The sequence below is a fragment of the Budorcas taxicolor genome, chromosome 10 (genome assembly GCF_023091745.1).
Source record: "Budorcas taxicolor isolate Tak-1 chromosome 10, Takin1.1, whole genome shotgun sequence".
In the NCBI taxonomy this organism is placed as follows: Eukaryota; Metazoa; Chordata; class Mammalia; order Artiodactyla; family Bovidae; genus Budorcas; species Budorcas taxicolor.
Window position 1 is genome coordinate 42,026,587 of NC_068919.1, and position 144,179 is coordinate 42,170,765.

At 40.8% G+C, this 144,179-nt stretch overlaps 1 protein-coding gene across 1 annotated transcript; it reads right to left on the minus strand.

Annotated features, from left to right (window-relative positions):
* Positions 1 to 11,185: 11,185 nt before the first annotated feature.
* Positions 11,186 to 101,081, minus strand: NIN (ninein). Its single transcript, XM_052646842.1, has 31 exons — positions 100,899 to 101,081; positions 89,737 to 89,818; positions 76,892 to 76,981; positions 75,199 to 75,368; positions 60,707 to 60,746; positions 59,035 to 59,225; positions 54,673 to 54,819; positions 54,028 to 54,195; positions 53,437 to 53,573; positions 52,985 to 53,125; positions 52,558 to 52,732; positions 49,032 to 49,142; positions 48,579 to 48,668; positions 46,414 to 46,552; positions 44,475 to 44,596; positions 42,882 to 43,387; positions 39,641 to 41,785; positions 38,217 to 38,342; positions 38,039 to 38,108; positions 34,677 to 34,892; positions 32,037 to 32,150; positions 29,286 to 29,408; positions 27,877 to 27,990; positions 26,944 to 27,090; positions 25,079 to 25,258; positions 23,628 to 23,777; positions 22,650 to 22,697; positions 21,602 to 21,703; positions 17,098 to 17,298; positions 13,486 to 13,599; positions 11,186 to 11,395 (listed from the first exon to the last, which is right to left on the minus strand). The coding sequence occupies exons 1-31, from the start codon at positions 101,079 to 101,081 to the stop codon at positions 11,186 to 11,188; spliced, it is 6,552 nt and encodes a 2,183-aa protein (XP_052502802.1).
* Positions 101,082 to 144,179: the final 43,098 nt, after the last annotated feature.

Consider the following 144,179-nt stretch of genomic DNA (forward strand, 5'->3'; position numbering starts at 1 on the left):
TCGGCACTCAGCCTTCTTCACAGTCCAACTTTCACATCCATACATGACCACAGGAAAAACCATAGCCTTGACTAGACGGACCTTAGTCGACAAAGTAATGTCTCTGCTTTTGAATATGCTATCTAGGTTGGCCATAACTTTTCTTCCAAGGAGTCATACCCATTACCTATTTTCAAAAAACATTTTGCTTCCTTTTATTTGTTTCTATGTAATTTTGTTAGGAATGATTTGAGAATAATTTGTATACATTATGGTTATATATTCCTAAATACTTCAGTGTGTATTTCCTTAGAATATACTGTTACATAAACACAGTAGTTATAAACTTCAGTAAATCAACAATGATACAATACTATTTTCTAATCTTCTATCTATATTCTTTTTTTAAATATAAATTTATTTAATTGCAGGTTAATTACTTTACAATATTGTATTGGTTTTGCCATACATCAACATGAATCCACCACAGCTATACATGTGTTCCCCATTCTGAACTCCCCACCCTCCTCCCTCCCCATACCATCCCTCTGGGTCGTCTAAATGCACCAGCCCCAAGCATCCAGTATCGTGCATTGAACCTGGACTGGCGATTCATTTCATATATGATATTATACATGTTTCAATGCCATTCTCCCAAATCATCCCACCCTCTCCCTGTCCCACAGAGTCCAAAAGACTGTTCTATACATCTGTGTATATTTTGCTGTCTCGCATACAGGGTTATTGTTACCATCTTTCTAAATTCCATATATATGCATTAGTATACTGTATGGGTGTTTTTCTTTCTGGCTTACTTCACTCTGTATATAATAGGCTCCAGTTTCATCCACCTCATTAGAACTGATTCAAATGTATTCTTTTTAACAGCTGAGTAATACTCCATTGTGTATATGTACCACAGCTTTCTTATCCATTTGTCTGCTGATGGACATCTAGGTTGCTTCCATGTCCTGGCTATTATAAACAGTGCTGCGATGAACACTGGGGTACACGTGTCTCTTTCAATTCTGGTTTCCTCGGTGTGTATGCCCAGCAGTGGGATTGCTGGGTCATAAGGCAGTTCTAGTTGCAGTTTTTCAAGGAATCTCCACACTGTTCTCCATAGTGGCTGTACTAGTTTGCATTTCCACCAACAGCGTAAGAGGGTTCCCTTTTCTCCACACCCTGTCCAGCATTTATTGCTTGTAGACTTTTGGATCGTAGCCATTCTGACTGGCGTGAAATGGTACCTCGTTGTGCTCTTGATTTGCATTTCTCTGATAATGAGTGATGTTGAGCATCTTTTCATGTGTTTGTTAGCTGTCTGTATGTCTTCTTTGAAGAAATGTCTATTTAGTTCTTTGACCCATTTTTTGATTGGGTCGTTCATTTTCTGGAATTGAGCTGCAGGAGTTGCTTGTATATTTTTGAGATTAGTTGTTTGTCAGTTGCTTCATTTGCTATTATTTTCTCCCAATCTGAACACTGTCTTTTCACCTTGCTTATAGTTTCCTTTGTTGTGCAGAAGCTTTTAAGTTTAATTAGGTCCCATTTGTTTATTTTTGCTTTTATTTCCAATATTCTGGGAGGTGGGTCATAGAGGATCCTGCTGTGATGTATGTCAGAGAGTGTTTTGTCTATGTTCTCCGCTAGGAGTTTTATAGTTTCTGGTCTTACATATAGATGTTTAATCCATTTTGAGTTTATTTTTGTGTATGGTGTTAGAAAGTGTTCTAGTTTCATTCTTTTACAAGTGGTTGACCAGTTTTCCCAGTACCACTTGTTAAAGAGATTGTCTTTTCTCCATTGTATATTCTTGCCTCCTTTGGCAAAGATAAGGTGTCCATAGGTGCATGGATTTATCTCTGGGCTTTCTATTTTGTTCCATTGATCTATATTTCTGTCTTTGTGCCAGGACCATACTGTCTTGATGACTATGGCTTTGTAATAGAGCCTGAAGTCAGGCAGGTTGATTCCTCCAGTTCCATTATCCTTTCTCAAGATTGGCTATTTGAGTTTTTTTGTATTTCCATACAAACTGTGAAATTATTTGTTCTAGCTCTGAAAAATACCGCTGGTAGCTTGATAGGGATTGCATTGAATCTATAGATTGCTTTGGGTAATATACTCATTTTCACTATATTGATTCTTCCAATCCATGAACATGGTATATTTCTCCATCAATTAGTGTCCTCTTTGATTTCTTTCACCAGTGTTTTATAATTTTCTATATATAGGTCTTAAGTTTCTTTAGGTAGATATATTCCTAAGTATTTTATTCTTTTCGTTGCAATGGTGAATGGAATTGTTTCCTTAATTTCTCTTTCTATTTTCTCATTATTAGTGTGCAGGAATGCAAGGGATTTCTGTGTGTTGACTTTATATCCTGCAACTTTACTATATTCATTGTTTAGCTCTAGTAATTTTCTGGTGGAGTCTTTAGGGTTTTCTATATAGAGGATCATGTCATCTGCAAACAGTGAGAGTTTTACTTCTTTTCCAATTTGGATTCCTTGTATTACTTTTTCTGCTCTGATTGCTGTGGCCAAAACTTCCAGAACTATGTTGAATAGTAGTGGTGAAAGTGGGCACCTTTGTCTTGTTCCTGACTTTAGGGGAAATGCTTTCAATTTTTCACCATTGAGGATAATGTTTGCTGTGGGTCTGTCATATATAGCTTTTATTATGTTGAGGTATGTTCCTTCTATTCCTGCTTTCTGCAGAGTTTTTATCATAAATGGATGTTGAATTTTGTCAAAGGCTTTCTCTGCGTCTATTGAGATAATCATATGGCTTTTATTTTTCAATTTGTTAATGTGGTGTATTACATTGATTTTGCAGATATTGAAGAATCCTTGCATCCCTGGGATAAAACCCACTTTGTCATGGTGTACGATCTTTTTAATGTGTTATTGGATTCTGATTGCTAGAATTTTGTTAAGGATTTTTGCATCTATATTCATCAGTGATATTGGCCTGTAGTTTTCTTTTTTTGTGGCTTCTTTGTCAGGGTTTGGTATTAGGGTGATGGTGGCCTCAGAGAATGAGTTTGGAAGTTTACCTTCCTCTGCAATTTTCTGGAAGAGTTTGAGTAGGATAGGTGTTAGCTCTTCTCTAAATTTTTGGTAGAATTCAGCTGTGAAGCCGTCTGGACCTGGGGTTTTGTTTGCTAGAAGATTTCTGGTTACAGTTTCAATTTCCATGCTTGTGATGGGTCTGTTAAGATTTTCTATTTCTTCCTGGTTTAGTTTTGGAAAGTTGTACTTTTCTAAGAATTTGTCCATTTCTTCCATGTTGTCCATTTTATTGGCATATAACTGCTGTTAGTAGTCTTTTATGATCCTTTGTATTTCTGTGTTGTCTGTTGTGATCTCTCCATTTTCATTTCTAATTTTATTGATTTGATTTTTCTCCCTTTGTTTCTTGATGAGGCTGGCTAATGGTTTGTCACTTTTATTTATCCTTTCAAAGAACCAGCTTTTGGCTTTGTTGATTTTTGCTATGGTCTCTTTTGTTTCTTTTGCATTTATTTCTGCCCTTATTTTAAAAGATTTCTTTCCTTCTACTAACCCTGGGGTTCTCCATTTCTTCCTTTTCTAGTTGCTTGAGGTGTAGAGTTAGATTATTTGTTTGACTTTGTTCTTGTTTCTTGAGGTATGCCTGTTTTGCTATGAACTTTCCCCTTAGCACTGATTTTACAGTGTTCCACAGGTTTTGAGTTGTTGTGTTTTCATTTTCACTCGTTTCTATGCATATTTTGATTTCTTTTTGATTTCTTCTGTGATTTGTTGGTTATTCAGCAGTGTGTGTTCAGACTCCATATGTTGGAATTTTCAATAGTTTTTCTCCTGTAATTGAAAAACTAATCTTACTGCACTGTGGTCAGAAAAGATGTTTAGAATGATTTCATTTTTTTTTAATTTACCAAGGCTAGATTTATGGCCCATGATGTGATCTATCCTGGTGAAGGTTCTGTGTGCGCTTGAGAAAAAGGTGAAGTTCATTGTTTTAGGGTGAAATGTCCTATAGATATCAATTAGGTCTAACTGGTCTATTGCATCATTTAAAGTTTGTGTTTCCTTGTTAATTTTCTGTTTAGTTGATCTATCCATAGGTGTGAGTGGGGTATTAAAGTCTCCCACTATTATTGTGTTATTGTTAATTTCCCCTTTCATACTTGTTAGCATTTGTCTTACATATTGTGGTGCTCCTATGTTGGGTGCATATATATTTATAATTGTTATATCTTCTTCTTGGATTGATCCTTTGGACATTATGTAGTGTCCTTCTTTGTCTCTTTCACAGCCTTTGTTTTAAAGTCTATTTTATCTGATATGAGTATTGCTACTCCTGCTTTCTTTTGGTCTCTATTTGCATGGAATGTCTTTTTCCAGCCCTTCACTTTCAGTCTGTATGTGTCCCCTGTTTTGAGGTGGGTCTCTTGTAGACAACATATATAGGGGTCTTGTTTTTGTATCCATTCAGCCAGTCTTTGTCTTTTGGTTAGGGCATTCAACCCATTTACGTTTAAGGTAATTATTGATAAGTATGATCCCTTTGCCATTTACTTTATTGTTTTGGGTTCGAGTTTATACACCCTTTTTGTGTTTCCTGTCTAGAGAATATCTTTTAGCATTTGTTGGAGAGCTGGTTTGGTGGCGCTGAATTCTCTCAGCTTTTGCTTGTCTGTAAAGCTTTTGATTTCTCCTTCGTATTTGAATGAGATCCTTGCTGGGTACAGTAATCTGGGCTGTAGGTCATTTTCTTTCATCACTTTTAAGTATGTCTTGCTATTCCCTCCTGGCCTGAAGAGTTTCTATTGAAAGATCAGCTGTTATCCTTATGGGAATCCCTGTGTGTGTTATTTGTTATTTTCCCCTTGCTGCTTTTAATATTTGTTCTTTGTGTTTGATCTTTGTTAATTTGATTAGAATGTGTCTTGGGGTGTTTCACCTTGCACTTACCCTGTTTGGGACTCTCTGGGTTTCTTGGACTTGGTTGATTATTTCCTTCCCCATTTTAGGGAAGTTTTCAACTATTATCTCCTCAAGTGTTTTCTCATGGTCTTTCTGTCTTCTTCTTCTGGGACTCCTATGATTTGAATGTTGGGGCGTTTAACACTGTCCTGGAGGTCTCTGAGATTGTCCTCATTTCTTTTAATTCGTTTTCCTTTTTCCTCTCTGATTCATTTATTTCTATCATTCTATCTTTTACTTCACTAATCCTATTTTCTGCCTCTGTTATTCTATTTGTTGCCTCCAGAGTGTTTTTTATCTCATTTATTGCATTATTCATTATATACTGACTTTATTTCTTCTAGGTCCTTGTTAAACCTTTCTTGCATCTTCTCAATCCTTGTTTCCAGGCTATTTATCTGTGATTCCATTTTTATTTCAAGATTTTGGATCATTTTCACCATCATTATTTGGAATTCTTTATCAGGTAGATTCCCTCTCTCTTCCTCTTTTGTTTGGTTTGGTGGGCATTTATCCTGTTCCTTTATCTGCAGGGTATTCCTCTGTCTCATCTTGTTTATATTGCTGCTTGGGGTGGCCTTTCTGTATTCTGGCAGTTTGTGGAGTTCTCTTTATTGTGGAGTTTCCTTGCTATGGGTGGGGTTGTACAGGCGGTTTGTCAAGGTTTTTTGGTTAGGGAAGCTTGTGTCGGTGTTCTGGTGGGTGGAGCTGGATTTCTTCTCTCTGGAGTGCAATGATGTGTCCAGTAATGAGTGATGAGATGTCAATGGTTTTGGAATAATTTTGGGCGGCCTGTATATTGGAGCTCAGGGCTGTGTTCCTGTGTTGCTGGAGAATTTGCATGGTATGTCTTGCTCTGGAACTTGTTGGCAACTTGGGTGGTGCTTGGTTTCAGTGTAGGTATGGAGGCGTTGATGAGCTCCTGTCAATTAATGTTCCCTGGAGTCAAGAGTTCTCTGGTGTTCTCAGGGTTTGGACGTGAGCCTCCTGCTTCTGGTTTTCAGTCTCATTTTTACAGTAGTCTCAAGACTTCTCCTTCTATACAGCAGCATTGATAAAACATCTCCTTTTGAAGACAATGGGCTGCTTTTCTGGGTGCCTGATGTCCTCTGCCGGCGTTCAGAAGTTGTTTTGTGGAATTTACTCAGCGTTTAAATGTTCTTTTGATGAATTTGTAGGGGAGAAAGTAGTCTCCCCGTCCTATTCCTCTGCCATCTTAGGACTGCCCCCCATCTATATTCTAATATATTTATTTATTGCTTGAGATCTTAAAGACAGATACTCAAACAGGAAAGAAAAATGATTGGTAAATGTTCATCTGGGCTGTAAGGACATTTCAGAGTGTTTACTTTTCCTTAGCTAGTAAAGTACATCTCATGTCATCATTTCTCAGAATTAAATATTATTTTAACATAAGGGTATCCTGTTCTATTTTTACACTGTTAGCTACTCTTTATTTCACTGATTCAGTTTATAGTTCCTTGAAGTTTTAATTTTTTAAATATGTCCATTTTTCAAAATTAGTCATTTTTCCTGATTGCAAATGAGGCAAAACGAAACAAAGAATAAACACTTTTTTGACTTGTAGTAACTATACTAAATTTAACTTCACAGGTTACAGACATTTTGCATTAGGTCAAAATTTTGGTCTTTGGGACAAAATTCAATCATTATTATGGGAATATGTATATCAGGTATATATTAGAAAAGTTAAGACTTTTTTCAATGCAACATGAATAAAAGAGACTACAAAACAATGAAGGACAGAGTTATATTTAATGCTAGGTTAAGAACTTTCCCCATTTTCTTTGTTAAAATACCTGAGGACACTAATCTTGCTTATCTTAGTACCTGTAGCACTGAGTCCATCAAGAAAACTGGATTGTTTTCTCATACTGATCTAATTTTTTCTATTTATTTTGTGTGTGTATAAATTTCACTACTCTACCCCAGTTTATAAACAGAAAATCAATAATTTTTATATTTTTCTTTAGAGAGCAGTGCACATGGTAGGTAGTTAATTGTACCAATTAAATGTTGTTTGCTAGAAGGAGAAATGGATACCTGTTACACTGCAAAATACTAGAACAGACAAACCTGCCTAGTGAGTCCTGAGTCCCTTATTGAGCTGGCTGTGTGGCCTTGAGTAAGTCATAACTTTGCTAATTTTCAGTTCTTTCACCTGTACAATGGGGTTAATAATAGTTCCTGTCACATAAAGGCAGTGTGAGATTGGTATAAAAGCTTCATAAATAAAACATGGCTTGTAAGGTCTCATTTGGCCAATATTTCCATTCTATATTTCAGTACTCAGCATTACTAACTTAATGTGCTTTTAGGTCAATTTTTTTTTCCAGTAGTGGCAAATAACTGAAAATTATGAATCACCCATAAATACAGCCAAGTGAAATAAAGCCATGCCTGAAGCAACCAAAATCTCAAGTAGGGCCTCACCCGAGGTTGTCAGGATTTTAGAAGTAAATTATGAACCGCCATAGGGTTCTCAAATTGGCTGGTGTGATGGTCGTTGATTCTGTGACAGAAATGGAGAAGCAGTGCTCTAGATCACATACAAATCATTTTGGGACTTCGGGCGGGTGGGGTTTAAATGCAGGCTCTGAGTCAGTAGGTCTGGAGTGAGAGCTCCAGAGATTCTGTATTTGTAAAACGTGTTTAGTGCAATGTTTCAATGCTTTCACTCTAAAAACCAATGATAAACATACTGAAACTGTTTACAAAAGTTCAAGGTGTATAGAAAACAAGGGCCATATTTGCAAAATTATTTATTTACATTTTAAGCTCATGGTAAAATAATTCTAGGATAGAATTGCTAAGATGAAATACACCAAGTCAATATCAACACACACACATTTATCTTTACATGCAAAGAATTCTAGCGATGGCTATAGATGAATTCAGGTTTTCCTTTACAAAACCAATGTTCCTTTCAATCATGCTGTGATAACGTCTTCCAATAAGAACAGATTTAATGTATATCATTCAAAAAAAATCTGAGAAACAAAAAGCTGACTTGGATAGATTTATTATTAAACTGCTATCCATATGTCATAAAACCAAAAATGTTTTACAGGGCTGAGATGTTCAAATAGGTCCAAACATGATATAATTAATAACTTTTAAGTAAGGAATGCTTTGGCTATTAAGTTTTGACTTAGTTTTGGCATTACTTGCATAATTTATATCATTTCAGTTAGTCAGTAATCCGTTCAAACAAGACTTGCTTAATACTATCACAAAGCACTTAGCCTTACCTTGAGTAGGAATATCTTTAAGATTCTGACAATAGCAACACATTTCTCTTTTCCTTCACTCAGAGAAAAAGAAATCACAAAAATAAATTCATTTTCACATGTTGAAGTTTTACTCATTCTTAAAAAACCAAAAGTTCCTCATCAAAATACCTACTCTGGGTATTGGTACATTATCAAAATGCTAGACCTGTAAGAACTCCTCCTATGCCTCGAAAGCCTATGACTTTGTGATCTACATATGTTTAAGGTTAAATATATAAACAATGCATTTGAAGCTTCTGGGAAGAATTCACATTTACAATAGTTTTTAAAAATCTGGGTTTATTACATTTTAGAAAAATAAATACTGTGGTTGGTTCTACCCTCCCCATCCACTTTTCTCCCCTTACAAATTTGAGCTTAAGAGTTCAGGCTTCGAAAAAGCAGACGAAAGCAAAATAGAACAACGTAGATTTTATTATTCACAGTTTCCCTTTCTAAGGGTAACATATTATCATAATGGCAAACTTGATTCTCTTTCCTTGAAATGAAGATCCTATCTCCTAAAACTAATTTAAATAACTGTTCTTAAGAAATCAAATGAATTTAACAACCAGTACTTTTAATAAACTAGGAATTATATGACTATAAAACATATAACATGATTTTAAGGAGTTCTATTATAAAGTCTGAAAGCAAAATCTAAATATTTAATAGTTTAAATTTAATCTCTTTAAATTCTTTTAAAAGCTGTAAGCTATATTATAAATTGCCAGTTAAATTCCCACTCTAGTCTACAAAAATAATCTGCTGCACAAATATATAAATTTAAGGTAACTATTTCTTGTATTGATCTTTTTTCCAGTCTCATAAGTTCAGTAAAACAAAAAGTAAGCACCTAGATATTAAATTAACTTTCATTTGAGCAGCATTTTGATTTTAGATAAAGGGATTCCAGAAGTAGTCTAAAACTTTCCAGAAGTCATATTTACACTCATTGTACAGCACTTTATATACATATAAATACAGATTTATAAGAAATAAACAAATTAACCTACACTTTTCATAATGTAAAAAATAAAGATAAAAATACAACATATGTGATCATATGGTAAGCGATCTATTTGAGAAATATGTTTGGTGTTCAGTTCTGATGGCAAAAGCCTTGAATAACTTAAAGCATATCATATAAAAACACCACAGGCGCTTAGTTTATTTATGATCTTAACCTAGGCCTATCCACAGTTTTAAGTGTTAGTCAATGCCATACAAGTAGTTGAGTTTACTAGTAATGTCTGCACTGGACAAAAATGATTATGGAAGGTATGACAGCAGATATCAAATGTTTTTAAATATAACTGTAGGGAGGGATTAAAATTAATTCTTTTCCGGGGAAATCAGTAATTTCTGATAATAGAACTTTCTTTAGCAGTTTGTTTCACGTTTTGTTCCTGCCCATAAGGTAGTGTTTGATTTTGCTGTGATACCTCTTATAAAAGATTGATGGACTTGACTTTCCTCTAATACAGCAGAGTGAATTTCTGTGATCTAATTACTCTTCCACAAAAACAAATAGGTGGCTGTGATAAGCAGCTCTGTTTGCGTCCCACACACAGTAAGTTCTTTACCAACCAATTCCTGGCTAGAAGCAGGGATTTTACCTGGGGAAAAAAAGTTACTCAAAACGTTTACTGTTTTATAATGTTCTAGTCTTGAGACTGATTGGAAAATTCTATTTGGCACTCCTTTACCTCAGATGGCATGCCAGTTCTTATCACAGTAAGAAATTCTTATGATCAGATTCAAGGTACAGAGGAATAGGAAGCATGGAAATTTTGACCCACATTAAACAAGCAAATAATAACTCTTCCATAAGTTAAAAGAGGCTTTTAACTCTAAAAGCAAGGCCCTTTCCCCAGAAAATTAAATTCATTAAAAATGTAGAAATAAAAATCCCATTATGGCTCTAAATATACAATAAATAAATAGTCATGTATTTTATACATTTCAAATTTTTTAAGAGCCCTACAGTATTTCAGGAAGATGACTTAAAGTGTTGTTCCCTGAGTTTTTGATGCAACCCCAAATATAAGTTCATGAACTCCAAAACCTTAAAGAGAGAAAAATCCACATGGTTTGCTTCCTCTCTCTTTTAGGATTAGCTGTTTACTCCAAAGCAGTTTGTTCAGTGCTTACCCTATAGTTCAAATGCTTTAAGAATGTGGCTTTATCCATTTCTTAGAAGACAAACTCCCAAAGAAACTTCTAAGAAAGAAAAAAAAAAGGCTGTTTAAAGAAAGTAAAGTTTTAACATTAGTTTATAGTGCAGTTGAGTAAATGAGTTTTATATCTGCAATACATCAAGAGTGGTAATACTGTCATAGGTATTAGAAGGTAGAGTTCTATGAATTCTGCCTTTTCTGACCTCAGTGGTTATTGACTCTAGTTTCTGTTACCAAACAGAAAGTCTAACAATTAAAAAAACCCAAACTACTAGAAACAGAATGACTCTTCCATATTTAAGTGTATGAGAAGACATAGATTTGGTTTTAAAGATCAAAACAACCAATTAATAATATCTCAATTTTTAAAAATCTGCAATCTACATAATAACTTGTACATAATAGTTATAACTTGTCTATAATAGTAATTTTCAAAAACTCATTCAAAACTGGGGGTTTAAAATTCTTGAATTGTTTTCATATCACCTTCTTGATGGTTATTAGAATATTTTTTAAAAATTCAAAGCTTGGGAATAGTTCAGTGAAATATATATTTGTTTGCAACTTCCATTACAGTCTATTTAGAAAAACTAACTACAGTGAATAGAGACTTTAATTCTGTTCCTGGAAGTTTTAGTTAGGCTTAACTTTAAGCCACTAAAGGTTTCTAAGAAAACAACAACAGTTGAGAGAACATCTGAAATGTCCCATCCATTTCAGTAAAGTGCACAATCATGAGTGTTATCCTTTGGCTTGGCTATGACCTCAAGGGAGGTGTAGAAGTCAGTGGTGCTGGTGTCAGATTCCTGACTATATTACTGAGGCTGGCAATCTTCTCCTCTAGGAGGTAATTTTTCTTCTCTGCTGTTTTTTGTCGCTGTTCAGTCATTTCCAGAGCTTTCAACAACTGGGCATTTTCCACATACAGATCTTTCACTATTGCATCTGCTTTAGTATTCTTGCAGAGCTGGAAACAGAACCAGAAACATCTTGACGCCATTTCTGTTATTCTTTTAAAAGATCTGACATAAGGACAGTTGTTTATAAAGGCAAATGGCTTCTATCAGTTACATTCTTTTATTTTACAATACAGCTTTAATATCAGACCTGGTACCAGGTATACAAGTAAAACAAATCTACTTATTCCAGGCTGTTTCTTTGCATAATTTGTTTGTAGAAGTCACTAATAAAAGAACAAATTGATATTTGAGGATTCAAAAGTGAAGGTATTTTTCAGCCTAGGTATTATTTCTTTATTCATTCTCTAAAAATATCACAATACTTTTATAATTTAAATTTCTGAGGTTGTGAACTGTTTACCTGTTATGAATGGGAGATAAGCCTCTATTGTTAATAACTACATACAACCTACTGATTATTTTAAAATGTAGCTCATGTATTATAACACAAAGATTCAGCAGTTACTTCCTTTTAAAATAAAACCTTGTCTAGAAGAGATATTCTAATCTTTACGGTTAAAATATATAGTCTTGGTTAGGGTGGGAACACTCTTCAGCAGAATAGGATAATTTGATTTTCGATCTCCTTAGTTAATATTTTCCAATCCCCTTTCCCTTATTATACCTTTAACTCCTCATTTTACACCCAGTTTCAGGTGATGCATCTACAAGTATGAAGGTTTAAGGTAATAAAACTTAGAAAGCGAAGTCGCTCAGTTGTGTCCGACTCTGCGACACCACGGACTGTAGCCTACCAGGCTTCTGTGTCCATGGGGTTTTCCAGGCAAGCATACTGGAGTGGGTTGTCGTTTCCTTCTCCAGGGGATTGTCCCAACTCAGGCATCAAACCTGGGTCTCCCACATGGCAGGCAGAGGCTTTACCATCTGAGCCACCAGGGAAGCTTAAGAAAACTTAAGGTGTGGCTAATTAATTTACATAGCATCATTTCAAACAGCAATGCTAAAGACTATCACACAGAAGCCCAGAACCTAGGTGACTGGCAAGTTTAATATAAAACTCACATTATTTTCTATTAAACTGTTTTAGTGTATAATCTTTCCTCTTTCCCCTCCATTAAAAAACACTTCAGTGACTCTTCTCCACTACACAACAAAATCCAAACTCTTGTGGTTTAGCACTAAGACCCTCTACTATCTACTCTTCCCTCTCTAGTTTCTTTTGCTTCTCCCAGAATAGGATGAACTGTTAATGCCAAAGTGTTTGTAGATGTCCACACCCCATGTTACCCATTTTCTTTGTTTTCGAACTGCTGCTGGAAGTACTGCCAAATGGCAGTAGTACCATGTAGGTGAACTACACTCCAAATGGGCAGGGATTTTGCTAGTATTTCTAGTACTTGGAACAGAACCTGGCATGTAGTGACTATGTGTTGAATAAATGATTAAGGGACTGGATCAATAAATATAAGAACAAGACTTTCTCTTTCTCTCCATTCTGTGTACTAAGATTTAGGACACAGGAAAGTTCCTGTCCACCATTCCCTTGGGATTATTCTCCTCAGATTCTACTTATCTAAAAACCCAGGTTGGGCAATTTCTACCCTCCTACCCTCTGCCACAGTTTGTCTCAATCTCAGATTCCAGAGAGGTTATAAAATTCCCTAGAAAGTAGTCTTTTCTGTTATGTCTCTTCAGTGGATGCACAAATAATTTATAAGCACTCAGGCCACACCTGCTGCCAGCAGGAAAAAAGGATCAGCCTACTTGGTGGTCCTGAATTTGAGAGTCCAGATTTTGATTCAAAACAGAGCCTTTTGGGGTCTGGCTATAGCCACAAGTTAGATTTTGAGGTTGTCATAGTTGTTACAAACAAGAAAGCTAAAGTTACATATTATCCCCCCATTTTTTTTACAAATATAAAATTTCTGTTTATTTGGGGAAAAAAAATCTATAAAAATTCAATTTGGATTGAACCTCATTAGAAATGCTTTAGAAATTCTTCTAATTTAGGAGTTTATAATAGAGTTTGCCTTTATTAGACAACAAAAGTTAGCAAGTTAGTAGCAATAAAGGGATGTAAAACTGGAGTTAAAGCAGAAGGTGAGATGGGTGGGTAGATATGACCTGGGAAGCTCACTTGTTCTTTGAGCTGATTCACTTTCTCCTGAAGAAGCCTTTTCACCAGTTTCAATTTCTGTTCAACTTCCAACATTCGTTCCTCCATGACAGTTACCAGGTATTCCTGGTTTCCCTGAAGGAAAAGAAAAAAAATTATATTGTTATTTGAAAATCATGCCATGAAAAAGCACTAGTAGTTAATTTTCCCCATAAGATACCTAGAGAAAGGACAGCAAATGTTTGCTTTTGAAAGCAAGGGTGTATTTCTGATGAAATGGGAGTTCTGAACACTGCATGGGTTGCACAGGTTAGAAAGGTAACCCTATCAAAGAAAGAAATCAAAGATAAAAAAAAGACTCTTACCTGTGCTACCATCTTCCCCTGAGATAAAGCAAAATTCTTAAAACCAATACTTTAAGATCTATGTGTACTTATTATAGTAAAATAGGTATCCAAAGTAAATTAAAACATGGTTATCAACCTTTCATCTGTGATTTGGGTCTTTGCAATACTGTGGGACTTTCAACAACAAAATGAATAAAAACTGAGTTTATTCAGGATCACCTAACATTTCCAATCAGCTAGCAGTGTGTGTGTCTGTTTTTATCTTCAAAATGGCTAGTTACTGTGAGGGTGTTAGTGTTTCTAGTAGCCTCTTCCCACTAGTTCTTCTAATTATTGGTTTTCTAATTTGATTTGTCAATGTGGAGCAAATACCTGAATTGGAGGATGGACATATCATTAGAACATATTTAATTTTCTCCCCATAAAGAGCTCCTAGATGAAACAACAGGGCAGAAAAAGGACGCTGGCTTCTCCTCTCCTTATACAACAGTGATGGATTAAGGTGTGTGTGGGTTTTGAAGTGCAGAGGGACCTAGAACAAGATTTAGAGTGCAACTGACTACCCCTTCTCTCGGTCTACCAAAATGTTCACATAAAGAATTTCAGATTTTAAAAGGTTCTTCAAACGTTTAAGCAAGACTCAGGTGTTAGTAGCTGATGGCATAACCTGTCCTTAAAAATATACCCCAAAGTGTCCTTTAAAAAGCACAAAGAATGACCAAATGTGAGGTGAAAGCCAACAGTTTGTGTATTAAATAATAGAATTTATTCAAACATAAAAGAAACAGCTAAGCCATGCAACTAATTTAAAGATAAAACCTGTAGTAGGCAAAAGACTAACACAGAATTTTAAGAAACCAGGTCCTAAGAGCATCTAAAAATCCTATATTTTAAAAGGTATAATGGCTTTTTAAAATTCAAACATAAATGGAAAAGGCCAGATTTCCACTTGCCTTAAAAAAAGAAGAAAAAGCATAACAACGCAAAAAACCTGGATAATTAATTCAAAGAACATGGGGCATGGCAAAAAGAGTGGGGAAAGAGGAAAAACAAAAGCAGTCATATATTTAAAACTTATTTTATTTCATCAAAAATTTCGTTTTTCCTGTCAAAAAAGTTTATACATCTTATATAAAACAGTATAAATAATCCTGATTTTCTTCAAATTCCATATATAAAAGCAGTACCTTTTGTTAAAAATATTTACAATGTATGGAATGAGAAAATATATAGAATACATCAAGAACCTCAAATCTACACTCTTTAGACGGTATAAATAATTAAGTGTAACAAGCTGAGATTTGTGAATTTGATTCACAAAATTCACATCCTTTCAAGAATCTCAAATTCATACTCTTTAAATGGTATAATTAAGTGTAACAAGCTGAAATTTGTGAATTTGATTCACATAAATGAGAAACATAATACTGCAAAGGCTTAATAATAAAACTTAAAAGAGCACTTGATTCCAAAACATTTCTCAGCTTATATCTATATTTGTGTGGTGTGTGTGGGTGTGTGCATTTGAGTATCTGCCATGGTAAGAAATGCCATCAAAAACAGCCCAGTTTTCACAGGTGCCCAATCCTTCTGTAGGAATCTGCATGCACTGCTCGCTGCTCCGGTAGCAAGGCCTAGAGAAAGAAGGCAAGTGGTACACTTCACCCTGATGTCAAGATTATGTTTTTGGGGGAATCTAAATTCACACATTTACAATGCAAACAATTTTTGAAAGCACACATCAATACTACATATGCAAGCGAAGCAACACAAGGCAGAAGAAATCATATCACTCCACACACAGAGACAACATGCAGATTCTAACAACACTCTGTATTCTTAAAATCGGTGTCAGCTCACTCAGTTACCAGAAACAAAGATAGCCTGCTGTCAGAGCCTGCCGTCACCCTCTAGTGAGAGCAATAAGCAGTCCACTCTGCTATCTGGCTGGAGAAATTCTCTTTCTTTTTAAGTGCAAAAGTCTTAACAGTTTTTGTCTATCTAATCCTCAAGTAATTGAAGTAAAGGGATACTTTTTACTTTTAAACACTGGTAGGTGGGTTGGGAGGAGCATGTTTTAAAAGTAGTATATATGAGACAGTAATGAGTAGGATCTTAGTTTGATCATTTGATTTAAAATGTCTATTAAAAACTGAGGCCAAGTTTTATGATTCACTTCTATAATGAAGAGTTGAAGCATCTGTCCAATACCTACCATCACAATTTTACTTCTGGAATTAACTTTTAGTATTTGGAAATTGAATGTAGTTGACATAGTTGAATTGAATGTCAAAACATGGATTTTAAGCCTTTGTTGGAAAGAAAAGATGATGATTACATCATGCAAAAGCATAGATATATACTAGTAGGCAAAGAAAACAAAATTGCTCCAATGTACAATTATGGTGCTAATGTGACTTTGCAAAGCCACTGTGACCAGATTACAGAAAAAGAATTGGGAAATTCCTTGTCAAATGTCACCTGAGAGGCAAGGTACATTTTGAAAACAGAAGAGTTATTCAAACTAGAATGAACTAATCTAGAATTCTGCAAATTAAGGAATGTTTTCAATTTTATTCGTAATTCTGAGGAAGAATTAAGAGACTTTTGAAAGAAGAGAATCATGAATGAAGCACTAAAAGGAAAATTTAACTATTTGAAAACTTAGGTAATATAAGATCGTGTCTGGTAGTGAGCTGGGATAATGCTAATTCAAAGGGAAGAGGAAGAAGATCTTTATTTTCTTAAAAATAGTTTTTCAAACTAGATCATTTAAAAAATAAGTTAAATGAACTATGTCAACTTAAAAAAGTCGCTGATGACACATTCTACTTTAATAGTTGTGAAAAGTCCCCATTTGTGAATTCCAAGGAACTCAGGCAGGCCACACCCTCTAGTACAAGAAAACCTAGGGTGCTTTGTTAGTAGTAATACATATCCTAGAGTTGCACTTGAATTCTGTAATATTTTTGGCATCAGACAAGAATGTTAGGTCAATTGCACAGTATGCTCAAGTGAGCCTGACACTTCATCATCACTTAGCAACTTGCATGAGACCCAGAACTCTTAATTACCCAGCTTAGAAGCTGAGAGCTCAAAAGTAGCACTACAAAAACCAAGACCAAAGCCAAAACAGCACTGCAGTTCTGTGGATTTGTAATACAGGTAAGGTGTAACTGACAAAAGATTGAGGTTCTTCATCCCCACCTTTGAACTGGTGTAACTTCCAAATAGGTAAAATTAAATTAGGTGATCTGCATTTACTATTAGAAAAAGATCATCATACCTGTGGTGTGTTGGTTTCAGAAGTCCTATTTTCAAGTTCCTCCTGCAGGCACTGGTTTATCCTTTCTGCCTGCAGCAGCTGATGCTGAAGCTGCAGAAACTGCTCCCTGGGAACCACTGGACAGGCTTGCTGCTGGAGCAGTTGCAGTTCCCAAGCATGAGGGGATGGGCTAAGCATCACAGTGGACCTCAGGTGCTGCATCTGGAGAATAAGAGCAAAGCCCTAGTCAGCTACCATGCCTTCAGTCACAGGCAGAGAGAAAGGAAGTCTACAGATTCATTAATGGCCTCTCAGACTTACTGATAACTTTAAAACAGGCAGCACATGATCCCAAGTAAGAATAAAAAATCATTTTGCTCAGGAGGTAATATATTTAATGAAGAAGCAGGCCTTAAAAGTTTTAGACTTAAACTATACTTCCTCAATCTTAAGCAACAATAAAACATGAGGTACATGGTGCACATATGTCTGGATTTTCCTTTTTTCTTTCCACACTAGAACATTTAATTATCCATCTTTAAAAAAAAAATGGTGGAATAGGCAAAGGGCAGAAAGAGGTTATGCTCTAGAGTTTTGCTACTTACCAGTCATAAAGATTCTTAAAAGCAGTTCAATGACTACTTTTTTTCTAAGTTAGCAATTTGTTTTGAAAATCTCATCTTGCATCTCAAATTATTTTAATCTCTCTTAGTTTATCAGACAGGCAATTCTGGGACGTAAGGTGATATTCCAGAATATTTGGGAACTGAAGTACATGGAATGAAAGGATTTATTCAAGACAATGAAGAAATAGTATGTGTATCACATGCCAATCAAATGTGGGGCAAGGGAAAGAAGGCACTGCATTTGGTCAGTGAGGCATGCCACTTCACATTTGTGGACACATTCAGCAGACACAGAGCTCAATGGAAGACATGCAACAAATATGACCAAGTACTAAACTCATGAGGAAGCACCCCCAGGCATGTGAGAAGGGAAAAAGGCCCTCTAAGACAAAACTAGAATTAAATGTTATCATGAAACTTCAGAGCCACTATCCATTTCCTTAAATTTAAATTTCTGAGGTGGGTTATTACCCATTTTGAAATATTTCTAGTTCTAGATTTAGAAAACCCACCACTTTATGATCCCCTGATTTTGTATCAGTGGGATGATTTTCTTCACTATGTCTTTAAATATTGAGGGAAATCCTGATGGAAATGTAAACAGATGTATTCCAGAGTTAAATGAAATTGAATACTGGCTCTTAAGTATTTATTAACTGTCACAGTAGTAGAAATGATTACATGAAAAAGGGGTTTAATGAGATGTCTCCATGCTATGAAATTCATTGAAAGAGAATGTTCTACCTTCACACACTATCTCAGGCAGAGAACTGCACCCTTCTCTGCTAGTTCCAACCACAGAGTTCTAGGTACAGGTTAGCCACAGATAAAACAAAAACAAAAGAGAATTACAGGAGTTAGAGAAAGGAAATATGAGTTATAAAGAGAAAGAACAGCATAAAACAGGGTATATTATATACTTTAACATATATGCTCCAGTCAGTAGGAACTTAAAAAGACCAACATTTACATTTCTCTGTATATAAATTTTACAGATATTAAAATGTCAAACAGCTCTTAATTTTGCAGCCACTTCCTCATCTATTGTAATTTGGTTGGTTTATGAGCTTGCTTCTTTACCTCAATTCATTCCAATATAATAATTCAGAAGATTTCAAGTGTAGTATGGAATAGACCTGATGTTAAATGCCTTGTGGAGATGCAGGATATAAACCACAAAACTATTGGCTATCAGAGGTACACATCAGACTATAAGAACTGCTAACAATCTTTAACTTTTTTTTTAAGTATTCAAAACAAATTGTTTATGGAACATTGCCTCATATAGTTAAAAAAACCATGGAGTGGGAGGCAAATTCTTCCATTTCCTTGTCTAATAATTTGGGATCTTTAATTGCCTTGGGGTAAGGGTATGTGTTATATTAATAATGAGTTTAAACTATCATATAGGGATGAGAAGAAATTCCTTCCCCCAAGGGAGTACATACATCAGATAGAATCACCTAGAAAGCTTTCCCTAAATTCCTTGATACCAAAGATTCTGATGTAGGACTATCTCCCTGCCTGCCTACTGTCCCTCCCCTAAACCTGATAAGAATCCATGCTGGAGTGAGAGGAATGTACCTATCCCCAGGTGAGCTGGGCAAAAAAAAATGGTATGAAAAACCACTGTACATCCTGAAATTTGGCCTAATCTTTAGATATCACAGCATAAACAAAAATCCAATTTATAGGCCCAGTGGGAAGGGGAAATGAAGAGTTATTGCTTAATGGTTAGAGTTTCTGTTTGAGGTGATGAAAAGGTTTTAGAAGTAGTGGTGACATTGTGAATGTAATTAATGCCAGTAAATGCCACTTAACAAAATTTGCCATTTTAATAATTCATGTATATATATATTTCTATATATATAACCGCTGAATTAGACACTTTAAATGAATGAATTGTGTAGTGTGTGAATTACATTTAATAAAGCTGCTAAAGAATTATATGTCTGCACAGAGTCCACAGCTCAGTCTTATTTCAATGGAAGTTTCATTAGAATAGTGTATGAGGTATTCTTTACAGTGTTCCAATTAAAATTTCATGCTTTTTCTTTTTTCAGCTCCAGTGACAAGAACACTCAATCTTCCTCATCCATTACCAAATATTTACTACTAGATCAGGGAGAAAAGTAATGAGGGGAAATTGCTTATGATGATTAATCATGTAAAGTATGATTGGGAGAGAAGGGGCCAAAGAGAGCAGGTGGAAGAAGACTCAGCCTGTTGGAAGAGCATTTGGAAGAGCATATACTTAATCAAACAGTGATTAAGTATACCCTGTTACTTTTCAGTTTGGTACTAAACATGTCATATGTGGCTTCAGATATCTCATTCATTAGAGTATATAATTATTTCATCAGAAAAGCATATCTACATCTAAACACAGCCTGGAGCTCAAAGTTTTAATAAATACATTTATTATATGCAGAAGGAAACACAAATATGGTTTGGATTTCATTCTTTATAGTTTCACTAATCTCCCTATTAGTAGATAAATCAGAGAACATAAAATTGACAGAAACCTTAGTGGTCATTTAAATATAAATGCGATATGTTTGCCCATATTTCATATTTAAAAACCAAGCATCTACTGAAACGTAATTACCTTTGCATGTGTCCAGCTTCATGAAAGAAAATATTTATACATCTCTCTTCCTATAATTCTGGCTTTAAAATATTTGTATACACAGAACTTTTTTTTTCATTCATTCATTTATTAGGTGTCTTCATGAGCCAGACACTATTCAGATGCCTTATTTGACATATCAACATTTACAATCTATTTGGATAATAATTACACCCTTGCTGATTTAAATTTCTTTTCTTCTTTTCTTTCTCACTTGTTTCCAAAAATACAGCTGAGTTGGGCTTTAAAAAATGAAAGTTCAATTCAGTTGTTCAGTCGTGTCCGACTCTGTGATCCCAAGGACTGCAGCACGCCAGGCTTCCCTGCCCATCACCAACTCCTGGAGTTTACTCAAACTCCTATTCATTGAGTCAGTGATGCCATCCAACCATCTCATCCTCTGTCGTCCCCTCCTCCACCCGCCTTCCATCTTTCCCAGCATCAGGGTCTTTTCAAATGTACACAGAACTTTTTAAGAGCACAGAAAGATTTTCTACCCGTACCTCTCTACCTTATATAAATGTTCAGTTCAGTACACAGGTCATCTAATGCTGGAGTAACTAATATTTTTATTACCCAAAGTAAAGTACCTCAATGAAATTTTTACTTATTAAGGAAGATTTTACATAAATTGTTTTATATCCTATAATTGCACTTGGTGTTCAGAAAGCAATCTATTAGACTAGAAACTCAATGTCCAAGCTGACAAGTTTTACAAATCCACTTTTATATTTAACAGATGTACCTCTCCCAAGGCAGTGCTGGGTTACAAATGTAGAAATGAACAATGGCAACACTTGAAAATTAAATGTCTAAATGCTAATGCTCTTAAACTCCCGGAATGTACTTCCTAACTGAATAGCCTGTAACAGAGCACATCACATCTATAAAACACTACACTGCGGGAGGTATCAGGAAACTAATAAAACCACAGCATTGGCGAGAGAGCTCCGAGGCTCTTGGTCAGTACTGGTCAGAGTCCCTGCCGCTTGAATTTGTTGAGGCACAGGTCCTTGCATTTTAGGATAGTCAACATTATTATTATTATTCCTTCTTCTGTGAAGCAGTATATATTCCTATGGCTGTGTAATTAGCAAAAATATCTATCAGACTTGGTAAGACCAACCAAAGAGTCCAGCTTGGCAATGTACTTAGATTTTCACTGTTTTCGTAATAGGAATTTAATGCTATGCTAGCCTCTCTCAACAAATGGGTCCTTCATGGATTAAAATATTCTTCATATCTCAGGTCATTTCCCTTAAAAACTTACCTCCATTAGCTGTTCATCCAGTTTTACTTGTTTCTTTTTCAGGCCTTCATTTTCCAAATGAATTGTTTCTAATTCTCGCTCAAGGGATTTCATCTGACTAACCTGTTGAAAAACATAAAACTCCCTTAAAAAAAAGAAAGCAACCTGAATTGCTCAACTTTTTTTGACAAATTTACACTAATCAGAAATCTCAACTCTTGGAAGAAAGCTGAGTTCATTCATCAAGGGAAAACAACAAATAATTCAGTGCACTGATTATACCTCACATAGAACAGAGTCCTAAGGCAGGTAGCTTTCAAACTTCAATGCCACTCACTGTGCGAAATACATTTTATCTTGCAACCCAGTACATCCACACCCCCCCACATGTACATATACATGCATAATCAGTTGTAAGTATACATCACTAATAGAAAACTTCCATGAAATAATACTTATCCCTACTACAAGCCACATACTTTGATATTTTATAGTATATTTTATTAAAGATGCTGTCACAACATTGTAAAGAAACTATAATAAAAATTTTTTTAAATGCTGGTATTTCACTAAACTGAATTCATGATCATCTGTGGATCTGCAGTAGGGGAAAACATCTGAAAACATAGTACACAAAACCTGATTTATTTAACTCTTTTCTCAATTTTAAAGAAGAAATTTGAAAATTTTATGAGGATCCGCTTTTGGAATTCTCTTTGGTATAGAATCTTATGAGAATCTAATGAGCTAGAGGACACTCAAGGATTCAGAATATTGCTAAGTAGAAAACATATGACACAATTCTAGAATGCTGATCTTTGCCTCCATTAAAAGAGCTGAGAAGTGTAGCAAGAACTGTTAAATGGAATTCGGGTGTATGCTTTTCAGGCACACTTCAATTCATTGTTATTTTAAAACCTATCATTAGACTTTCCCCTTGGTGAGCAGCTGGATGAAACCCAACATCTTTCTGAAAAGTTTACTTGAATATAACCTAGACTTTAAATGACATAATTATGGAACCATAATTTTATTTGCACTGGGAAACTAAAAAATTCATGTGACTCACTTTACTGTGGTTGTCTGGAACCGAACCCAGAATATCTCCAAGGTGTGCCTGTAGTGAAAACTCTTGAGTTTTAGTTTAGAAAAAGAAAGAAAGGAAAACAAATACCAAGAACTCCCACAGTAACACTGGTCTAGAACTCAAACTTAATGTAACAAAGAAAGCAAAGCAAAGGGAATCGTGTTACAGAAGTTTAACCATGTGGTAGCCAGCCTCTAAGCAGTCTGAGTGATCCCTGTCTCACTCCCTTGCCTGGTCCCCTGCCCCCACTATACCTGAGTTAGTCTGTGTGACCTACAGAATACAGAAGTGATGTTGTGTGACTTCTGAGATTGGTTTATAAAACATATTACAGTTTCCATCGTGGTCTTCTGGAATCTCTCTCTTGCATCACTCATTGCCACATCCTGAGAAAAGGTCCAGGTAGGGAGTACCTGAGCCTCTGGCAATCAGCCAGCAAAAAAACAGAAGCTTCTTCCTAACATGTTATCTGAATAAATCTGGAAGTGGATGATCTCTAGCACCAGTGACGCCTTTGGATATTGCAGCCTCAGCTAATAACTAGAGAGCAATCTCAGGAAAGACCTTGAGCCAAAATCATTCCATTAAGCTGCTTCCAAATTCCTGACCTACAGAAACTGAGATATGAATGTTTTGTCTTTCTATTATACGGCAGTAGTTAACCAAATTAAAATGTTCCTAATATTCAGGTATATATGTTTTACTAACTTAGAAAGGTTTATATACTAATGAAGATGATTAACCATCTTCTTCATGAAAACTTAAATTGCTCCTTTTTAGCAATCATTCAATCAAAAAGAACTATGATACTGCTTTGACAAGATGACAGAAGTGCAGATAAAAGGAAGAACCAAAATATGCCATTAGTCATTTCTTTGGAAGCACATAGGGGAAGAAACATACATTTAGAGATGCATCAGAATCAGCATATAACCACGTGGTAGTAACTCAAAAACTCACCTTCCTGTTAGTAGGAGGTCGCTCCTTTTGAAACTGTTCACATTCTCTCTTTAAGCTCAACTTCTCCTGCTCTGTGGGCTTCACAGTACCTGATGAATTTAGATGTTTTTGGTGCTTAGGAGAAGGAAGGTTGGATTCCAGCTGATGGACCTAACAAGAACCAGTATAACAGGAAGAAATGCTAATATAATCACCCAGCCAGGAAAAACAAAAAGCTAACATAATGAAAGTTTTTATTCAGTGCTTGGGTTTTGTTGTATTAAAAAAGCTTTTTCCAGTCAAGTCTGCCAATTTTTGAAGCTAGCTTTTTTGGATTTCCAAAGATCCTTTCTAGGTTAATCTATTTTTAGCCTGATCCAACACTAAGCATCAGGGAAGAGGGGACTTCTGGCTCAGCCAAAGCACTGGGAATCAATAGAGACATGTGGCCACCAAGCAAACAGATGTAATCTGTAGGCACCTGTGTGCCTAACATGCGCATAACTTTTAGGAGTGAAGGGGGTGACAGTTCCTCTGACTCTGTATTGGCCTGTTCACACCTGAACAGTGCATTTACATCAGCTAGGTTCCATGAAGCCAGCGACCATGTTTAGTCTTGTTCAACACTGCAACTTTAGTGATAGTAGTTTCTGGCACAGGGTAGGAGTTCTAGTGAATATCTGTGACTCCTAGGAGTTCTTTCTCAAAAGAGATATTTAAGCATAGGTTAAAAATAGTTGCTCGTTCATTATGATGTATGGCAGAAACCAACACAGTATTGTAAAGGAATTACCCTTCAATGTAAAGTGGGAATTTGCTGTATGACACAGGGAACCGAAAGGCAGTGCTCTGTGACAATTTAGAGGAGTGGGAGAGAGTTTCAAGAGGGAGGAGTCATATATATACCTATGGCTGATTCATGTTGATGTATGGCAGAAACTATCACAATATTGTAAAGTAGTTATCTTCCAGTTAAAATACAATTAAAAAATGCAAATAAATAAATAATATCTCAATTTAAATAAATATATAATTTCTTGACTACTCAGCAGAGGTAAAGAATTTAAACATCAGCTGAAAAACATGATCTTTAAATACCATTCTAACCTTGAAATGCTGAGTCTTTAAAGAGAGGCAACTTTTCCTCTTACAAGGAGTTAGATCAACAAGATTTGAGTTTAGTTTTGCCATTTTTGTACTATCAGTCTTGGTGGCTAGCCTATTTGAATGAGGAATATATGGTTAACATAATTTCCATTTATAAAATCACAGATTTAATATAGAACTGCTTATACAAAAAATAGTATATAAACATATCATGATAAAATTATATTGCAAGTAAATGATAAATTATACATTCTTAAAATAAGTCTGCCACACCAGAATACTCAAATCCATACCCTAGAATCACTGCAATCATATCAAACATTGACTTTCAAACCTAGGCTACCACGTGCAACTTTTCAAGTTACCTTCTCCCGGGAGTGTATGAGTTCTGGTTTGGTATTCTGTACCATGGTTTGGACTCTCTCATTCTCTTGCCAAAGTAGCTGTTGTTCCTCATTTATCAGGTGATCCAGCTTGTCCCAGGACAGCCTTTGCTGCTGGTTATGGAATCCTGATGGATGGGTGCCTATTTCTGGGGCCCGGTTCTTAAGAGAGAATTAACAGAGTTAAGCCTTAAAAAACAAGCTGATTTCTTGTTTGAGTGTCTTCTAATGTGAGTGAGCACAGGTATATATAGATAAAAGTAAAACAATATTCTTGAGTTTTTTATTTTAAAAAAAGGTTTGGAAATTCTGTTTTAAATGGTCTTTGGCAAAACAGCCCTATCAGATCTAATAGCAAAGCTGATTGTAGGGCAATGCCAGGTTCCACATAGGACCCAAGTGCATAGAGACTAGTGTCCTTAAAGATTACCTCATTCTTGTGAAGTTATGCTTTGAATCCATATAAGCATTCTTTTGGTAAACGTAGGACACAAAGAGAACTCTGAAATGCACAGCTAACTTGAAAGGGTTCACATGCCAAACTCTAGTTTCCTTTTCACATATGCAATCATATCCTTTTTTAGAATCCAAAGCATGTATCATCCATATAATTGAGACTTGAACTCAGGAATATGCTTTAAGCTACCACAGTGATTTTTTTTTTTTTTTTTTGCTCCTGAAAGATGTTTTAAAAAATATTTTTTTAAGGTATCACAACTAGGTAAGCCTTTTGCTTTTCAAGCCAAAACATGAAAAAGAAAAAAAAATGATAGTCTCATTTTGAAAAACATTTCAGCCCCAAAGTCACTTTTTAAAATGGAAACAACTATTATTTTTTTTTAAAAAACCACAGTTAAAAAAAAGTATCAGCAAGAGATAAAGTAGCTGAATTTAGCACCAGTTTTTATGGTAGGACAAAATCTTAACATCTACCCAAGGCTGACATACATCAATTCAGTTCAGTCACTTAGCCATGTCCGATTCTTTGTGACACCATGAACCGCAGCACGCCAGGCCTCCCTGTCCATCACCAACTCCTTCGAGTTCACTCAAACTCATGTCCTTTGAGTCAGTGATGCCATCCAACCATCTCATCCTCTGTCATCCCCTTGTCCTCCTGCCTTCAATCTTTCCCAGTATCAGGGTCTTTTCAAATGAGATAGCTCTTCACGTCAGGTGGCCAAAGTATTGGAGTTTCAGCTTCAGCATCAGTCCTTCCAATGAATATTTAGGACTGATCTCCTTTAGGATGGACTGATTGGATCTCTTCGCAGTCCAAGGGACTGTCAAGAGTCTTCTCCAACACCACAGTTCAAAAGCATCAATTCTTCGGTGCTCAGCTTTCTTTATAGTCCAACTCTCACATCCATACATGACTACTGGAAAAACCATAGCCTTGACTAGATGGACCTTTGTTGGCAAAGTGATGTCTCTGCTTTTTAATATGCTGTCTACATATATTGTTCTTAATTTATTTGCAAACAGATGAAGCAGCATTGTGATATATTAAAATGAGACACTTTCTATAATATCAAAAAATTACCTTGTCACTATGGTTCCATTTATGTGAAGTTCAGAAACAAGCATCCCTAACCTATGGTGGCAGAAGGTAGAGAAGTTGTTCCCTTGGGGTTGTCAACTGACGAGGACGCAAGAGAGCCTACTGGGTGCTGGAAATGTTCTTTATTTTGAGCTAGGAGGTGGTTACACAAACATACCTACACACAGTTCTAGGTAAAATACACATTTATATATAGATACATATATATGTGTAAAAATAAGTTATAAACTAAAACTGTGTGCATTTTACTGTATAAAGTTATACCTCAGTAAAGAAAAGAAATTACCTTGTCACTGGCATTCTGAAGTTGCTTGTGTAGAGACATCACTTCTTGCTTTAAAGCCTCCTTTTCCTGCTGAGTCACTCGTAGATCAGATTTAATTCGGGACATTTGTAGGTTTACATTCTGAAGAGTGTCTTCTAAATTCTGAACCTACATCAGAACAAATGACAAATCCTCATGGTCTCAGGTATAGCATGTGCATGTATGAATGAACTAAGACACAGAACTTCAAAGTCCCTTCTGTTTCTACTTACTATATCCAGCTCTTTTCAGTTGCTTAGGGAAAACCAGGATATTATGTATCTTTACAGGATGTTACGTTATATTTAAGAGAATAATGAAATATACCTTGAGCAAGGTATTGCTGGTACAGTCATCTGGTATATTACCAAGTGATATCTTACAGAACCAAGGAGTACCAGCTGGCATCACAATAGATAATTTTACTGAATTTTGTAGAAATTACATTTTAGACTGTGGTGGTGTTTTGCAAAGGACCTCTCAGTTTAAAATAAAACCATATCTTTGTAGAACCCTACTCCATGCTAATATCTCATTTATATTTCAATTTTTAAAATTTTAAATTGGTAAATGGAATGTCAATAGATATCTTTAACTATAATAGGGCATGAACCTGCCTTAGAAATCCTAATTCTAAATTAGAAATAAGAAGTAATTTTTGCACACTATTCTTAAGCTTTCATAAATAAGTAATCTCACAGTGATGAGACAATCTCATGATTATTTCATAATAATGAACTTTGGAGGAAACACTGTTCAACTTATTATACTGTAACGTGTGAAATATTAGTTAAATTGAACCATTCTGAACCCTTTTAGACCACATCCACTTAGAACATTGTTTCCACTTGGAGTTCTGCTGGAAGATATAGGAAAAAATTAACTATATGGATGAAATAAGAATTGTCCACATACCTTTTCCTGTGAAGCCACTAGTTGTGACTTTAAGCTTTCACTCTGGTGTTCCCAAGACTTCTGTTCTTGCTTCATAGTAGCAATTCTGTGCTCTAAAAGACTTGATTTTGCCAACTGTTTCAGGAAAAGAAAAGAGGTAATTTTTGCAAACATGTCTAGCTGCAATTCATAATTATATGCCTCTATTTACACTGAGAAGATCAAGTACCATCTCTTCACATAGTGGATTGGGGCAAGGTAAAAGACAAACGTCTCCTTGACTCTCTTTTCTACTTTAATTTTGAAGAGTCTCTTTTCTTTGGGGATTTCCAGTTTTCTTTCTCATTGCCTCATGTTTTGTGGGTGAGACATGAAGGGCTGGAAGGCAAGAGTGTGCCATAATAGGAAAACAGAGCGTGTCTATTAAGGCAGATGTAACAAAAGCAGTGTTTCTGGATTTGGCAGGGAAAATATAGCAGAAAAAAAAGTAACTATGCAACAGGGTTCAGATTGTTAAATACATAATATTCACGTTATATGTAAGTAAACTAGTGATATATTTAAGTAATATATATTAAGTAACAATGATTATTAAATGAGACAATCTTTATATTACTGTATTTAATATTTATTAAACAACTAATCTAGACTCCTGTTAAAATCATGGCTTCAGCAATCTACAGATTTAATGTGATCCCTATCAAATTATTGATGACTTTTTTACACAGAACTAGACTAGAATACTAGTAAAATTTTTATGGATTATAAATACACATGTGGTGTACATATACACTATGGTATATTACTCAGCCATAAAAAAGTGAAATAATGCCATTTGTAGCAACAGGGATGGGCCAAGAGATTATCATAACAAGTGAAATAAGTCAGACAGACAAAGACAAATATTACACGATATCACTTATATGTGAAATCTAAAAAAATAATACAAATGAACTTATTAATACAAAATAGAAACAGACTCACACATGGAAAACACACTTATGGTTACCAAAAGGGAAGAGTGGGAGGGATAAATTAGGAGTATGGGACTAACAGATATACACCACTATATATAAAATAAATAAGGATTTACTATATAGCACAGGGAATTATATTTAATATCCTGTAATAATCTATAGTGGAAAAGAATAAAAAAAAAAAAAGAAGTACATACACACACACACAAACACACACACAGCCAAATCACTTTGTTGTATACCTGAAACTAACACAATATTGTAACTCAACTATACTTCAATACAAGAAAGAAAAACTAATGGCTTCAGGAGCTCTAAGGTCACAAAATGCCAGCAAAATGCTGTTCCAGGAGACTTTTAGGCTAACACAGTGGGCCCATATGCCACTGGCATTACAGAAATGTTCATTACGGTACATACCATATGATGATGGTAAAGTCTTATTTTTATTACCTTATCAACACAGATATTTAATTCTTCACTTAGAGCTTCCTTTTCTTTCAGCAGTTTTTCATTGTGGCTTAGAATATTAGAAATTTTTTGCTGGAAATCAGAGAGATCAGGACATCTGCAGAGCTGCAAGGGATAAATAAATGGGCCCACCCGTCACATCTCATGAATGTATTTATAGACAGGACATTTTCATGGCTGTTGCCATTTCCCTATCTATTTCCAAGGACATACAGACTCCAGGGGACTATAATTAACTTTGACAAAAATCTTCCCCGCTTCTCTCAATTCTCCAGTTGACTGTCGAAATGTCTGCTCAGGAAAAATCTACCAGACATTGTGAAGTAATGGTCCCAGCCTTCTGTTTTACCTTCAGGATAAAATAAATAACATATTGCCATTCTGTCATCAATTTAACTTGGGTACATATGACAAAACATTTTCCTCATTTTTTAACTAGAAAAAAAAATCTTTTTTCAATCAAGAATACAGAATTGGCATCAACCACATATAATGTATCAACCAACACAAAGTCAAGTTTAAAGATAAATCAGTCTTTTTCAGCTCATTTTACATACCCTTCACTTTGGGAGATGCTTAAATTGACTGGCTTAGAAAAATGTTGCTGGTATGGACACACTTGCTTCTTCCTCTGATAAACCAAAAACTTTTTGTTCCTTTTCATCATCAACTTTAGCACTACTGACCCTCAGGGCCAGGTAATTTCTTGTCATGGGGGACTGTCCTATGTACTGTAGGATGGTTGACAACATCCCAGGCATTACCTATGAGATTCCAGTAGCACACACTCCCTGCCTTGTATACCCAGTGTGGAAACCAAATGTGACTCCAGATACTGCTAAATATCTTGGTGTGTGGGAGCAGTCTCCACCCACCACAAACACTGCCTTAAAGAGACTGATTGTTTCTTACACTTTTAGAGTTCATATGTTTTCCATCTGGCTTTCAATTTTCAATTATTTACTGTCATGATTTTATGGCCACCTTTAATGTTTTACCTGAAGGTCTTTTGGAACAGTATAACAAAACAGACGTTAAGGATTGAAGCTTGTCTTCAACCGGCAACAAATTCAGCATAATTTACAAATCTAAACAAGTCAGAAAGATGAAGAAAAATCCATGTACCTGGGCACTGGTTAATAAAGGACTTTTCTCCTTTACTCACTACCTTGCCTCCCTATCCCGAGACCCTCACAAAGCCTGGTACCATTTTGGGTGCCTACAGACTGTCATGTGACTACTGCTGGTGCTAGTCATGTTTCTTTTCAGTGCAACAGATAATACAAACAAAACTGTTTTGTGAACAAGAAATTATTATGCCATACAGAGCAGCATGTGCTTTCTAGGTCCAAGCTGTACGGCAGCAACAACAGGCTGACACCATCCTACTCCTGTGATCCAAGAGTCCAGGGACCATGAACAACTTCCTACCAAAAGCAAAAGGGCTCACATGCAAGAAAAATGTGCCAAAATGATGTCCTGATCATGTTGCTTTACTCTCAACTCTGCTCCTTTTCTTTTGATCCATAGCTTGGCAAAATCACAGCATATACATTTCCCATGCTTGGACATGGGACCCATCATTATCATCCGAAAGGTTGAACAACAGAAAAAGAAGGAGAAAATTATGCCCAAGTTAATTAGGATAAACTTGAACAGTCCTGGAATACTTATATAACACAGAAGGGCCTTTTCACTTCTGGAATGTTTATAAGGGCCGACAGCTTCTGCTATGGCAGGTCAGCTATACCTTGCATAGCAGCATCTGACTGGAAAAGGTTCTTATAAAGCACCTATTAGATACCCGTACTCGATTAGGCACTGGAAGAGATACAAATTCCCTGAGTCTAACAACCTTATTAGGAAATCAAGACTTACGGGTGTCAATTAGGGATCAAAGCAAACGTAACATGCCCAGTGGTACAGGCTCTATTTCAGCATTCAGAGAAGGACACCTTTATGCTCATAGGCTGGATAGATACAAGAGAGTTTCATAATCTAAAGATATCACAGTATTAAAGTAATCCTTTGGTGAAACAAATAAAATGGAAAAACTAAATTCTCCTATTATATATCAAGATTGCATAAACTGAGAAATTCATGTACGCACTGAAAGGTTCAGAATAAGGAATAAAATTGGACAGTGTTCAGCATATAAATTTTAAGGTGGACTTAAAATTATACTTAAAATTAGGTCTTTGCTTGAAACTTTGAAATATGCTTTTTAAAGCCAAATTCATAGGTGACACCACATCCCTCATAACGCTTTAGAATCTATTCTTCTGCTCAAGATAGATGCCTCAAACTCACTATGAGAAAAAGGGAGAACCTGGGTCTCACAAATCTGGGTGAATAGTCATTAAAGTTATTAGCAAGAAAGTCACCAGTTTTTTAGGCAAATTTATATTACCTTAACATCTGGCTGGGCAAAGGTAGAGCAAAACATTTCTTAAACTGGTGGCTGGGATTCATTTATAGTAAATTAATAGAATGTCAGCCTACAACACACATAAGTTATATAACTAGAACAACATTTGGAGAATTAGTGATAGAAGCTCTTATAAATGAGACTTGTATTGCATGCCCTGAACTTCACTAAGCAATAAGCTAGTTAACAGGATTCAGTAAAAGGGACTCTCAATGGCTAGAATAAAAAAAGACAATCTGGTACATGTTATTCTATGACTCCCACACATATCTCCTTGCCCCCACCTAAGCTGCACACAGTCTTACTTGTTTCACTTTCTCCAGTTCATCTTTGAGAAGGAGGTTTTCCTGTTCCACGATGTGAGTCTGTATTTTAACTTCAGAAAGTTCTGCCTCCAAAGAAGACACTAAAGTGGAAGACTAAGAAAAAAAATTAAAAAGTCAAATAACACACTCATTTAGCCTAAGGAAACTTAATAAGGTCACAAAAGGCAGCATTAAGGAAAAAATAGTGCATACTCAATGGCACACTGTTTTAAGATCATTTGTACTCAATGGAACTAACCAAAACTATCTTTTAAAAAACTTTCCACTAAAATGGTATAAACATGATTTCTTAAGTTTATTTTTGAAGATTCTCCACTGTAAAGTTACTATCTTTCTCTGGGGGGGGGGGGGCAGATGCTTTGAGACCATGCAAACTGTGTTTTTTCTTAAGCATTTGCTTATTAATTTTAGTGTCTATCAGTGGATTTTATCGACAACAATTACTACTTTGGTATTGCTTAATGAAGACTTGCTATTTCCTTCCTTCCGTCTACATTTATTAATTGGAATTCTATTGTAAGGAAGATCTGTTATTTGTCTCCCCTTTATTTACCTATTCCATCATAACAGTATGGACCTATAGATATTCATTTCATTCTGTATTTTATAATTATGCTTATTTTGTGCTATGCTTTATTTTGTTGATCAAATTATTTCAGCTTTGGCCATTAGGAGCTTCTTCAGGTTGTGTCCTGTCCTTTTGACATGCCCCATTTTTTTCGGGGGCACCTTTTTCTTTCTGGCACCATGAGATGTTCCAGGCTCATTTTGAATTGACCCTTCACTAGCTTTGGGATCAATCATCTCTTCAAGAAGCCCGGGTTTCTCATGTAGGAGAACAGTGTTCAGGAATCAATAATTGGGTGCTCCATTCATATACACAGATCTACATTTCTGTATCTGCCTATATACTAAACAAATAATGAGTTTATTCTATTAACTCAAATTCCAGCCCAACATCAGAAAGTTCATTTTAGCCTTCCTAGTTTCCCCGCTTCCAACCTCCTTGTCCCAAAATGAGAAACTCAGTTCTTACTATCTACAATATATTTAGTTATTTGTTCAATTCTGGTATACACAGACTAGTTCCAGAATCACTAACATACACCCTCATGAGAAACACATTTAGTGACTATTGTAGCATTTATGTAAACTTCCTTTTGTCTTAACCTTACCATGTACAGTCAAAACACTCCTTTCTAAATTACTTATTTTCTTCCACATCATGGTTACGTTATCCACTCATAACACTGTTAGGTTCACTTGCTAGTGTTTGTGTTCCATTTAGTTCCCCCTCCCCTGATCTTTATTTTCTGGATTGGTTTTGCTTGTTTATTTGAGGGGGTATGTGAAACATGACCATGGTTCTAAGCATCAGACTGTATGAAAAGGTTCTCAGAAGTGTCACTCCCGTCCTCATCCCTGCTATCCCATTCCCATTCCTCTCCTGCATTCCTTTCCCATTTGCCCCCTATACAGAAGCATCTCTTTAGTTACCTGGTTTATCATTCCTGTATTTCTTTTCCAAAAATTCTGTATTTCTTTTACACAAATACGTGTGTATTGTCTAACATCCCCTTCTTTCTTACATGGTTGGAGACATACTAGAGAGACTCTTAGATATGCTTTTCAGCTTTTCCTTTTTCACCTGTTTCTAGTGTGTCCTGGAAATAATTTCATACCAAAAGATCTTTCTCATTCATTCTTTTTCTTTTTTTAAACCTGTATAATACTCCTCCATGGTGTGACTCCATCACATTTATCCAACAACTCTCCTATGTGAGGGCATTTAGGTTGTTTCCAATACTTGTCAGTTACAAACAATGCTGCAATGAATAGCCAACCCTGTGCATTTTGGAGGAATATCTTTAGGGTAAATTCCTAGAAGTAAGATTGCTAGCATACAAGTAAGTACATTTATAATTTTGTTAGATATTGCCAAATTTCCTTCCAGAAATATGGTACCAGTTTATATCCCACCAGCAATGTATGAAAGTGCCTGTTTTTCCAAACTTTGGCCAACAGACTATGTTGTTATATTTTTAAATTGTTGCCAATCTCATAGGTGAGAAATGAGATATCAGTGTTGCTTTATTTGTATTTCTCTAATTCTGAGTAACCAAATATTTTTTCATAGGTTTGAGAGCCATTTTTATCTCTTTTTCTTTGTGTGTGACTATTTTATTCATGCATTTTCCCCATTTTGCTATCAGATTTTGATCCTAAGTCCTTTGATTTTTAAGAGTTCTTTACATAGTAGGACTATTAGCCCTACTCTTTGTGGCATATGATGCAAATGCTTTTTTCCCCAGTTTATGAGCTGTCTTTTGACTTTAATTCTGAATGTCTAATGAGTTGTCCAGGTACCACTTATTAAAAACTCCACCTGTACCCCAGTGATTTGAAAACCCATCTTTGTTATATATTAAGTTTTCATTTGTTATATACCAAGTATCTGGGTCTAGTTCTAGACTTTCTATTCATCTATCTACTCATGTGCCAACACTACACTGTTTTAATTATTAGGACTTAAATGCATAAGAAATTAAATATAAGCATTTCTTTTTTTTTTTACTGGGATTTCCTCCAAAAAGGCTATAGAGTAGCTGTAGACCATACCTGCAATTTACAGTGTTCCAGTTCTTCTTTGAGATTAGACTTTTCTTGTTCCCATTCCTCACATGTACTGTGTCCTGGCTCTTTGTCCTTCTGGCTTAGCATTTCTGCCAGACGTTGATTAAGTTCTTGCAGCTCTTTCTGATTCTGAGAGTTCTTTTGGCTAAGCTCCATATTTTCCAAATCCAACTGCTGGTTTTTGGTTTTTAATTCTGAAATCTAATTAAAATTGAAATAAGTGTTTAAAATTTGTTATCCTACTTCTGCTAAAACAGCTTATTTAGAGATTGTTTTACCCTCTCCATGTAGATAGTTTATATATATATACACACACACACACACATTTATTAGCAGACACAATTCATACTCATTATTACACTTGTCCAATCCCACTCCACAGGGGTAGCCACTGTCCACAGCTGGATGCATCCCCCTCCAGATTGTTTTCGATGCATATACAAACCCATATGAGGGCTTCCCTGATAGCTGAGTTGGTAAAAAATCTGCCTGTAATGCAGAAGACCTGGGTTCAATCCCTGGGTTGGGAAGATCCCCTGGAGAGGGGAAAGGCTACCCACTTCAGTATTCTGGCCTGGAGAATTCCATGAACTGTATAGTCCACAGGGTCGCAAAGAGTCGGACATGACTGAGTGACTTTCACTTTCACAGACACATATACACATAGTGTTTTTCTTTTTTAGATCGAAAATTTGCATAATTTCAGATGTTTAGATACTCTGCTTTCTCCACTTATAATATCTTATAGACTCTTATCTTTCCAAATCAGTGCATTCAGAAACTGCCACATGCTGTATTTTTATGTGGCTGTGAGGTATTCCGTGTAACAAGACATTCCATACTGCATTTATCCATTCTCATATTGACAAAAAAACAATCTTTTGGAAAATTCATTTATACATGGTGGCATTTAGTATTTAGCATCTCATTTTTGGAAGTTGGGCTGCTGGGTTAGAAGGTATGCATATATATTACCGTTTTGATTGACATCCCCAAAATGTGTTCTTCATAGCACTACCAACTTATAGTTCTATCAACAATGTATAAGTAGATTCATTTTCTCACTCTCTTTTAATACTAGACGAGATCAATCTTTTTTACTGATCTGATATGCAAAAAAAGGAAATATTTGATTTGCCCTTCCCTAATGAATAATGAGGCTTTCTTTTTATATGTGCTCTTTTTTCTGACTTGACCATTCATATCAGTTATCCATTTTCAATTGGGTTTTGCAATTTGTAAGAGTACAAAATATATTTTGGATGTTAACACTTTGTCTATCTCAAATGCTGAAAATACTCTTTTCCCAGGATGTCCTTGTCTTTTGACTGTTTCAGCCTGATTCTCAAATGGCCTTTCTTCACACAATTGCACATTGTTGAGATTATACGAATTGGGCATTGAATGGCACACACTATCTAAGTAAATCATAATTCTGTGAAAATATACATGGACTAACTAGTATTCTATATCTGTAAAATTCTATTCTTAACCTACTGCTTTTAATCATGCTGAAGAAAGAGGAAGGGGCTAACCTAAATGAAAACCACATGAGGAGCTGCCGTCCTTGAGAGAGTATGGTACTGGCACAAAAACAGATATACAGACCAATGGAGCAAGGTAGAGAGCCCAGAAATAAACCCAAGCACCTATGGGCATCGTATCTTTGAAAAAGGAAGCAAGAATATATAATGGAGAGAAGACAGCCTCTTCAATAAGTGGTGCTGGGAAAATTGGACAGCTACATGTAAAAGAATAAAATTAGAACACTTCCTAACACCATATACAAAAATACACTCAAAATGGATTAAAGACTTAAATGTAAGGCCAGAAACTATAAAACTCTGAGAGGACAACACAGGCAGTACACTCTTTGACGTAAATCACAGCAAAATTCTCTCTGACCCATCTCCTAGATTAATGGAAATAAAAACAAAAGTAAATAAATGGGACCTAAAAAAACTTAAAAGCCTTTGCACAGCAAAGGAAACTATAAACAAGATGAAAAGACAACCCTCAGAATGGGAGAAAATAATTGCAAATGAAGCAACTGACAAAGGGTTAATCTCCAAAATATATAAGCAACTCATATAGCTTAATATCAGAAAAACAGCCCAATCAAAATATGGGCAGAAGCCCAAACAGACATTTCTCCAAAGAAGACATACAGATGGCTAATAAACACATAAGATGCTCAACATCACTCACTATTACCAATTCAAATCAAAACTACAATGAATTATCACCTCACAGAAGTCAGAATGGTCATCATCAAAAAATCTACAAACAATAAATTCTGGAGAGGATGTAGAGAAAGGAGAACCCTTATGCACTGTTGGTGGGAATATAAACTGATACAGACATAATGGAACACAGTATGGAGATTCCTTAAAAGACTAAATCTACCATATGACCTAGCAATCCCACTACTGGGCATATACCCTGAGAAAACCACCATTCTCAAAAGACACATGTATCCCAATGTTCACTGCAGCACTTTACAATAGCCAGGACATGGGAGCAACCTGGATGTCCACTGACAGATGAACGGATAAAGAAGTTGCGGTACATTTACACAATGGAATATAACTCTGACATAAAAAGGAGCAAATCTGAGTCGGTTGTAGTGAAGTGGATGAACCTAGAGCCTCTTATACAGAGTGAAGTCAGAAACAGAAAAACAAATATCGTGCATTAACACTTACATATGGAATCTAGAAAAACGGTACTGATGAACCTAGTAGAGAATGGACTTGTAGACACAGCAGGAGAAGGTGAGGGTGTGATGAACTGAGAAAATAGCATTGACATACATACACTATTATGTGTAAAACAGATAGTAGGAAGTTGCTAAATAGCAGGGACCCAGCCTGGTACTCTGTGATGACCTAGAGATGTGGGATAGCGGGAGGGAAAGGAGGCTCAGGAAGGAAGGGATATATATGTATGTATAAAATTATGACTGCTTCATGTTGCTGTATGGCAAAAACCAACACAAAATTGTAAAGCAATTTTCCACCAATTAAAAAAAAACAAACACATAAGGGATAGAGCTAGTTTTTCATAGGTTTGGTTTAGATGTTATCATCTCCCCATTTCCACTGATTATATGGCTTGTATTAAACACCCAGAAGTCTAGAAATAATGTACACACATTTTGAAAATAATAAATATATTTTCAAAAAATAGAAACTGAATTTACAATTAGCATAAGGTAAGTTTCCATTTTGAAACTCAGAATTACAACCTTACCGTTATTGGCTACATTTCCAGTGGCATGTGCTGTAAATTTCAAATTAAAAAAAAGACAATTTTAGAATCAGGAAACATTGAGAAATACCTCTTACCTGTTTCTTTAAATTTTCAACCATCTTCTGAACTGCAGCTTTTTCCTGTTTTACAGTTTCTATTTTTTGCCTAAAGGGACAATGAAAATATAACTTAAGAGTTAGGCTTTAAACAGTGAAGTACCACAGTTTTAGTCCTTGCAAAAATGCCTTTAGAATATTTAAGTATATATCTTACCACATTTCTTCCTCAGATCCACTTAATTTCCCTAATTTCAGGTTAGAAATGCTGTCTTCTTCATTTAAAGTAGTAATTTCACTTCTCAAAATAGAATTTTCCTCTTGAAGCTTCTCAGATTCATATCTGCAGTACAGAGATTTTTAAAATAGTTATAAAAAGGCCATCATCTGGCATCTTTGGAAAACACTTTCTAGTAACTTCCAATTAAATCCATATTCCATACCAGTTAAAGAGAAAAGCCTAAATTAGTAGTCTCTTGGTACTTGGAAATCAAGCTATGACAGTGACTTATTTCTTTCGGGAAGTAAGAATTTTACTAAAAGACATTAGGGAAGTGTGACTAAAACACCTAAGCATTGAGACACAAAAGAGACTCAGTACCCATCCTACTTGGTGACTTTCTCATACTGCTTTGAGCAAATAACTCTGTATTTCAGTCTCAAGTCCTGCCTGCTCCTCAAAGACAAAAGCCGTATCACTAAGCTGTATGAGCTTTAGTTTTAAACCCCAAGGTACCTAGAGAAAGAAAATTCACTACATAAATGAAAAGGACATATCAAAACATGTACACTAATGGTTACCTTCTAATTTCTTTCATCTCATTATGATTTTTGGAACTAAGAACTAAGAATTTTGGAACTAAGAATTTTGGGGTCTAAAATAAAAAGAGGAAAGACTACACCTAGAATTATTTTGGGTTTTTTTCCCCGTATCATTAAGATATTTCAGACATGATGTAAATTCTACAATTTGTTTGAACCAAATTTGTTAGAAGACAATTGCTATCATATTTTATAAAGTCAAGTGAGCAGTGGTTCAAATTAGTATATTTGTCTTTGTTCTTTCAGCACATTAATATCTGATAGGTCCTCAAAAAACTGTATGTTCTAAGATGAATTTCCAATATCTATAGAATATCAGCATGCACTTTAAGTGATGTAAGTGAAAAACTATAAGCCATGAAACAACATTTTTCCCCATATTAGTATAAGAAGAAAGTTCTTATCTACCAAGTGAGTTAATAATACACAAAAGGCATTCATTCTCATATAACTTGTTTCATCAAAATGAGGAAAATAACATTTAGCCAAAGGAAAAAAAGTCTGTCCATCCCAGTGAAGTGCTAGAAAGAAGTTAAAGACGACATACGATGATGATGCACGTGGTTAAACAGCCAACACTCTCCATTATGAACTTTCACCCCCCAAATGAACAACATTTATTTCCTATAGAGGAAGGAATGCCTCCTAGGCTGGGTTATTCTACTTGTTAATACAACACAGAAGCAGAAGGGAGTCTAAAGTACTGCTCTCTTTTTGAAGACTACCAGGTTAGTTTCTCTAGGCACAGCAAGCAGCAGAAGTTAGATGTGGTGCGGTGCTCTGGGAGACTCCGTGAAGTGCGGAAGGTACATACATTACCTCAGAAGCTCAACTTTCTGCTGCATCTCACTGCATGTGATTTGCAGGTCATGCATCATTGCCTTCAGCTCTTCCTCCTTTTCTCCTTGAGAAGGTACATCTTTTTGCTTGACTAAAGCAGTGACTCTTTCCCTCAACTTTCTAGTCAGCTCCTGCAGCTTTTTTTTCTCCCGTTCTAACTCTGCGATGGTGGCCTGGTGCTGAAAATGCTTGTCTTGAAGGCCGAGGAGAGCAGTGTTTTCCTCCAGTATAACTCGGTTCTGTGCTCCAGGCTTGTCTCGATGTGTCTGGAGTGTTCCATGTAGCCAGGCAATTTCATGTGCTTTTACTTTCTCTAAGAGCTGTGTATTCTCCTGTTCTAGGTACTGGTTTTCTTGATACAAATGTTCTTCTATAATATGGTGCACACTCATAACATTTGGTACACGCTCATCCAGTGTTTGGTTTAGTTCAAAGACCTTCGCATCAGGTCCGACTTCCAGGTTATCTAAACGGGCTTCCCATAAGGAGAAGCAGTCACACTGCACTGCTGCTCTTTCTCGTAGCTTCTCCATCTTGCCTTGAAGTCTCAAAACCAGAACATGCAGTTCCTCATTTTCTCTTTTGATCTCATTGTAACTCTTTTCCAGGCTAAGGAATGTGTCAGTCATTTCTTCAACCTTCTTTAGCTCATCCTGTAATCTGAACATTTCTGAAGTGAGCTCTTTGTTACTTTCTAGTGCTTCCTCGTAGCGCTTCTCCATCATCCTCAACTCTTCCTGAAGATATTCATTTTCTCTACTGGCATCTTCGTATAACAGTTTATACTTGGGGGAAGCCTCAGGAATTCTTTCAAGCATCTTCAGTTTCTTTTTTAGCACAGAAACATCAAACAGTAGGTCCTGTTTCTTTTCAGACGCTCGATCACAGTCTGCACGTAAGATCATTAACTGTTCCCGAAGCTGGCTGACCTGATTCTTCAGGTCCCAGGTTTCAGTTCTGGTCTCCTCACTATTTTCAAGCTCGGAAAAACTCTCTATTGATGCTTCAGACTCCTCCACTCTGACCTGTCTCTGACCAGAGCTCGTCCCTGTACTTTCGAGGTCACGGACCTCATCGCCTTGTAGGTCACTGAGAACATGCTGCGTGGTTCCACCTTCTGCTTGTTTGATTCGGTTTGACTGTAAAAATGGCTCTGTTTGTTCCACTGAATTTCCAAAGAGCCCAGAAGCTGGTTCATCTAAACAAGGAGACATTATTGACTCTGGTTCTAATTTGTGCAGCCTCTGCTGCAACCTAGAAATTTCAGTTGCCATTTTCACATTTTCCTTCACTGCTCGTTCATGGGCTCTTTGCAGGCTTAAGAGAACATCTCCATTCTCTTCCAACAGCTGTTCTCCTTGCTGAAGCAGGGACATGGTGCCATTTTCTTCTGCCTCCTCCCCTCCTATCACCTGACAGCTATTCTGAAGCCTGGAGGGAGGAGACACTACCTGCTCCATCTCCTTGATTTTATTCTGGAGCCTGGAGATTTCTGTGCTCATCTCAGCCCTCTCTCGATCTGCTTTCTCACAGGTTGCTCTGTGGACACTCTCCATGACCAGAAGCTTGGACATCATTTCCTGCCTCTCCTGGTCATGTTCCCTTTGCAGCTGTTCAAGCCTCTGGCTGACCAGCTGCTCTGAGGTGCCTGCCTGGCACAGGACCTGCTCATGGTCCTTCAGCTCTCTTTCATGACTGCCCTTCAGCTCAAGTATCTGGTTGGACAGGAGACTTTGCTGACTTTCAGACACGTTTCTCAGATCTTCCAGGTCCCGTAGTAGCTGCTCTCTCTCTACAACCATACTATTCAAATGCTCCTTGTATGTTTTCTCCAGCATCTCTCTCTCCTGGGTGAGGACCAAAGAGGTTGTTTTCTCCCTCTGGAGAGTCTCTTTAAGCTGCTCCTGGACTTCCGCACATTCCTGGGTGAGCTCGTCCTTCTCAAACTCCCACTGGGACCTCTCCTCACATTGTTGGTCCAGGAGCTCCTTCAGCTGTTGGCGGTAGTGCGCCTCCAAACTCCGCAGGGCGTGTTCATATCTCTCAGTGACTTTCTGACAGTCGGCCTGAAACTGGGCTTCTATCTGAGAGGTTCTTCTATTACACTCAGTTTCCATTTTTTCCCTAAATGTGGTCAACATACAGCATTACTGAAACTGTCATCAACTCCAGAAGCAAACAAAAAAACATTTTCCCATGCATAGAAGAAGCAGCCAAGCAAACGATGTAAATATTTTCTAAAAAATGGTCTTCACTTATTTCTATACTCAGAAGGGATCTCATTTCTGAGTGCCAAACAATGGCAGCCATAATTAATTTAGAAGACTCACTTACCTCTCTCTGCATGTAAAAAGAAGATTTAGAAACCAAATTCTCTGGCATATTCCCAGATATTCATGGAGTTTTAGCCGAAAACTTACAGTGCTTTCTCATTTAATGTTCAAATACATATTACCCTAAACCCTAAATAGGAAATACATAAAATTCTTTCATTTTAATTATGTATACTCTGGTGCCTCAGATGGTAAAGAATCTGGCTGCAGTGTAGGAGATCCAGGTTTGATCCCTGGGTTAGGAAGATCCCTGGGAGAAGGAAATGGTATCCCACTCCAGTATTCTTGCCTGGAGAATTCCATGGATAGAGGAGCCTGACAGGCTACAGTCTGTGGGGTCATAAAGAGTTGGACAAGACTGAGTGACTCTCTGTCTGTCTATATGTAGTTATATAAACCATACATATATGTTTGCTTTCTATTTAATGAAGTACCACTGAGATAAAGTATGAAGCACCAAAGCCCTCAAAAACATCTGAGGTTTCACATGAGGAAAGTAAGCACAAAAGAGTGTTTCATAACTCTGGGAGGAAATGTAACTTTGCCCGAATCTAATAACTTATAAAAGGCCTTTCTCAGAAAACAACAGGACTAAACAAAGAAGAAATCACATTTGTGATAATCTTATTCTCATCTGGAACCTTAAAAAGTATATGTTTGATAAAAAACAAAACAAAACTTTCCTCTTAAAAAAAAAAAGTTTCAACAATTCCAAGGTAGGCTTATATCTGAACAAGGACAAAACAAGTTGAAAAACTAAAAAAGAATTCTAGTCAGTTTAAGTGGGCTCTTACACCTTCTGGTTTTTCAAAGTCTCCTTTATTAACGGGGACTTGTGGTACCCCTGAGGACTGGTGTCCCCTCCTCTTCTTCCCCCACTTTCTTACCTTCCCTCATGTAGTTCCCTTTGGTGTTTTTCCAAGAGCTCTTTTTGCAATTCCTCTTTCTCAAGAATGTGTTTCTCCACCAGGCTTTTCAGCTGCTCCTGGTGAACTTGTTCTAGTTTCTGAGTCAAGCCCCTCACCTTCTCCTCTGTCCAGGCGCCATTTTGAATGAGTTTTTCCCTCTCTCTGTTAAAGCCTTCCTCCACCTGCTCCAGCCTAGCCCTGAGTGCCATCTCATGTTCCAGCCGCAGCTCCTCCTGCACGTGAGCCTTTTCCTCATCCCACTTCATTTGCAGCTGTTTTTTTTCCTCCTCATGTCTGCAGATAGCCATGTGTTGTGCCTGCTTGAGTAGCTCTGTCTGGCCCTGAAGTTCTGCAATCTTATTTTTAAGGTCACTTATTTGTTCTTCTAAGATGTGTACTTCATTCTCACACTTGAGCTTCATGTTTTCCTGCTCCTTTTCAAAGGCAACTTTGGTTTCATCTAGCTGCTTTTCATAATAGTTCACCTAAAGTCAGAAAGCAAAACCACCACAGTGTTATTCAACTCAAGGCCATGGCAAGGCTCTGGGGCAGTAAAGACTTTTTTCTTACATTTCTCAGTTTTCCTATTTTTGTTTTAAAGTAACAATTCAAAACACATTAAATAAGATATTTTAAAGTCAGGTTTGATTTCCTTTGTAAATTGGTTGAATTTTATTAGTTTCTAAACAACTCTGTTAAAACTAACTAGACCTTCACATAGACACTATATTTCTTCACAGGCATCCTTTCCAACTGCAAACTGCAAGTCTTAACATAGACAATTATATTCAAGTATTTATTTAACACCTGTCAGGTACTCTGCAGGCCTCATGGGGACACAAGTTGGATAAGACACAGCCCCCTCTCTAGACATGGTTATGACGAATATAAAGAAAGTGTACTACCAGTTAGAATAAAACATTTAAAAACATGTGTAGGAAAAATACCTACAATGTAACCTGGGGACTCCAAGGAGGTGAAAATCATGTTTGGTTGGGAGAATTCAGGAATAGAAGAGGTAGCATTTGATGGAAACTCTGAAGGTTAAGTAGACTTTCAAGAGGTAGAAAGAAATAATAACATAGCATGTAACATCATGAGCAAGAGAGGACAGTTTGGTGAAGAGCAGCAAACTACCAGGTCTGGCTGGAAGATAAAGTAACTCAAAGGATGATAAGAGAGAAGACTGGAGGTATAACCTAAAGCAACACGGTAAAGGGTTTTGAAACCAAGATTCAGAACTTGTACCTAATTCAGGAGGTGATGCTGTATCAAAGGACTTTTTTTTTTTTTAATGAGTTGGAAATAATGTAATGACCTTTCAGCTCCATGTTGGCTAGGACTGAAGATATTCCATTTTTAAGAATCTCTCTCCTATGAAGAAGAGCCCTCAAAGGCCCCTTGGCCTGGGAAAGCATCCTGAGGAAGTGAGTTCCTGGTAGCCACCCAGACGCATGAGGAAATGTACAGAAAGTGCTGCTCTGGGAGAAAAAAGAATGGAGAGTGTCGTACATGCAAAAGCTTGTCAGAGCTCAAAGAAATCAGAGAACAGGATTGAGAAGAAGGTCTTACTTTATCTTCAAGCTCCAGTCTTAGGTGACACAAGTCCCTGTGATGTTGTTCTTTCATCTGTTCGATGACCAGCTCTGCCTCGATGCTCATATTCAGTGGATTGCATTCTTCAGAACCAAGCCCTGAAAACACATGGGATCTGTTGACCCGGCTGCAGGTTCTTGCAATAACACAACTGGCATTACTTATGGAATCCTAAAGTGCAATAGATGATATCTACTAGGAAACAGCAGAATCCAAGAGTGGTCTCTTGTTTTTAAGCATAAGGGAAAATGAGATACAGGCAGTGTATCAAACCTTAATAGAAGTCAATAGGACAGGAGGTGGGAGCAGATGGGGAAAATGTTTCTAAAAAGTGACCTCCTGCTAATGAAAATGCTGCTGAGTGAGGCAGTATGATCAGACCAATCAGCCTTCTTTCCATCCAACAAATACTGGGTGACAAATCAGCAGAAGGGAATGTGGCAGGGGGATGAATGGCCAGCATACTTGCTATGCTTCGAGGTGTTAACTTCATGGATCAAGATATCCAACCCACCACTCAACATTACAGAAGACTGAGCACTACAATGCTAATTTCCTGTAGTGCAGGTGGGGCCTCATCTTCAATTATCAGCTAAAGTTATTTAAAAGAATAAAGCATAGGTTAGGAACCCGGATATAGACAGATTGTGTAGAAAACTATCAACTCATTCCATAGGAGTTCACCTCTGCAACTGCCCACAATGGTGACTGAGACAGACATTGAAATGTGAAGCATAAGCTGAGGGCTGAGCTAGTACACAGATGAAATGATTACATCGAATACTAAGGCAGGGGACTAGTATTAAGGCAGGGGACTCAAAAAAAGTTTTCATGTGGAGGGACACAGGCAGATGCAAGAAATAGTGTAAGTCTAACATCTGGAATTGACAACCCTTGGGCTTTCTCTACACCTGCCATGGCGTTCCCCATCTGAGAAGTGATCCCCGGGGTGTAAACCATCCCAAGATGGCACAGCCTCATGTACCCATGATTAGAACTCCCAGCCCTTGGTCATCTACGGAAAAGCCCAGAAAAGCTTCTGAGATATATTCTATCAACTGGGCTCCATCCTTTTACCACAGTAAGGCTGCAGAGTACAGACTTAGAGGAAGAGTATTCAAGCCTCTTCCTGTTCCCTCCTCACTCCCTTATTTACTGTAGAATAAATAGGTAAGGAGAAGAATAAACAACCATTGTGAGAACCTGTACTCCTATTCCAAGTAGCAGCGGGGAAAACTATATATAATGAAGAATTTATTATAAACCCTTCTGAAATTCATATTCAACCCACTGGAGGAAAGAGGCAGGATATGAGGAGGGAGGAAAAGAGCTGATAATGAACATAGGAGGGTTCCCAAACAGCTCTGCCTTCCATCCGTATTACTCAAAATCCTCCCCAAGGCACAGGCACCAACATTTATTTATCTTATTTGTTGTTTTCCAGGCATTTAGCACAACCAGCATAAGGAAATCAAATTCTGGGGTTTCTGGCTGGCTCACTCTCCAAAACATTGTCATACCAGTTAGGCACTCTTGTAGAAAGGGAGGGTTCAGCAATAACTCAGTGACTGAATTCTAACACTTCCAAGGCCTGGATTTGCAGACTCGTAGCCAGTTTTCTTTTTTTAATATCCTTGTGGTTTGATTTTTCCATTTCTTTGTTGATGTGTATCAAAATCAGATGGAAATATTCTCATAAAGACTTCAGGACAAATGAAAAAAACATACCACAAGTGAAACAGCTCAAGAAAATAGCATTGCCAAAGTCTTTTTTTGGGGGGGGTGGGGGTGGGGTAGTGCTGTGGGGGCGGAGAAGGCAGGGTTGCCAACATTTTGCAATTTTACATTCAACTATGGTTTTACAATCAAAAGTCAAAGGCACAGACTCTGAAAAGATGGTGTCTGAACGGCTTACCCTGGTCAGGCTCGATGCAACCACTGTTAATATCAAGTTCTTCTGACAGTGAGTTCTTCAAGGGAAGCCTGAACACTTTGCCTTGTGTACGATATTCTTGCAGTTCAGACTGGAGTTCGTCTACTTGGTCTTGTAATAGCTGGAATTTAAAAACCAATATAAATCTTAGATGTGATGTCAAAAACAAGCAATGGAAGAAAAAACAGATATACTGTACATCATCAAAATTAAAAGCTTTTGTGCTTCAAAGGATACCAACAAGAAAGTAAAAAGACAAACCACAGCATGGAAAAAATTTTTTGCACCATATATATCTGATAAGAGACTTGTATACAGAATATATAAAGAACTATTACAACTCAATAATAAAAAGACAAATACATTTAAATATTCAGCAATGGATCTGAAGAGACATTTCTCCAAAGAAGATATATTGACAAGCACATGAAAAGACACTTAATGTTATTAGCCATTAGGGAAATGCAAATCAAAGCCACAATGAGATTCCACTTCATATCCACTAGGATGACTAAAATAAAAAAGACATATAGTAACAACTGTTGGCAAGGATGGAGAGAAACTGGAACTCTCTTACTGGTGGGAATGTAAAATGGTGCAAATATTTTGCAAAAAATTTGGCAGTTCTTCAAAGGTTAAGCATACAGTGATCATATGATTCAATTCCACTCAGTACATATCCAAGAGAAATGAAACCATATGCCCACACAAGAGCTCACACACAAATTATTCACAGCAGCCCATTATTCACAATATTCAAGATAACTCAATGTCCATCAACTAAGGAATGGATAAATAAAATGTGGTATGGCTATGCTATGGAATATTATGCAGCAATAGAAATAAACAAAGTACTGATACATGGTACTACATGGATAGAGCTCAAAAACAATATGCTAAATGAAGGAAGCCAGTCACAAAGGTCAATATATTGTATAAATTCATTTTTAGGAAATGTTAAAAATAGGCAAAACCAAACAGACAGCAAATAAATTATTAGTTGCCTAGGGCTGGAAGTCATGGGAGAGATTACAGCTATGTGGACTGGGAGTTTCTTTGCAGGTGATGAAAATGTTCTAAATTTATTATGGTAATAGTTGTACAATTCTGTGAATATACTAAGAGACTGAATTGTATACCTTAAGTTGGTGAATTGTATGGTTATGAAAAGCTATTAAAAATGTATAAGCAGATGAATTTGGGGAATTTTCGGAGGTGGAGCTGACAGATTTTACTGATGAAATAATTGAAAGCATAGGAGAAAAAAAATCTATATAACTGAAAGCATAGGAGATTAGAGACAAGAGCCAACATGTATTTGTAAGAGTGACAAATATTTCATTTCTTTTCTCAAAATCTGCGTGTATGTATATTTCCTGAGAAGGCAGACTATGAACAACCTCATAAGGAGGTGATTGTTTTCTCCATTTTTGCCCAAGTACTATGTTCATCTAAAGCAGGCTGAACTCAGTTATGCTCACCATGTTAAAATACACAAGTGTTTGTGGTTTAAGAAAAAAATAAAAATCCCAGATTCCTGAGCTTAGAAGAGTTACTTTTCTAAAAAAGTCAAAGATTCTTACTTATTAGGATGTTTCTGTGTCCTCTAGTAGTAATGACTTACTACTTAAAGACTTGAGTGGTTTCTGCTCTATTTGCATTTTGTAAATAAAGTAAGGAATGTATTCAGGAAAAACACCCCATAGAACAAAAGCAAATTATATCAGAGTAGGCCGGCACTCAGGAAAGGCTGGTTTTGGAATAAGCATATCAACATGACCACAGTTTCCTTCTCTTAGAATAAAACTTTATTTTCCTCTAATTACTGGCAATTTCTGACCCAGATAAAACAGACAACGGCAGTTTGCACGACTCTCTCATATATCAGGATACTGAATAATATAATAGCCAGCACTTAGGTTAAGTGTTTTCTGTGTCTCAGGCTTTGTTCTACACGCTTCACGTGTACTTCCTGACTCTCCACAACAACTCTATTTTGTGGGTTCATTTATTTTTGTCACCTTGTAGATGAGGAATTGAGATACCCACAGGTTATGTTTACCAGTCGCCTGGCTAGTAAATGGTGAGGCAGGATCTGAATCTAGGCACTCTCCACTTACTAAGTTAAGTTCTCTACAGTCACTCACCCGGCACTGCTGCTCATATTCATTTCTCATCTGCGTCAGCCTTTCTTCTTGCATGAAGAATTCAGCACTGTTGGGATCAAGGTCACCAAACTAGAAAATGGAAAGTGCAAAGTTGTCATTTTTCCCAAGTATCCTTCTTTGACCTAAAAAATACCAAAGGCCCCAATTTCTGGTGTTCACTCAGTCTCTTGAGTATGAAAGGAATGTGACTTTTGAACAGAAACACCATCCACTGGATGATGGAAAGAACATTCTAGAGTGATGTGTTCAACTAAAGCAGAGGCCCTTTCTCAGTGCCATGCAAAGTTTTAAATCCCTGCAAAAGTTGACAACTTCCTTTAGTCACATAAATAATTCCGTAATAGGCATTTTCTTAGTGGCACTGCTTCTGGTCTTTTGAGTAAACTACATTTCGGGGTTACCTTTCAGGAAATCACATTTAAACAGATTTACCTTTTCTGCCAAAACATTTTCCAAATTTCGCTGAAGTTTGTTTGTCAGACTCTCATATTCTGCCAACTTCTCTGTATTCTCCAGAAGCTCATTTTCTAGACGACTGTTTTCCTGAAGAAATTTGGGGAAATTCCGTGGATTAAAAAGGAAGCTGTTGTACCATTTTATTTCATGCATAAATCAATGCTCTAGATTGAGAAAGTTTCAGTACATTAGAGGAGAAAAAGTAAATATTAAAAAAACCCAATATTATCTTATAACCCCAAAGCGTGCCTCTTCTTTTTTCTTGATCCTACAGAACCATGCTACCCAATAGCAGGCACTAGCAGTTCCAGGTAAAGGATCTGTGAGTATGAAACACTCACCAGACTTTGAGGATTTAGACAAAAATGAAAAAAAAGCTCAATAACAGGTTTTCTATATTAATTACAAGTCAAAATGATAATGTTTTAGAGATTACAGATTAAAATGATTCAACATTAAATTCACCTGTTTCCTTTTACCTTTTAATGTGGCTGTCTGAAAATTTGAAATTACATATATGACTTGCATTGTACTTCTATCTGACAGCTTTGCAATTGAAAATTTAATGACATGAAAAGCGTTCTCATTAGGATGTCAGATGAAAGACGGGTTGCAGAATACCATGTTTATTTGACAGCAAAAGAGAACTCAGAAAAACTACAAAAAGGAGAATAGCTCCAACACTTTTCATTTAATGATATAGACATGGTTTACATTTAATTTACAATTTGATTTTGGTTTAAAGATATAAAAGCTACACATACAGTTTTTTCATAATTTATGTTTAAATTATTATAATAACATGTCAACCTAAGTCCACAAAATGTGGGTTTTTTCTGTGTATTTTCAAAGCATATCTTGCCAAAATATAGAGATGATATATTTCTTTTTAGAAAACTTTTTATTTTGTATCAGGGTATAGCCAATTAACAAACAATGCTGTGGTAGTTTCAGGTAAACAGCAAAGGGATTCAGTCGCACATATACGTGTATCCATTCTCCACCAAGCTCTCCTCTAATCCAGATTGCCACACAACACTGAGCAGAGTTCCATGTGGTATACAGTAAGTCCTTGTTGGTTATCTATTTTAAATACAGCAGTGGATACATGTCCATCCCAAACTCCCTATCTATCCTTTCTCCCCATCCTTCCCACCAGCACCCATAAGGTCACTCTCAAAGTCTGTGAGTCTGTTTCTGTTTTGTAAGTTCATTTGCATGAATATCATTTCTTTTTAGATTCCACATATATGGGATGTCATAGGATATTCTTCCTTCTCTGACTCACTTCACTCAGCATGATGCTCTCTAGGTCCGTCCATGTTGCTGCCGATGGCACTATTACCTTCTTTTCAATGGCTGAGTAACAGTCCCCTGTATATACGTACCACACCTTTATCCATTCCTTTGTCATTGAACATTTAAGTAGAGCCAATATGTTTTAAATATATTCTTGTTCACACCCTTATACAGTTAACATGGAGCGAAAAAGCATGTGCTTGAAGTGTTTAAGAAAGAAAACTACCTACCCGCCAAATGACAACTCTAGAATTCTAATCTTTCAAAGTATGTCTAAATTTAGAGGTGAAAACAATCAGGAGCTATCTCTACGAACTGGGCCTGTGTTGGTGCTTTGGAAACTAAGAAGTCAGCTTCTGTTGCCGACCACAAGTGAGTGAAGTCGCTCAGTCGTGTCCAACTCTTTGCGACCCCATGGACTGTAGCCTATCAGGCTCCTCCGTCCATGGGATTTTCCAGGCAAGAGTGCTGGAGGGGACTGCCATTTCCTTCTCCAGGGGATCTTCCTGACCCAGGGATTGAACCCGGGTCTCCCGCATTGCAGGCAGACGCTTTACCATCTGAGCCGCCAGGGAAGCAGGGACCACACAACTGGGGCCATGGCAGGGGAGACAGATATGGATACAATTACCTAAGATGTGATAGAAAATATGCTACCTTCTGGTGAGAAAAAAAAGTTAAGTGTAGTGGGAATGAATAAGCATTTTGGCCTGCAGTGTTGGAGAAAGCAGTGAAGGAGCCTAAAAGCCCACTGAGAAACTGAAATTACTGACAGCAGGTGCAGCAGAGGTCGCGCGTGGGCTTGGGGGTTGCTGGCAAGACCTGAGATTAGGAAGGTAGGAGCATGAACCCCTCTTCAGGGCCCTTCAGGCTGCCACGCTGCACTTTTACAAAGGGTGTAGCATGATTTTAAAGTTTCTTCAGTAAGATGGCAGCCCACTCCAGTACTCTCGCCTGGAAAATCCATGGACGGAGGAGCCTGGTGGGCTGCAGTCCATGGGGTCGCTAAAAGTCAGACACGACTGAGCAGCTTCACTTTCACTTTTCACTTGCATGCATTGGAGAAGGAAATGGCAACCCACTCCAGTGTTCTTGCCTGCAGAATCCCAGGGACGGGGAGCCTGGTGGGCTGCTGTCTATGGGGTCGCACAGAGTCGGACATGACTAAAGTGACTTAGCAGCAGCAGCAGCAGTAAGATAACTCTGGTGACCAGGCGGAGGGAGGTTGGATAGATGGAAGAAAGGATGCACATAAGTCAGTTGAGAAATTGTGAATTCCAAACCTGTTCAGAAGCTGTGGAAATGGAGAAATGGGATAAATCTGAAAAGCCTTTCAGAGCATCAGCAGGACTCAGAAAGTGAGAATCCAGGATGACCAAGGACGGTGACTTCTATGACTTAACAGCACAGGATGGTGATGGAGATTAGGGTGAAAATTCAGGAGAGGAAGCAGTTTGATGGTTAGGGAGGGAGAACTGGCTCAGTTTCTGATTTGTGGAGTTTCAGGAACCTTTCATAACCTCAAGAAAACGAACTATTCCATAGGTTCTTATTACTTTCATATACTGTATATGTAGCAACTCACTCAATCTCCACATCAATGCTATGAGGTTGGTATTATGATGGTGACTCTTTTGTACATTAGGAAACAGGCTTGAGTAACCTGATGAAGGTCTTATGTAAGTGGTGGTATCCAGATTGGAACCAGGCAGTCTTGAGTCCAGACCCCTCCCAAGACCTGAGAGGGTCCCGCCCACCTTCAGCTCCAGCTGACACTGTACCACATTACCTGGTGTCAGAGCTCCATAAAGAGAAGGATCACTTCCTCTACTGAGACACAGAAAAGAGGAGGAGGATGCGCAAGGGAAAAGGTAGATTTGGGAGCAGAGAAACAAAGTGGATGGCCTCAGTGTGGAAGGAAAAAAAGAGCCATCTGCTAAGGACGAGGAAGGGGACAGCATCAACCAGGTATTAAACACCTCTGAGGACTCAGTGCAGCTTCAGCAGGTAAGAACAAGATATGCTGTTGGCAAACCAGAAGCCCAGACACCCCGGAAACCTGGATCCCAGTGGGGGCTCTACCATGTCCGGGTGTTGACCCAGACTTATGAGCCCTGTGCAGACCTGTCTTCTTACAGAGCTGTGGTTTTCCACGTGGTATTCCCAGAAAGCACACAGACCACATAACTAAGAGGATAATTACCTTTAAAGAGAGTGCGAGGCGGTCCCGGATGTAATTCTCTTCTGTTTTTGCCTTTTCGATTTCTTGCTCAAGTTCCATACGCTGCTTGCCCACCTGCTGCAGGATCTGCTCTCTCTCCTTTCGGAACTCATTCTTTAAGGCTGCTATTCGCTCCCTGTACTCTTCATCCAGTTTCCTGTGAGAAGGAAAGACTGACAGGCTGCCATCAAGTCCCTCAGAGGTCCCTCTGTAGAGCCACCAAAAACAGAGAGTCATAGAGATGGGAAGCCCCTTGAGAAAGTGTCCAGTGAGCCCTGCTTGCCTGTGGGCTTGGCCACACCTAAGTCACCCCAGCCAGGTGTGGCCAAGCAGGTGGGCAGGCAGGCAAAACCCCACTGTTCCGGGCCAGGGTGGTGGGAAAGGAGGGCCCTGGCCCCGCCCGTCACACCTGAGGTTGTGCTCGTTCCGCCGCTCTATGGCTGCGTGGTGGTCGTCCACCTCTGAGGCCATCAGAGACTTCAGCTTTTCGGCTTTGTCCAGATCAGACCGGAGCTTCTCCTTTTCTCTGAGCATCTGATCAACTCGCTCCCTAGAATCAGAAAGAAACAAAGTTATAAGGGAGATTGTTACTAGGAAACAAGTAGACCCAAAAAGCTCTCCTCTGGCTTGCTCCTCTACAAAAACAAAACCAAGACAACCAGAGCCCTTCCAAAACACATTCCACAGCCCTTTTCAAAAGCCTACATGCAGATCTAAGCTCCACCTCACTTTCCCAGAAGTGAGATGGTAGGCGATTAGCCACCACTGCCTTCAGAATGGAATACACGCCACAGGCATCTGAAGCACTTGCTCAACAAGCAGCAAAGGGGACAGAGCAGGTAAGCTTTCTGCTCAACTCACAGCAAATGCCGAATCTCAGCCTTAAAACTGGCCAGAGCTGCCTGGTGAATGCTGTTCTTGGTGACCAAAAGTTCGTTTTCAAGAGCCAGTGTCAACTCTGTCAAGTTGACATTTCCATCAAGGCTAAAATCCAAGGCCTAGAAATCAGAACAAGTTCAAGATAATCACAAGTTCTATCCTCAGAAAGCAGAAAATGTGAAGGTTATACAGATCTGGGGAACTGAATTTATAATCTACAAACTGGATGTTTACATTTCTTTAACAGTAGCTTTGGAACAATACTCAACTAAGGTCTCTCTAAGGAAAACATGATTATTTACGTCTTTTAAAAAATGCTGTCTGGCATTGTAAATAAACACAATGGCAAAACTCTACCAACCAGAGAGCAGTTAAGAAATTTCTTGTCAATAATTCAGGGGTTAAAAACATGAAGTCAGCAACACTCCTGGTTAAAGGGGGTAGCAAAAGTTATCTCTTATGTCTGAGATCTTGTGAACAGAAGAATCATTAAGGAGAAATCAAATCAAGTCACAAACAGAATTTTTCAACCCTTCCCAATTTGTCATTTGCCTCCCATTTCAGTTGCCACACCTTCAGGATCTCCTGGCTGTTCTCAATGCCTTCTTCCTGCCAGGTGTCAAGTATTCTCTCCACTGATGCATAGCCCATCCCATCATCCAGGCAGGAGAAGACCCGAAAACCAATGGTACTCATCATTGCAGATGGGGCTGTGGTCCGTCGTCCACTCTCATCAAAAGACTAGAAGAAAGAGACTTGAGCAAGCTCAGGCATTGCAACATGACATTGGTCAAGACCAAAAGCAGTCAGTCCTGGCCACAAGAGGCAGAGGCATGCTTCTCTCATTTATGCTGCTAGGATAAAAAGCCATGTGGCCCCTTTGATCTTCCTTTCCCATGTCAGTCAAGAATGCAAAGCTGATCAACAGCTGACCTGGCAGACAGATCCTGCATACAGATGAGATGCATCTCTACTTAACATCAGGTTCCTTCTGGCCCACAGCTAACATGAAGGGGCATAATTAGTGGTCTTCCTACTATAATTTATGGTCATTTCTCAAACCCAACTTCCTCAGTGGTTTAGTCTTTCTTTTCTGCTCTTCTTTTGCTTCTCTTTCTCCTCAGTATTTTTCTTCAGACAGCAGATTAACTCACTGGAAATTATTCAAATGGATGTTAATTTTACTCCCAAAGAATCCACTTCCTGTTTATTTCTTACCTGCATGGAGATGTGCCTTTTCAATTGTCTATATGGGGTAGATGCTGATGGTGTAAGAGGTTTTCCATTTTTGAACAAGCCATAGAAAAAATCTTCTACACTCATCATACCATCAGGATCAAGATTATGGAAGACTTCTTCAAGCATCTAGAAAAGGGTAACCGTACATCTTAACTATTTCTCTCAAAAAAAAAAAAAAACAAAAAACCCATGAAGTTCAAAGTACACTTCTAGTCCCAAGTGGCTCAGTAGTAAACAATTCCTCTGCCAGTGAAGGAGACACTGGTTTGATCCCTTGGTCTAAGGAAATGGCAACCCATCCCAGTTATTCTTGCCTGGGAAATCCAATGTACAGGGGAGCCTGGCAGGCTACAGCCCATGGAGTCACAAAGAGCTGGACATGACTTAGAGATTAAACAACAAAGCCAACAGATATTGGCACCACTCTTGATCCCAGGACTCCAGAAATATGACATGTCCCTTTATTCTCACTTCACTAAATATATTTTCCTTTCTAGTAATCTGTCCTTCCCTCTCCCATAAACTAAATAAAATTCATTTTCAACATCTTCATAATTTTATGCAATTTAGAAATTAACTGTTTTCTCTTTTGCTCATACTCTTAGAACAGGTTATCTTTAACATTGCTATGCATTATCTTGTGAGTTAAAGAATTACTGAAAAATATAAAGATATAGCTTCCCAGTGTTGTAACAGCAGAAAACAGACATTCGTTAAGCCATTAGATTATGGTGACTCCACATGATATTTTGCTTATATGAAATTTTGGAAACTAGCATAATTGGGTCTGGGACAGACTGCAATGATTTAAGAGCTTGGGTCTGAAACCCATGCCTTGGAATTTAGAACATTACTTGGAACCACACTGTGGTGTTTGGGGCTTTTAATTTCTTTTAATGCTTTTGCACAGCCAAAATGAGGACTGGATAGGAAGAATTTCACATGTGTGCAATAGAAATGTTCCGAGAGATGTGAAGAGAAGGAAATTCTGCCTCACTACTTTGCCCTCTCTGACAGTAATCAAGTGGTCCTCATCATACGGAGTCCCTTCTAGAGGCGTGCCTGGGAGACGGTTTGTTCCCTAACTCACAGAGGAATGGAAAAGGGAATAAAGCAACATGAATCACAGACACCACAAAATAGGGAGGGAAAGCAAAGCCTTCCATTCTCACAGTCAGCTTCCTATTTGGGGGGCTGAAATTTTTCTATAGGATATGACCCAATGTACAAAGCAGAAATCACCTGAGGATCTTGTTAAAGTGCAGACTCTGATGTAGTTAAACTGGGGCTGGGGGCTGGGAATTCTACATTTCTAACAAGATGATGCCTAATTTGCTGAGTAGCAAGGAACCAAATAAGCAACAAACTTACCATTAGTGCCTGCAACTGGGTCTCTTCTAACAAAAGCCTCTTTGTAACAAATCCTCAAATTTTCAATATTTATTTCATAAGTCTGGACTATTGCTAGGATTCCTGTCATCTCCTAATTGTTGATTTTATCCCTCAGCTAAGTCCTTGTGGCATTTCTTTTATCTTGAATGCTTTTTTTTCCCAATTCATATCCAATGGGAAACATCTGTCTCTATTCTTGTTTTTCTACCACTTCCTCTGGAGAGGATTCCAAAACAAAACCATTTTAAAGGGTGAAAATCTTTGGAAGAAGCGACAGTTCCCATAGAGAATCACACGAAGAAACAGATGGAAAGATATTTGGGGCAAAATTCGGAGGTTGCCAAGCTCCCTTAGACTCTCTGTCTCATTTTTATCAAACAAAAGAACACTTTCTTAGAGGACTAGGCTTTCGGGACTGTCAAGCCAGAAGTCACAGTAAAATCCAGCAGTGATGACTTAAGTTAACCAGCATATTTTGCCTTTAACATTGGAACATTCCAACATATTTGCCTTTAACACTTTGCTCCCCATCGTTAGCCCTGTGACCTTGGCCAAATCAATGTACAGCTTCTCGACTGCCTAAACACCCATCACCTGATCCATTCCAAGTGGTGGAGTAAGCGAGTCCTGCCAGTTATTAGACATGGGGGTGTGGCAAGTGGTGAGTAAATGACTGTAGATTCGGAAGAGGATGGACGGACTGGGTTGGCCTGATAAGAATGCAAGTCAGTGGGCAACTGGGACACACCCTGCAGCCTATGCAGGAGATGAACCTAGAACCCTGAGGACATTCTTCCTCCCTATCACCAGCCAGGTCTTTAGATGGCTGATTTCCCAATGTGTAAGTTGGGAAATAGCCAGAGGGGCCAGGAAGGTGATATAAATGAATGAGGCAGCATGGTCTTAAGACATTTAAAAGGCTACTTGGAAGCCTTTTAAAGCAGTGAACGGAACATTTGAGTGCATGCCCTGTCCAGAGGGGCTAACCGTTTCTCATTACCAGAAAAATGGAGCCAAATCTTCTGATTTTCAGAAAAAATCTCCCGATTTTAAAAAGTATAGCAAATAGTTCAATTTTTAAACATTGTGTAGGTCACCTGGCCTTTGGGTCATATCTGGCCTCTAGACTTCCCAGGTGGCTCAGTGGTAGAGAATCCTCTTGCCAAGCAGGAGACCCAGGTTTGATCCCTGGAGAAGGAAATGGCAACCCACTCCAGTATTCTTGCCTGGAAATCCCCCAGACAGAGGAGCCTGGTGGGCTGCAGTCCACGGGGCTGCATGAGTCAGGCATGACTTGGCGACTAAACAACAAGGGTGATGGTCTGCCTTCACTGCCCTACAGCCATCTTGGCTTCCAGAAGGCAGGGCACTAGCTTCAGCTATAAGACAGTCAATCCAGTTTCCCTTCATGCTGATGGCAACATGCAGCAGTGACCTCTTTCTTTATCTATAAAATGTGGGGTGACTAAATCTAAAATTGCTTTCAGTTGTAAAACTCTAGGATTCCAAGCTGTGTGTTGGTGAGATCATCATGAACTTTCAGCTCCGCTGTGGTCTAGAGCTAATAATACAAAAGCACTATAGTATTTCATGATTTTGGCAGGGAGGAAAAACACTAAATAAAAGCTACATTCAATTAGCAATCCTTCACTCATCCTCACAGCAGAGGAGAATAAATGTGCTGCTTCTTTTCCTGGATTCTGGAAACTCCACCACAGAAGAAAATGCAACTCCCCATAAACAGCTACAGTTTATTCCAAGATTTGTTCTTAGATAAATAATCCAAGTTTGTGCAATATTTCTTGGCAAAAACAACCCAAGGTTCTGTACACGGCACTGGTTTATAATTTAGGAGGACGAATTTAATTTTATGACTCAACAGGCACCACTGATAAATAAATGACTGTGGAGCCATTAAAAGGTAGTCAGAGAGTGTGCAATGGTCACATACACAAGGGAGGAGGAGGGAGAACTTTTCTGCAAGCTAGGCTACTTGGAAGCTTTTGAGAATAAATCTCATTCTGGTTTAGGAAAATAATACCACTTATCCTCTGAGCAAGCAGATAACATGGTTTTGAATACCATTATAATCAAAGTTTCCCAAAGCTTGTACTACTGTAGCCCTAACCTCTAACTCCCTTCAATCCTTATTTTCAACTCTTTGAAAGACGTGTCTTGGAATTAATTACAATCTTTTGTTTCATGGCTGTTCATGCACCCGGTCCTGCCACCCCTCTTAATTTTTTAGAAAATGTGAAGTTGAGAATTTTACCAAGAAAGAGCATCATGGGGGCTTCTTCAAGACTCTTTTGTTGTATGTTTTTAAAACCACCAACGTACCCTTTTCCATTTCCTCATGACCCAGATTATTGTGATGACTCCTGGCTGGTGTCCTAATCTATGGCTCTCTTTACACCAATATACCCCATAAAAGAAGTTCAGACCAGCCTTAGTAAGTAAGTTTTTCCAATGTATTATGTAATCTGCTAAAGAACTCTGGGGTGATATGGAGATTGTCTCTCCAAAGACTAAACTCATCAGCCTGGCCTTCGAAGTATTCCCGCAACTCAACCCTCCTGAACTCTCTGCCTTGTCCTGCCTCCACACCTTTCTCACCTCTGACTCTGTGAATGCCACACCTACAAACAGACTGACATCATGGCTACCCTGAACTGGGGTCTGATAATGATGTGGGGCAACATGCTTAGCACAGTGAGGCACACACAGTTTGGGTTCAGTATTTATCAGCTATTGTCAGTTCTTTTTTTCCCACGACAAACATGAGGTCCTCAGAGACAGAAACTTGATGGCTGACTTGCCAGGAAAAAAAGAAAATGGAGTCTCTGTAACTTGCGGCTGGAAACCAAAACGTGGCTGTCTCCAGCTTGTGGCCAGGTTAGCTTGTATCATGATTACTATCCCTGAATAAAAATACAACGCAACGCTCACCTCTCCATCGACATTCTGCAAACCATACTGCTCGCAGATGGAGACCAGCTTCTTTCGGTTTAGGTGACCATCACGAGTGATCCCCAAATCTTCACAAACCTCCTGCAGTTTCTCTTCTATCCAGTCTTGGGGAGCCAAAGACCCACTCTGTGAGGCTTTCAAATCATCTGGGTTCCAAAATCTTAACTGGCCTAAAATAAAAGCATATATTATATATTGTCCCTAAAAGAACTGCACAGAGAGAGCACCTATACTCAAAGAAAAATATGCTTTTTGAAAATAAATGCTATAAAAAAGAGACCAAGTGTTGATTTGATCCAGAAGTTCAAATGAAGTAGAACCATTGGTTCTTAGGCTGCAATGAAGGCCAACAGGCACTCTTTTGTTCACTGGCAGTTATACCCCTATAAGAAATATTCCGGTACAGTCACGTCAAGGTTCTAGGTTTGTTTTATTTCAAAGAAAAATGTGCACAGGCTTAGGCTTTGGTGTGACTGAAAGAGAAGACTGGTTGAGAGCCATTCTAAAGAGCTTTATACATCCTACCTCAACTATAGCTACCAGACTATTATCTCTACTCTCTTTCTAGTCTAAGCACTGTTTTACTGAGAAGGAAATAATTTCATGGTAAATACCATTAAATAATGATAAAAGTCTCAAGAGTAGCCTGTTTCTAAATCTTTACACATGAGTATTATAAGCAACCTCACTTAAAAAAAATAAATGATTGCAAGTTATTATCTGTGCATTAAGGATAGTTGATTCCCTGGTGGCTCAGTGGGTAACAAATCTGCCTGCAATGCAGGAGACCTGGGTTTGATCCCTGGCTCAAGAAGATCTCCTGGAGAAGAGAATGGCTGCCCACTCCAGTATTCTAACCTGGAGAATTTCATGAACAGAGGAGCCTGGTGGGCTTCCATGGGGTCACAAAGAGTCAGACACAATTGAGTGACTAAGCACATATTAAGGATAAGTTCTATTTGGGGATACAAAGATCAACCTACTTATTTAAAAATAAATATTTATTCTCTATGAAAAGTTCCCACTTCTAGTTAAGATTTCTACTTTCACATTAGAGATTTTGTCATTACTTTAACATGAGCTAATTATTGGCATGATACTGTGTGTCTCCAAGAAACTTGGAGGTTGAGAAGAGTATTTAGTGCTACCCTTAATATTTATTAAAGACATTAAGCCCATTACTGCTGTGTCTTTACAGGTTGGAGACCTAGAGAATTTGTAATTACACTTAAGTACAGCTAATCCACGGTAAGCTGTGAAGTGGGTAGAGATCTGTCAGCTGAACCACAGTGCCATCTGCTGGTGAGATCACCAGGAAACTTGTCGAGGGATGCATTTAACCAGTAAATCGTTTAGGATGGTTTATAGATTACTGTGAAAGTCTATATAAGACAGTAATTAACCCATAAGTGAAATTCCACATCTCAGCTGCCATATCTTGCATGATGTTAAGTCCAATGACTTAAAACTATGAGGTATCAATTGGGAGTGAATTTTTTTGTGGCTGCTGTACTTCAGGTTGCTTCTTAGCTGGCCTTCAGCAGGTAGGGCTATAGGAAGACGGGAAGGGCCTTGGGAAGGGGTTGTGGAGAATGCCCTGTGAATGCAGCCCTTCCCTCCCAGGCCGGCCCGGCACACCCTCAGTTCCTACCTTCTGCTTCATACTCCTCACTGCGCTGCGTCTTCCAGTGCTAGGGGAGGCAAGAGGAGGAGGTTAGTGTGCTTCAGAACCAAGCCTGCTCTTCCAAGACCAGATCACTCTCTGGCTCTGATGTCATCATCTGAGTAAGTCACATGATTCAGGACCCTCTAGCATTTATCCAGGCAGGCTCTCCTCAATCAGCGAGCCAGCAGAGAGCAGATGACTAAGAAATACCACACAGCCTTCTGCAGCACCTCACCAAGGATTTGCCCTGTGAGCTGACGTCACTTATTCAATAGCAAAACCTAGCACAGCCAATAAAATCAGGCCAAAGCCAATATTCAGAATCCATCAACTGAGAAGAGTTTATACACATGCATTTATGAATTTGTTCTTCAGTAAATGTTTAATAAGTGTGAGGTATCATGCTACATCTTTGGAAAACAACCATGAACAGGACAAGCACGGTTCTTCTCTCATGAGGTTTATATGCTGACAAAGTCATGCAGACAAGAAAACAGAAAGAACAATACTGTAGTGTATTAAGTGCTATTGTGGAGGAGTTCAAGAATGGGTACCTAATTAGGGCATCCGTCAGCCTTGGAAGTTCAGGGTAGACTTCCTGAAAGAAGCAAGATCTGACTGAGACTTGAGGGGTAATCTGGAGACAGCCAAGTGGAAAGATAGGAGCAGAGACTGTTTGCTGACCCATGAGACAAGAATGAGACAGGTGTGTTTGTGGCACAATGAGGAGACAGAGGTGCAGCCCCAAACAAGTAGGCTAGAAAGCTCAAGTTAAAATGTACATTATCAGTGAATTACTACATTAAAAACAGTGAAACTGATCTGCACTGGATCATTTTGCCCCTTATCATGCTGTGTTCTACTGAGTCTTTTCCAAGTCACAGCATACAGGTGTAGTTTGTATATTGCACAAAAGCACCCAGCCCAGGGCACCAATCAGAACCAAAATTCAGCCCTTGCTCCATGAGCCAAGCATGGCACAAATCTGCTTCCAACCAGTGGTCATGAGTAGGTACACAGTGATCTTTGACCTCATCAGCAAGGTTCCTAATTACTCTTGTTAGGAGGTTCTACAACCACCGCAGTCAGGTAACCCTGTTAAGAAAAGTGTATCCCCCTTTTAAAACCTCCTGCTGTCTCAGCAAAGATCCAGCTTTATGAATGAAGAAGCTACCTTTGATAACTGATGCAAAGAGTCGACTCATTGGAAAAGACTGATGCTAGGAAAGATTGAAGGCAAAAGAAGAAGGGTGCAGCAGAGAATGAGATGGTTAGATAGCATCACCAACTCAATGGACATGAATCTGAGCAAACTCCATAGTGGAGGACAGAGGAACCTGGCGTGCTGCAGTCCCTGAGGTCGCAAAGAGTCAGACACGACTTAGTGACTGAACAGCCTTTGATAACACATAAATAACCAGTCCACTCTCCTTGGTGGCTGAATTGCGCAAGGGGAACTTTTTTCTTAGATTCTTGAAATGAACTCAACAGGGAAACAAACCTAATTAACTCTCATCTCCAGAGCTTGGATCCCTCATGGCAGACAGTGCACAATCTAAAATTCTTCGGTTAAACGTTGATTTCTTTTAGTAACTTGTTCAAGTTGATATGAGTTGAAGTTCCTACAGCTAACCTAGGCGCATCTATTTTGTTCCTCTCTTCTTAATTGAAGGATAACCATCTACCAGGATTTCACAGCTCCATATTTCATTCAGAAAGATACTGCAAAGAGCTCACCAAGATTCGCCACACTAACCTGAAACCCCAAACTGACAGTGCTGAGATAAGTTATCCTTGCCATAGAGAGACATTCAAAGGCTATAACTCAAAATATAAAAGCTCACTACAACTCACAGATTACAACTCAAAGTCACTAAAACGGGTGATAAGTATAGGGACTGTGGCACAATGTGATTTTTACTTGATTGTGATTACAATTCTATTGGCCCACATTTCCACACCGCAAATCTGACGAATGGATGATGTGTTGGGGGTTGGGGAGGGAGCAATGGAGGAAATAGACCTCCATAGATTTTTCTTACACTGTTGTTTCTAGGTAGAGTTCAATTGTTTTTATTTGTAAAGTATACATTTTTATGCCTCCTAATAAAAGCATCCTGCCTGTCTATCCCTCCACATTTATTTCCTCAACCAACAGAGCAAATGCTCATATTATTGCAGCACCCAAAATGGTGAAAATTCATCATTCAGCATGTAAGTTGGAAACACCCTAAAACGAAATCCATTCAGTCCACCTGAAAAAAATACAGTAGGTTGCTGTGATCTAAGAACCATCAGTCAAAATAAAACCTATCGAATCACATGCAGGGGATGATTTTTTTAACAGCAGAAATGAAATGAGACATGGCAGAATAGGTACCACTGGACAAGCCGCTGCCGGGACAATAGTTGGAAAAATGCAAACACACCCCTTCAAAAAATGCTCAGCAACAATTCCTAACACAACACGATGTGTGTCTTGCTATAGAAAAATGTATTTCTTCCATTTTCTCACTTCTCAACTCATTAAAAATAGTGAACAATTAATTAGTTCAGAGGAGCAAGAGGCTTCAGTGTACTATTTCCAAAATCTCATGAATCTATGCAACTGGGTGCGTCATCTGATTCCCGCTTCCCTGCCACCCCTCCTCCCCGATTCTCACATCTGACTATTGAGGGTGGGAATCAGACTGCCACCTGGCTCTGAACCCAGGCTTACCTACTGGGTTTGAGCTTGAGCAAATTTCTTAATCTCTTTTGCCTCAGTTTCTCCATCTATAAAATGGGAATAAAGTAGTATATATTTCACAGAGCTGGGTAAAAATGCCTAGAACTGTGCCTGGCACTAAATAAGCAAACAAAATTTGATATTATTTTTCTTCTCACTACATGTGTTTATGTAGTACATGTTTAATTTATATTTGCAGTCTCTTTTCATTACCATGTTTAAACTTAAAGAATTAATTTGATTTCCCTTGGGAGGTACTGGTTATTTATGAAAATTTGTAAGAAAAATGCCAAGTCTCCAGCAGATATGCAAAGAATACAGACAATTCACATAAGAGGCAACCCAATTAAATATGGGGAAAGGTTCATTTCAGTAGCATTCAGAGATACATAAATTAAAACCAAGCAATCATTTTGGTCCCACTAAATTAGCCAAGTATTTAAGATATGATTCCTATTACCAACGGGTTATGATTTAAAATAGGCCTGTTTGGGAAAGAAAATAAAACAGACCTATTAATGTTATTGGAAACAATACAAATGGATATTACTTTTTAGTAAAGGAAATGACTTTATGTATCAAAAGCCATGAAAATGTTCATGCATTCTGATCCCATATGATTTCTGATGGTAAAAGTAAAGTATTGAAAACAATTTAAAAACAGTGGGGCATAAAATATAATAACACATCATAATATAGTCATTATAAAAACCATGTTGGAGCATGAAATACATCTGATGAAATGTTAAATGAAAGACCACAACAAAAATGCCATCAACACGAGGCCACTGGAAAAAAAAAAATTCATACAATTAGACAAAGACTGGAAGGAAACAGAGACAATAAATATATATTTAGTTGAGGTGATGTGGGAAACAATTTCATTTCCTTTACTGTTATAAATGTTGTTTATACCATATAAATAGGTACAACTTCACTACTTCTTTTGTCTACCTGCCCTCGAATTCTCACTGAATGAATTCCCTGTGAGCTGGGGGCAGGGGAAAGGGAAACTTCTGCCCCCTGGGTATGTACCACTCTGCTAGTCAGCAAGGTCCTCCTGCACAATGACTTGTGATCAAGAGAACAGGCTCAGTGGGAAGCCCAGGTGCTTCCAGGAGGGTAAAAGCTGCTGGTGCCAATGCCTCCTAAATTTAGCAGAGTGTAGGAAGATCAGGGACACTCATCTGAGACCTGCCTTGGGGGCTATGACTAGAGTCATCCAAAGAAGCACCCTTCAGACAGCCTAACCAATGGCATCAGGTACAGCAATGTAAGTGATTTCATGCAAACTCTTAGGGTGAGTGGTGACAAGGTAAGGAATAACTTATTTTAACATCTCCAGGGATAACGATTTTCCAAGCGTTTCTCTACAGCCCTGTGTAAGAAGCACAAATCCAGCTAAGACAAGCCCTGTTAGAAGAGGAAGCAAACTTATCCTAAGGGCTATATTTTCATCCCAAGACCACTTCAACTGGAGATTGAGTTTACCACCCAGATGTTTTGCTATGCTTCCAAGTCTCCCCCATAGGTCTGTTCCTTTAAGGGGAGATAAGCACATCACATAGTGGCTGAATGTTTGTTATTAAATCGCAGTTTCAGGGCGTGAGGGTGGGAGGGAGCAGATCCAATTCATTCACAGCTCATTTATTTTCATTCTCACTGCCTGGAACCAGTAGTTCCAATTAAAAAGCAGGGGGAAAGAAAGGGGAAGGCAGGTTAGAAAGTGGGGGCGAGGGGGGTTAGACCTCTGGACTACTGGAATACCACCAATAAAAAGAGCCATCACTCTGGAACCAGGTCCTTTAATTGCTGATGCTTTCCCCAGCAGTAAAGCCTGGCAGGTCGCCTCCAGACACTGGTCTGCCCTGAGTGTTGGAAGGGAGGTGATCATGAACACCTCTGGAAAAGTGGGAGAGGAAGGGGTGGCAATTGCTGGGATGTGTTCTCTACTAATTAATGAAAAAGGATTTTCAACTTCTTTCCTTGAAATCTAATAGCCTCTCCCTGGAGAACGAATGGATATTAATAAATTAAAAAAAAATCATCCTGTGGGAGCCCAGCTATCCCTGACTCTGGAGGCAAAATGGTAGCTGGGGGAGACTGCCAGGGTGAAGCTCTGCCGCTGTCTGCAGAGGGGGGCTGACCGCCCCCTCCCATAGGGACATGGAGGCACATGCCTGGGTCTTAGGAAATGTTAGCTCTTGTTAATATTTCAGCCAGAACAATGATGTGGTAAAGCGTTTAGGCTCCAGAGATGGATTCTTCACTTATGGGCTATGCAAGCCTGGGCCAGTTACTTAATCCCTGCGTGCAGTTTCCCTAGGGTTAAGTGAATAGTGGCACCTACCTCTGAGAGTCTGCTAGTATTTGGAAAGCACTTAAAACAGTGAATGCTACAAATTAAGTGCTAAGTGTCTGTTAAGTAAATAAATGTCATAGTTTTATTCCTACGACCTGGGTGTGCAACACTAGGACAAAGGCAGAGGAAAGAAACAGCAGACAGACCAGCATCAGTTTTAAGAACAAACCCAGAAGAGACTGTAGAAATGACAGCTTTGAGCGTGTTAGTTGTGCTGAAGCAATCAATCTTTGATTCAGCATAGGAGCGAGGCCTCCTTGGGGGGCCTCCGCACTCTGAGCAGTGTCCCCACAGCTGACAGGGCTCAGCATGTCATGTGTGCTGGCCAACAGCCTCCGTGAGAGTGGACAGAGGGGAGATGGTCAGAAGCTGCCTGGCCCTAAAACAGCTGCTGCAGAAAGCAGCTCTCCCCACCCCACACACACACGTAAGCAGACAAAGGGAGTCCCGCACCCACCCTGTGGGCTGCGCAGCTCAGTCACACTGGTCATTGTGGTCAGCTCTCAGGCTGTCTTACAGCTGGACGAGGGTGTCCCGCACATGCGGGCCATACAGGCGGCCCTGCTTTCAGGAATGTTTCTTTTGGAAGGACACCTGCTTTGCTGGACTGCGGAGCAGATGGCCCGAGCCTCTGGGATCCTGGAGCTGCTAGCCCCGAGGCTGGGCCAGCATCTGCAGCCCGTGGGCCTGGCCTGGCCCCTGGCCACAATAGCCCAACCTCAGCCCCCAGCAGCCATCTGCTCGAGTGCAGACCTCTGTGCCCCTCAGAATGTACGGCTAATTAAAACGATTATGGTGCACACACGGGGCTTTTCTTTCCCAGCAAAGGTTGCTGAGCTGAGTTGATCTCAGCAGACTTAAGCAGATTTTTTTTTTTTGGAAAGGGGAAAGTCTTGCAAGCCCAGAGAGAAAAGAAAGGAAATTTATTAAAGTAACAAAGCTCCCCCAACAAACTGAGCCAATAGTATCCATTTTACATGAACAGCACACTTAAGTAAGCACAGGAAGTCTCTACACAAAATCAGGATCAGTTTAGGAGAATATTTATGATGGAAACCTTAGCACTTTAAAAAGTGTAGCATCTATGGTATGGCCTATTTAACTAACAATTCTAAATATTTATAAAGCCATGCTCTGGCCAGGTACTGGAAGCTAAGTGTGCCCAGCCAGGCTGCTACTATCCCTGCAGGGACACACTTTCGAGAACTTCATCTCTAGCTTTCCAGCATCTGAAGGTGAAGGGGCGAGGAAGAGCGCCCCAACAGCCCCACACTCTGATTTCTTAACCCAGGGACAAGCTGCTCAGTTGCAGGGCTGTCACAACTCGAATGCAAATCAGTCCCTTATCTTTAAAAGCAATTAAAAGCTACAAGTAAGTGCTGGGGATAACAAGAATCAATGTATGATTTTAAAATGCATGCACATTTAGATAAGTCCTGCTGCAATGCCAAACAGCCTGCGGTACTGCCAGTGTGAAGAAATGCTGAATTTAAAGTCTGAGCCTTGAGCCTTTTCTACCAAGTTTGAGGACTGGTTTCAGTTCACTGGATTTTAAAGTCCTTCAAGAAAAAGGATTCTTTCATACATCTGCTTGTGGTATCCTGCTCATCCGAGTCACTCTCAGATAGTGGATACCCCTTTTCTATTTGAAAAATACTTCCTAATGCTATAGTTGGAAAAATGTTACTATTATCACTTAAATTAACTTGTTAATTTTTCTTTGAAGTGTTGTTGATTCTGTTTTCTAGTTAGAAAATAAGTATTAGAAATTGTTGACTTGGAAAGAGGTGAGAATGAGGGCTGGATTCCAAAGGAACCTTCTCTGTGATGAAATCAGGAGGACTTATCAGAACAACAAAATCTGAAAATCTGAGAGCTGTGTCTATGTTAGAATGAAAGCACCTTATTAGCTTTGAAGGGGTGTCTTTATATCACTTTAATGATCGATATTTGCATCTTGAATGAGTGTTTCATCTCTGAGAATAGCCAGATGATCTAATAATACTCAAGAAATATGAAGGAGATCACTGGAATTCCATGAATAAGGAAACCTCTCCTGATAATCTCACATCATTTGATGGGAGCAAATGGCATCAGTAATGAAACTGCTTATTTTATCTAAGACTAGAACAAATAATGTAACAGGCGAGGAACTGAAAAACACGTTTGACTACAAAAGCTCTTAGCAGAATGTCTCTAAGTTACTAAGAAGATTGCTCCAAAATTAAATATCTGCTCTATACAACACAAATGAATAATTCATGAAGTTCAACTACAAAGTTATGCATATATGAAAATGAACAGAAGGAGAATTTAAGTCAGTTTCGCACTTCTTGAAGAAGTTCGATTTTATGGAGGGTAGTAAAATCAGCATTGGGATTCTTCATTTCTGTTTTTGGTTTTAAACAACCACCACCACTCCTCCTCCCGCTCCCACAGACCTGACACAAAGGCTTGATTTCATGTCCATTCTCGGCTGAATGAAGCAATTGGCTTTAACTTTTCTCTCAGGTCCTCACTTAAACTGCCAGGTTTTGACTTACACTCCTATTGTCTGCAATTGAAGAAATCATTGTTTAAAGCCTCTGGCTCATGATAAGAATCCTACTAGACCCGATTTGTACTCTGTGGAGGGGAACAGTTAACAAGGTGTCCCGTGTTTGGAATGAGGGCAGAAAGCAAAGTGGCCCTGGTCCAACTGTGTTCATTGTCAACCTTTTCCACTACATCTGAATAATACAGAATAGAACCAAGAAACAGTTTTCTCCCCTACTTCCAGCTACTCTTAGGAGAAAAGTGAATACAAAATTCAAGGTTAGTTCAGTAGCCACCGCATCTGTGCATTTAAGGGGGGTGGGGTGGGTATGTACTCTTGGAATCTAAAAACTCAACTGTTTCTTCACAAAGTAAAGCAAAAACTACCACCACCAAAACCCTCTCATTAATCATACCTTACGTTGGAATCAAGAAAGTGCCCTTTGTTAGTCTGGATTAATTCAGAATAGAAAGTCCAACTGAACTGCCTTGAGTGAAAATGATCCTACGAACAAAGAAAAGTCACCATTTTCCTTTCAATACCCTAGAAGAGAGGTCAGACTCCCAAGGGATCTATTTGTCAGATAAACACACTAAATTGAAAGGTGACTGCACATCTCAACCTGATGGTGGAACCTACCATCACTTGTGAACTAGCACGTTTTGCCTTTAGGGTTTTCTAAGTGAAATTCTAAAATATCATTTCAGTGCTAAAAAACTGAGCAGGATTACAGCGGTCTTTCCCTATGCAATGGCTTTATGGCCTTGTAAAGTAAACTTGGTAGGGGAGGCATGCTTAACAGTTAGGTTAGGTATTTTCTGCTTCATCAGGAAAGAATCAAATTGCCTGAATAAAACTGGGGGAGGGTAGGATGGAGATGATTAAAATGTTGACAATTTATGTTGGGGTTTTATCTTATGTGAACTGAAACAAAAGTCAAACACAACCCCAAACACTCATAACAAGGTGTTATAACTCACAGAACTCATGTATTCTATTCAAAGGATGAGGCCAAAATGTGATCCCGTAGTCATAACATGGGTTCTCACCTAAGGCACAACACACAATGGCTGGTGCACCATGAATGGTCGTGGGGGCAATTTGGATCTTCGCATGTAACTTATATTAAAAAATTTACGTGCTTGAAAGCAATCTTTACCATAACATCAGGCTTCCCTGGTAGCTCAGACCTTAAAGAATCTGCTTGCAATGCAAGAGACCCAGGTTCGATCCCTAGGTTGGGAAGATCCCCTGGAGTAGGAAATGGCAACCCACTCCAGTATTCTTGCCTGGAAAATTCCATGGACAGAGGAACCTGGCCGGCTGCAGTCCACGGGGTTGTAAAGAGTCAGACACGACTGAGTGACTAACACACACACCACAACATCACTCTCGCTTGCCAGCATCTCTGTTTTCTTGGGTGGGAGGAAAATGGTGGAGTTTCAGGTAGACATCAGAGAATTGTGGCTACTGAGAATTACCCATAATCTGTTGTACATACGGGAGAAGGCCTTCCAAATAAGGATGCTAAAAGGACACTGTGCGTAACTAGACCAAGAGCCTAGGAATTAAATGTCCACCCTTAGCAACACCCCTACTCTGGAACAACCCTAGAGGGAAACTCTGTGTGTGTGTGCGTTTGTGTGTATGTTAGCTGCTCGGCTCCCATGTCCATGGAATTCTCCAGGCAAGAATACTGGAGTGGGTTGCCATTTCCTTTTCCAGAGGACCTTCCCAACCCAGGGATGGAACCCAGGTCTGCTGCACTGCAGGCAGATTCTTTACCATCTGAGCCACCAGGGAAACTGGGTAGGGATTATTGTTTATCCCTTCAGATGACTGCTAACATATCTCTACAGGATGAGTTCCTAGAAGGAAACAAGCTACCCTGAGGCTAGCATTTAGAGGTGACTTGTGACATCACAGCTTTATTGACTATGACAAAGCCTTTGACTGTGTGGATCACAATAAACTGTGGAAAATTCTGAAAGAGATGGAAATACCAGACCACCTGACCTGCCTCTTGAGAAACCTGTATGCAGGTCAGGAAGCAACAGTTAGAACTGGACATGGAACAGACTGGTTCCAAATAGGAAAAGGAGTACGTCAAGGCTGTATATTGTCACCCTGCTTATTTTACTTTTATGCAAAGTACATCATGAGAAACGCTGGGCTGGAAGAAGCACAAGCTGAAATCAAGATTGCCAGGAGAAATATCAATAACCTCAGATATGCAGATGACAGCACCCTATGGCAGAAAGCAAAGAGCAACTAAAAAGCCTCTTGAAAATGAAAGAGGAGAGTGAAAAAGTTGGCTTAAAGCTCAACATACATATAGTTTTTCTAGTAGTCATGCATGGATTGGAGGGTTGGACTAGAGGAGAACGGGACAACAGAGGATGAGATGGGACTCAATGGACATGAGTTTGGGTAAACTCCGAGAGTTGGTGACGGACAGGGAGGCCTGGTATGCTGCAGTCCATGTGGTCACAAAGAGTCGGACACGACTAAGCGACTGAACTGAACCGTGACACCATTCCATTCTACTGCCCACCTCTCCAAACTCCTTAAATAAAGAGGATTATTACTTGATTCATCCTAGAGCCAAAAACTATTCTCCTGTTGGGTAATAACAGCTGGACTTCCTTATTATTGAACTTCTGATAACAGATTCAGGTCCTGTGGTCTTCATCAAAAAAAAGAGAAAAAACTCTCAAATCACTTTAGAAGAAAAAATGAGGCTTATCTGAGGACAGGAAAAACTTCAGTCTACGGGCAAGCCAGGAACCCCTGAGCCAGGGCCCAGGAGTCAAAGAAACCTAGAACCAAACCAAGCAGACTTGTCTGGAGCTTCCCATCTGACTGCTCCTCATGAAATAGCCATGGCGCAGGAGACCCAGCCCGCTCCTGCCTTTAATACTGCAAAGCCACATAGAAATATGAGTCCCTGATAACAAACACACCCAAGGAAGAAATTCTTAACACCCAAGAGCAGGAGACAAAAGGGCCAGAGGCAACCAAGAGGAAGAAAAAAGAAAAAGAACTCCTGACAGAATGGCTATCATCAAAAAATCCACCAACAATAAATGCTGGAGAGGGTGTGGAGAGAAGGTAACCCCCCTACACTGTTGGTGGGAATGTAAATTGGTACAGCCATGATGGAGAACCGTATGGAGGTTCCTTAAAAAACTGAAAATAGAGCTACCATATGACCCTGCAATTCCAACCCTGGGCATATATTTGGAGAAAAACATCTGAAAAGAAACGTGCACCCAAGTGTTCACTGCAGCACCGTTTACAAAAGCCAAGACACAGAAGTAACCTAAATGTCCATCGACAGAGGCAAGGAAGATGAGGTGCACATATACAATGAAATACTACTCAGCTATTAAAGAGTAAAATAAGGCCATTCGCAGCAACATGGGTGGACCTGGACAGTGTCACACTGAGTGAAGTAAGTCAGACAGAGAAGGAGCACTGTCCTGTGACATCCCTTACAGGTGGAACCTAAAGAGAGACGATACAAATGAACTTACAAAACAGAAAGAGACTCACAGACTTAGAAAACCACTCAGGGTTGGGTGCCAGGGGGAAGGGGCAGTTAGGGACTTTGGGAAGGACATGTACACACTGCTGTATTTAGAATGGATAACCAGTGGGGGACCTACTGCATAGTACACGGGACTCTGCTCAATTGTATGTGCCAGCCTGGATGGCAGCGGGGTTTAGGGGAGAATGGATATGTGTATGTGTACGGCTGAGTCCCTTCACTGTCCACCTAAAACTACATTGGTAACTACATTATTAATCAGCTAGACCTCAATACAAAATAAAAAGTTTAGTTTGGAAAGAAGTGATTTGGTAGCTTGAGATGCAATGAAACCCATTTATTCATGCAGAAATCTGCAATCAGGCTGTTTGTATAAGAAAAAAATAAAGACCTCCTGACAGACACTGAACTTGTAAGTTAAGAATAAATCAAAAAAAAAAAAAAAAAAGAATAAATCAATCCCACAGTTCATTGAGAACATTGCCCTCCCCATCTTCCCCACCTGAGGGCCACTCTACAATAGGGAAGATGCCCCAGTACTCCAAGGAGCACTACATAGCTTCTGTGGAAGAGACAAGGGTGTCTAGAGCAAGCCAGTGCTGCCCAGAGCATGAACTGGGTTGACCAACAGAGTGGCTTTCGATTGCTGAAATGACTACAGAAACTGGCCAGGAAACCAGAGTGCCACCTTGACACAACCGGATGCAATTAAGACCAGTGGTGACGAAATTATGCTGCAGATCGTCCGCAGCCAAGCCTGCTGCATGGAGCGGAGGCCGGCCCGTCTTACTGCCAACAGGAACATAAAAACCTCACGCATCATGCTGTGAATGTGAGGAATCGATCTGAAAACCAACAGGCTCCATTCAGTTCACAAAACACTTCATTTTTAGACAAGAAAGCAGCTGGATGAACTTTGAGTCCACTTTTAGCGATAAACAAAGAGGGAGGTAAAAACGTGTTATCTGATTTGCTACAGGTTTTCTGGTTGGGCTATAACAGACTCTCGAAGTCAAGTCAGTAGAGTCCTTGGGGAGAACAGAGACAAATGATGTTCTCCAGCCCTCTATTTGCTGCTCTTTGATGGTGGGTTGTTAACACCAAAGCTTCTATATAGTGTCAAAAGGTCACACCTAAGAGGTTTCTAGAGGAGTTAGGGAAGCTGAAGTTTATCAGGGGTGAAATGATTCTCCCAATATACCCTCGAACTAAGTATAAGCAGCAAGATTTTGCCCAGACTCTGGCCTCAACCCTTAACTTTATTTACACATAAAGCCAAAGTCGTACTTTTTAAACAGTAAATCTCACTTGAAATCAGTAGATGAAATTAAATAAAGACATAAGAAATATCCTACCGGCAACAAAATCAGTTCTCCCCAAGAACTTTCTGAGTATCCCCAGGTGGTAATTAGAAACTCGCCTCACACACAAAAAGTAACCATTTAATTTCTTAGCACCAAATAACAGTACAGAAAACAGTTGGAGAAAGGACTAGACTCAAAAGTGTTTTCCAGATAAGAAAATCTTCCCCCATCAAGTGTGGAGCCCTATTTTAATCAATTCTTTTTTTCACATAGAAATGTCTCAGATGCATTCCACACTAGTTAGGGCTATGAAGCAGGTTTCATGCTGTAACTTTGATACCCTTCCTGACAGCAAAATAAACAGTACACACACTGCAGTAACTGAAGTATGCAAACTACTTGCTCACCTGAAATAGTAAATGGAACACTTGTGAGTGAGAGTCTGTGTGTTTTACTGTGGAAAGGGCCCTATCTAAATTCTCAAAGCGACCCAAGAAAGGGTCTGAAACCTACTGAACCAAGATGGGTAGAGGTCTCTGCCCCAGACCCATGGGCCCCTAGTGCTGTGATCTTTTAGTAACATCCTCGTTGCTTCTCATAGGCTTTCTATTTTTAGCCATCACCTCTCACCCACACTATTCACACCACTTTTGTGGCTTCTGTCTATCTTACCCCCTTTAGCTGCTTTTCTTCCTCTCTTCTCCCTCGCATTTCTGCCACTGCTCCTTCACTTCTATTGTGAGGACAGGTATCACTTGATTCTAGAAAGCAGTGCGAGCCTCTTCTCGTCAGCAGACCAATCACGTGTCTTCTAAACTGCAGCACTTGTGGTTGGTCTCATTTCTGCTCAATACTGGGACTCTCTCTGGTTACCTTTGGGTTTGTAGGTATTCTAGAAAGTTGAAGATGAGGTATCTGCTTGCAGGGGACATTATTGGAGCAAGCTTCTCATAGATATATCAGCAAGCTGAACATGAAAGTTAATGGCAACAAACACTCCCTGCTTAAACTATGATCTACAGATGACTTTAAGGAAGGTGAGGCTCTTTGTCTCTATTCCAGCTTATATGAGCATCTGAAATATCTGCATCCCCTGGCTAAGCTGGGATTTGCAAGAAATATTTAGAGCTTGCTCAGCATGGCACTTTCAATCATGTTCTATAAATGGGACACTGGTAAATGAGCCATAAAGAGAAAAAGAAAAGAAAATGCTATTGCTTCTTCCTTATTGGTAGAGTATAGCAAAATGTAAAATGAAAAGAGGGAGATGAGGGAAGCAGGGGGATATCTGATTGCTGGGGAGTCAGATGCGCCTGGGGGCGACAGAACTGGTAAGAATCCTGGCAATTGCTGAGCCCTGTGACAAGGACAAAGTTGCAAAGCTGCTTTGCTGCTGCTGCTAAGTCGCTCAGTCATGTCCGACTCTTTGCGTCCCCATGGACTGCAGCCTACCAGGCTCCTGTGTCCATGGGATTTTCCAGCCAAGACTACTGGAGTGGGTTGCCATTGCCTTCTCCTGCAAAGCTGCTTTACCCCACCACAAAAGATAAGATGCTGGCTCCTGAAATGCCTGGAAACTGCTTTCACTTCTTACCTGTCACTGCAGCTGTTTTATAGTTTGCAGGGAGGGAGCTGATTAGCTTTTTACATAACTAAAAATGACAGTGCCGTGGAGGAGAGAGATATTCCCAAGAAGAGCTAGAAGTGGCAGACCTCAGATAATATAAAAATAACTGAATTAAAAACTATATACATAAAACATGCACAGAAACATCAGCTCTTCAAAAGCTGAAACAGAGATGAAACATATAAAAAATAGAAAAAGCAGTCATAGATATCCAAAAGGCAAGTAATAAGATAAGAATGTAGTTGAAAAAAAAAGTGGCTGAGAAAAGCCATAGGCCCCTCAGTCCTCCTGTGTTTGTGCCACAAGGGTGTGGGTGCCCACAAGTCTCCACACCTGTGGTCCAGGTGGATGTGTCTGTCCAATCTCTTACCTCGCTGCGCTCACTGGCTGGGATGTGTGAAGGCTGTGCTTCTTCATCAAGTGGCTCAATGACGGTCACCTCTGCAAATTCCTCCACGGATCCTTGAAATTCAGGTAAAGATCTGCGTCCATAACGCTTCCCACCTCTAACATACTTGGGCTGAGCTTCGAGAGTGCAGTCTGGGCAAGGAGACAGGAGTTGAGGCCACATTACAAGACAATCTCAGTCCCTATTTGACAACTCCCAGCTTCGGACACAGCCTCTTATATACCAGCCCCAAAATAAACCACCACCATTTGCCAGTTGCAGTGGATGTGGGCGTCCATGAGCCAGCAGGTCAGATGCATAGCACAGCTTCTAATTCCAAATGATTTATAGTGTGCCCCAAGTAGATCTCAGCATATGGTGGGAGAGATGCAGAGCCCACAGTGAGAAATTTGCTTAAAATTATGGAATTAAGATCAGGACAAAGCAAGCAGTCATATTTGTTCTTCTGTTTATCATCTCTGTTTACAGACACAGGGGAAGGTAGAGGGAGGGATCATACCACCAAAGAGACACGTTGGAAAATGATGATAAAATGAACTCTCTATCAGCACTGTAAAGGCAGCATTCACACCAATTAGTCTGGAACACACCCCTCTTGTACCTCAGTGACTCCTTTGTTAACCATCCCACTTTCTGATCCATCAGATAAGCAAGATGAGAGAACAAAGAAATTGACACAGTGCATCCTAATCAGTTAATGACAGCTCATTGCTTACACAAAACTTGGCATCAAAATCTCATTATAAAATTAAAAGCTGTGGAATAAAACAGCAACTGCAAAACTGCATTAAGAAAATTATACATTTTTTTCTCTTCACGAGCTTTGTGTATTGCAAAATAAATAAGAATGTGCATATAAGGGGAGAGTCATCTCCTGAGCTTGAAGAAGGGTTTCAGCATTCTGCAGAACATGTCTCAGGTTCAGCCTTCACCACCTTCACCACCACCATCATCATCATCATCACCACCACCACCACCACCACCACCACCACCACCACACACTATTCTTCCTCTACAAGGGTAGCTTTAAAACAATAATACTTCACTCATTATGAATGTCAAATTAGAGATAGACCTTTTTTTTTAGCATCTTGAACAGAATTTGGAGAATAAAATATTCCATTAAATATAAGACTGATTTCAGTTCTTATCACCCATATAGACATACTGTCTCTCTGGAGAACATATGTGTTCTGTTTGCAGATGACAGTCTTAACGAGGTATGTCTGAACTCAGACATGTAGATTTTTAGTTAAGGGCTGTATACATATCAACAAAACTAGGGTAGATGATTAGATAAGAACTAAGAAAATAAAACCCTACTGCTTAACATGTAAATGTTAAGGGGCAGCCGTTACTTTGAAGCTTCCCTGGGAGGACTGGTGATTCTACGTGACTAACTCTGTCCTCACTCCCCCAGGCCCTTTTCCTGGGATAAGCTCTGATTTTACAAATGTGCTCAGAAACATCCTGAAAATGCTCAGCAAAGCTCAGAGTGAAGTATTTATGCTTGCTCTATAAATTCTAGCGATATTTATATCTAGCTTTTTCAAAGTCCCAGCCAAGCCACTTTATTAGGTCGAGTGATTCTCTTACAGAAAGTGTTCAAGCATACAAAATTTATACTGAAAGGCACATGGATATTGGAAGGTACCTTTTATCAGAAGAGTGTGTGTCAGCTTGTGAGCATTCAGGAGCGGCCCAGACACCCGAGCTGCTTGTTGGCAGCTGACACCCACAGATGCTAGTCAGATAAGAGGCAATGTAGAACCATCCTTAATTTATTACATATTCTTAAATTTTAGTGGAGGACAACAAGATATACCATTTAGTGATGATGGGGGCTTAGAAAAAATTAAAGGGAAAATGTAAAACATCAGAAAATAGAACATGGGATTTCCCCACTGTGAGAAGATAGTCACAGTCTGGGGAAGGAAGTGACAAAGGAACTCTTAATATATGCTGTACTTTTTCAGAGGAAAAAAAGCAGTGGGACAAAGCCACTGTTTAAACAAAAAAACAAAACCCCCAAAAATCCCACTGTGATATAATCTAAAACCCATCTGTGGATAAAATGGTTTCCTAGTTAGTGAAAGTGTTAGTCGCTCAGTCGTGTATGACTCTTTGCGACCCCGTGGACTGTATGCTGCCAGGCTCCTCTGTCCATGGGATTCTCCAGGCAAGAATACTGGGGTGGGTTGCCATTCCCTTTGCCAGGGGGATTTTCCTGACCCAGGGATTGAACCCAGGTCTCCTGCATTACAGGCAGATTCTTTACCATCTGAGTCACCAGTCACCAGGGAAGCCCTAGTTATTTACCACTAAATATCTCATGCTGTGTAGGGAGCAGTGGTAGATTTGAAACAGTTTTTTTCCCTACACAATGAAAGGTAATACGTAGATTGTGAAACACTAGGATCCTTTGGTGTTTTATTTATATACGTACTTATTTTTGCATTGCCAGAAACTTTAATTTTTAAGTTAATTTTAATTTTAATTATAAAAACAAATTCTGAGTAAACTCTAAGTTAATATCTTTCACAGACTGTACATACATCACCAAGTCAATTTCTAGAGAAATCTATTAAAATATAAAATCTTTTAGGAATAAAGATATTAACACAGCAAAGGAAAAACGAAGTATTAAAGTTTCCTCATAAGAAATTTCACAGATCATACAATAAAGTATCAGACTAATCACATCAATTAAAAATAGTTACATTTTAGACTTACATACTCACATATCCTTTTTCTGTTTAGAGCATCAACCTCATTGTATTTACAAAATAAGAAAGGGAAGAAAGACATTAAATGTAAGGAGGTCTAAAGAGAACATTCATGGCCAACAGTTATTGCTGTGTTAAGGGTTTGAAAACTCCAATATTCTCCTTATTCATTTCAAGCAGGGCTTTACAAGTGTTCAGCAGCAGTCCACCAAATAGGAGGCCTTAGTGGGGGTTTCAAGACATTCTTGCTCACTGAAACTAAAGAACACCTTGCCCCTTCCTTACCTCGCCCAAGAAAGCCTTGCCAAACCACAGCCCTGGGGCAAAGTTTCTTTGCTTTAGGAGCACATCTAAATGTACTGTACATAATCTTTTCTATGTCAGATAATACACGGTTATTTAACCTATTAAGAAATGAAATTATGTACATACAGCTTCCTTTAACCTAAGTGTAAGTAACTGCTCCAATCATGAGCTCTAAGGAGGGACATGAAGTATCAGTGGTGGGGGGGTGGGGGGCAGTGGCAGGGGGGAGGGGGGAAATAAAGGACTGCTTTTACTTTCAGTCTTTCAGTTCCTTGAATGTATATTTATGATTCTACCTGGAGTGTCAAGCTTGTGAGCCGTTTTCCCTTCTTTCCTATTTTCCATTTCCCCTATTTGGCATCACTACATGAAAGTACAAGTGAACTCTGAAGGAAAGCAGACAAGCCCACATTGCCTAGAGGAGTCTTGGACTCCACTTTCGTGGAAAGCTCAGGATGAGATGTAACAAGAAGAGAAACTCCAGAGCTGTGACAATGTTCACTTTCCAGGATCAGCATGAACCACAGTGCACACATTTAAAGTGACCAGAAGATCTTGTGCTCACACTAAAAGAAAAACTGAAATACAAAGTTAATGAGAATGACCACTTGGAACAGGCTAGCTGCAGGCAGGGAAAACAACCAACAGCCACCCACCCCCTTCTCCCTTCTCCCTCTAACTGAACAGGGCAGTGTACACTCTGTGCTGTCTCCCAGAACTGCCCCAGGCACCTGTGTGATGCGAATGGCCACTTGGAACACTCAGTTCTTGCAATGGCCAAAGACAAGCAACGAGGACCCAAGAGGAAGCTGAAATGGTTACCCCAAAGCCTAAACACTATTTATTCCATCAATACTTTTCATGAAAAACACAAGCTTAGGACCTGGGATGCAGTGCCATCCATAGTACATACATGGGAAGTTAAAGCAGAGTTTCAGAGACGCACTCCAGTATTAAATACCAGACACCAGCCAAGCAGAGCATTCTGTCGTAGTTGTTGAGGGATCAGTTCCGTTCAGTGGCTCAGTCATGTCCAACTCTTTCCGACCCCATGAATTGCAGCACACCAGGCCTCCCTGTCCATCACCAGCTCCCGGAGTTCACCTAAACTCATGTGCATCGAGTCGGTGATGCCATCCAGCCATCTCATCCTCTGTTGTCCCCTTCTCCTCCTGTGCCCAATCCCTCCCAGTATTAGGGTCTTTTCCAATGAGTCAACTCTTTGCATCAGGTGGTCAAAGTATTGGAATTTCAGCCTCAACATCAGTCCTTCCAATGAACACCCAGGACTGGTCTCCTTTAGGATGGACTGGTTGGATCTCCTTGCAGTCCAAGGGACTCGCAAAAGTCTTCTCCAACACCACAGTTCAAAAGCATCAGTTCTTCAGTGCTCAGCTTTCTTCACAGTCCAACTCTCACATCTATACATGACCACTGGAAAAACCATAGCCTTGACTAGATGGACCTTTGTTGGCAAAGTAATATCTCTGCTTTTGAATATGCTATCTAGGTTGGTCATAACTTTCCTTCCAAGGAGTAAGTGTCTTTTAAAAAATTTCATGGCTGCAATCACCATCTGCAGTGATTTTGGAGCCCAAAAAAATAAAGTCTGACACTGTTTCCACTGTTTGCCCATTTATTTCCCATGAAGTAATGGGACCAGATGCCATGATCTTCGTTTTCTGAATGTTGAGCTTTAAGCCAACTTTTTCACTCTCCTCTTTCACTTTCATCAAGAGGCTTTTTAGTTCCTCTTACTTTCTTAAGGGTGGTGTCATCTGCATATCTGAGGTTATCGTTGAGGGATAAGATGGCTATTTTATCACTTTTTGATTCAAACTTCCCTTTTCCCTGAAATGATCTGAGGATATTTCCAGGATGAAGAAGAAAGCTACACCTTTGTGGTGCTGATCTCCTTATTTTGGAATTGCTCCTGCAATCCGTGGCTTCCTGCCTCCTTAACCTAGAAATTCATTCCCAGAGACCCAACCCCTTCTAATGGACCTGGGGACAGGGGGATCGTCTGAGACCCTCTAGACTACATTTTGGCTGACCTCACGGGATTCCTGAAACTCTTTTGAAAATAAAGCAGGTGTAAACCTCAGGACAAGCCTCCCCCTCCTACCCCACTCCACAAAGCTTCCCAGGAAAAGGCAGTTGCGCAGCAAATGAGCACCCCCACCCCCACTGTGCATCCCACCTCCTCGCCCACTCTGACACACTGCTGCACAGGGATCACACAGTCAGAGAGCAAGTGCACACCTGATACTAAATAAGAGAAAAGGAAAGAGAAGAAGCAAAGTGGAGAACAGCCCAGAGAGAGGAAGACACAGAGACAGAAAGAGAACCAACAGCAAAGGAAGCGGGTGAGGAACAGAAGCAGGGCAGAGAGCAAGAGGCCGACGGAGGGCTGGGAGAGGAGAAGCAGGAAGAACTGATGGGTTGGGGTCCAACCGGCAGAGGAAGAATGAGTGAGAGGAGAGCGGGAGAGGTGGGGAAAGAAAAGGGATGGAGAGGGAGATGTTCCGAGGAAGGGAGAGGGGAAAAAAGACATCTGGAAAGCCTTGGGACATTATATCCATTCCTTCTGCCTCCCAGTGCAACCCCACCTCTGCGGAGACCATCTGCAGGCAGGGTCCTCACCCCCATTTTTGTGTCCACACAGCCCTTTCCAAGGCAGCTGCTTCCTGAACCCTAGCACCCCACTCCCCAATCACGCCTCTCTTCCGGCATCTTCACACAAAATGCAGGTGCCAATTGGAGCTTTAGTGTCCCCTCCCCGGATGCAAAGCTGGAGAAGGAAATGGCAACCCACTCCAGTCTTTTTGCTTGGGAAATCCCATGGACAGAGGAGACTGGCAGGCTATAGTCCACGGGGTTGTAAAGAGTCAGACATGACTTAGCAACTAAACAGCTGAATGCAAAGACAGTATTTTAGTTGCAGTCTCCACAAGTTCCACTCAGTTCTTGGCAATCTGAGTGATGCTTCCTACTCAAACACAGGGGCTTCTGGGCACAAAATGGGGTGGCTGTGATTAGCTTTGTCTGGAAGGGAAATGTCAAGGGGAAGGTTAGCACTCTCCCCAAGGGTAATGAGGATGGTGGATAGGTGTGGTCTAACAATCCCCAGGGGTGACTGGTCTGACCAGAAGATCTATCTAAGCCCTAAAGCAGGTGAAGATCTGTCAATAGAAAAAACTCTTTGAGTTGAAAATGATGATGAGATTGTTCACCAACCTTCTCCTGGGAGGCTCGGCCTGCTAATTCCTGTTAGAATGCCCTGCTTCTTGAGCCATTTGGGGGAAGAAGCCAGAGATTCACAGATCATCTAACTGAATCCTCCCCATTGTTCAAGGCTCAGCTCAAAACTGACTTCTTTCAAACCTGGTACAACTTTTATGGGACCATTTTTCTCCTGTGAATTCAGTACAACCCATATATTGATTGTTCCATGCTTAATACTGACTGTGGTCATATTTTTCTATAAACATTTTACTTGTTAGATTTACCTGCCCAGCTGGACTGCATGCTTTCCAGGGCAGCAGTGCTTCATGGAAAGAGACCATGGGCTTTGGAGTCAAAGAGACCTGGACCCTTAGTCCTTACTGAGGTGAGGAGTACCTAGCATCCTGAGGTTTAGGGAAAGCCACAGGAGCTTGCTGGGGCAAAGGCACTAGTCAGGTAGCTTCTGCCTGGGATTGGGTCCTCCCACCTGGGGTCCTGGGGGTCAGCAGTGGCCTGGAGCCTATGGAGCGGACTCAGGGAAGGCCTCACGGCCCCCAGTCCTGCAGCACATTCCTTCTCCTCATGTGTTGTGACAGGTTAAGATTACTGGCAAACGCACAGTGACAGCATCCTGTCTGTCTCAGAAACTGAAGCCGCCTTCATCCCATTCGTGCCCTAATTTTCTCCTCCTTGTCATCTCCTTTCCCTTCACCACAGCATTGACATGAAGGCATGTGTGCTAAATCACTTCAGTTGTGTCCAACTCTTTGTGACCCCATGGACTGTAGCCCACCAGGCTCCTCTGTCCATGGGGATTCTCCAGGCAAGAATACTGGAGTGGGTTGCCATGCTCTCCTCCAAGGAATCTTCGTGACCCAGGAATCGAACCCGAGCTTCTTACATCTTCTGCACTGGCAGGCTGGTTCTCTATCACTAGCACCACTGACATGAAAGGACACACCAATTCTCTAGGACTCCCTGCAGAAAACTACCATTTTCGTGTCCCTAATTTGGAAAGGATTGCATACACTGGAACTGAAATAAACTTAGGTCAGCACAACGTCCAAACAAACTGTTTCATTAGCAAAATTCTCCCCAGACTTGTTTTAAATAACAGTAATATCCTTTTTGCACATACATACACACACACATATATTTTTTTAAAGTGCCTTCTTGCTCCTTGGAAAGTCATAACAATAAGTATTCTTCCAGAGGACAACTGAATAGCTGCCTAGTCTTTGATTATACAGGTACATCATAGCTTGCCTAACCAAAATACACGGTCAAAAATTTCTGCTTGGGGGCTTCCCTGGTGCCTTAGTGGTAAAGAATCTGCCTCCCAGTGCAGGAGACATGGGTTTGATCGAAGAAGGTCCCACATGTCTCAGGGCAACTAAGCCCATGAGGCACAACTACTGAGCCTGTGCTCCGGAGCCTGTGCTCCGAAACAAGAGAATCCACTGCAGTGAGAAGCCCGTACTCCACAGCGAGAGAGTAGACCCCGCTCTCTGCAACCAGAGAAAAACTGTTGCAGCAATGAAGACCTAGTGTAACCAAAAATAAATAAATAAAAGTACTTAAAAAAAATTTCTGCTCAAGATATATATATTAGTATTTTAACTATTTTAAATGACTATCCTTACACACACATCATTATTTCCATAGCATAAAATCTGAATCTGGCATTGATTGGCCAAAAAGACTTTTATAGTTTTTGATGCTTATTGTTTTACAAAAATCCAGGGATGTCCCACTATTTTACATGACCAGCAGTGGATGTGAACATTTCTAGTTCCCTCTGATCTCAGGAAATGAGTCCTCACATGGTCTTTTGATGGTGGTGGTGGTTAGTGGTAGTGCCTTTATGTTGCTTTTAACTTTTGAAGAAATCTTTTTGGTCCTCACTGATGGCATCCCATATATACCAAGGGAACCAAGGGCTAAGTTCTTAACTGAAGAGAGGACAAGAGGACACTCCTGCTGGCCATCTGTGTGTATCTTCTAAAAACAGGGCCCTCAAAGGGCCTGGCCCACGGCCCCCGAATACAGCTGCAAGCACAAATCTTCAAGCCCTGCAAACCGGGATCTAGCCTGCTGTCTGCTTCAGTGCACACTTGCCAAGTGAATGAGGAAGTATTTGTTTATTATAGTCACAGCTTCTCCAAAATACAAGGAAAATAATTAGAAATAGGGCAGTTTCTGGAGTGAAGAATGTTTATTACCAGCAAAAACAAAAACCAAAAACCCAATCATCTGCCTTACCTTATTTTTCTAACGGTTTAGCTTTTCCAAACCTGAGATTTCCCTCACCAGATAAACAAAGGAAAGATATTTATATTAACAGTATGAGGGGAGGAAGTGCTTGCTGCGTTATGCTAACATCTACCACAGAACAGAAACCTACGGCAAGATGCATCAGATAAGGACAAAAGTCTCTGGAGAACAGATCCGGACAGTGTAGGCACGTAACTATGTAGCTTACAGTCGTGTAGCTTGGAGCCTGTGTCAGCATCTCCGTTACCCAAATCCTATAATCCATAAATAATAATTAAGGTGTCCCTCTCTCACTCTAGGAAAATAACTTGAAAATTAAGCTGCACATATAGATGCGGGGGAGCTCTGCCACCGGTGATGTTAATCAGCCTGGAATCCACAAAGGACTTCCTACGTTCCCAACCCATTTTTCTGACTTCATCTAAATTTTAGTACCTTCATTGCATTGTTGAGTTTTTAGGGGGAAAAACTCTCTGTTAAGAGTTTTAGAATCATAAACATCAGAATTAAAAAGATGCTGCAAATCATCTATACCCTCTAATTTTAAAAATAAAGACACTGTACCTCAGAGATGTTAGAAATGGCAGAACCCAAGACTGCGGAAATCATGACTTAATTCCATCTCCTCTGAAATCCTATTATAGCTTTCTGTTGTATTATTTATAATAGCTGTCTTTTATTAGAAGAATAGGAAAGCATGAACTATATTGGGTATTTGCCTTTAAGAAGTAAACCCTTGTAGTGTCAATTTATTTGGGGTGAAGTTTTACAGAAACACAGAGCTAGCTTTTTCATACACGTAGATGTCATTTAGATAATAGGAGACAACACAGCTGAATCCTGGAGTTGAATGGATTTTAAGTATTTTCTAGTATAATTACCTTCACATATGAGGTAACCAAAGACCTCAGAGGTTTTAATGTATATAGTTCAGTTCAGTCGCTCAGTCATGTCCGACTGTTTGCAACCCCATGAATCGAAGCACGCCAGGCCTCCCTGTCCATCACCAACTCCCGGAGTTCACTCAGACTCATGTCCATCGAGTCAGTGATGCCATCCAGCCATCTCATCCTCTGTCATCCCCTTCTCCTCCTGCCCCCAATCCCTCCCAGCATCAGGGTCTTTTCCAATGAGTCAACTCTTCGCATGAGGTGGCCAAAGTACTGGAGTTTCAGCTTCAGCATCATTCCTTCCAAAGAAATCCCAGGGCTGATCTCCTTTAGAATGGACTGACTGGATCTCCTTGCAGTCCAAGGGACTCTCAAGAGTCCTCCCTAACACCACAGTTCAAAAGCATCAGTTCTTTGGTGCTCAGCTTTCTTCACAGTCCGACTCTCACATCCATACATGACTACTGGAAAAACCATAGCCTTGACTAGATGGACCTTTGTTGGCAAAGTAATGTCTCTGCTTTTAAGTTGCTGTCTAGGTTGGTCATAACTTTCCTTCCAAGGAGTAAGTGTCTTTTAATTTCATGGCTACAGTCACAATCTGCAGTGATTTTAGAGCCCCAAAATATAAAGTCTGACACTGTCTCCCCATCTATTTGCCATGAAGTGATGGGACCAGATGCCATGATCTTTGTTTTCTCAATGTTGAGCCTTAAGCCAACCTTTTCACTCTCCTCTCTCACTTTCATCAACAGGCTTTTTAGTTCCTCTTCTTCTGCCATAAGGGTGGTATCATCTGCATATCTGAGGTTATTGATATTTCTCCTGGCAATCTTGATTCCAGCTTGTGCTTCTTCCAGCCCAGCGTTTCTCATGACGTACTCTGCATAGAAGTTAAATAAGCAGGGTGACAGTATACAGCCTTGACACACTCCTTTTCCTATTCGGAACCAGTCTGTTGTTCCATGTCCAGTTCTAACTACTGCTTCCTGACCTGCATACAGATTTCTGAAGAGGCAGGTCAGGTGGTCTGGTATTCTCATCTCTTTCAGAATTTTCCACAGTTTATTGTGATCCACACAGTCAAAGGCGTTGGCATAGTCAATAAAGCAGAAATAGATGTTTTTCTGGAACTCTCTTGCCTTTTCAATGATCCATCGGATGTTGGCAATTTGATCTCTGGTTCCTCTGCCTTTTCTAAAACCAGCTTGAACATCTGGAAGTTCACGGTTCACGTATTGCTGAAGCCTGGCTTGGAGAATTTTGAGCATGACTTTACTAGCGTGTGAGATGAGTGCAATTGTGTAGTAGTTTGAGCATTCTTTGGCATTGCCTTTCTTTGGGATTGGAATGAAAACTGACCTTTTGCAGTCCTGTGGCCCCTGCTGAGTTTTCCAAATTTGCTGGCATATTGAGTGCAGCACTTTCACAGCATCATCTTTCAGGATTTGAAATAGCTCAACTGGAATTCCATCACGTCCACTGGCTTTGTTCGTAGTGATGCTTTCTAAGGCCCACTTGAGTTCACATTCCAGGATGTCTGGCTCTAGGTGAGTGATATAAGGCCACCCAATTAGGGGAGCATGGGGTTGGCAGAGAGTTGGTCACCACTGAACACACATGCCAGTATTACATAATTCCTGATTCAAGGGTCTTTCTACTTTATCAGGCTGGATTTTCTATATTATAGTCAGGTACAGCACTGGATATTTTTAATTTATAAAGATTTTGGATGTTACAAAATATCAATTCATGACTCCTTCAGTGTCAAAGGCTGTGCACTATGGCCCTCCTATTTCTACTGATTTAAGAGTAATTTTTCCTCTCAAAGTCCAGTAGGTCCATTGATTTCAAAACATAAGATAAAAAGACCACAGCCCTGGCCCCTTATGGTGGAAGATGAACTAAGTGCTGAACAGCCAAGTAATGCTGAGGACATAGAACCCCTGTCACTAACGATTAGGTGAAACTTGCTCTTCTCTGCTCCTTCCTTCTGCTGCTGGCCACTTGTCAGAATCTTTCTGGCCAGGCTGCACTGACTGAGACTGCGTTGCCCGCAGCTCATCCATCTGAGAGTGAACACCCTAAACCAAAGCCTCCTGGACTCCCATCCCTTGGTGATAACAATGTTAGCATCTTCCTCTGCCCCTATCTGTGAGACGTAATCCACATCCTTCTTTGAATCTCAGTTTGCTCATGGATAAAATGGCAGCATTCACTCTAGCCTTGCAGTCATACAGTCAATGACTTAAGGGATTGTTATGTTGATAAGAGTTCAAACCAGTCCATCCTAAAGGAAATTGGTCCTGAATATTCATTGGAAGGACTGATGCTGATGCTGAAATTCTAATACTTTGGCCACCTGCTGCAAAGAACTGATCCATTGGAAAATACTCTGATGCTGGGAAAGATTGAAGGTGGGAGGAGAAGGGGACGACAGAGGCTGGATGGCATCACTGACTCGATGGACTGAGTTTGAGCAAGCTCCAGGAGTTGGTGACGGACAGGGAAACCTAGCGTGCTGCAGTCCATGGGGTCACAAAGAGCTGGACATGACTGAGTGACTGAATTGAACCATGTTCGTAAAGGGGAAAGAGGGGGTGAACCCAGGTGGCCTCTTGGTATACAGCATTTAAGTCCTGATCCTTCTTTCTCTGCCTCTCTCCAGCCAAGCCAGGCAGTCTGTAGGGGTGGAGTCACATACTTGAGTGGGTGGGAGAATGTTTGAGTGAAAAGAAATGCATGATCCCCAGAAACAACTGGAAGGGCCAGGGAGTGACAGGCAAAAGTCAGAAAAAGCAGAGATGCTCAGGAACAAAGAAGGAATGACTCAGCCTCATATGAGATAAAACACTCTTAAGGCACAGGCTCAATCCTAGATTTTTTCCTTCCAGGTCAAATGTTAGGGAAGTCACGTCCATGCTGGAGGAAATGCTGTCAGTAAGGACTTTGATGCTTTATTGCACTGACTTGGGGCAGCTCTGTAGCAAATGTTTGCTGTAGTCTACCCAAAGGACGGAGCACACAGTCAACTATCAAAACCCCTCTGGAAGACTTGTCCAGATGATGCCTCCTCCGGCCCAGCAGTGAGGCACACGTATAAATCTGAAACCACTGACCGGAGTTGGACTTACAAACCTTTCTTTCAAACTGTTACCAAGCTCAACCAGACACTGTCTACCTCCTCGTCCTATGATTCAGATCCCAAGATGGTACAGTTCTACAGGGAACCCTTCACATTTGTGGTCTGTTTATTTATTATGATAATTTTCTGGCAGGTATCAAGAACAGGTTTTAAAGAAAGAGCAGCAAAAGGACAAGAATCAGGGCAGCCTATTCCAAACTGACATAAACACCCATTATGGGCAAAGAGAACACGGAGCTGAAGTGTATGTTACCCATGTGCGCACGAAGAACAATAGATGGGGTGATGTCACGATAGCTCTAGTTAGGGTCCCTAGATCTTACACTATTTTTATCAAGATGACAACCTTAAACAAGTAAAACTACTAACAAAATGTGAGAACCAGTAAGAACAAAAGTCCAGATTCCAGCACTGGGTGACCTACAGAAATTCTATTTTTAGTCTGGAAATCCTCTATGATGCAATAAACTCCCTCCCACACTCACTAGGGGCTTGCAGAGAGCTCTGGCAAGCCTCAGAATTAACAATAACCTTAATAAAAAGGGAGAGACTCAATCCAAACCCAAAATACTGCTAACCGCAGAGTTTATACATATGACACAAATCTGGAGCATTTCAGAAGGTCTGATGAACTGGATCACCGGTGAGGATAAGACAAGAGTTCCCACCTGTGCTTCCAAGTAGGTCACACTGAACGACTGCTTGTAGCAACAAAATGTTAATGATCTCTTCTCAATCTCAAAACTGGACTATATTTTTAGTGTTCTCTTTTTTAAAGTCAGGTTTATTGAGGTATAATTTACGTAGAGTAAGTTTCACCTTTTTACAGAGCAATTCTGTGGGTTAGAAAAACACTTATAAAATTTGTGGCCACCGGTGCAGAAAATTTGATTGTTAAAGACAATCAAATTTAGAAGAGAAAGAATTTCAGAGTATATAAACAGGAGGGCAACTCACAGGAGAAGTGAAATGAAGACTTTTAAATAAAAGAAAAAAATGATAGCATGTTAAAAAAAAAATTTGTGGCCACCATCACAATCAAGATATAAAAATGGTTTCATCACACCCAAAATTCCCTTGTGTGCCCCTTTATAATCAACTTCTGACCCTAGCTTCTGATTTTTAAAAAAACCAGACTGTATTATAATATAAATTTCAACACTGTTTAGACTTCCCCTTAAATATTTACCATATATCACTGATCCTAAGACACTACCCCCAACACACACACTCCTAGATTTGAACATTCTTGAATTATGATGTGTCTTATAATCAATGGCATTTTACCATTATAACTGAGAAAAAAAATTTTTTAGGAGTATATAAAATAATGATGTGTCATAATCTATAGTACCTTAAAAAAATCAATGAAGTATAATATTAAGTTTTTGTTGAATACTTACTATGTGCTAAGCATCCTACTGGGCACTAAAAGTACAAATATGAACAACAAGGACCATAAAGAACTATCACTCAAGAGGAGAGAGAAAAACAGTTATAATGTGGTCCTGTCTGTAACACAGGGCTATCCACTCGCTGGCACTAAATAAAATTACCCACCCTTCTTTCAGACAAAATTCTGCCCCAGTTCATATTATTTCATGTTCACAGGCAATGAGGACGGAAGAAGGACCATTCAGTTCCACTCTGCTCATTCCGGGAATGAGTTACGGCCACACCATCTGACAGATCTCCTGGGAACAATCCAGTGATTTCTTCCCTAATTCACTGCTGTGATAGAGGAGGCTCTTCCTAGTGTGCGACAGCTGTACGCCTTTTATGACCACGTCAAAAGACAAGTCACTCCAAATAACTGCTCAATCTGGGGGAGGCAGATACTCTGCAGCTTTCACACACATGCCTCAAAGTCCCCAGATTCTCCCCTGGACACATTTTAAAGCAGAAGGAAGAGAAGAAAAGTTAGCGTTCTTACCTGGTTCTTGAAAGTGCTCTTCATTTGATAGAGTTCTAGACAAGATAAGTATTAATGCTTCTTTAAACTGGTCAAAATGCACCTGAAAATAAAGAATTCAAAATAAATTAAAAATTCCATAGCCTTAAGGAAGCAAACCCATGTACAAGGTTCCAGAACCATTTGTTAGCATCCTGACAGCCCTGAAGGGAGTCCTAGAACCTGTTTTTGTTCCCACTTCTTCTTTTCTCTAAAGCACTAAAGGCAAAATGGGATAATCATTTTACACACCAGAGTCACCAACACCAATATCAACATTTGTTCAACCCCGAGGGGAAATAACACAGCAAAATCCTCTTTATAAACTCAGAAGAAGATAGGTTTTGAACTCAGTTTCTTTTATTTTTCTGAACAAGACCAGAAGAGAAAGATGTTAGGTGAGACACTAGAAAAAATTTTCCAAGTAAATGACCCTTCTTAACAATGTGCCAAAAATGCTTTCATCTCTTGAGACATTTTAGAAGAGAGTAAACTACCTTTCAAGGTTGACTTGAAATACAGTCTTGCCTCAGGCAAGTAGATGATATTTATCTCCCAAGGCCCTAATTCTATAAACAAGTAGAAATCAATAGCATACACAAAGGATAAAAGAACCTTGGGAAGCATGCTCCCGAATTCTTACAAATACAATTACCTTGACTAAAGTAGGATGGAACCTGAGTCTTACTGAAGTAAATACTCAGAATTGGTTTTTGAAGCTTTATCTAATGTTTTGTGAGTACAATTTTGCACCAATATCCTTATCAGTTTCCTTGGCACGTAAGGGAGAGTCCCTCTTCTCTTGGTGTGGTCCACAAATGGGACTGTTGGTATCATTTATAACTTTCATTATTAAAAAGAAAAAAGGGGCAGAGGATTGTACAATTCTTGAAAAAAACAAACAAACAAGCAAACTCAGAACTGGGATATTAAAGTAGTAAAATGGTTTTCTTTATAGCCAAGTACATTATTCTACAACTTAAATTCACATGATCTCACCATGGGGCAGAAGCGAGAGTCGGTATTTCTTCTCACCATAATTATAGTTTAATAACATGATACCTATTTATACAGAAGCCCATATGTAAATACAAAGTTGATAAATTCATAATGTGTGCTGCTGTGGGTCTCTTTGGGACATCATTACAAAACATTGCCTAGGAGTTGAAATATAGGTGACAGATAAAAACCACTTCTGAATTAAATGTGGAAAAGCAGCAAACCTCATTAGTTATCTAAACAACAAATCATATGTCTTATTCATGCAAATCAATGCAAAAGAGAGGAATCCACTGAGATTCACCTCAGGGTGTCATAAAACTGTGTATGCTTGCAATTTACCACACTCCCCCAAAGTACATGTGATTTCTCTACCACATTCATTTTGATTACTTGAAACTGCTTTCTAAATCATATTCCTTTAGATCATACAGACTAAAAGCATATTTATGGAGCCAGAGCAGAAGTCTATTAAGGAAGGGCGGGCATCTGCTAAGGAGCCAGTGAAGGATTAAAAGATCACAGAATTATAAACTGCTCATTAGGTTTCACAGCTGACAAATCACAGAAATACCAGGGAGAGGAAAGAGGGCCAGCTTTTGGCAGTGGCAGATGTGAGTCAGGCGCTGTGGCATCCAGATTTGGTTAACCAGGGGCAAGACCATCTTCCCAACCAGCCAGCTCACAAACATCACATACCCAAGCCCCTCCTACTCAGGGCATCTCCCACACTGGCATCTACTACTTCCTACCAGGATCATGCCTTCCTCTGAGGGTGGGCAGGAGAAGGGTGAGGAGCGAAGGCTATATATGCCGGAGCCAGCTGGCTGGAGGTTCTGACTCTGGTTCAGCCACTCACCTGCTTCTGTGAAATGGCTCAATTACTAAACCTCTCCAAGCTTTAGTCTGCTCCTCTTGAAAAGTGGGGCTATGGAACAACTAATTTTTATGATTCATTCAGCAGATATTTATTGGGCCACTGCTATGTGCCAGGCCCTATCCTAGGCCCTGGTGATAGAGCCTCCATATTCTCAGAAATGGTCACAGGGAGTCAGGCAGGTACTTTGCCAAAAGTATTACATGTATTTTATGTTATGTATGCTACCACCTCCCTCATAACAGCTTTAGGGAGATAAAATGAGAGTTACATAAATTGTCTCAAACTTCCTAGCACTCGTGCAGTTCAGTTCAGTCACTTAGTCGTGTTCAACTCTTTGCAACCCCATGGACTGCAGCACACCAGGCTTCACTGTCCGTCATCAACTTCCAGAGCTTGCTAGGTACTCAGTAAGTGGTAGTAGCCACTACCAATAGGACCAGTAATGGGATGACTATTTTCACCACTTTCACAGAGAAATGGCTATGTTTTCCAAGCAAAGCCACTGACCATGAGAATGACCCAACCAACCAAGTGCAGGGTGGGGTGAGAGTGGGAGATCCAGGAGCCTGCCTCCCGCAGGATCTGTGCAGCTGCCCAGCACCAGAAAAGCAGGTCTGGTCTGCTGTGTTCAGGGACCCCAGCTCCTTGATTCTACTCTCTCTTAGGGAATCAGTGGGCATGACCAAATGAAACTGGAGTCCCTCGTTGCCACAGTTAGTTAATGAGTTGAAGAGAAGGAGGCTCCTGTTTCAAAAGGGTGGTTCCTGACTTGAGACTTTCACATCCTTTCTACCTGACTCTGTGGGCCTCCGCTGGGTCTTCTCAAGGTGGCAGTTTTGATAGAAGTCATTGGAAAGAGCCCTTCAGAATTTTGTCCTAATGTAGTTCAACCCAGTGAGGACTAGCCACACAGATGACTCAGGGGTCTCTGTATCTCAAATTTACTCCCCCAACCCCCACTGCTAAATGGGAAAGAGATTCAGTTACTAGAAAGTTATATTAATGCAAGTCCTGGGGGCATTATTGTAGGTTCATTCCCTCCTGGACATTTAGCCAGCTGACTCGCACAACATCCGGGAGCGACAGGCCCCTATACGTGTGTTATTAGTCTGTTTGATAGTGTCCCATAAGTCCCTTCTGTTCTCTATGTCTGTCTTTTGCTCCTGTGATTAGACGAATTTTACTGCCCTATCTCAAGGCAGGCATCCTTCCGCTAAATTGAAAGGAGAGAGGCTCAGAGGAGGCATGTCCTTTCTCAAGGCTGCTGGTCTTGAAGTGACAGAGTACCAGGAGAACTCAGGCCTTCTGCCTGGACTCATCAAAGTCCAGCCCCCTGCCCGTCCCAGCACCACCCCCCCAAGCCACTCCTGGTCTGACCTCTCAGGGAGATCCCTCTGTTGCTCCAGGTCACATCAACTTTACACAATGTCACCAGGTGTAAAGCCGGACACTGAGGCTTCAGGACACGAAGCCTCTCCTGAAGGACACGAAGGCAAGAGTATACATAACCTCTGCCCTCAAGTGGTTTACCAGCTACAGTCCAGATTATAGAGGGTGGGGGGGGGACAAGGGAAGAAAGTCGATTAGTAACTACAAGGCTGAAACTGACAAACGTTTTGAGATACAAAAAAATGAAAAGAAAAAATAATTCCACTGTACGTGTGTGATTTTATATATATATAAAAATATATATTATCTATCTATCTCACAATTTCTTTATCCATGGACATCTAGGTTACTTCCATGTACTGGCTATCGTAAACAGCGCTGCAGGGAACACTGGGGTACCTGTGTCTTCTTGAATTACGGTTTTCTCAGGGTATATGCCCAGTGGTGGGATTGCTGGGTCATATAGTAGTTTTATTCCTAGTTTTTTAAGGAATCTCCAGCCATAATCATGGCTGTTATCAATTTACATCCCCACCCAGAGCGCAAAAGTGTTCCCTTTTTACTCAACCATAAAAAGGAACAAATGTGAATCAGTTGAACTGAGGTGGATGAACCTAGAGCCTGTTATACAGAATGCAGTCAGAAAGAGAAAAACAAATATCGTATATTAACACATACATGTGGAATCTAGAAAAATGGTACTGATGAACCTATTTGCATGTCAGGAATAGAGACATAGTTGGGGGAGAAGAGGCTGGGATGAATTGAGAAAGCAACATTGACATATATACTATGTAAAATAGCTAGTGGGAAGCTGCTATACAACACTAGGAGCCCAGACTGGCACCCTGTGATGACCTAGCGGTGTGGGATGGAAGGGTAGAGGGAGGCTCAAGAAGAAGGGGATAGACATATAGCTATGACTGATTCATGTTGCTGTATGGCAGACACCAACACAACACTGTAAAGCAAATATCCTCCAATTAAAAAAACAAACAAATAAACAATCAGTAGCTCTAATAAAAAAAACGCTGGTAGGGGCTCTGATAAAAGAGTATGTCCTAGTAGGCCAACAGGGAAAAGAAGGACGGTTTTTTGACATCTGACTTCAAGATATTCACAAGCAGAGCTTAGAAGTTTCCAAAATGGACTTAGGATGTATTAAATCAGCTACATTTTAGAAGGAAAAAAATTTATAAAAGACTAAACATGATTATTAACTCAGGGGTTCTTCATAATCCAACACTGTCTATCTGGGTAACCTCTTCTTCCTCCACAAGCAGAACCTACAGGTCTAAAGCAAATGCCTGGCAGGCTGATCAAAACAGCTGGAGCAGCTGTAAGTCTTAAGTTGATCTTTATTTTCCTTCTTGTGAGGACAGAGACATTGGACCCTCTGCCTTAAACAGCAGTAAATTCCACATCTTTCAAGAGAGCTCCCTAATAGAAGCAGGTGATTGCTATTTTTCATCAGAGCTCAAGATTACTGATGGGGCAGAAAAGCCCCTCAGGGCACAACTCAGAACCAAAAAACGTGAATAAACGCTCTCTATTGTGAAGAAGTGGGGATCCAAGGGGCTCACTCAGTTCAGTCCCTGACATTTTTAAGTACCATTTTTATCCTCCCAGGGAGCTTTACTATTGTGTTCTGTTAAAATTTAGAAGTCTTCAGAAATATTCAATGTAATTAAATCTCACACAGTAACCAGTTTTGATAGCCATGCATACCTTGGTAGGTCCCCCCTCATTTGAATAATAACCGCTGCCATGCATTTTACAAGCATCCCTATACCCTGTAAGCCTCAAAGGGCAGTTTGCAGCAATGGGAAAATTACCTGACTGACTGAAAACACACATGACATTCAAACTAAATTAACAGGAAGACTAGTCAAGTCTGATATTCTCTGTCATGTGTCACCAGTGCTTAATAGAAATTTACTTCATCTTTCTTCCTCTCCAAATTTCATAGGAATGCTTTTTGAGAAACACAATTTGCCTCTCTGAAAAAAGAATTTAAGCATGGCATAATAAACAGATGCTATTTCAAACCACACACACAAAACCCTGCAACAGGAAACAGAAGGAGGAACTTAAATTGCATGAAATCATCTCGTGCAATCATGGAGATCAGATGCACACACGTTTCCCCATGTGAGCAGGCAGAACTTCAAACAGACCCGAGATGAGAGGGCTTAAGCCAGGATTCAACATAGTGCACTTATTGGACCAAAGGCCTACGTAACTCTCATCACACTTAGGAGGCTTGCATCTATTAATGGAGAAATCAAAGAAAGGACTTTCAAAACGTTAAACGTTAGCTGAAATGGGTATAGAAATACGGACTCACCAGAAGGCTGATGTAGAGGAAAAAACCACTGACAGCATTATGCAAAGAGAAATGACACAGAAGAACAGAGAGACCTGGTTTTGTAATGAAAAATTCAGTTACAAAATATTTTCTTCTACATACAGCATTTGGGTTATTGGAGCTTAAAAGTCATTTACTGAAAACAACGTGGAGAGAGGCCAAGGCCATTTTCAAAGGTGGGTTTGTGAAGGCTAAAGCAACCATATAACTCCAAGACAGTTCCAAGGAGTTCTGCCTACAGATGGAAATAGATACAAACCACCGCCACTCAAGAGAGCTGCTAGTGATTCCATTCTCCACTTGAATGAGCTTTCTCAAAAAACCATTCCTGGGAATTCATCATATATCAAAAACCTACTCAGTGTGTAAGGCATAGAGGAGGGGAGTGTACAGAGAGACACAGGACACAGAAGTTACCTTCCTGCCTGGCTCCAAAATAAGCTTCTGACACGCACAGTCTAAGGCAGCTTCATCACAATCTAATAAGGAGGATATTATTTTTTCCATTATACAGACGAAGAAACTGAGGCTCAAAGTATTTAAGATAACAGGTATACATGGCTAAAAAGCCGCAGGAATCAGTACCTGAATTCAGGTCTGATTCAAAGACTGCTTTACAACATATGGTCTCCATGTGGTGGGTGTGAGGGTGAGGGGTGGGAGGTGGAGGGTTGAGAGGTGGAAGGTGGGGGGTGAGGGGTGGGAGTTGGGGGGGTGAGGGCGAGTTGCAGGGAATGGAGAATGAGATCCATATTTGTATATGTGCAGTCTGAGGAGAGATGCATTCAAACTCAGGGACTGGAAAATCTGGGTTCCCATCTCAGCACTGCTTCAAATGAGTTGCCTGACCTTGGACAAGTCATCATCCTTTTTCCAAGTTCTGGGTTCTAGGTTTCTCTGTCATACAGATGGACACTGAAGTGTAAAATCTGTGCTGGACACTGAAGAACTTTCAGTCCCCTCCATCCAACAAGAAGCTACTCATAAAAGTATAAATGGAATACTGTAGAAGCCTAATGACCATTCCTGATCATATCACTATTTTCTCTGGTGAGACTGACGGTCATTACTGAAATAGAGTAGGTAGAAAAGAGCAGCTATTTAGCACTTGCTCCTGCCTCTTGTTGAGAATGGAAGGTCTTTCCAATAGGCTTCCCTTTGCTCTTACTTTATGCCAGATTAATGCCTCGCAAGGGTCACTGTACACAATACCAAAGGCAATTTTGCTGTGAGGTTGATATGAAAGTATTAATAAAGAAAAGTAGCAAGTCTTGTAATCTCTTAATCAGGTCTTCTTGTCTATAAATGTGAATTATAGATCCTTAGGAGTTCAAATCAACCCCAGATGACATGGTTGTAAAGGAATGGAGTGACAGACATAGAGTCACAAGACCAAAATAGAACCAGAAAATATCCCTCAGAAGTATAAATTATCACCACCAGAAAGTACTGCTGCACTTCTGATCCACTTTTCAAATGGTTAAAACGTGTATTGTTCTCGTTGTTCAGTCACTAAGTTGTGTCTGACTTTTTGCAACCCCATGGACTGCAGCATGCCAAACTCCTCCATCCTTCACTATCTCCTGGAGTTTGCTCAAATTCGTGTCTGTTGAGTCGGTGATGCTATCTAACCATCTCATCCTCTGCCGCCCCCAGTGAAAGAAATCTTAAAAAGCTTAATGAAGTGGGAACAAACAAACCAGATCACCATATAAAATTAAACATGATGTTTATAAAAGAACTCCAAGCACTTGAAAATGAAAAGTGGGGAAACTGGGTGGAATTATATATTTGTACAGTTCTCAAATTTTAATACAAAAATTCCAAAGTGCCTTTGATGACCGAAGTCCACATATGTTTGGTCCTCTTTGGAAACCAGGGGTAAGTTCTGCTACCATATGGTTTGTTCTGATTCTAGAGAGTGTCAAGGATGTGAGATGTTAATTCTTTATCATCCAGATTCATATCAAAGAGGACATCAGGGCAACTCAGGAGGCAGCTTTGTCTCAAAGTTAAAATGTTCCATGAGGAAAAGAAAATGTATTTTTAAAACTGGAACTAACTAAAGGCTTCAACAAAAGCAAGGTAAATTATCATCTTTATGTTCTGATTTCTAATAAAGGAGGTAGAGAGGTACGTGGAAGCTCTTCATTTAAAAGACAATAAAACAGGAAGCACCTACAACTAGAGTCAACTGCTTAGATGAAAACTTGGTTTAATAAGTGAGCTAATATGGTTCTCTTTCTTAAATGTTTGCAGCAGTTACTCCCAGTACTATTATTCACCTACCAGGAATGTTACTTAATCAGTCTGTAAGTTCCCAGTATCTTGAGGGGTCTGACCCGCCTGACCGGTGCTTACCTGATAACAAAAATACAAGTAGAGCTCTTTTGATAATCTAGTAGGAAACACCTACCAGCAATGTCCTCTTTCCTTTAAATCAGTGATCCACAATCTCTGGGCATTTCAAACACTTACAAGATAACTACCAAGTGCGTGCAGGCTAAGTTGCTTCAGTCATGGATGACTCTTCATGACCTTACAGACCATAGCCTGCCAGGCTCCTCTGTCCATGGGATTCTCCAGGCAAGAATACTGGAGTGGGTTGCCACTTCCTCCTCCTGGGGATATTCCCAACCCCGGGATTGAACCTACGTCTCTTGGGTCTCCTGGATTGGCAGGCAGATCCTTTACCACAAGAGCCACCTGTGAAGCCCACCCACCCTGGTCAGGGGAATATGACTTCAAGTCTTTGCAAGAGCAAAGAGGGCAATCTGAGGGCCAATTAATAGAGTATATAAAAATGGCAAGTTGATTTAGGTTAGTTTCCTTAATAACTGTCAAAAGAAACATTAGGATTAAAAAAAAGAAAAGAACAAGAAGCTACAAAAGATGGATCTTAAGATAAAAAATAAACAGATAATATTCATATTCTTAGGTGAAGGGGGAAATGCTTTTTACCATATTTCTTTTTTCAAGAAAAAAGATTAATTCAGCCTAATTCCAAAGGAGGTAAAACTTATTTATTTTGTTTTGTTTAAAAATTATACTTGGAATTCTCTGGCAATTCAGTGGGGAGGACTCTGCACTTTCACTGTCAAGAGCCTGGGTTCAATCCCTGATCAGGATACTAAGATCCTGCAAGTCAGGCAGTGCAGCCAAAAAAAAAAAAAAGGGAGTAAATGTATCAGTTCTTTAAAAAAGAAATTATATTTGTTATGATATAAAAGACAAAATTAAAACCACAAGCATGCAGGAAGCTGATGGATATTAATGTACTCAAAAGCCAATTTAATGGAAAAGTTTACAATAAACATAAGTTGCACCCATACCAAAAGGCCATTAGAATGCTGACATATGGGACACATATAATACATATTTGTCAAATTAGTGAGTAGATGAATATACTTAGGTTTGTCATGCTATTATTCTTTCTCCCTTTTTATTAAGCCAAACTGCTAACTCTGACATATTTTTCTATAAATACCACCTAAAGAGAGGGAAGATGCTGGCATTAGAAACAATTTATAATTTTATAATTCTACAACTTATGATCCGTATTTAATGTATCATGGTGGTAGAACTTAGAATTCTCCAGTGAAGTCTAAGGAATTTTTTTCCTTACAATTTAAAATTGTAGACCATATAGAGTATCTTAACAGCATATGGCGCAGTTTATGTGATCATCTGAGAATAATTCAGTTTCATAAAAAATGCAAATTTAACAGTAGTGCATTAATTCATGCCAACTCTGCTCTCAAGACAACCACCAGGGACCTTCCCCATGAAATCAATATGCATACATCTATTTAACTTTTATCACTGGATAAGTAAATATCACGCTATAGACCACTTAGGTATTCATTATTCACAAGCCAAGAGCAAATTTAAAAGTGGGTTGGTAGTGTCAAGTTGTTAACGAATCAATCAATAACTGATCCACTGTGTTAGTCTGCCAAATGAGGGCAAAGATGCACAACACCTGGAGAGTGGGCTGTCAGTCTGCTGCCAAGGGGCAATCTGTTTACAGCAGAGGGTTCTGTGTTTCACTGGCTCTCAAGGAAACCTGAAGTCATATTCTGTCTTCTCTGGTTTTAATAAGCTTGATACTATCCCTCAGATACCGAAAGGACTCAGATCCCAAAGGACCACAGTGGGAAATGAGATGCTGTGGGCTTCTGATAGTGTCTGAGATGGAGAAGGAACAAGAAAACAGTTGAATGCCTTACACAATGAGGAGCAAGTGGTTTAATTCTCAACGCTCCCATTTTGGTTGCTTTCAAAGCAAGATTTTTGCATTTTTTTTTTAGGGATCACATGTATTTATAAGCAGCTAATCCTCCCCCAAAGTTATCAAAAATGGTTTCATTTTTGCAAAAATCTCATACTTTCTTTAAGTATGAGTCCTGTTAGATGCCACCTTCATGGTGCCAAGCCCCCAAGAACATCATCCCCTGTACATTAACTTCAGGATGCTCACCACTCCTATTTCCCATCACAGAGTGCCAGTACACTGCCCTGAGTCTGAGGTCACCTGCCCAATGTTTCAGTTAAGAGACAGCAAAAATGAAATGAAGAAAAGGAAGTTTGGTCACTAGAATAAAGCTGAGCTTCACAGTTGCTTCCTCAATTTACACCCTGTGATAAAAACAAACATCTACAAAGCGTCGGCAATGGCAGCAACAGAGCTCGAAAAGTACTGCCCATTTTTCCTTCTCATCCATTCAAAAAACCAATAGCAAGATTCAACCCAAAGCCAAACAAATGATGCTTTCAATTTTAGTTATGAGAATTGAAGACACTGGCAGGTCATGACATCCTTCCCACTAATAGCAAGAGGAACCGCTTTCACCTCTTACTCATCTCTGTGACCTGATCTACAGGGAGAACATGACTATTTGTTTTCATAGGTAAAACTTAACATCAGCACACATGCACATCCCTGCTGGAAGCAAGTCATGCTGGGTTTTAAATGAATCTGCACAGTATTTATTTACCCTCCTGTCTTATTTCCTGGGTGAAAGGTTTAATTAATACTTTATCCTACAAACAGTCCTCACAAGAAATAGCTTTATGTTGATAGTTTATAAACGTCCTAGTGAGCTGCTCTTTCTGGGAAGGCAGTTTTCTCACTGTAAGTTCCTTCACTTCAGTGGAAATCTCAGCCTCCTCCCTTGATGAGTGTGGAGTCCATAAAATGCACCGCAAAGAGTTGGAAAACATCCTCGGTACCTTTTTCTCTTCTCGTCTAAGATGCTCAGCGTACACTTTCACTCCAGAGCACAAATTAAAGCAGGCCCTGGTCACCGCAGCAAACTGCACTGCTGTGTTGCTTCCATTACATCCCACCTCCCGCCCCCCGCTGTTCATCAGGTTAACAGCTAACAGCACACAAGGCTAGAATGTTAGAAACAAGTTGCAGTGCTTGTGGTTTGCTCCACCCTCCCCCAACCCCACAGCACAGAAACCGCACCCACTTCCCACCGCCCGCCTCTCTGCGGGCCTTACCCGGCCCAGGAGGTTGTCCTGAAGCAGCGTCTCCTGCAGCACTGGGGCCACCTCCTCCAAGCTCAACATGTGGCAGAGGTCGGTGAGTTCCTCCTGTCCCAGGGACCCGGTGCCCGTCGTGTCAAAACTGTCAAACAGCTCCTTGAGTCGGGCCTCATGCTGGTCCTGCTCTGCCTCATCCATCCCATCGCCCGCAGCGCTCTCCTGTGCGGGACATAGACAAGGCCTGGTTATGGCAGTGCTGGAGTCCTGCCGCCCCTTGCATGCCGCCCCCATGCTTGCCAGTCCCTTGGGAATGCTGGGTGTGTCCTGGGCCCCTCGTTTTGGTCGATCGGGGCCTTGTGAGGGTCAGCAGGGGGGGGGCAGGTAACACTACACACCTCCCAGTGAAGCCTTTGGGCCTCCAGGACCCAGTCCAGGCCAGGGGAGCTCCCACACACACTCACACCAGGTGCATACCCACAATGTCGGGTCCTGACAGGGTCACCAGAAGGAAGGAGTCTCCTGGGCAGAAAGGCGCCTTTCTCTCCTGCCCAGCCTCAGGCAGGCAGCCAGTGTGTCAAACTCAAGACAGTGGTCAGGACTCAGAGAAGGTGAAAAGCCACTCCTGCCATCCAGCCCTTCCAAATGCAGTGATTGTTAGTGACAAAAGACGGCAGGACCAGAGCATCCACGCAATACAGCAAGCTCCAGAAGACCTGCCAGATGTTGCAATCTGCCAAACTGTTTCATTTCTCTCCGTCCAGCCTAGCTGCCCCTCTTTGTAGTCAGACCGGAGGGATGCAGTAAAGAGGCCCTGGGTGAACATGTCTGATACAAAACCACCCCTCTTTACATAAGACAAAATGCCTCTTACATGAGTTGCTCAAAAATGGCAACTCAATTAACTTCACTGCTGCAATTACGTGTGGTGTGACAGGAAGAGTATTCCCTGAAGCTTGCTTTAGCCCCAGGGAGCTTTAGGTAAGGCCTAGTTGCCTAGAGAAAGAGGAAAACACCACTTCAGCCTTTTAGAAAGACAGTGAGATTTGAAAGAACCACAGACCACTTGTGAATCATGCAGAATCTTCGGACCCTCTACAATCTAGACCATTGAATCTCTGTACTCCTGGTGAAGAGGACTTCCATCTCTCTGACCCACCCCAATTCCAGCCTTTCCATTTTCCCATCTTTCACAGGATTCATAAAAACACAGAGTTATCAATAACTCTCAGAGTCATTTTTGTTAAAATATATATCATAAAAGTCTAGGTCCCTTCCAGTTGAAGAACGAAATTTGGTTTTTTGCTTGCATAATCATTCGCTTCTATTGTGTTGGGATTTCCAATGAAAGTCTGAAACATTTGCATCTGAAGGTACCTTCACCATGATGCAATGGAAGCCAAGCATGACAGACATATATACCCTTGAGAGGGTGACTTCAGCCATCTCAAACACGACTTGCAGCATTAGTCCCTTGACTATTAAAAGTAGCACCCTAAAAAATAAATAAATAAAGTATTTATCTTGCCAATATAATTTCTCTTGGGATAAAAAAGATAACATGGCCACTCTGTTAACAGAATTTTGGGTGTGTGGTATTGTAATGTTCACTATATATGCACTGCTATACAGCAGCTCTCTAGAACTTTTCCACCTTGCATGACTGAAACTCTGCACTCACTCCCCAGTAACCCTCCATTTCTACTCTGCTAGCCCGTGGCACACCAATATTCTACTTTTAAAAGCACACATTTAAGTAAACCAAGTCCTGGATCAGAAAACTGTAACTTAGAGGTGATGTTATAGGGCAGATCGTTACAATCACGGGGACCACACACATTAAGATGTTGCACACAGCCAGACCTGAAAATAAACAAGCCTTCTAGAACACATCAGTGCTGCTCTGCACTGGGTTGCCTTCTTTCCTCAGACGACTGTTCAAAACATGACAAGCTAACACAGAGCAAACAACCATCCCAAGGCTCTCAGCAGAACTGAGTGAACTCAGAAGATGGATCGAACAGCTAGGCTGCTCATTACAGGGATAGAGGTAATGTTCTGCTCCAGGCTCCTGGTCTCCAAGGTCTCCTCTCCTAATTATCAGTTTCTCTATTATGGTGCTGCTAGCTCTGGCTGCCTTCCCAGGATTGGTCTGTTGGCTTAACTAATCACCACGTAAATGTTTACAAAATAACGTGAGAGTGTGACATAAACATCAAAACACCAGAAAGGAACAACCAAGGTGTTAGGCAAAGCTATAACCCACTCCAGTATTCTTGCCTGGCACAGAGGAGCCTTGCGGACTACAGTCCATCGGGCTGCAAAAGAGTTGGACACAACTGAGCAACTGAGCACAGAAGTTAGGAAATTAGACAATGCCAAGGCTTGGCTAATGAAATTCACTGAGCGTCTGCCCACCTCATCATCAACTAAGATCTGTTGAGAATCCCCAAGATGCTCTGGGATTTTCAAGGTTATCACAGCTCTCAGACTTAGTCTCTGAGTTTTACAGTCCCCTGGGCTAGAATTTTTAAAATTTTATTTATTTTTAATTTTTTGGCCATCTTTTTTTAATCCCAGGAAAAATTATATTGGCAAGATACACTTTTTTTTTTTTTAAGGTGCTGCTTTCTATAGTCGAGGGGCTAGTTCCCGTGGCACATGGGATCTCAGTTCCCCAAGCAGGAATCAAACCCAAGAGCCCTGCAGTGGAAGTGTGGAATCTTAACCACTGAACTGCCAGGGGAGTCCCTAGGCTAGAATCTGATCAACTTCATAAAAGTTAGACTATTCTGCTTCTTCCTGATTTTGCATATTTTTTTAAAACACAAAAGTGAAAGAACTCTAACACTTCCCCTTTTAAAAATTACTTTTAAGGGGTAGAAACTTGTCCATCTAAACCAATGAAAGAGGACCATAAAAGTCACAACAGTTATGTGTATCTGAGTTTATTCACCCATTGGCAACTGTAAGCATATTTGTTTTCTAGTCTGTGAGTCTGTTTCTGTTTTGTAAATAAATTCATTTGTACTTCAATTTAAAAAGAAAAAACACCTCACGTTGCACTAAGAAGTCTCAATCTTATTCATGGCTTTGAACCTGATAAACTGTCACATCCTGCTCTTTACAAGGTCATGGGATTTTCACTAATTCAAACCTTTCATCTCATAGCAATTTTCCTTTTTTATCTCTTTATTTCATCTCCCTCCTTCCCAAGAACTGTGCTCAGTAAAACAGTCTTTTGACTTAACAGGAAAAACAGCCCCACCCCTGCAGAACAAATGATCATATGGAAACGTCCAAAAGATGTTACATATGGTGACAAGTTGTCAGTACTCTTCTGGCACAAAAGGCGTTTTCACTGGTTGATATTATTCCCCAAATGTTCATCAGTTATTTCATGTGCAAGAACTATTTTTCTCATTTGGCAGAATTTTCTTTAACAGCAAGGTCCATGATTTCAGTTTCTTTTCTAGCTTCCCAATGCTTAGTACAGTCTATTCTTCAAACCAGGAACTCAGTAAATGTCATGCAGTTAGTATATGAGATACCTTGCAAGGAAACTTACCCTGAATGAACATTACAGAAATGAGCCTATGAAGACTTTGAAACACCTACTTCTTCCACAAGAAGACATAACCAAGCATAAGTTGAAGGCGAACACTCACTGTCAAACTGTGCCATGGAGACCATCTTAAGTTTGATTCTACAAGTTAGTAATTAAGGATTCACAAACTTCAGCTGCATTTTGTTGTTGTTACAGGGTATGATTTTGGAGGAAAATCTGTTTAAAATACTTTCCCAAGTTTCCTTGTCTAGAGAATGAGAATAATAATACCAAGCTGGAAGGTTGTTTTGAATGTTAAATACAGCAAGCAAGAGCAGCTAATCCCAGAGGAAATAGCTACAAGAGGTTAATTGAGAAAACAACCAAGAAAATACCTGCAATTTACAAAGGAGAGGTAAACTGAAGAGGGGTAACTTATATACATCAACCGGCCATAGTCCTGCCTTCCAAAAATCAAAACAGGAGCTGCGGAATACCCTAGAAAGCAAGAACAGGTGGGGGGGACGCATTATGCGTATAAGCAATATCATGTTACTAAATGGTAACAGCAGTAGGCAATGTTCAGGGCTTCCTCGATTTTCAAAGGCAGATTATCGATAAATTTAATGTCAAACAAAAGCAGGAAGGCTGAACTATAGTTGAGAGCTCAGAAGATTTTTTGGTTTTCTTTTTAACTTCTGAGAATTTACTATAAGTCTGTCCCATGCTGAGTACTTCACAAAAGTTATCTCATTTAAAGCCTCCTAATTCTTTAAAGTAGACATCATATTCCCATTTAATATGTAGAAACTGGGGCCTGGCAAAGTCAAGCTACTTGTCCAATGATTTAACATTAAAAATGGCCATGGGCCCGGGACTTGAACTCTGGTATGACTTTAAATTATACTGTCAACCTTACACATGCACACAGAACACATGAATGGGACCTCTGGAACGGTATCATTGACAAATCTCTCATCTCCACTTTTATGTATTAACCAGCTGTATCGTACGAAGCACCAGAAACCATCATTTAATTCCTGGTGGCCACAAACTCCTCCAAATTGGAATGGGGAGGAATGGGGTGCCTTCCTCCCTACATCCTTTGATTCATTTATTGAATAACTATGGGTTAGATAGCATCACCAACTCAATGGATATGAATCTGAGCAAACTCTGGGAGATAGTGAAGCCTGGCGTACTGCAGTCCAAGGGGTCACAGAGAGTCAGGCACAATTTAACGACTGAATACCACCAACCACATAGCCCATGAGGCTCTAAGGATGCACAGACTAAGCATTCTCTATTTTCTAAAGTAGCTTTGGGATTTATGGCAAAGAAGAAATACATTTTTACACAAAATGTTCACTGTTTCTTCAATAATGGGCATAGTCCAGAAACAGATAATTGTTAATACTTAAGTATGTCTAATCTGTGCAATTCAATGCTTTCCAGAGTGAGAGCCCAGCTGACACTCACCAGTGACAGGAATCTTACTTAGAGATGAAGAAGTTGGGTTTTGAGTAATATATCATCCCTCAAATTTCCAAGGACAATTTCAGTTTTATAAAGGCTGCCACAAGCCTGGACCTCTACCGTATACTTTTTCAATCAAATTGCCAGAAACCTTATGACACCTTTAGAATTAAACAGCCAGTGTGGGTAATATTTTGGAGTTCTAACCAGGGATGGTTAAATAGGAGGCAGATGCACCAAGCCATTAATCATAACATTTACCACCTAACAACCACCCAAAATGAGAACGATTCAGAGCATTTTCCTTCCAAATAACTCAAAACAAGGCCGCCAGGATGTGCTGTCCCTGACAGGGATGTCCATCAGCAACCGCTGTCACTGTGCTCCCCTCGGCAACCCCAGCTGATGAAATCACAGTGTCGTCTGGGACTGAAAAAGAGTGAGGTGGAGGTGCAGGTGGGACAATGAAGTCCCTAATATAAGGCCAGCATGAAGTAGAGCCATGAACTTGTGAACTTTCCAGCATCCAAGGTATAGAAAGGAGCTTGTAAAATGGCAGACCAGCCGAAGGGAACGTCTGCTCTGGCCAAAAGGAGTGAAAAGGGGACAAAGTCTGGCAAGAGAAAACCAAATAATAAATGAGCACAATGCCAGAGTCCCTAGCCCAGGCCTTTTATTTCACCTCCAGATGGTTCAGCAGCTGAACAGCTACAAGGAATGTCTGGATGGCCCTCTTGGCTCAGCAGCTTTCCCTGAGTATCATAATAGATGCTTTTGGATCTGTGTTCAGACATAGCTGTTGGGGGTCCATAGCCCAGGCAGTGACCACTAAGTGACTAATTTAGTTACTTTATAACTAAAGTGATGAACACAGACCAGCTCTGCTTTGGCTAAGCTTTTAATTCATGCCTTTTGCTTTCACTGTTTGCCACTTCAGAGCCTCATGATACCAATGGTCAAACTAGAATGTTTCTTTTTCTTCACTCTTTTCTGCAAACACTTTAATTTGTTGCAAAGATTTTTATTTTGGACCAATTTCAGCATAAAATGACACAGTGACAAGAATAAATTTAAGCTTAGCAGAAGCTTAACAGAAAAGCAATGCGCCCCCATCCCCCATTTATGTGTTGATATAGAATATTTCTGCCAAAAACTGCTGCTCATCAAACCTATTACTGTCAGAGAGTCTCCTCTCAGCTCCGATAGCACCTCACTTCTAGCTGGATACTAAAGGCACAAGAGTATCAGCAAGAATAAAATCGGAATGTAAAAATATAACACAAAAACTTAAATGTCACCACACAGTGGAAAAAATCACATTAAATTTGAAAGAAAATAACAAACTTTGCTAACTACAATTAAAAAAATTTTAACTAAGGATATCCCACTAGCATTTATTCTAAAACATAACAGGCTTTAGTATTTTACTTTCCTGAAATGATGTAACAAACCCAAGCTTTTGTTAAACCTAATAGCTAGGTAGATTACCCAATCAAGTCTTAACTCAGGATGGCTGGAAGAATAAAATCATTAGCCTGGCACAGGGTAGCTTCAATAACCTGTAATTTCAGAAGTAGAAAACAGAGGTTCATGTTTGTTACTCTCCTAAAAGAGATAGCTTGTAACAACTTTCACTCCTTGAGCCACTTTTACTTAATTTAGAATGTCTGCAGCTCTGACCACCGCTCCCTGGAGTATAGCCTCATTTTTGTTCTTGTCTTCTCATATCTATAAACAATATTTTCCTAGCTTTGTTTTTTAAGTGAGCATTACATCATAAATAGTTTATAATTTTTCCATCTAAAAGCTTGAACAAATGGTTAATTGCTGATATGCACTTCGATAAAAAAGTGTCCTGATTTCAAATAAAGTTGCTCACTAGCATATTCCCATCTTTCAAATTTATATTTTATTTGTGAATAGGACAAAAATATCTTCTTGCAAGCTTCAGTAAATCTCTCCACAAGCCCCTGCCCAACAGATGTAAGTTCAATAGCCAGAATTCAAACGACATAATTTATTGGCTTACAAATGAATCTACATCTATAAAAATAAACCTCCTGAAAAGGCTGCAGGCTGTTTGAATCATTCTAAAATGCTCTAAATATGCCAACCCTCTATCAATATAAGACTGATAAAATGTATTTTCATTATCAATGTAAAACAGAAGCATCAAGATTGGTGAAATGTTAGTTTAGAAAGTCATTTGCAGTGACATTTAAAACAATTTATTTGAACAACATTTGACTTATGATAAAAATGTTGCCTATTAAGACTGGCTGTTCAAAATTCATTGGAGCCCTATTCTCCGCCTCTGTGACAGTTAACATCTTTTGATATTAAGGCTCATCACATATCTAAAATGAAAAAAGAACAAGAAAAAAGACACCCATGGCATTCTGAGCAAGTGCCTATAAAAATGACTGATTCTGACATTTGACTGCAAAGACCATGCCTGTAATGGCCCCCTATAAAGCCTCTTCCTGCCTTGGCAATACCTTTGCTGATGTCCAACCCATCTGGAACATCTGTAAACTCCTACCCTTTATCTACACTGCAATTCAGAATGCTTTCCTCTAAGGAATCACTAGAAACCAGCTGAAAATAAACAAATCTGCCAAGAAACTCCCCAGCAGTTCACTTCACCTCTCTGAGGACACTGACAACAGCTGAGGAGACCACAATAAACGGTTTTGTCAGCCAGCCTGTCATGTCACTGTTACAAACAGTCTGGGAATTTTCACAGCCCTCTTCAACTCCAGAGCAAAACCTGCCAATATTTCAGGTCAATTACCAACACGCTAGCCACCAAAGAAGACTCAAAATTAAACTGAAACAAACAAACATGTCCTTGCAGACTGTCAAGCCTCAGGAAACAAGTAAACATACAAACTTATGTTAATATATTTTAGGGGTCTGGATTGAGAACCCTCCCTGGTCTCAGAAGCTTAGCCTGAGTGCCTCTGTGGACTTTATTGGGATTCTAATCCTAAAAAAGCTATCACCTCAGTCACAACAGACAGTGACCGTGATTCATTTTGATTTCACAAACCCAGGAGTTAATTTCTATGACAAGCTTATGTCTGGAGTCCCTCAACACCAGGAAGGGATCTGCCCCAGTCAAGTAAAGATCACATAATAGCTAAGCTGTCTTGAAACAAGGTACACAGTAGCACAATCTTTCCAGCTCCCATTTCATTTACACTTAAGCTTGGGTTTGTCAGGGTTGAGGCTGGGAAATCGCCCCTTCCTATCTCTGTCTCTTTCAACTTCACAGAACGAGCTTTCAGCAGTAAACTGTCTCCATCAGCCTTGTCCTTTTGTCAGGGACCGGTTTGGTAGCTGCAGAAGCCCACCCTCTGGAACCCTGGAAGCTTCTCCGGCTACACTCCACACTTCATTCCGTGGGTCTGGCGGTCAAGGGGTTCAGGCAATAAACCGAGCGTCATTTTGTTCTCCCCGTTTTCTTAGCAGTCGCACGGGGAAGTCTTTCTCTATGCACTGATCACCCACACCTTCTAAAATCCCCACTTTACTAAACAGCTCTCCGCGACTCAGTCCAGACTAACACCTCGGGGTCCCCCAGGCAGGTTTCCCTTCAATTTCTCAGTCACAGTGCTGTCTGGGTGGCACAAGGCAACAGAACCACCACCCTTTCTGCTCCCTCCAGGATTCAAGTCCGGTCCTGGACCTGCACACAGTAGCCGCTTTCAGCCGGCGGTGCGGGCGGGGACCCTGCGGGGTACGGAGGTGCCCAAGCCCCGGCTGAGCTGCGGTGCCGGCGCAGGGCGAGGCGAGGGCGGAGCGCGGGTGCGCCGCCCAGGTGCCCCGCAACTCGTGATGCAGATGCGCCCCCGACCCGCCCGCCTATCGCTACCCCCGGACACCTCGGGCACCCCATTGTGTCTCGAAGCAGCAGCTCCCTCGGCCCCCGCCGTCCTCGCTTACCTTCTGTCGGCCTCTCCGTTGCGCTCGCACAGCCGGCCGCTGCCTCCAGTGCTCTGCAAAGCGGGGAGGGACGCTTTGTTAGGGCTCCAGAAGCCGGACAATACTTCGCAGCCGGCGCCGGGGTTCCGGGCGGGCGTCCTTCAAAAGGACGCGAACGGGGACCAGCGCGAGCGTCATTTCCATATGTAAGGGGCCAGCACTCACAAAAGCGCGGCTCCCGGGGACTGCGGCGCGCATCCTCCCCGCCCGCCGACCCGCCCCCGCCGCCCGCGCTCCGGCCCCTCCTCAGCCTCCCACGCCGCCCCCTCCCCGCCCGGTTCTCCGCTAACGCCCGGGTCCGAGCCGGCCGCCTGGCCACCCGCTTCCTCGCTGCCGACAGCCACCACCCGGCCGCAGCCCTGGAGGAGGATCCCCAGCCCGTCCCGATGCCGGGGCTGCCCGGGCGCGCAGGGCCCCGCCGACGGCGCGGGGGCAGCACGAGGCCTCCAAGCACCCCCAGGCCGCGGGACCGGGGTCCCCGGGAGCCGGCTGCGCGCTCACCGCGTCCCGGAGCTCAGGCGCCCGGCGCCGCCGCGGGTGCCATGGCCGCGGGGGCACTCGGGACTCGGAGGCGGCGGTGGCAGCTGGACGGCCGCACCCAGCGCGCTCGGCTCCGGGCTCTGCCGCGGCCACCCGAAGCCTTGGACGGCGGGGAGGAAGGGCCAGGCCCGCGCGGGGAGGAGGAGCCAGGGCGACGCCGGCCCGGGCGCGACTCCTCCTCCGCGGCCCGCGCAGCTGGGGCCGCTGAGGGAGGAGCGCTGGGCGCCGCCCGGGCCCTCTCGGAGTCAGCCCCCCACCCTCCTCCACCGGGACCGCTCCTCGTGCGGCCGGGGCCGGGAGCAGCTCGGTCCCGATCGCTGGGGCGGTCGCCGCGGAGATCTGAACTCGCAAAGTCCGAGGAGGGGGAGGGTGTGGGGGAGGTCGGCGACCTGAAGTCGACCCTCTGCCCCTTCCTTCCTTCCAGAAACTCGTGCACACACCCCTCCGTGCCGAGGACACCCGGCCAGCAGTCTCCGGGTCGGGGAAACGGCCCGCCTCCAGCCCGTGGGACCGTGAGATGGGGATTCAGGTGCCTCTTTTGCCCCAGGCGGCCTTGGATCTCTCGGCCCTCGAGCGCCCATTGGCGGTCATTGGAAGAGGGTCCCCGGAGGCTGAAGAGCTCCAGGCTTGACCCTGAACCCTATCCAGTGAGTGCGACCCTTCCACCAGTCTAGACTGGCTTCCGCACCTGCCCACCATGTCCTTCTGTGGCTACATCCAGCCCTCTGCCACTAGCCACACCGGAGGGAAACTCCTTGGAGTCGGAAATCCTCAGGCCTGTGACTGCGCGGTATTTACCCCCTCTTCCCTCCTCCCCTTACTCCACCGGGTCCCCCAGAGTCTCAGCTTCTCGCTTCCCGCGTCTCTACACTTCTGATCTGGAGGCAGACCAGACTCCGGGCCGTGGGCCGGAGGTGACACCACTTTTCTCTCAGGGCTGCAGAGTTCAATGCGTTGCTCTTGAAGAAGGAGCCGCCTGATTTAGCATAACCCACCAGCTTGGTTATTTCAGCTGGAAACTGGAGAATGTTCCCTTGCTACTGAAGGAACAAGGGGTAGACAGGAAGAAACTAGCATTTTCTGAGAATCCAGTCTGCTGGAAACTTGACAGGAATGATTTTATCGAATCCTCACAGCACCTTTAAGAGCCAAATCTTATTCCATCCATTTGCAAATGAGGAAACCAGGCCTCAGAGAAGTTAAGGAGCTTGCTCAGGACCACACAGCTAGTTGGCACAGCTAGGCTTCAAAACCAGATCACATTTGTGACAAAATTGCACAGAACTAAATACACACTCACAGGAAGAAGTGAGCATAAAACTGGTGGCATTTGAATAAAGCCCTAGGATTGTTTGGATGTCATTATGCAGGTTGTGACATTATATTACAATTATGCAAAATGTTATCATTGGGGAGAATTGGGGAAAAGGTCTATAAGGAACCTCTCTGTATTATTTCTTACAACTCAATATGAATTGACAGGTAACTGAAAATAAAGTTTGGGGTTTGTTTGTTTTATGCAGATCAGCTTTATTTTATAAACCAAATGCTATCCCCTCAACGCATGGAACTGGAGAATAAGAAAAAGGAGAGGTTCATGCTCCTCTCTCTCCACTCTTTAATAGTCTTGTGCAAACATGCGCTCACGCACACACACACGCACACACACACACACTCATCTACTTTATGCATGGCTGTTCAGTCCAGTAATAATTATACAACATACGTGAGCACTGCCTGTTATGGGAAGACTAACCTGTTACCAGAATCCTTACATAAATGTCATGTTATAAATAAGAGAATATGTTCACTGGGGACTAAAACAGCCAACAGTCCTAGAAGGTGAGAATAAAGAGTTGGGTTTTTTTTTTTTTCCCCAGAATGAAATATGCCATTTGCAGCAACATGAATGGACCTAGGGATTATCATACTAAGTGAAGTAAGTCAGAAAGAGAAAGACAAATACCATATAATATCATTTATATGTGGAACCTAAAATAAGACACAAATGAACATATCTGTGAAACAGAAACAACCTCACAGGCATAGAGAACAGACTAGTGGTTGCTAAGGGGGAGGAGGGTAGATGAGGGAAGGAGTGGGAGTTTGGGATTAACAGATGCAAACTAATATATATAGGATGGATACACAACAAGGTCCTAAGTATAGCACATGGAACTATATTAAATATCCTGTGATAAACCGTAATGAAAAAGAATATATATACATATGTAACATATATGTGTGTATGTATAACTGAATCTCTTTGCTCTACAGCAGAAATTAACATTGTAAATCAACTATGTGATAAAACAAGATTTTTTAAAGTTTTTTTTTTTCTTGTTTCATCTAGTTTCTGCCATGAGAGTCTCACCATACAAGTTCTCTCCCCAGGCATCACTTTTTTTTTTTTTTCCAGGCCCCACTTTTTAACTTGCAAGAATCCTTAAGGATGAGATTGTCATTCATTTCCAGCAGTGATTCTTGGGGTTGAGGAGATGTCCCCTATGGAGAAAACTTAGAATTGGCGGGGCTTGTGTCATTTCAAAACCACAATATACTCTTTCACAAGGGGAGTAAATGGAGTGGAGTTAATGCTGAAAATTACACACAATCCTCCTTCGGCACAAAGGAGGGAAAAGTGTGCAGCATGGCTACTTCGTGGTGCAGCTTTGCAATAACAGTCCTGCCAATGAAGATCATTTAATGCAGTGTGCCTGCAATTTAGGTTGCACAGGGTGAAAGGTTAGTCTCAGTCCAGACTGAGTCACTGGAAGAAAGCAGGGAATTACCTTAGCAGCTATCACTTGAGATTTTCTCTGTTAAACAAAAAATAAAGATAAGAGCAGAAATAGTGGCCAAGCATCAACTCTACATTATATGCAATGTAAGAAAAAAATTAAAAGAAATGTAAATGTTTACCCATAGTTAATACCGTTCACAAACCACATTCCTTATCTCTTGCAGTTTATCTGCCACTGATATCAGCTCTTACTTTAAGAAGAGCCTTGTTCAGGGACCTAGTGTCCTTCAAGTTTTTGTAGTCGACACTTCCCAATGGCTTTCTGCTACATTTTCCAGTACTGGATTGGCTTTCTTAGATTGTTAAAAAGCTGTAAGAAGTTAACTAAAAAATAGTCCAGGGAAAAGAAAGTTATTCTTTGTGTCTTCCTGCAGTAACTCTGTAATGATTAATTTAGAGTCAAGATAACAGAAGTTAATTAAAAAAGGGAGTGAGGGTGGGAGATTCAAATTTCGTAAATGTCCTGGAATCTGCAGAGTTATCTTTCTCTGATTAAGCCAAGGCTACAGCTCTAACCAAACTGTGTACTCTCCCTTAAAGTCATAGTTGGCTTTATGTTATTTCATAATTGCAGAATAGTAAAAAAAAAAAAAAAAAAAAAAAAACCTAAACTAAAACTCTCCTGCCACTCTGTGGTAACTCCCAGCTCCTTCTATACTTAGTGTCTTTCTTATTTCTCTGATGGTTTGAACTAATCAGGACAGTGTTGTGTAAGCAGTAGAGCTGCATCAAGGAGGGCCAAATACATAAAGCAGATTATCAGTAATAATCCAACCCAGGGACTGTCTGGGTGAAAAGGACATCACCCTCTCCCCAAAGGCCTAAGGAAATGGATGGTGAAAGGAGGAAGGGGAAAATCTGGGTTCCAGACTTACCAGTCAAAGACCACGAGTTTGCACGACAAAATATTGATGGTAGGAACCCAAGAATATGCCAGCAAGAAACAAGAGATACACAGAAGAGGGATGGGAAAGAGACAGAAAGCAAACAGATTTACATTTACATTTCCTAATTTGTACATTAGGAATTAGGATGCCCTCTTTATCTTCCCTCATTCAGCAAAAATAACTTATTTTTAATTGGAGGACAATTGCTTTACAATATTTTGTTGTTGTGTTTCGGCCATACAACAGTGTGAATCAGCCAGAAGTATATATATACCCCCTCTCTCTTGAGCCTTCCTGCCACCCCACCTACCTGCCTCACCCCTCTAAGTTGTCACAGAGGACTCTGTTGAGCTTCTTGTGTTATACAGCAACTTCCCATTACTTATCTACTTTTACATATGGTAATGTATATGTTTCAATGTTACTCTCTCAATTCATCCCACACTCTCTTTTCCCCATTGTGTCCACAAATCTGTTCTTTATGTCTGTGTTTCCATTGCTGCCCTGCAATTAAGTTCATTAGTACCATTTTTCTAGACTCCATATATGTGTGTGAATATATGACATTTGTTTTTGTTTTTGTTTACTTACTTCACTCTGTATAACAGGCTCTAGGTTCATCCACCTCAGTTTAAATGACTCAAATTCGTTTCTTTTTGTGGCTGGGTAATATTCCAAGGTATGTATATATGTAGCACAACTTCTTTATCCATTCATTTGTCAGTGGACATCTAGGTTGCTTCCATGTCCTGGCTATTGTAAAGATTATTTTTTTTAAAGTAAGCTTTAAACACCTACTCCATGTCCACTACTCTCCTGGGAGTCAAGAGGTGTTCTAAAGAAACCTCAGCCTTGGTCCTTACCCTTGAGGAATGTGTTACTGTGCCTTGGGGAGGCAAAAGTATGCCTCCAGGAGAGAGTGAGGGGACTCTGTGAGGTAGTACTGGACGCTAGTCTGGTCCTGGAGTCGGGAACACACGTGTATATAATAGCAGAGAAGAGAGGACTGATTTCCCTGAAACATGTCTTCTATCAGGTCCTTCAGCCCATTGCCTTTCATATCAAGTCCTAGAACTTCTTCCTGATATTCAAGACGCTACTTGATCCACACAAATGTGTGTATCTTCACTGTCTCCAGACAAGCGACCCTCCTCCCGCTGTGCTCGTGAGTGCCCCTGCAGCTCCCCTCTGCTACTCTTTCTGCCCAGATCATCAGTTCCAAGACACCTTTGATGCCCTGTCTCTGTCCACTGTTCTTTGTTTGACCCAGCAAGTTTATGCACAGAAGGAAGTAGTTATTGAACATGTATCCTTGGGAGCCCACAGATTAAACTTTGAGGTGCTTTCCAAATACTTGGACCTCACGTGGAGAAGAGATGTCTCCTGTGTGTGCATGGTGGGGTAGGGAGGCTGGTCTTCACTTTTGAAAAATCTCTTTTTTTCATGTGTCTGGGATCTGGAAATACTCTACTGTTAAAAAGATGTAAGGTCTAAAGACTGACACAGTTTCCTTCAAAGTAGAAGAGATTAAAATTCTAATTTAAGAACCATTGGTATTCCTTCACCTCATACTCTCTTAAACATTCAGTCATCATGACATGAAATCTCTACCGTTTTTTTTTCTTTAAAGAAAGAGACCTTTGAATGGAAAATGATACAACATTTTCCCCCAAGCAAGAATACTTTAAGTTTTCTAGATTTGAGGCACACACAAAAGAAATGAGAATCTGGGAACATTAAAAAAAAATAGTTTTTAAATAAATAAAACAGTTCTGTTGAAAGAAAGTGAGCTATATGTGTAATTCAAAATTTTCTAGTAGTCATATTTTTAAAGTAAAAATGAGCAAGTAAAATTTTTATATTTTATTTAATTCAATATATGCTCAATTCTATCATTTTAACATGTAGTCAATATAAAAATTATGAATGATCTGATTTACATAAGTGGCTGTACTAAGTCTGAAATCTGGTGTGTATTTTGCAGCTCGTCCCCACTCAGACTAGCTGCCTACGGCTGTGGTTGGTGTTTCAGGGAGTGCAATGTTAGAACAAGAAGAGGGTTCTTATTCATCCCACCCAACACCTTGTTGTGATGAGGAGCCTGTGTTCAGGAGGGCTTGGCGATTTGCTCAAGATCATGTATCAGTCCCCTGGGCTGGGCTCATCCACATCTACACTCACCCTCCTATGCAGGCTCATGGGTGATGCAAACCACCTTCTTGGAATGAAACACAGTTTTAAAATATTCTTAAAAACTACCACCCTCTAAAACCTTTGAATGCCTAAAAGTATTTTAAAAAAACAAAATTTCAGAAGAAAATAGCCCAGTGCACCCTATTCTAACAACTTGGAGATGACAACCTTGTAGGCCATTTGCTAACACCTGCTCCATCACCTACCTGTTTTGTGCTCAGCTGTGCCTCCACCTGCAGGGGCCTCTGAGAGGAAGGGCTGGAGGCCCAGAAGGTAATCGCTGCTGTGTGTGCCTGTCCTCTGGGGATGAATGGGAGGGGTGCACTCCATCCTTCAGCCTTCAGCCTGCCCACATCAGCTCCTGCCAGCATCCCAAGGAGCTGTGTTGTTTTCCATGATTAATCTCAAAGGCTTTGGAACAACTGGGTGACTTTTGCCTTCCACTCTGCACATTTTCCAGTGTTTTATATTTGGAACCAATTCAAAGCTGAATGCAGGGAAGATGACCATTTCAAACACAGAAAATGAGACCAATAGGAAGAGAGTGTCACCTCCAATAATGAGAACATTTGGGAGTAAACCGAATAATGAGGTCATCTTTTGCACCTGGATTGATGAGAGAGCAATGAGATCCTTCATTACCAAAAACAACATAAATCTTTGATTTGCATTTTGTTTTCAATTTGGACCAAATGTGCATGGTTCGCTAAAGATATAATCTAGACCTCTTCACACCAGAATACTGAGGTCAATGTGATGATAAATCTTATGGCAGTGAGTTCTAGGAGTCATATTTCAATCTGCAAAAAAAAAAAAAAAAAAAAAAAAGCTTTCTTGGAGATGAAGTTTTGGGATTATGATGAGATGTCCAGATGCCATACTCAAAGCTTTAACAAAAAAGCACTTTGTCTGATTTCTGTATTATTGAGAAGTTTTCTACTGCCTCCCCTCCACATCATGCAACCTATTTTTGGATTCTCCCAAAGTACAAATAAAAGGGGATTGGGGGACTAGAAATCAGCAGGGGGAAAAAAAATGAGTGCCTGTTTATGTGTATCTGGTCACACAGCAAAGTGTTGTGTGTGTGTGTGTGTGTGTGAGAGAGAGAGAGAGAGAGAGAATAGGTAGGTAGATGTGCCTGTTTATCCTTCCAAATGCCCCCTTTGCCTCCTCTACTTGCTCTATTCCCTAAGAAGCCAACCGAGATGAGCTGTATCAAGGGTCTCCTTTGCACCTAGCATCCCATTAGGTTTGGCTGACGGGGTCAATGGCAAATGATTGGATGGAGGAAAGAACATGAGGTTGGGGTATTTATTCAGCCTGCTACCTCCTCTAGGGTCTCTGTAGGCTGGCTGCATCCCTTAAGATCACAGCCTCTGTGGCACAGCCAACTCTACACAACGCTCTGTCACCAGTTCTGCCAGTGAAGCCAAGGGTTGGTAATGGTGCCGTCTGGTATCAGCTTCCAGGCAGGTACTACCCTTGCTCCTGTGCACTCAGCTCACCCCTTTGTAAGTAGTCCCTTTATTAACTGTTCTCCAAATACCTAATTTTAGTTTATCCACTATATCCTTCTGAGACTTTGATTAATAAAGGAAGTATGCATACATACATTCCTTGTTCCAGACAAAAACAAAAACTGTCTTCCCTCTATTTGCACAAATGCCTTGAAGTTTTCTACTGCCCAGAATTTTAGGTCAGTTCCCCAGAAGGAGACCCTGAGATAAGGATTTGTGTGCATGAGTCTTATTAAAGAAATGCTCTAGGAGAAGCCTGCAGGGGAGGGTTAGGAGGAAAACAAGATAGAGAGAGTAGAAGAGAAAGTCAGCCCAGGGTACAATTGCAGGCAAAGTCCCGGCCTCAGCCTAATCCTGAGTGAAGTTCTGGAGCATAAATTGCACCTCGGAATTGGCCCTGACTTGAGTCAGAGGTGCTAGGTTTTCCACCTCCTGCAGCAGTCAGTCAGAGACCCACGGGCATCCAGGCAGAGCTCCACCAATTTATACTTCACACACATCCTTCGTAATGTGACAGCATTCAGAGAGGGGAGACACACTGTTTATCAATTGGCTTAATAATGGAGTCACTGGTGGAGAGGAAAGAATTGCCTCCAGATACCGAAAAAGCTCACAGCAGATGCTAAAGGGACACCTCCTTTGAAAAAACACTGCATATACACAGTATTTTCTTTTAATGGATTTGGATAATATACTTTAATATTAGTAAAAAACAAAATCATATCAGGGCTGATAGTCTTCTTAAGCAAAGTCATCTTTGTAGGAATCTTAGTTACCAGATGCAGGTAGTAGTTCTGTGGTGTGTGTGCATGTGGTTGGGAGGGGGCTATATCAACACTTGCCATTTCCCTCTGAAGCTTCTAACACTTAGAAATTTGTCATAGAAGCTTTTCTCATCTGCAGTTCAAACACTTTTTTTTTCAGCAGGAATTTAGCTGAAGTTGAAATCACCATCTGGCATCTCATATTGAACCAGGTTCTTTGTGTGCCAAGAACCTCTTCTCTTGGCAGTGATGTTGACTGTGATCTTTCAAAAATGTTTCTTGGGTTGGCAGTCTTGACTGAGCAGAGCAAGCAGCCTGTCTTGGAATTTAGGGAGAGATATGCTGAGCAAGTTGTTGCTCCAGGAAGGAAAGCACAAGGTGAAAAGTTGAACCTTAGGTTTTGAAACCCCAGAAGTCATGTCTTCTATTATTGAGCTAAAATCAGCTAGGAGGAAAAAAAAAAAAAAATCTCAGCTATATGATTAGTAGTAGCAAAATGTTCCGTAAGACCTAGGAAAGGAATATTCAATTTGAAACAACAAATGCTATTTAAGCACCTTCCAGGTGCAAAGTCATATCCTCTGTGCTGTAGGGACGAAAGGATGACTAAAAAGGGGCCTCCACTCCTTAGTGGTCCACCATCCAGGGGCTGGGAAGTGCTTAGGTGGAAACCCGGCAGCCTATACCAAGGAGCAGAGCTGGCGCTGTCTGCCCTCCTCCTGCGTGTTCAGGGATCCCTTTCTCCATTTCTGTGCCCCGCATCAGCTGACAGGTTTTGCTTCCACTGGGCTGCACCTATGACTCTTCTTTAGTGGCTGCTCCTGGGTACAAGGTACATATTCAGAGAGCAGCAAGTGCTGGGGAGCCTAATTCCTAGCAGTGAGTGCTCAGTGTGGGAATACAAAAGCCCAGTTCCCTTTGCCTTGGAGAAGGGCTTCAGTTGCCGTCCCACCAGATCAGGCTGAGCGGCTGCTCCCAGGCGCTTGCCTAGTCTCACACAGTCTGGCACGCGCTCTGTCTCTTCTCTTTCCCTGTCCCACTCCCCTCATTCACTTGCCAGTCTCTCTCTTCTGGAACATCCCCTAAGTAAAACCTGACTCTACAAACCTTCCTCTCAGGATCTTCTACTGGGAACCTGTCTGAGGACAAGGATATAATGATATAAACAAAATGTTACGAGAGCAGGAAGGAGTGATTGATTTTGCCTGGTGCTCGAGCACCTTTCCATAAAAGGAGGGGTATTTGAACTAGGCCTTGAAGGGTTATTTGGATTTCACCAGACAGATGGAATTGAGGGAGGTCATAATAAATCTGGGGAAAATGCATACATGTGCAGGGATAATGAAGGTAATGGTGGGGTGAGACCACCAAGGTAGGCTGGGAGTAAATGAAGAAGAGTCTTGAATGTCATTAAAGAGTTTGGGCTTTTAAAAAATTGTTTATCTTAGATGTCTGAGCAGGGAAGAAATGATACACTTCTCTTTTAGAAAATAATTCAGCAGAAATGTAAAGGATGGGTTGGAGGGATAAGAGACAAACAACAGAAGTCAGTTTGGGGATCACTGCAATGTTCCACAAGGGGATGATAAGTGACTGACTTAGAGCAGTGGGTGTGGTAATAGGAAGGAAAGGATGGATCCAGAGATCAAAGCAAATGGTCTTGTAAACTAACTGGATGTAGGTGCGAAAATGAGAGCAATCAAAAGTGGTCAAAGTGTTGCACTGGATCTGAGGGTGAAGAATGGTATGGTACCATCAGCAAAGTAAAAGAATTGAGAAGAAAAATCCAGATGGAAAATAAATCAATGAGTTCATTTTTGGATATGCTGAAATTGAAGGAGACACTAGAGAACCCTAATAACTCAGACATTTGAATGAAATCAGAAAGTAATCTGAGAATAAAGAACAAACAAACACATATTCAGAGACTCATGAGGTTCTAGTTCAAGGTTAGACCAAAGAGACACTTTTAAAAATTAGCTTTCTGGATAGGAATCAAAACAAGAAAATCAATGACAGAAACTTGGACACCTTTTAGGAATAAGAACACTTGAAATTCACTTGTGACGAAAGTGCAATATTTCGGTTTCAATATGATTTTACTTTGCTGATTAAAATGAGGGTGGGGAGTCTATACAATCTAAAAATTAGATCTGATATATCAAATTTGTATGGCTGTTTCTATGGACTATGAAATTCTATGAACGATGAAAACAGAGTCTTATGATAATGGTGCTGAAAGAAGAAAAATAGTGCTTTGAGCATTCACAGCCCATTACCCAAGGGGACACATTGCTGGTGGAGGGGCTACTGGAGTAATAGTTCCACTAACTGACAGTGGCCATTTCCTGGCCCTTAATTATTGCTGCTCATTTGTTTATGGCCTTGCATTGGTTTTTAAAAACTTAATCCGTTTGTCCACGTGGGAACTGCCATTCCTGTGTTGCATTGACATTTCAAGCAGCACACAATTAGAAGAAAAAACACAAGTCCAAACTCTTTAAAAATGTTTCCAAAAAAATGTTTCAGTTGAGGAAAAGTCTACTGTATATAAGATACATTGTTTCAAAAGCCAAGTGAATTTTAGGGCAGCAGATAGGCCTGGGTACCCTGCAACAATGTTCCATTTAAACTCCTCTCTTTGAGAGCATTTAATACTTAGGAACAACACTTCCTCCTCTCCTTCATAGGAGGCTGTAAATTTCAGAAGCCAAGTTACCCATGGAAACAAGAAAGAGGAAGAGTCAGTAGAAAATATAGAGGAAGGAGGGCATTCGTTGTGTTTATTCATTCAATCTCTCTTCCTTCCTCCCTGGCTCAGTCCCACCTTCCTCTCTCCCCCACTTTAAGGACTATTTAAGGACCTACTGTGTGCCATGACTGTGCTAAGTGCCAGGGAAACCATACTGAACAAGGGAAACACACATGATCTCTACCCTCAGGGAATTTACACCTGTCATGCTTGATTTCAGATTCTACATGTCAATAAAAGATAACAGCACTTGTGCTTCCCTCCTACGCTCTCTCACCTTCGCATTGCTTATTAATGTATGTTAGGTTCGCCCATTTGTCAAGCTCATGTGCAAGGCATGACCTAGCTAGGCTGCCTCCATTTGAAATCCAACTCTCACTTAATAGTTGTGTCCATTTGGTCAAGTGACTTGACCTTGTGAACCTCTGCTGCTTCATCTATAAAATATCGATAACAGCAGCACAGACCTCATAAGACAGTTGTGAGCATTTTAAGAATTAATTCATTAAGAATCTGAATGGGCTCTGGTACATGGTGAACAATTAACTGATGTTATCCACTGTTATTTTTAGCACACACAGGAAAGTAAATAGTTGAAACAGACTGTATATTTCAAAGAGCTTACAGTCTTGCAGGTGGAGACAGACAGGTACACAGATAAAGGCGAATAACGTGTGGTGAGTGATATGATGAAGAAAGTATGCTTAAACTATGGTGGGGGATCACAAAGAAGGGAGTGGTGAATTCTTTTGGTCAACTCTTTTGAGACGGATGTAATATCAATCCAAAGTAGTGTTTTATTTCCCTGACCCCTTAGGTAAATGATCCTTTCCTATTAAATGCCTGTTTTGCTTGCTTTATTTGCCCCTAGTTATTCCACGGTGATAATTATGTAAGCACAAATGAAAGCTTTTCACGGGGCGGTGGGAGGGGGGGCGGCGGACACTGTGGTCCCTCTTTATTTACACTCTGAGTAAAGGAGCTTGCCATAGCTGGTGAAACTAGACTACATTTTTCTGATTTCTTATGTTCAGTGGCATGTCTCTTATATAAATTAGACTTGTTTGTATGAAGGGAAAATAAGCCTTTTCTCCTGCAGGAGGTGGTCTAATTCTTTTTGCCAGTGACTGATTAAGACATGGCCATAAGAACTGTACAAAAAAGATCTTCACGACCCAGATAATCATGATGATGTGGTCACTAATATAGAGCCAGACATCTTGGAATGGGAAGTGGGCCTTAGAAAGCATCACTACGAACAAAGCTAGTGGACGTGATGGAATTCCAGTTGAGCTGTTTCAAATCCTGAAAGATGATGCTGTGAAAGTGCTGCACTCAATATGCCAGCAAATTTGGAAAACTCAGCAGTGGCCACAGGACTGGAAAAGGTCAGTTTTTATTCCAATCCCAAAGAAAGACAATGCCAAAGAATGCTCAAACTACCGCACAGTTGCACTCATCTCACATGCTAGTAAAGTAATGCTCAAAATTCTCCAAGCCAGGCTTCAGCAATACGTGAACCATGAACTTCCTGATGTTCAAGCTGGTTTTAGAAAAGGCAGAGGAACCAGAGATCAAATTGCCAACATCCACTGGATCATGGAAAAAGCAAAAGAGTTCCAGAAAAACATCTATTTCTGCTTTATTGACTATGCCAAAGCTTTTGACTGTGTGGATCACAATAAACTGTGGAAAATTCTGAGAGAGATGGGAATATCAGATCACCTGACCTGCCTCTTGAGAAATCTGTATGCAGATCAGGAAGCAACAGTTAGAACTGGACATGGAACAACAGACTGGTTCCAAATAGGAAAAGGAGTGCGTCAAGGCTGTATATTGTCACCCTGCTTATTTAACTTCTATGCAGAGTACATCATGAGAAATGCTGGGCTGGAAGAAACACAAGCTGGAATCAAGATTGCCGGGAGAAATATCAATAACCTCAGATATGCAGATGACCCCACCCTTATGGCAGAAAGTGAAGAGGAGCTAAAAAGCCTCTTGATGAAAGAGAAAGAGGAGAGCGGAAAAGTTGGCTTAAAGCTCAACATTCAGAAAACGAAGATCATGGCATCTGGTCCCATCACTTCATGGGAAATAGATGGGGAAACAGTAGAAACAGTGTCAGACTTTATTTTTGGGGGCTCCAAGATCACTGCAGATGGTGATTGCAGCCATGAAATTAAAAGACGCTTACTCCTTGGAAGAAAAGTTGTGACCAACCTAGATAGTATATTCAGGAGCAGAGATATTGCTTTGCCGACTAAGGTCCATCTAGTCAAGGCTATGGTTTTTCTAGTAGTCATGTATGGATGTGAGAGTTCGACTGTGAAGAAGGCTGAGCGCCGAAAAATTGATGCTTTTGAACTGTGGTGTTGTAGAAGACTCTTGAGAGTCCCTTGGACTGCAAGGAGATCCAACCAGTCCATTCTGAAGGAGATCAGCCCTGGGATTCCTTTGGAAGGAATGATGCTAAGCTGAAGCTCCAGTACTTTGGCCACCTCATGGGAAGAGTTGACTCATTGGAAAAGACCCTGATGCTGGGAGGGATTGGGGGCAGGAGGAGAAGGGGATGACCGAGGATGAGATGGCTGGATGTCATCACGGACTCTATGGACGTGAGTCTGAGTGAACTCCGGGAGATGGTGATGGACAGGAAGGCCTGGCGTGCTGCGATTCATGGGGTCGCAAAGAATTGGACACGACTGAGCGACTGAACTGAACTGAACTGATAAGATTTAATTCTGACCAGTGGGACCCAGGGAAGCTGAGGGGGTTCTGGAAAACGTTTTCTCAATAATGCGAAGCTCGGGGAAGGAAGCATCATTATTCTTCTCCAGATGTCACTGGAGTGGCATGTGATGACTGATATTGCTGCAGCCCTTTTGTGATAATGATGGGGGATAGCAAAGTAGAAAGATGGAAACAAAGTGGGCCCCTAAAGACCTCCTTGTACAGCTGGATTTACAGACTTGGGCCTGGATCCACCTCCAGACTTCTTGTTGGATGAGGAAATATCTCCCCCTTCCTTTTACTGTTTCAGCTAATTTCAGGTGGGCTTTCTGTTCACGTTCAGTTAGCGCCTTGTGGAAGCTTGTCCCTGAGTACTCGGGGGTACCTCCCTGCAGGAAGATTGTACACTCTCCACCTTTCAAGCCCAGGCATGGCTGTATGCCTTGCTTTGACCAATGTAATGTGAGCAGCATGATGTGGGTATTTCTGGGCATTCCTTGAAGCCTGTGTGTGGCTTGCCTTGCTTCCTCATCCCTGCCCCCATAATCAGGGAAGCACGCTGAGATGGAGCCTCTGCCAGCCTGGTTCTTCAATGAATACAATAAGCAAACCTTCTGTGACAAGTTGTGGCACAATAAACCTTATCAAGACTTATCAAGAAGAAATAAACCTTATCAGACTTCCCTGGCTGTGCAGTGGCTAAGATTCTGGGCTCCCAATGCAGTGGACCCAGGTTCAACTCCTGGTTGAGAACGAGATCCCACTTGCTGTAACTAAGAGTTTGCATGTTACAACTAAAGATCCTGCAGGCAGCAACTAAAGATCAAAGACTCCATGTGCTGCAACCAAGACCCAGTGCAGCCAAATAAATGAAAATGAATACTTTTTAAAGCAACTAAATATATATATGTATATAAACCTTGTCACTGAGCTGCTGAAATGTAATGTTACTGTTGTTACCACAGATAAACCCAGCCTACTTAAACTGGTAAATATCCTAAATACTGCAGTGACTAAAAACAATGAGGTTAAAGCAAGAGCTTGAGATACAGACCTTTAACCCCAGGTAAATCAACAGTAACCAGAAAGAACGGGCTCCCCTCGGCCTGCTCCGCACACTTCCTGGTTAGTGAGATGAGCCTCAGAATGGTAAGTAATTTAATCTAAATACCACTTTAAAAATGTCTTCACTTCAATGCATTATTCAGAGTAAATTAATCACAATGTATTGAGTGTCTCTTTAGCATCCCTGACACTTGCCTCGTCACTTTGCCCATCAACTTTTTTTATAGTGACCTCACTATGCACTGCTCTAACAACCTCCCCTACCATGACATCTGCCCAGGGGCTTCTGGAAATAGGGCAATGATATAGCTGGAGTTATGCAGCACAAATAAGACGTGAAGGTGATGTGTCAGTGGGAGACAGGAAAATGATGACCGTGATATTAGCAGTTCATATCTGTGTGGCACTTGCTCCACGTCAGATGCCGTTCAAAGCACTTTATACATAGTAACCCACATAATCCTCACCTTATGAAGCAGGTAGTGTCATTATCTCTCCTCTATAGAGGAGGAAACAGAGGCACAGAGGGGTTAAATGTTGTATTCAAGGTCATGTAAACTAAAATGTAATGATACTTGAGTTCTATTGTAGGCAAACTGGCTCCAGAGTCCTGTTCTAAAAATAATGCTTTACCAAGAGTGGGTGGGGAGGAGTACTCTTTTAGGGGCAGCATTTCTTGGAGAAGAACAAGGTTAAGAGACCAGTTGAGTTTCGCCTGACTTCTCTGACCAGGGATTGATCCCACCCAGGCCCTCATCAGTGAAACATGGAGTCCTAACCACTGGACTGCCAGAGAATTCCAGGGTGTTGTTTTGCAATTTGCAAAAACACATCTACATCCTGGTTTCCTCAGCTACATGATCGTGCTGCTGGTAGCTCTGTCCTCTGCAAGGTGACTGAGGCATGCAGAGATCCTGGTATTGAGCTTGCCTGCAAAACCACCAGCTGAGTGTGGTTGGGGCTGCTGTCACATTCTAAGGACAGATCCCCAGAGGGTGCAGAAGTCTTGGGTATGTGGAGAGTTATGTAAAGGTGTGAAATGACATCTGGGGATTTCTCTAGGAGTCCATTGGAGGGTATGAATTGTAAGGTGACAGGACCAGGGGAAGGCTGTCTGGAGAGTCACTTCTGAGGCCTGCAGGCCCAATAGCAGCTGAGGCGCACCCAGTGCCCTGGGACGGATGACAGGATAAGCCACTGGGATCAACTGTGATTTGAGAGAGTTGAGAGGGCATTTTCCTGAGCACTGAAAGGGGTACACAAATGTGCAGAGGGCTAAGGAGGGGAGAACAAGGTGCTGGGATCTAAAACTGTTTCAGAAAAACTTGGGTAATGTAGCTCAGGAGAGATAACTTAGTTTGGGGAGCTGCGGTGAATTGTCAGAAAGCCCCTTAGGCTGTATCTCTAAATTATACTTCCAATGTGAACACTTCTTACCATCCCCACTGTGGTCACTGCTAGCACCTACAAAGGGCCACCTAGGGGTGTCTCTGCAAGACTCCTGGCAGTCTACCTGATCGCCCTGCCTCCATTCCGGTCCCTTCCATGTGCCTCTCAGAAAACAAAGTTATCTTTTTAAAAAATGGAGTCCATTCCTGTGGTTTCTTTCCATTCTTAGAATAAACTCCAAATCTTGACTCCTTAATCAACCTGCCTAACACCTGGAACTCATCTCTCACCACCACCCCCACGCTCAGTCCACCGTCCCCCCACCCCGGGGCCACAGTTTTGACATACAAACACACCAGGCTCCTTCCCGCATTAGCTGCTCTCTTCACCCGCAATGCTTCCCCCTCTGTTCTCTGCATAGCTGGCTCCTTTGGTTACCCTGTTCTTGATCCATACATCATCTTCTCTGGTCTCCTGACCACACTGTCCCCTGGCCCTCACACTCTCTCACTCACCCTCCATCCCACTGGCAGGGTCCCTCTTACTCATAGCACTCATCACTATCTGAAATGGTCTTGTTTGTTATAGGGCTGCTGGGGCTGTTAGCAGTCTCCCCTATTAGTCTGAATGGGCTTTGTCTGCCTCGATCGTGGCCGTATCCCCAGCAACTAGATCAGTTCCCAGTGCACTGAGGCTCCATAAATTAAGAAATAAGTAATTTACATTTAATTTCCACTAGTAATACATTACAAACAATTTACTTATATGTCCCAGTGGGGAAAAGAAGAAAAATTAATTTTATTTATATTTAACTGAATATTGATGCATTCTTCAGATGATGGCAGTGGGACAGTCATATTTGAACACAATTTCGTGGGGATAATCTACTACTAGAAAATTTGAAATTACATATGGCTCGGAATAAATTAGTTTTACATAGAAGACTAAAAACCCAGGAGCCACGACTGATAGGTTCCTATTTTAAAATATTATGAAAATATAAAACTTAAATATTATGAAAATGTAAAATATAAGCCACAATGTTTCTATAATGATGGCTTTAAAGTTTGTAAGGGTAAAGAATACAATGTCAAAATCTACCTCACCATATTTTCTTTACTGATTTTTTTGAATAATGCAATGGAAATGAATGTTTGTTTGAGGTCTGTTAAAATATTAACATTATACCTTATAATCACAGTTGACTGTCTTATTTCTGGATTCGGTACAACATTTTTAAAGATTGTTAATGGAGAGCCCTCTGGAATATAATCATTTTTAATCCACATATGACTAAATTTGGTCATATCTGCTGATTGTGCAAAGAGCTCTTTCTGAGAAGTAAATATTAATGCTGACTAGTTTTGAAAAAAGAACCCTTTGGAGCACCTCTTCTTTTTTCCATTTTTAGACACCTCTGTTAGCTTCTTTAACACTTGGATGGAAGTGTTTTTAAAGGAGCTTGTGAAGATTTGGAGAAGATTTTATTTTTAATATCCCAGATTGCATCCCCTGCACTGAGTGAGTTTTGTTGCATGTGCTCCATCTGTCTTGGAGATATGGAAAATTCAGCAGGAGAAAAATGGAAGGGCAAAATTGCTTCCCTAGCTTTACAGAATGTCTGAAAATGACTTCACATGTAAAAGCTAGAGTATGGATTCCTCCACTTCTAACTTCCCGACACCACCCAAGTGCCTGGCACTCTGTCTTCTTAAGTGGGGAAAGGAGAAATTGTTTAGTTATTCCCTGGTTAGAAAGTTTGCAAGTTTGAATACCTTTTGCACAGTCTCTATTTTGCACAACTTCACTAAAATTTCTTATCATTTTAGGTGACCTTAATGAAACACGGATTGCTTCTCTTATTATGAATATTCCCTAAACAAGAATATAATCTATTGACTTGCTGGCTACAGTTGATCTAGGATTTCTGATATCTATCTTTCATGTTTCAGGCTTAGTATTGGATAAAAAACTTGAAAAACACAGCATTTCTTAGCCTCTCCCCAGCTGCACCTGACAGTGAAAGAAGCTGGAATCTCACTCTTCACTGGACATTACATCAAATTTCAAGCTTCTATTATCTTTATCAAAAGCCATTAGAGAGTACTTAGTAAAGATTTTGTTTCTCTGAAAATTGGCCTATTATATTTGTAACTGGAGCACTTCATGGATTGGGTGTCTAGGAGATCTAAGTGCTTTTTTTCCATCCAACTATTGTTTAGCATGATATTTGCATGTTTACTGAGAGTCTTGCAGGCTTAGAATGTGGACTTCTGGAGACTAAGGATCTTTTACGATGTGTGTAGCATCAAATAAAATATAGATTCTTCAGTATATTCTCAAAAGGGACTTTAACCTGAAGCTATAAAGGGATCCTCCTTTGGTGTGTATTTATCTGCAAATAACTTTTTGAACAGAATCAAATCCTCAGCAAGCAAAATTCTCAAACTCATTATGAACCTACTTAATTGAAATGATGCTAGAATTAGCTTGTTAATTTGGGGAGGACTGTTATTTTAGAATTATTGTAAGTAAAGTATTTTTAAGCAAAAGGCAACTGTTGGAGAAGGTGATACTTAAACATCATGTGATATTTAAAGCTGGCTTTGCAGTCTCCAAATCATTGCCCAAGATGATAAACGTATCCATCAGTGCCTAACCCACATAATATCAAGTTTTCTCATGTCCCGTGACTCATCTGGGAGCTCTACTCACTTGCAATCAATATCTCCTATCCTGTTACAAGACCATGTCATCACTTAGAACTGCTTCACCTCTGAAATCCTGAACTTGGAAATTCCACTGTGACCTCAGCCCTACACATTTCCTCCCCCTTCACCTTCATCCCACCCATCTTCAGTCCTACCAAAGCACTGGTCTTCAATCTTGCTGTATAGTAGCCCCCAGTCTTCATGGATTTAAGACACTTCTCATTAGACACAACCCCCCTATTCCTTTGACATGCTGGCACAGCCAGTCAATAAATCCTCAGTCTTGCACCCACCCCTCCATCTGTTTTCTTTGGCCCTTGGGCATTACAGGAGATCACATAACACATAATTAGGTAGTCAGGTGCTAGCATGAATTTTATTTCAAATCTCAACTGGGTATACAACACCACCTGGAGTCCTTTGATCATTCCTAGATGGTTCCCAGTATAATCTACTAGATCTGAGACATGTAGGACTGGATAACATGAATTACAAACATTTGAAATAATACTAACTTCTTATTCAAAATATATAAAGTTTACTTTCTCCTCCTGGGTTTTATGTGAGCCAAATTTACCCCATTTTTGTGTTTCCTCTTATTTTCATTTTATTTCACAGTTTTACAAATAGATCACTTCTTGGAGTGATTAAAGAGTTTAGGGGAATATTAAAGAGTTTAAGATGATCACAGGATATTTACTATAGACCTACTAGGTTCCCATCTCTATTTTAGGCACTGGGGATACCGCAGTGAGCAAAATAAACAACTCTGTCTTCATATAGTCTACATTTTAGCAGCAAGGGACAGAAAATAGGAAATCAGTAAAGTTATACTGTGTCAGAAAGCGGCAGGTGGGACTACAGAGTCCTGGATTGGTGGTGCCTGCTGGGAGGCACACTGTGGAGAGGCTGCTCTGTGCAGACTGCCTGGGTTCAAATCCCAGGGCTTGTACTTACTACATATGTGACCCTGGGCAAGTTACCTAACCTCTTCATGACTCAGTTTCCCTGCCTGTAAAATGAAGAATTTCATAATGCAAACATCATGGAGTTTTTATGAGGATTAAAGGGACTTAATACACACATAACATTTCCCCTGGCAAGTACTACATAACTGTCAATGATTTTATTGAGGTTCTGTTTTTCCCTTTTTTTGGCCACATGGCATGTGGGATCTTAGTTCCTTGAACAAGAATTCGACCCACACCCCCTGCATTAAGCATGAGGTCTTAATCACTGAACTACCAGTTATGCCCTAATGATCTTATTTTAAATTTAAATGATGTGACTGACAGGGAGTTACTATCCAAAATATACAAACAGCACATACAACTTAACATTGAAAAACAAACAACCCAATCAAAAGATGGGCAGAAAACCTAAACAGACATTTCCCTGAAGACATACAGGGATATGAAAAGATGCTTAACAGTGTTAACTTTTAGAGAAATGCAAATCAAAACCATAATGAGGTATCACTTCACACCGTTCAGAATGGCTATCATCAAAGTATACAAATAACAAATGCTGGAGAAAGTGTGGAGAAAATGGAACCCTCCTTCACTAAGGTGGGAAACAAAATTGGTGCAGCTACTATGGGAAACAGTATGGAGGTTCTTAAAAAAAAATTTTAAACTATAACTACCATATGATCCAGCAATCCCACTCCTGGATATATATCCAGAAAAGATGAAAACTCTAATTTAAGAAGACAGTTGCACCCCGATGTTCACAGCACCACTATTTACAATAGCCAAGACATAGAAACTCCAAGTGCTCATCAAGACAAGTGGTTTAAGAATATATGGAATATTATTCAGCCATAGAAGAATGAAATTTTACATTTGCAGCAACATGGACAGACCTAGAGAATATTAAACTTAGTGAAATAAATAGTGAAATAAAACGTGATGCAAAAAGGTGAAATAACAGAAAACATGAAGATGAAGCCCTTCTCCCATAGGAGTTTACAGACGCTTTGAATCCCACCCAGTTGGGCGCTTCCGCTTTAAAATGACGTCCGGCACTACTGTCCTCTTTTCCCATCCTCCTGCCACTGACCTACTTGCGTCCACAAGGGATCCCCACCCACACCTTAATTAACTCCTCCCCTTCTGAGCCTGCTTTTCCTCTGGTGTACCCGCCTACTCAAGAGGAGCCAGCCTCCACTCAGTCACCTAAGCTGGGTGCCCCACGTCACACCTGCCCCTTCCACCCTCCGTCGTGGACCTGGCCCAACTCGGCAGTAGAGCTCAGCTTGGCCGCCCTCTCCGCCCATCTCCACCTTCTGCTTTCTCCCTCAGATGACTACAGCCGCCACCTCACCGCTAACCTAGACTGGCCTCACCCCCCCTTCTTCCAGGGGCACAGACAGATCCATCTGGAACCTAGGCCTGGTCCTCCGCATTGTGAAACTTCTGCCCGTCTTGCTAGCAAGCTCCTGCAACCCTGTGTTCCGGTGCCTCTACACTTCTTGTTTCTTTTGGCTGCCCCGCTGGGCAGCCGTGCGGGGTCTTATTTCCCGGTGGTCCAACCCTCACCCCTTGCATTGAAAGTGCAGAGTCTTAACCACTGGACTGCCAGGGAAGTCCCGCCCCCTCAATTCTTGAGTTACCAAGGTTACCGAGGGGCCTCTAGCACCTCAGCTCAAATCCTTGCTCTCCCTGCGCCACACTTCAAGGTCTTTGAAAAATCCCTCTGCCCTCTGTGTCTCAGGGACCCACGCTTTAAAATGGAGCCGCAAGAGCAGTTGCCCACAGGGGTGTGGGAACTAGGTGATATACACGTGGAATGTTCAGGGCAGGGCCACGGTGTCCTGAAAAGTTCAAAAGCCTCTTTCTTATTTCATGTTTCCTTCGTGAGGAATGGCCTTTCTCCTGTTCTCTGCTCTGCCAACAGGTCCTTTAACGCTCAGCTTGGGCATCTCCCAGTCCAGGAACCTTCCACCCCCCACCTTCCCCGGGCTGGGTGGGGCTGGGCCCTGGGCTCTAGGGCGCCCCCGCCTGCTCATCTCACCAAAACGCACCACTTGGAAGCGTCCTGCTGGAGAATGCCTAGACCTCCCGGCAAGGACTGCGGCTTCTTCCCTTCTAACCCAGGAACTGGTCAGAACCAGGCATAGGTGGCTGTTCAGCAAGGATTTGGAGGCTGAATGGATTAAAGAGCGAATACAAATCAAAGAACAAAGTGTTCAAGAAGAGCCAGCTCTCTTTCCACTCTCCTGACAATTTGCTTTTCAAAGTATCGCACAATACACAGGTTTATCTTACTACTTTTCTGAGTGGTCCTGTCTGCTTCCAGCCCTTTCCTGGCCAATTCTTGGGCCTGATAGCATCGGGTTTCTGAAAAAAGAAAGGGAAAAACAGTGTGTGTGTGTGTGGGTGTGCAGGAGGGGGCAGGAAGGAGGCCCTCAGCCTGCTCTCAGGAAATGGGTATCTAGGGACACCAGAGGCTTAACAAAGAGGACTTCAGCAGCAGGAGCAAGAACTAAAGTATATTTTTAAGAACAGAAGAGAAAACCCTGCTGTGTTGAGTCCTGCCTGAGGGCATGGCCAGCACGGCAATGGCCCTGACTGCAGTTAGAGCTATCCTTATTCCTTTCTTTTCAAGCCCTACAAGAGAATTCATTTCTTGGGAAAAGATTAGACAATGCAGAAGGACATAAAGCAAAACCACCTTACCCACCTACTCCCAGTCCTACTCTCCATAGGTAACCTCTGCTTCTGGGCAGATTTTAAAATATACACAGGGACACATGGCAGTCACATGTCTTTATGGCTGAAATCATGTTCAAAGAAGAAGAATCACAGGTCTAGATTTGTTCAGAGAGAGACACTGGATGGAAATAGGGCAATAAACACACACCTTTCCTTGCTACTAGTGGAAGAAAGAAACTATTTGAAATAGAACACATACAAGGAACCCTTTTTATCTGAGAGGGCCTGTGGTGTGGGACCCGAGGGGAGAGCAGGCTTAGGAGGTCGAGTCCAGGTTCTGTTCTTCCTGTTGGCTTCTCAGCAGGTGAGAAGTAGGTGGAACGCCCCACATTCAGAGTGGCGAGGGCATCTCAGGATGCTCAAAAAAGAGGCCGTCTCACCTGGGCCTGAGATCGCTTGGCTGAGAAACGCCTGGATTGGAGGTCCAAGAGGGGAGGACGGAGGGCTAGCCAGTGCAGGGCCCGCTGGGAGCAGGAATCTCGGTCCCTGCAACCTTCCCCACCCCCTCTCTTTAAAGCCACCATCACGCTTCCAACTTGGCCCAGCCAAACAAAGGCAACGGGAAACACAACAGCTGTTGGCTTGGGCTTTGGAAAGCTGAAGCAACAGCTGTGCAAGGGGGAAGCCGGGAGCGGGAGGGCAGCCCGGCTGAGCCTAAAAGTAAAAACCAGCCTGACAGCCTGCCAAAGGCCTCCTGTCAGGTGCAGCGAGAGCGGCTGACCTGGTGGCTCCTTGCCAGGCTGTTCTGGGGCCACCGTGGGGAAGAGCCCAGACTCCCACCCTCTCCTCCCTCTCCGCCTCCCCAACACCCGCTTTGGAGGACCAGCCTGCCCTCAGTAAACACCCCTGCAATCTGCAACTTTGCTTCTAGGCCTGTCTCACTGCCACCCCGTTCTGGGATGTGAAGATGGACTGGCTGTAGTACCTTTATTTACAACATCTTGCAGCAGTGAAAGCGAACCAAGTACCGGTACTGGTCTGTGGTCTTCAGTTTTCAGACAGGCGGGGATGAGATGAGCCGTCTTTGGCGAGGAAGAGGGTGTGCCACCACATCCCCCTATTTAAAAAGGAGCCCTCGCCACCGGCGTGCTCTGTGATGTTGTCAGCACCGGGCATTGTGGGCCCTCTACACAGCGAGCCTCCTGACCTTCCACACCACCCAGAGCTTGCTTTCCTTCCCCTGGCATTGGGATATCGTGTTCAGTGCCCTTCAACTTGGACTGGTCAGGAGGAAGTTTCTCAGCTTTAAAAGACCATCAAACTCCTAAATGGACACTAAAATGTTTGAGAAGGACATTAAGCACCCGTAGGGAGCAGAAAATATACACCAGGAAGAGTAAATGTTTCTCATATTTAAAGTTTTAAAAAAAAAGTGTTTCTGTTTGGTTTAAATGATTTAAAACAGAGCTTGGGCAGCATCAATGTCTAGAGTCAAACTTTCTGGTTCAGAAGCGTCACCATCGCGATGCCTCCTCATAAGCTCACTGCTGCCCCCACGTGTCTAATCTAAACATCACAACACAATTTTCTACTCGGCAAATAAATGGTGGAAGCCCTCCACCAGTCTGTTTTGCTCCCATGACAATAAACAGTACAGAATTAACGCTTGTGAGTGAGAGCTGTGTAACCCAGGTGAATTTTCACCAAGTCTTTAGTTTTGGAAGACTTCATTATATAGTGTTTCTCTCTCTCTCTCTTTCAATTCATTGTGCCTTTGATGAAGTGATACATTTAATCCTTAGAGGGAGTGGTGATGATTATATGAATGATGTTAGTCCTACTAATGATACCCTTTCCAGAAAAACCACATGACTTATTCATTGATGTGCATTAGATTTATTTTACAGCTTTCAACAGAAATCTTATATTCAGCATGATTGAAGGTTTGCATCAAGAGTCTCTGATGTGAGATAACTTCTGATACAAGGCTCAAACAGAACACACAACAAAGTGTAACCTCCCTGGGCTCACCTGGTACCTTTATCTTCAGTGGGGAGATTGGATCCCCATTTTGATGTGGACTAGGCTGCTTTTGTGGGTGTGTGTTAAACACCAATTCTTCCTGTTTCTGGCTTATCTATCTAGTTTATCTGAGTGGCTTCTTGCTCCATAGAAACTAGGGTCACAAAGAATATCACGTTGTCATGGGTGGAATTTGGAAAATGCCCTCCATCTTAAATAGATTAAGAGGCTGCTCCCTTATGTAGAAAGGTTGAAATAGTCTCCTCCCCAGCATGCATGGAGGGGATGGCTATTTGCTCCCAATATTCCTTCCAGAGCCTTCCCATACTGCAGTGGTAGCCTTGGTGTCACTTCTCAAAGTCACCTGCTGAAGCAGCCTTCTGTGGTTCCTGAGTGCTTATTTATGGGTCGTATTGATTGTTCACTGTTCAGTCCAGGAATAGCTCTGAGGGAGAGTGCTCAGGTTTTACTTCCTTCAAAACAATCAAACAAGTTTGGTCAAATTCAGTGCCCACATAGGACCCACTGGGGAAGACTCTCTTAGACCCAACCCCATGTCTACTCCCAAAGGAAAGTTGTGAGGGGTGTGGTCTGAATGGGCAGCCAGGATTACTGAAAAAAAAAACAGCTCTTGATGGAATGTTCATCATATTTTGTAATTCTGCCAGTCACTGATCCTGTGAACTAAGGTCAAGATCAGCTTTACCACCCCAGAGGGGAAGCCTGAAACTATGGGATACAAACTGTGATACAAGTTCGGTGTTTCTGAGCCTTTTGAATTACTCTGACCAAAGCCTACCCTGTATGGCATATATGGAGAGCCAAGGTACCAAGCAACGTCTGCAAAGGCAGCTGAGAACCAGGCAGCAGGGCTCCAGAATCTCTACAAGGAAGGAGCTCTGAGGAATTATCTGACTGAATGTGGGTGCCAGAGAGAATGTACGGAGGTTGCATGTGCATTTAAGCACAGTTTCAACTGTGTCTTTATCAGAGGTTGCTCTGGGGGCTGTTGATGGAGTTGCCTACTGAATTGCACTGAAAAGACCAGTCCTCCAGTTTTTCAAAGAAAAGGCTCTTTCTACGTATAGAGACCCGGTGTGAAGTGTTTAATCAGTCTAGGTTGAAGTCTTCAACAGAGCAAGTGATCTGTTGATTGTTTGACAATTTTAGACATTTCGGGGCAGGGGGGTGGGGGGTGGGCAATGCTACCAAGACTTGAGACTTAGCAGCTCAGCCTGGAGGGGTCCATTTCCCTAAGTGCCCTCAGGAGGGAGGCAGAGGAGGATCTGGAGCTCAAACTGACCTTTAGCCTTGTGCCCCTGCCTTTGTCACTGACCTCTGCTGTGTCCACCGTCCCTGCCAGTTGGGAGCATGCTGCTTGTATTGCTGTATGTGTGATCATAGAGCAGCAGGGGTGGGTCAGGCTTAGCACAAGTTTTTTTAAGCTACAGGATGAATACAGTAGTATCTCCTTGGATTATTGATTTTTATTTAGAGGTTGGGGAAATGTTTTAGTTCTATAAGAGAAATAATGATACAGAGTCTGAATTAGTTAGGACTGAATTCAGCTGGAAGTAGCAGAAAAATCCAAAGTGTCAGTTGCTTAAAGAAAATGGACGTTTCTCTTTTTCTTACATTCAGAAGTTTGATAGGTAGTCAGCTCAGAGCTGGTAAGACCTTCTGCAGGGCAAGGATGCAGGCTCTCTGTTGCTATTTGGCCTTGAGTAGCTTCCATCCTCAAAGGCATCTCATGGTCCAAAATAGCTGCTGGAGAAGGAGCCTTTGAATTTGTATTCCAGACAGCAGGAAAAGCAAGTCCTTTAGGGACACTTCCAGAAGTCACACTGATCACTCCCTTTATGTCACATAGCCACAACTATCTGCAAGGGAGGTTTGGAGAAGTGATCTTTATTGGAGGCAGACGTCTACCATCTGAAATTTGATAGTCCTCTGATTGTATAAGAAGGGAAATTGAGATTGGGGGTCATTTTAAGCAGACTCCCGGCGATGCTGATGTTACTGGTCCACGTGGACTGCATTTTCTGCAAGGGACGCAGAACTGCATGAGCCGGCCCCTGCCGACCCTGTCTTGCCTCCTTTCTCTCCCCATCATCCCCGTGCTTCCTTCTGGCTGGAAGTCTGCTCACAAGTCTTGTCATTAAAATCTCAGTTAAATTAGTTTCTCTATGACCCAATTTCAATTTGATAGCACTTAATCTGAATTTTTATCATGCATTTATCTGTTTGTATGATTGGGATTTTTTGTCTTCTCCCTCTAGAATGTCAGCATCATGGGAGAAGGGAAGATATTTGTCTTCTCAACACTGAATCCCAGGCACTTTCAATAGCACTAAGAACATATCTAGAGAAATAGTACAGATGAGCCTAGTTCCAGGGCAAGAATAGAGACACAGATGTGGAGAATGGATGCATAGACACAGGTGGGGGAAGGGGAGGGTGGGATGAACTGGGAGATTAGATTTGACATAAATACACTGCCATGTGTAAAACAAATACCTAATGGGGACCTGCGCTGTAGCACAGGTAGCTCAGCTCAGTGCTCTGTGATGACCTAGATATATGGAATTGGGGGTGGGTGGTAAGAATGAGGTCCAAAAGGGAGGGATATACATATATACATATGGTTGATTCACTTTATTGTGCAGCAGAAACAAACACAACGTTGTAAAGTGATTATACTCCAATTAAAAAAAAGAACATATGCTCAAATGTCTGTGGGATAAATGAAGAATGATGCAGTCTCCCTAACTATAATATTAGTTTTGAGATCACAGGCCTTATCTTTATTTACACTCTCCCCCACAGTACCTAGCAGGGTGTAATATGTACAGTTGGCATTTGATGAATGTTGAATGGGGTCTCACAAGAGAAGGAATACCTGTGAATTCCTCAGATGGGTCAAAGGTAGAGTAGGGCATGATGACTACACAGAGCCAGGATTTTGGCTCTGGGTAGGGAAGGTGAGAACAAGTGGTGGGCCCTGTAATGGCTTTCACAGTAGAGCTTCCAGCCCTGGATTCTTCCTTTCTATCATCATGCAGTTCAGAATTTTATACATGTGAATCAGAGGATGCCAGAGGGGGTTACAGAGAATGCATGAGATGAAACGATTGTAATTGTGCGGTACTGGACTGATTGCAATACAGATAGATTCAAGTTTTGCAATTATGCAATTACTCATTCGTGTACTTACGAGCACCTGCTTTGTGCCAGGTGTTATGCTAGGTGCTGGGGACACATACAGCCTGTGTGCATGACATTTTGTTCCACACTGGACAAAGTAATGTCAAGCCCAAGGATTCCTAATTCCTATGGTGCAAGACTATAAGGTTGCATGTTAAACACTATAGCCTTTCTGCTTAAAAATTGTTCAGTGGGTCACCTCCCAATGCCACTCACACTCATGACTGGATTAATGAACCAATGTTTGCTAAGTCATCTGTGATTGCTGAGTTGGGTGGGCTCCTTTGTGAGTTCCCACCCTCTTTGATTCTCGGCAGGTTGGAGAGGGAAGAGTACCCCCACCCCAACCTTCTTATGTTCCTTTGTCTCACACACAGTAAGGAAGGGAGGGAATCCCCTGATGACATCAATTTTAATTCCTTTCAGTAGACCATGAAGTAGAAGAGAGTTTCGGCACAGCCTCCCCTGTGTGTATACTTGTTTATATACTAGCATTTATTAGTAATTAAATTTCAGTGTTAGTCTGTAAGCTATAATGCTGATAATGATCTTTTTAAATTAATTCATTTGGATATGGCTAGGAACCTGACAACGATACTATCAAATACATTCATTAACAAATAAGATCAATACTGTGCATTTGTGGGTTAAAAATCTTACCTTCAAAAGAAGAGTTCCTGTATCTATGATCTCATTTCACACTACATATGATTATTTTAAAACTCCTCTCTGGGGCGGGTTGTTCCACACATGCACAGCCCGGGTGAGGATAATGAAGACCTGCCTCAGGCTACCTGACTTGATTCTGTACCACAAGTCAGCGAGCACTCCTGTCCGGGTCCCCTTGGGTCTCTCCCTGCTTGTTAAAAAACTAAAGGCAAAGATGAAAAAATATACTAATTTCAAGATGTGCTGAGAGCACACACTTGGGGCATGAACAGGGGAGCTAAGGAAATGAGGCTACTTTCAGGATCGTCTTTGGAGACAAATAGAGACGCACACAAACTCAGGCACAGACGATGTCAAACTAATATTAGGCATCCAGAAAGCCCAGAATTGGAAACCTTTAGTCTCTTGGGACTGAAAAACCAGTTCCTGTTTATTTTTTGTACAGCTGTGACTTATTTCCTGTCTTCAATAATTTCTCTATGCATGTGCCTTCAAGAAGATATTTTTACATATTCTTGCCATATCGGTTAGCTTTTCCTGTAAGACTTCCTCTGGAGTCAAAGCCCCATGTCTCTGTTTCCCCTGTGATTGGAATGTGGACCAGGAAAGTGCTCTAACTCTGAACTTGTTCGAGGGGCATTTAAAGAACAACTCAAGTAGAAGAAAAAAAAAATCCTCGATGATGACTCTCTCCTCCCCTCCCAGTGTGTCTTGTCCTGAAATCAGCCGCAGTGTTTCCACTTCCCAAGAATTCAGCTGCGTCACAGAGTAAAGATAGCTTCAGAATCTCCTACCTGGATGTCTAATGAGACAACAGGACCCTGTAGGTGGTGGTGAATTCCTTCACCCTGACCATTCACAAAGCAGTAATGACTAGCCCGTGATTAACTGTTTTAATTCTTTTCTTTTCAAGGGTTAGTGGGAGGACCAGTAACCCAGCTTACAGCTTGGCCGTCGCAGCCCTGCCCCTGGGGATGCTCTGACACAGCTTTAGTGTCCTACTAGATCCGGGTGCCCTTGGAGAACCAGCCTCACCTTGCCCTACTCTTCTGAGTAAGTGCAGCGCATGCTATGTGTTCACATGCAGTGGGTGCTCAACACACACCGAATGAATGCAGCTTATCACCCATCATTTGGTGTCGCTGAGTCTCATTTCCTCCATGTAAACTGAGAATATCAGCAAATGACTGCTTATATATCTTCCAGTCTGAACGTTCTAAGGGTCCTTTTGGACAGCCATATAGAATTATATCCCCTCTCCAAAGCTGTTTCTAAGCAACAGAATAGTACTTCCCTGAACTCCTTGTTTGACCTCTTCAGCCTACAGAGATGTTTATCACTGAGCTTGCAGCACTACATTATCTGTAATACATATTTTTCATCTGGTGACACATCTCAGATTGGTATTGAGCTTTTCATCTGTGTAGATCCTGTCCTTTCCTTACATTAGAGTGTAAGCTCCCGAAGCCAGACATTTTATAAAATGTGCTCTGTAAATGTTTGTCAAATAAATAGATAGCACATCAAGAGATCATCTTAATTTTATCCAGAGGAAATTCTGGGCTTAAGAGAAGCAGAATAATTCAAGGGTGAATTCCAAGCTTGTAGTCTGGGAAACTTGTGTGTGATGATGCTGTTCTTCAAGAGAGAATCTCACAAGAGGAACAGGTTTGGAGGAGGGTGTGGAGGAGGTAAACTTAGTGACAAGCTGCATTCTATACCTCCTTCTTGGAGATTTTCGAAGAACATTATCCAAATCATTATTTGAGATGAGATCCTGGCCAAAGGAATGTATTTTATTGTGTGTAGCCTATAGTTCCCCAAATAATTGGACATGACTTCGGACACACTGATGTAACATAAGAAGAGAAGCAGGGCTGGGAAAGAAGCCTGCAGAACAACTAACTTTTAAGGAAAGTCAGGAGGAATTTGAAAAGGAGCTGTTAGAATGGCTGTTACCAAAAAGACAAGAAATACGAAGTGTTAATGAAAATGTGGGGAAAATGGAACCCTTATGCCCTGTTGGGAATGTAAATTGGTGTTGAAAATGAAACTACCATACGATCCAACAATTTCATTTATAGGTATTTATCTGAAGAAAGTAAAAATATTAACTCAAAAAGATATGTGTCCAGTGTCTATTGTATCTTTATAGTAGTCAAGACATAGAAACAAGCTGTTACCATCAATGGATGAATGGATAAAGAAAATGTGATATATATATATATGTATACATACACAGTGGAATATTATTTAGTCCTTAAAAGAAGGAAATCTTGCCATGTATGTGACAACATTGATGGACATTGAGAGTATTATGCTAAGTGAAATAAGTCAGAGAAAGACAAAAGACAAAGGTCTCACTTACATGCAAAATCTAAAAATAAACAAAAGCTAAATTCATACATACAGAGAACAGACTGGTTGCTTCTGCCAGAGGTGGGAATGAGGATGGATGAATGGGTGAAGGATTCAAAAGATACAAAACAATCTTCCAGTTATAAAATGAATAAATCCTGTGGATGTAATATACAGCTTAGTGGCTACAGTTAATTATGCTGTATTATGTATTTTAAAATTGTTAAGAGAGTAGATCTTAAAAAGGTTCTCATCACAGGAAAAAAAATTATAACTGTGGTGATGGATGTTAATGAGATTTAATGTGGTGATCATGTCAAAATATATAAAAATATGGAATCATTATATTGTACACCTGAAACTGATTTAATGTTATATGTTAATTATATCTCAATAAAAGAAGAAGATGAGAAAGATGTGGGCTTGATCTCTGGGTTGGGAAGATTCCCCGGAGGAGGGCGCAGCAACCTACTCGTATTCTTGCCTGGAGAATCCTCATGGACAGAGGAGACAATCCATGGGGTCGAAAAGAGTTGGACACGACTGAGTGACTAAGCATAAAGCACAAAAAAGAAGAAAATTCAAAGTGAATAAATACTGTCCTTCCAAGAAAAAAACATTCTCCAAGTAATGGAAAAATCAGTGATTTGTTGCTTGCTAGGTCTTCGTTCCTCAAACACTTTCTCACCAGTGGTTTACTGCCACAGCTGTATAGGACAGCTGTTTGGGACACTCTTTTCGTCTAGAATAATCTGAGGTGGTAAAATTAACCTATCTCTAAGTTGGATCTTTTTTCCTACTAGAAGCACAAATAACGTTCAGCTATTGGTTTCATACCCATAGCCTTGTCTTGCCATTTCTATGACATCAGAAAGGATGTGTTCACTTACGCAGTTTATCTGTGCATTTCTTAGGTCTCTTTTCTACAAGCCAGGCTTTTTAACGTATAATTTATGTTTAGTCAAATTCCACCTTGGAAGGTTTCCAATTCAGTGAATTTTGGGGAGTGTGTGCAGTCATGCAGTCACTATCACACTTGAGAGGTAGGCAGTTTCCAGCAGCCTAAAATGCTCCCTCGTGTCCCTTTGTAGTCAACCTCTTTCTCCAGGTCCAGGCCCTGGCACGCCTCTTCCCACAACTGTATTGATTTCTGTCCTGAGGGCCCTCTTCAATCCCTATTTTGTGCTATCATTTTATCTGCAGGTAAGTGTCTCCGCCAGACAGGATCCTGCTTTGTGTCCCTGTAACACCAAATGTGGTGCCTGGCACCTAACCTGTACACAGGAAATCGGTGCTTAATGAATAAATGAATCACTTGCTTTTTATATTTTGCCAAATCATTGCAGAGACTCTGCTCTCTGACTTATAGGATGTGTCTTTTGAAAAGGGGCTATTAATGCTGGAGAAAGTTTTCTACCAGGACTTAAAAAATTTTTTTTTATCTTTTAATTGGAGGTAAATTGCTATACAGTGTTGTTTTGGTTTCTGTTGTACAAACAAGCAAATCAGCCATAATTTTACTATATATGCATATATATACATATATATGTATATATATCTCCTCCCTCTTGAGTCTTCCTCCCCTCCCCCCATCCCACCTCTATAGGTCATCACAGAGTGTCAGGCTGTTTTCTCTTCAGGTTTTAATTTATACAGTCTTTAAAAGAAAAAAAGGGCCATAGTGATTTCTAACTTCAGAGATTTTGCTGAGCATTTCAAACATTTCCATAGACTTGGGGCTTACAACTTTGCTCAATCAGCACATAGGCCTCTGAGATTTCAACCTGACTAAACAGATGGACATAGAATCTGGGACTAAAAATATCTGCTCTCTCTCCCTCCCTGTCTGCCCCCCATCTCTGATCCCTCCACCTCCACAAGGCATGCCCCAGGGGATCCTCCGGAGCTCCCCAGAATAAGACCTAGGAGATTCCAGACCCACTGATGAATGACTCCAGGTATGAAATCTGATGCTGGCATAACCTTTCTCACCACGCAGGGTGTGACCCACCTGCAGCTGGCTCATCAATCAGGCTTAGAATCGTTTAGTTCTTCCTGATCTGAATCGGTTTCTATCTTGATGTGCAGCCAAAAGTTGACATTCCTAGAGCAATTCCAAGAAGCAGTGAAGAAAGCTCCTCCTCCTCTGACCACTTATCTGAAATTGCCCAGCCCTGCAAGGGCTTTTGGTGCTTTGCTCCAGTCTGGCCAGTTGCACTTTCTGTGGGTGAGCAGTCCCCCTTGTGCCTTCTGCTCAACTGGCAAAGCCCCCAAAGCTTAGACACACTAGAGACCACATTTTCCCTCTGAGAAGGCTGCACCTTGCCTCCCAGATGTAGTCTTGGTGCTGACATCAAATTGCTTTCAGGTGGAAACTCATTCTCTTTTTATCCCTTATCGTCACACTTTGCCTGGTGGCTTCCCTGGAACAGCTTTAGCGGAGGACAGTTTCTGCTCCCAGGAGACAGTGCGCTATGTAAGCATAAGCGCATTCCCACCAAATCTTTCAAAGCCGCACCTTCTGATGCAAGAGGGGTGAGTTGGGGGGGCGGGGCGGTTTCTGCTACCTGCAGCTAGGTAAACAAAACACCAAGAAGGTGGTGAATTTGGACACATGGAGGAATTGTGTAGTTCATAACCCTGCAGACAGATAAAGTAGTAGTCAATGGAAGTGAGCCAAAGAATTTTTTTACTATAGTAATGATGACAGGTGTGTGTGTGTGTGTGTGTGTGTGTGTGTGTGTGTGTGAGAGAGAGAGAGAGAGAGAGAGAGAGAGAGAGAGAGAAGGAGGGAGAGAGAGGAAGGAGATGGTGGCTGGGAAGGGAAGATTCCGGAAAAGGGGGAAAACAAAAGGGAGAAAGAAAAAAAGGGGGTTAAAGTGGAGGAAAGTGTAGATTCTTCAAGAGGGTCTTCTAAAGCTGTAACTCTCAGACTTTTATTACTATCAGAGTAAGAAATGTATTTTAGTCCACCCAGGGCGCGCACACACAGAGACGTACAGGATGAAATAGAAATGAATTCGCGC

Coding starts and splice junctions, on each gene's coding strand:
- NIN (XM_052646842.1), bottom strand. CDS start 101,081: ATGGATGAGGCAGAGCAGGACCAGCATGAGGCCCGACTCAAGGAGCTG. Junction 34,893..38,038: donor TTGAAAATTTAAAGAAACAG/GTAAGAGGTATT, acceptor AATTTTAATTAG/ATTTCAGAATTAAAAACCAA. Junction 21,704..22,649: donor TTCCAGACAACCACAGTAAA/GTGAGTCACATG, acceptor GTTTTTCAACAG/GTTAGTCAGATGAAATCCCT.